This window comes from Dendropsophus ebraccatus, chromosome 14 (genome assembly GCF_027789765.1).
Source record: "Dendropsophus ebraccatus isolate aDenEbr1 chromosome 14, aDenEbr1.pat, whole genome shotgun sequence".
NCBI lineage: Eukaryota > Metazoa > Chordata > Amphibia > Anura > Hylidae > Dendropsophus > Dendropsophus ebraccatus.
Window position 1 is genome coordinate 38,228,825 of NC_091467.1, and position 121,896 is coordinate 38,350,720.

Genomic DNA, 121,896 nt, shown 5'->3' on the forward strand with positions numbered 1-121,896 from the left:
GTCTCAAGGCTGCTACAAAAGAGATCATTTGGCTCCTATCTGCCCAGTTGTAGGCTTATTAACCCCTTAAGGACAGAGCCTGAAATGGCCTTAATGACAGAGACAAATTTTATGAATATGACCAGTGTCACTTTAGTCCTTAATAACTTCGGGATGCTTTTACCTATCCGGCTGATTCTGAGATTGTTTTCTCGTGACATATTGTACTTTACATTTCTGGTAAATTGGAGTCGATACTCATAACAAATCTTTATGAAAAAAACCCAAATAATGTGAAAAAATGTGAAAAAATGCATTTTTCCAACTTTGAAACTTCTTTGCGTATACAGAAAGTGGTTATACCACATAAATTATATATTAAATAGCATTAGCAACATGTCTACTTTATGTTGGCGGCATTTATTAAACTATCTTTCATTTTTTTTAGACGATAGGAAGCTTAAAACATTAGCAGCAAATTTCCAAATTTTCTGTAAAATTTCAAAATCAGATATTTTTAGGGACCTGTTCAGGTTTAAAGTGTATTTGAGGGGCCTGTATGTTAGAAAGCCCCACAAAGCACCCCATTTCAGAAACTGCACCCCCCAAACTCTGCAAAAGCACATCCAGAAAGTGTTTTAACCCTTTAGGGGAGTCACAGAAATAAAAGCTAAGTGTGTAAGGAATTTGAAAATTTTAATTTTCTGTGCAGAGATTTTATTGTAATCCAATATTTTTCATAATTATAAACCTATTACCAGAGAAATGCACCCCAATAATTATTGCCCCGTTTCTGCAGTTTATAGAAATACCCCATATGTGGCCCTATTGCGCTATTTGACGCAACCACAAGCCTCAGATATAAGGGAGCGCCTAGTGAATTTCAACGCCTCCGTTATATTTGGTCATTTTTGACTGTACCACTTCAGGTTGGCAGAGGCTCTGGGGTGTCAAAACCTAAAAAACACCCCTAAAGGGACACCATTTAGAAAACTACACCCCTCAAGGAATGTAACAAGGGGTGCGATGAGCATCTGGAACCCACAGGTGCTTCACAGATTTTCCGAACAATATGGCGTGAAAAAAGAAAAATTTATTTTTTACACTAAAACGTTGTTCTAGCCTTCAATTTTTCATTTTCTTAAAGGGATAAGAGGCAAAAAAAGACAAAAATGTGTAGCGCAGTTTCTCCCGAGTACAGAAATACCCCACATGTGGCGATAGAGTGCCAAGGGGGCGCAGGACGAGCCTCCAAAGGGAAGGAGCGCCAATTGGCTTTTGGAAGCTGAATTTCACTGAAAAGGATTTCAAGGGCCATGTCGCATTTACAGAGCCCTCGTGCTGCCAAGACACTGGAAACCCCCCACAAGTGACCCCATTCTGGAAACTACACCCCTCAAGGAATCTAACAAGGGGTTCAGTGAGCATATGGACCCCACTGGTGACGGGCACAAATGTGGAACAATGTGACGTGAAAGGGAAAAATTTCATTTTTTCACTTTCATGGCACAAATGTGCCCGTCATCAAGGGGTCCATATCCTCACTGCACCCCTTGTTAGATTCCTTGAGGGGTGCAGTTTCCAGAATGGGGTCACTTGTGGGGGGTTTCCAGTGTTTTGGCAGCACGAGGGCTCTGTAAATGCGACATGGCGTTCATCATCCATTCTAGCCAAATCCAACCTCCAAAATCCAAATGGCGCTCCTTCCCTTCGGAGGCTTGCCCTGCGCCCACATGGCGCTTTATGTCCACATGTGGGGTATTTACGGACTCGGGGGAAATTGCTCTACACATATTGTGTGTTTTTTTCTCTTTTAACCCCTTGTGAAAATGATAAATTCAAGGCTAAACCAACATTATAGTGTAAAAAATGTAATATTTCATTTTCACGCCACATTGTTCCACATTTGTGCCCGTCACCAGTGGGGTCCATATGCTCACTACACCCCTTGTTACATTCCTTGAGGGGTGTAGTTTCCATAATGGGGTCACTTGTGGGGGGTTTCAACTGTCTTGGCAACACAGAGGCCTTTTGAATGCAACATGGCCCCTCAAAATCCATTCCATCCAAATCCAGCCTTCAAAAACGAAATGGTGCTCCTTCCCTTCGGAGGCTTACCCTGCACCCGCATGGCGCTTTATGTCCACATGTGGGGTATTTACGGACTCGGGGGAAATTGCGCTACACATTTTGTTTTTTTTTCTCCTCTTTTAACCCCTTGTGAAAATGATATATTCAAGGCTAAACCAACATTATAGTGTAAAAAATGTAATATTTCATTTTCACGCCACATTGTTCCACATTTGTGTCCGTCACCAGTGGGGTCCATATGCTCACTACACCCCTTGTTACATTCCTTGAGGGGTGCAGTTTCCATAATGGGGTCACTTGTGGGGGGTTTCAACTGTCTTGGCAACACAGGGGCCTTTTGAATGCAACATGGCCCCTCGAAATCCATTCCATCCAAATCCAGCCTTCAAAAACCAAATGGCGCTTCTTCCCTTCGGAGGCTTACCCTGCACCCGCATGGCGCTTTATGTCCACATGTGGGGTATTTCCGTACTCAGGGGAAATTGCTGTACACATTAAATGTTTTTTTTTATCTTTTAACCCCTTGTGAAAATGAAAAAACATGACAAGATTAATGATTTAGAGTAAAAATTTTACAAAAATTACACTAAATGTTGGTCTAGCCTTGATTTTTTTCCATTTCCACAAGGGGTTAAAAAAGAAAATGAACACAAAACGTGTAGGGTAGTGTCCCCTGAGTACGAAAATACCCCACATGTGGGCATAATGTGCCATATGGGCACAGGGCAAGTCACCAAAGGGACAGAGCGCCATTTAGAGGCTGGAATGGAGGATGGAGGCCATGTCGCAATTACAAAGCTCCTGTGCTGCCAGGACAGTAGAAACCCCCGACAAGTGACCCCATTCTGGAAACTACACCCCATAAGGAATCTAACAAGGGGTGCAGTGAGCATATGGACCTCACTGGTAACGGGCACTTACGTAGAACATGTGCCGAGAAAATAAAAAATACAATTTTTTTCATTTTCACGTCCCAAATGTGGCCGTCACCAGGGGGCCATATCCCCGCTGCCCCCCTTCTTAGATTCCTTATGGGGTGTAGTTTTCAGAATGGGGTCACTTGTGGGGGGTTTCTACTGTCCTGGCCGCACAGAGGCTTTGTAATTGCATCATGGCATCCTCTAATGGGAATGGCGGCCATACCTACTTAGCTGGGGAAAAGGGACAATTCTAATTTATTTGTGGGTATTAGGCCAATTATTAGTTTATAAGGTTGGAAATGACAGGTGTCCATCAAATTCAACCTGTGTTGATCCAGAGGAAGGCAAAAAAAAACCCTCGTAAGGCAGACGATAGTAGCCTCATCACAGGGGAAAAATTCCTTCCCGACTCCATATTGGCGATCAGAATAATCCCTGGATCAAAGTGACCCCTGAAATAGGAATAAGGGACAGAATTTAGATAATGTAGAACCCCAATGACGTGTGGTGCGCCTTGGAGCGATCCAGTATGCAGAGGCCGGGGGGATCAGGACAGGCGTCACACAGGAAAATGGTGTCCTTCCTGATCCCCCTGTTACCCCACACTCTGCACTTCTTCTGGGGTCTCCCTTTCTCCAGTGTGGGGGACGTCACCTGGAAAATGTTGTCCTGGTGCGATACGGGGTCCTTCATATCCAGAAGCGCTGGGTCCGCTCCATGGCTGCTAAATATTAGGGCTCTATTACTGCTTCTGATATGTTCGTATCGTGCCGCAAGCTACAGGGCAGCGAGGGACCAGAAGAGGGGGTGCTGGTATAAAAGTTATCCCCGTACAGGTGGTGGTAACCTTTATCCAGCAGTGGGAAGATCAGTTCCCGGACAATCTTCCCACTAACTCCGAGGATGAGGGGGGGGAGGGGCATCTGGGGGCTGCATTCGGGTGTCCCTTCCTACATACACTCTAAGGGTACATGCACACTGCGGAATCGCGACAGATAACCCTTCGTGCATTCCACAGCTGGCAGCCACCGGCGGACTGATGCAGGCGCACGTCTCCACACGTGTCATAGACTCCATTCTATGCACGGGCGGATTCCGCTCTCCGTCCAACGTGTTCATTATTTGGATGGACGACGGATTCCGCCCGTGCATAGAATGGAGTCTATGACACGGGTAGAGACATGCGCCTCCATCAGTCCGCCGGTGGGTGCCAGCTGCGGAATGCACAAAGGGTTATCCTTCACCACTCCGCAGTATGCACGTACCCGAAATCTGTAAGTGCACCCTGAGGTACTCTCACAGAGTTTGTAGAATTTCACACCATACCGTCATCTCTTATTGGGACGGTACTGGCGGAAAAGACGTGTCTGGGGGGCAGCGTACGCTACGCTACCCCCAGCCACGTCACTGGATGATGAGGATGATGAGGATGAATGGAGGAAAGAAGGATCCCCCCCATTCATCCTCACTGGCTGTTTCGGTGTCGGAGGTAATAATAACGTATCCCTCTGACGCCGAAAACACCCTGGGGGCCGTCTTTATATGGGGATTAGTATATGGGGTATATAGTGGTGTAGTGTCAAACTTTATTCAATGTAGTGTGGTGTAATATACTGTTTTTTACGTGTTTTTTTACAGTAAGTATAAAAAAAAAACCTACGCCAACAAAGGAGTTGCTGATAAATGCCGCACTTATGTGCGGCACTTATTAGCAGACTGTGGCAGTAGAATATAGAAAAAAAACACCCTACGCCAAAAAGGAGGAGTTGCTGATTAGCAGCGCACTTTCGTGCGATGCTGATCAACACTCAGCGGCGATAGGGTGCGGAAAATAGAAAAAAAAAAAATTTGAAAAAAAAAAAAAAAAAAATTTCTACATTCTGAACATCCCTGTAGCTGCTGATAAGTGTATTACACATATCAGCCGCTAGAGGGCAGCAGAGCGCAAAATACGGAAAGAGCCGACGCTGGAGCCGAAAATAGCCGAGAGAAGCCGAACGTGACGTCACGGAAGAAGCCGAAGACCCGAACGAAGACGAGGATGCCGCGAACCCGGAAGACGCCGATCAGGAGCCCGGGAGAAGTGAGTAATGTACAAATACCTGCTCTGGACCCCTCGGCTACCTAGCTGAGGGGTCCAGGGCAGGTATTTACTATTTTGTGGGACTCTGATCGCCGTGCCACCGGCCCGATCGCCGTGAACGGCCGGCCGGCCGTTCACGGCGATCGGGCCGGTGGCACGGCGATCACCATTACTTTTTACAGTAATGGCGGTCGGTGCCGTCCTCGGACAGCACCGACCGCCATTTTTTTCCGGGTCATCGGGTCGCCGATGACCCGGAAAGGTTCCGATCGCCGCTATTGGCTGATCTGAATTGATCAGCCTATAGCGGCGATCGTAAGCACGGGGGGTGTTAACCACCCCCCGTGCCGAGAAGCTAAGATGGCCTGCTATGATTTATAGCAGGCCATCTTCCCCGACCGCTGTGTGTGAACACGCAGCGATCGGGGAAACATCGGGCGTAAATTTACGCCCTGATGCGCCAAGTACCAGGGCGCGAGGGCGTAAGTTTACGCCCGATGTCGTTAAGGGGTTAAAGCCCAGGAGAGGCCATTGCTAGTGTGAAAATGCTAGAGTAGGGACCATGTCTCGAGGACGCCTTAACGTTGGCGACATGGTACACTCTGTTTGATCAAATAGTTTGCTAAGATCCTCACTTTTCTAAAAAAAAAAAAATTATATTTAAATTTTTAATATCTACAGAGTGGGCGTTTGCCGTGTGTACGCTGGGAGGAGTATATACGGTAGGCCCTTACACCTGTGAGTTGCTGTTGCACCTTTTGTTTTTTGTCTGTACTTAAGCCACAAGCAGGTGCAACCTGCAGTGTGAACAGAGTCATAGATGTGCTGCCAAAATTTCCCTTTTTTTTTCTGTTGAATGTGGGGGGGGGGCTACCTCCTGTTGGCCTGCACTCCACCCATGTCCCAAGGCTGCTACAAAAGAGATCATTTGGCTCCTATCTGCCCAGTTGTAGGCTTATTAAAGCCCAGGAGAGGCCATTGCTAGTGTGAAAATGCTACATGGTACACTCTGTTTGATCAAATAGTTTGCTAAGATCCTCACTTTTCTAAAAAAAAAAAATTAATATTTTAATTTTTAATATCTACAGAGTGGGTGTTTGCCGTGTGTACAATGGGAGGAGTATATACGGTAGGCCCTTACACCTGTGAGTTGCTGTTGCACCTTTTGTTTTTTGTCATAAGAGTCTTTTATACTTTTAACAAATGTAATCATGTTGTATTCAAGTGTATATTGTTATCATTTGATTTGATCTGTTTCAGCCACCTCTGACCCCAGGAGGTGGCACCTTTTTTACAATTTCCTGCCAAACAGATACTTTGGCATGTATATAAAGGACCCTCTGCCTATGATACACTATGTCTCTCCTACTTGACAAAGGGGCAATTTATGCTTCGAAACGCGTTTTTTATGAGACCATTAAAATTCATTGTTTTACTTCATTAAACCTGAAGCCGTGAAGCGCCTTTATTCTGGCTCCTGTGGTTCCCGCCTACCCCGAGGATCCGACACTTCATCTATCTATATCAATTGCAGTCATTTTAATTTTCTAGTCATCAACTATTGGAGTACAATTGAAAGGGTTTTGAAGAAACTGCCTAAGATAAAAGTAGATAAAAAAAAAACAACTCAAAATGCACTCAAAATGCATGTTCTAAATTATTATGCACAGCAGAGTTTTCAACCTTTTTATTTTTAAGAACAAAAAAATGGTCATTTGTGACATTATAAGCATTAGCAGATTATTACAAACTTAAATCAAACAGTTTTCAAGTCAAACATTTTTCTAGGTGATGCTACATTTGCACATAGGACCCCTTGTTGAAAAGGAGCTTCTGAACTCTCTCGTCCATTAAATTTGTCAGTTTTTGGATGGTTTCCGCTTCAATTGTTTTGCATGAGGGCAGAATACCCTCCCAGAGCTGTTGCTTAGATGTGAACTGCCTTCCTTCATCATAGACACTACTTTTGATGATGCTCCAGAGGTTCTCAATGGGGTTGAGGTCAGGGGAGCATGGGGGCCACACCATAAGTTTGTCCCCTTTTATGCCCATAGTAGCCAATGATGCAGATGTGTTATTTGCAGCATGAAATGGTGCATTATCATGCATAAAAATGATCTTTCTGCGGAATGCCCGGGTTATCTTCTTGAACCATGGCAGGAAGTGCTGTTTGAGAAACTCCACATACATTATGGAGTTCATCTTTACCCCTTCAGGGATCCTAAAGGGACCAACAAGCTCTCTCCCCATGATTCCAACACAAAACATTACTCCACCTCCACCTTGTTGGCACTGTAGCCGTGTTTGCATGGGGTGTCCATCAACCAGCCATCATCCACTCCATCCATCTGGACCATTGAGCGTTGCACGGCAGTCATGGGTGAACAAAACAGTTTTGAAGTCAGTCTTCATGTATTGTTTGGCCCTATGGAGCTGTTTCTGCTGGTGTAAGTGGTTAGAGGAGGTCGACAGGATGGCTTATGCACAGCTGCAGACCTCTGAAGAACCCGGCATCTTGTTGTTCAGGGGACACTGGAGTCACCAGCAGCTTCAAAAACTTGTCTGCTGCTATGACAAGGCATTTTTGCAGCTGCTCTTTTAACCTGACGTTGTTGTCTGTTGGAAAGAGTTCTCAATTTTCCCTTATCAGCGTGCACACGTGTGTGCTGGGAATCAACTACATACTTCTTGAATGTGCGGTGATCACCATTAAGTGTCTTGGAAATGTTGATTGTAGTCATGCCTTGACCTAAACACTCCACAATTTGTAGCTTCTCAGCAGCAGACAGATCCTTTTTCTTTCCCATTTTGACTCAAAATGTAGGCTGCCTAATAATGTGGGCCAGCCTTCTTAGAGGGGTACTCCAGCGGGGGGGGGGGCAATTTTGGGATCTGGCCGGTGAGGAGGTGGCTGAGAGAAAAGACGTCCACTCACCTCCCCGGATCCAGCGGCGGGTCCCGTATTGCGGCGCTCCAGTCCCCCATTCCCGGCCGCTTCTTGGTGTCTGACGCGAGCTCGAGACGTGACGTCTCAATTCCGCTCAACCAGTCAGTGACAGAGGCGGGATCTGAGCGGACTTGAAACGGATCCCGCCTCTGTTAATGACTGGCTGAGTGGACGTCTTGTCTCTCAGCCACCTCCTCCAGATCCCAAAATTGCCCCCCCCCCGCTAGAGTACCCCTTTAAGTAGTATTGCCTTTAATTGGACACACCTGCCAAACTAATTAGCACAGGTGTCTGCAATTGCTTTCAGTGATATAAAGAGCCCTGACACACATCACCATCAATGAGTTTAACTGACAAAAAAATTCTTACCGTATCACTCCTAAACACTTTTTGCATAATAATTTGGAACAGATTGTAGGTCTGCCAGCAAAGTTGGAGGGTAATGATCCAGTGAAATTTAATGAAATGTGATAGGAGATATGATTGTACATTTTTGCAGTCTTCACTGTGAAAAGTCCCTGCTAAACTGGAGGACCCTTCCCTTCACATTCAGGACAGGAATGCTGCCTTGCACTGTGTGAGGAAGATGAGATTCTTATGCAATTATGTCCAGAGCGAATACTGTCAATACTGATGTAGTGGGCTATAAATAATCAACAATGAACTTGCAGTTCTGAAGACATCCTTTCTTGAGGTGAATTTCAATCTCTGTAGCTTTCAGAGCAGAGATGGCATTCCTTCCTCTCAACGTTTCAAGGACGGAGCTCTCGTTTTCTTCTACCCCAAATAAATTATGTGTGAAGGGTTGCTAATACTTTGTGACTATTTGACCATAGTTGGACCGATAGATAAAACTAAAATATAGCCATTATTAGTTTATTAAAGAAGACCCTCAGGTCCAAAAAAAACATCAAACCAAAAACTGTGCACAGACAACATAAACTCTATACAATGAATATGGAGTACAATGGATAGGCACAGAGGCAGGGATAGTGGACAATGCTGGTAGCTTATACCTCGCCCTACCTTTCTGGGGAAACCCACCTCCTTAACAGGGTGGCCCCAACAATGATGACAGTCCTTGTTCTCCACTCTGCACAGGATAAAATAAATTACACACATAAGTGACACACAGTGAACAGGGCCGGTTTTAGACTAAATGTGGCCCTGGGCAAAGTTGAAGGTGGGCCCCCAAATGCTAAAACATTGTTGCAGCGATTTAAGGTCCCCACACAAACATCTCCCCAATAGTTCCCCCCTTCCCCAGCAGATAGCATCTCCTCTGATAGTTACCCCCCTACCCCAGCAGATAGTTACCCCCAGCAGATAACATCTCCCCTGATAGTTGCCCCCCAGCAGATAGCATCTCCCCTGATAGTTACCCCCCCAGCAGATAGCATCTCCCCTGATAGTTACCGCCCTCCCTCAGCAGATAGCATCTCCCCTGATAGTTACCCCCCTACCCCAGCAGATAACATCTCCCCTGATAGTTACCCCTCCCCCAGTTGGGAGATATGGGGGGGGGGTACTGTATCATACAGCATCCCCTCCCCATATACTGTTCACTAGGCTCTGAATGGGGGAGGGGATCCTGTATGATACAGTACCCACCTCCACTACATACTGATCATAGATACAGAGGGAAGAGGGGTTCAGGCCCTGACCAGTATATGGTGGAAGGGGGCACTGCATCATACATGACCCCCTGAGGCTCCAGCCACCCAAGACCGCAAGCCTCGCCTCTAGCCTCCCGTGACCCCTATCTCCCCACACCCACACCCACCTTGCCCTTATCTGGTCTTGATGGAGTAGGCGGTCCTCTTCTTATCCATGGCACAGTCAGCCCTGCAGGAGGGGGGCGGTTCGTCTTCTCCCTGTTCTCCGGCAGTCCTCACAGCTCACCTTCTTGCTTCATTGGTGGAACAGGGGAGCTGCTTGTGTCTCTCCTGCCCCCCTAATGAAGGAAGGAGCGTAGGGGGCCCCCAGTGGGATGGGGGGCCTGGGCAATTGCCCAGTTTGCCCCCCCCCCCCCCCCTCACGCCAGCCCTGACAGTGAAACAACAACAGATGATAGTGGTATGAGGAACCCCTGTTGACAGGATATTCCAGGGGGATCTTATCTCCAAACAGAACCCTATAAGGATAGTCGTGTGCTGAAAAATGCCTCTTCAGGGTATCTGCTTCCTCACTAAAGGTCTCCTGGGCGGAGCAGTTCTGCCTGGCACTGAGGTAGTCCCTAAGAGATGCCCTTCCTTAGGGCCAGGGGATGATGACTATGCAACCTGAGGAGGCTATTCCACTGCATGGATGTCTGATGTAAATTTTAGCCCATCATTGACATTCAGGTCAGCCACAAACGGCCTATAAAGGGTGTCAGCACCTGCCCATAATATCATGACCTCATCTATAATGAACCCAAAATAAAATCGCCTCATGAAATTTTTGTAGTATTTTTGTAGTGTGTCTCCAAAAACAATAGCCTACTCCCACCAGCCCAGTAACAGATTGGCATAAGTGAGCATCCATTGCTGTGCCCCTGAGCTGGTGGAAGATCCGCAATGCAAACACCAAATTATTTTTGATATTTAAACTCTAAAAGCTTCTACCTCTAAGGCTGCATTCCCATGTTCCGTGATCCTGACGGATCACGGACATGGAATGCATGTACCGGAGTCCCCCCGCGTCCGGACAGCATCTGTAATTAGATGCTGGGAGCGGGGGAGACTGTATTCATAAGCGCGGCGCTGTAATGAATCAGCCGAGCGGTGCTGTTACTACAGCGCAGCGCTTATGAATACAGTCTCCCCCGCTCCCAGCATCTAATTACAGATGCTGTCCGGGCGCGGGGGCACTCCGGTACATGCATTCCACGTTCGTGATCCGTCAGAATCACGGAACGTGGGAATGCAGCCTTCACATTGATGGAACAGAACCAGTGCTCTTTCTGTAGAGTGATGTCCTGTAACTTCAGTAATAGGTCTGCAGATAGGAATGAAGAGACAATACAAAGGGTGTTCATGTTTTGTGCAGGTGGAAGCTGATATTCTGGGTTAGGTTGTTAATTACTACAGGGGAGATTTATGAAAGGGTGTAAATATACTGGCACAAACTGGCCACAGCAACCAATCACAGCTCAGCTTCCAGCTCTGGTGAAAGGTAAGAGGAGCTGTTATTGGTTGTGGCCAGTTTGCAACAGTCTAAATTTTACACCCTTTCATAAATTTCCCCCTTTGTGTCTGGATGTTACTAGCCACGGTATGTGTTCCACCCGCCGTTCCTTCTGGCCCCTAGTGATCTAGTGGAACATATATGCATTCCACTGATCAGCACTCCTACCCTGACGTCTCGGCCAATGGCACATGCGGTTCACTGACTGGACATCTACCTTCTTACAAACAGGCCAAGTTATTCGGAGTATGCCGTAGACCGTAAGTTCACATATTGGCTCTGCCCCACCCAGCACCCAGAAACCAATCACAGATTCTCTTTCATTTTACCAGAGCTAAAAATTGAGCTGTGATTGGTCGCTGTGGGCAGTTTGCACCAGTCAAAATTTTACACCCTTTGATAAATCTCCCCCCTAGAGTTTGCATCAGTATCTTTGGGCTGCACCCCATACCTGGTGCTGGCCCCATGATCGTGACACAGTCTCGTAGAGATGACCAAGTATTGGCTGTTTATATCCCAACAGTCATTGCACTGTAATGTTGTGGGGATATCTGCTAGCCTAGGCCACTATTGAACCAGGGAGGACATGATTGCTTTGCTGTTATCCAGAACTATCAACAATTAAGCTGGGTTCACACTACGTATATTTCAGTCAGTATATTTCAGTCAGTATTGCAACCAAAACCAGGAGTGGATTAAAAACACAGAAAGGATCTGTTTACACAATGGTAAAATTGAGTGGATGGCCGCCATATAACAATAAATAACTGCCATTATTTCAATATAACAGCCGTTGTTCTAAAATAACAGCAAATATTTGCCATTAAATGGCGGCCATCCACTCAATTTCAACATTGTGTGAACAGAGCCTTTCTGTGTTTTTAATCCACTCCTGGTTTTGGTTGCAATACTGACTGAAATATACATATACTGACTGAAATATACATAGTGTGAACGCAGCCTTGGGCTAGGTTCAGACGCTGTAACTGTGCGGCTGTATTTTTTATGCGGCTGTAAATGTGCGGGTGAAACTGCGGCCGTGGGAAAAAATAGACATGCGGCTCAAAACATACGGTCATTTACTTGGAATTCTGGTTCAACTAAAAATAACAAATAAAATCTTAAGAGAGTGATGCAAACACCTCTGGATGCATCTGGGAAAGCAGGGAAACAGTTTACATGAATCGCTATTACCGGGGTTTGCGATCCTCTGCACTATAGCCGATGTCTCTCATGGTTAATATATTGAATTAATAAAACACATTTTCTTTGTAATAAAGTCCCTTTCATTGTTCTATAATTAAATGTAAACGATTCCATCATTTTGCAATTAAATATACTGTTAAAATAAATATATATATAAATAAATGTATATTTATATATATATATATTTATTTTTTGACAGTATATTTAATTGCACAATGATGGATTCGTTAGAATTAAATTATTGAACAAAGAAACTGTATTTATTTCAACGAAAATGTGTTTTATTAATTAAATATTAATTAGTACAGGAAGCTCCATAAGCCGTTAATTCATATTCCCGGCAATAGAGCATTCTGTACTAATCATCACTTAACTTTAATTAAAACATCAAATGTTTCTTCTAATTATGTTATGACAATAGCATTATTAGAAGAAACATTTAGAATTATATGTGCGCTCAGCTGATTGGCTGTTCGGCTGAGCGCACATATAATGAGCCGGTCCGCAGTACAGTCACTTCATTGTGCTGCGGACCAGCGAAGAGGACACATCGGGGTGAGTATAGAGCTCTCCCCACCCCCTCCCCAGCACTGCACCCCTCCCAGCAAGGAAGGGGGGGTCAATTAACCCCTTCCTTGCTGGGATGGGTGCAGTCTGACATCAGTCTGGCCCCCAGGGGGTTAAGGGGGATGCAATACATCCTCCCTTAACCCCTTGGGGGTCAGACTGTAAGCAGCGATCTGTTAAGATGCTGCATACTGTAAGGAGCACAACACCGCTCACAATGATGGGTGTTGTGCTCCTGTTTGTGTTTTTTTTGTGTGTTTCTCCCTTTTTGTTTTTCAGATATCGGTATCCTGGGGATTACGTCGGATTCCATGGACTACGTCGATGACCAGCGGTTGTTGTTAAAATTTTTTTAATAAAATGGTCAATGAGGGGTGTGGGGGTGTTTTTATTTGAATAAAAAAAAATTTAAACTTGTGTCTTGATCTAATAATGCTATTGTCATAATATAATTAGAAGAAACATTTGATGTTTTAATTAAAGTAAAGTGATGATTAGTACAGAATGCTCTATTGCCGGGAATATGAATTAATGGCTTATGGAGCTTCCTGTACTAATTAATATTTAATTAATAAAACACATTTTCGTGGAAATAAATTCAGTTTCGGTGTTCAATAATTTAATTCTAACGAATCCATCATTGTGCAATTAAATATACTGTAAAAAAATAAATATACATTTATTTATATATCTATTTATTTTAACAGTATATTTAATTGCAAAATGATGGATTCGTTAGAAATAAATTATTGAACAACGAAAGTGTCTTTATTACAAAGAAAATGTGTTTTAGTAATTTAATATATTAACTATTAGAGGCATCGGCATTCGGCATCATTGCCGGCTATTTTTGAAGTACTCCGTACGGACCGCCTGTCAATCCACGGCCGCATGTCCAGCCGCAAACAATGGTCTTGTTCATTTTTTACGGGTCCGTTTACAATAGGGCCGTAGATTCAGACATAGTGTGCACTGTGCAGCCGCATATCCTATACTTCCAAGCATACACACGAACCACCAAAAATACCGCCACACAATTACAGCCGCAAATACAGCCGCACAGTTACAGCGTCTGAACCTAGCCTTAAGCCGTAACCTGGTATATGGAGAGTGCAATTTTGCATCAGATATCTGGTTGTGCTGTGTAGTCACTGTAATGAGTGGAGTTATACATCACATGGGCACACAGGTATACCACAACATTCTTAACATAACGTTAGTATATTAAAATCCTTACATAAATGAGTATATTAAATCCTATGTTTAAAAATGACAGACCTGTTTTTTTATAGTTTAGTCCTTTAGGGGATCTAGTATCCAGGCGCAACATCCAGAATGCCTCTCATTTACAGAGGACACAGATCCAATCGCATCCTTAATGGAGTCTAAAACCCTTCTCTATAGGACTAACCTGGAGAATACATTTCTTAGACTGCCATAGTCTCCTGGTTAGTCCCATAGAGAAGGTTTTTTTAGACCTCATCGTAAAGGCGATTGGATCTATGTCCTCTGTAAACAAGAGGCATACTGGATCTTGCGCCTGAATACTAGATCCCTTAAAGGACTAAAATATAAAAGTCAGATCTGTCATATTTTTTAAGGATTTAAATATATGATGTATAACTCCACCTGTGTTTGGGGCGGTTCTTACATCTGACATCAATGGAATTTGGCATATAAATCTCTGTATAATAATGCATTGTAATAAAATGTCGCAATGATTAAAGGGGTAGCTCAGAAAAAAAACAACTTTCAAATCAACTGGTGCCAGAAAGTGCCAGAAATTTGTAATTTACTTGTATTAAAAAATCTCAAGTCTTCCAGTACTTATCAGCTGCTGTATGTCCTGCAGGAAGTGGTGTATTCTTTCCAATCCAACACAGTGCTCTCTACTGCCAATGGGCAGTAAGAAATCCCCCATGAAAAACCTTTCCTGATCTGAGTGTAAGACCCATGTGACCCCAATTAGCAGGAAGCACCTGTGCACACATGGCAAATACCACCTATTCTTAGCATTCTACCTGCAGGAGCAAAGGTGTGTAGTTAGATCTTGTTCACACTTGTATTGCTTGGTGGCCCCTTTCTCCGCTGGCGGCGCCTGCTGGGTTTAGGGGGGCCCTTGGGGTTTGGTCCTGTGACATCGGGGTTGCAGGGCCATTCTATGGCCTCCCTTCCCTGCTTGCGCTCGCTCTACGGGGTTAGCAGTCGCTGACCGACACAGTGTGGAGTTAGTGTAGGGACTCATGTGATCCAGGGGACCTGCACGTGGTACATGAGGCAATATGGTTTAGGGTGCGTTCACACCTACAGGATCCGCAGCAGAAAATACGCTGCAGATCCAGTAAGTGTGAACGTACCCTAAATCAAATTATATACCAACATCCTGGCGTTGGTTTTTAAATGTAGCCGAGAGGCATTAGTGTTGGCCATAGGTGTGAGATGCAGCAGCTCTTTTTTCTCTCCATGTCCAAAGCTTGGAAGTTTTTTGGAGCTTCTGTTGAACCTTGTTCACGCCAGATGAAGTGTCCAGTCACGTGAAAAGGCCGACGCTCAATATCTGTGGGAAGCAGTGTGTGTTCCCCTGCTGAATTCTAGAATAAAGCATTGTTTTAATTCATTGGTGCATTCTGTGATAATAACTTATTTGGTTGAGTTACAAAATTTCTCTGAAGTTTTTTACACAGAAGACATGCCTTGTCCTTCACTAAACTACTAAAAGGAGAATTACAGCGAAAATTTTTAGTAAAGTATTGTATTGGTCCCCAACAGTTAGAAAAATCACCAATATACACTTATTACGGGAAATGCTTATAAAATGCTTTTTTCCCTGCACTTACTACTGCATCAAGGCTTCACTTCCTGCATAAAATGGTGATGTCACAACCTGACTCCCAGGGCTGTGGCTGCTGGAAACGATGATGGCAGTGTCCCCAGGGCTGTGCGGCATTCAACTTTTATTTACTAAATAACACACATTACAAAGTTATACAACTTTGTAATGTATGTTATTTAAGTGAATGGCCCCTTTCCCTGTGTTCCCCTGACCCCGGAAGTGTGGTGCATTATACTCACACAATCACTGTCGACCACGACCGCTATCTTGGGTCGAACATGTCATCTTCAGGAGGCCAGCCAGCCCCCCTCCAGTGCGTCATCAGCTGCACAGCCACGATTAGCTGAGCCTAACTATGTACCTTTGTAATGTGCGTTATTTAGTGAATAAATGTTGAATACAGCACTACCCCTTTAAACCCCAGACCACAATATTATGTATATTTTTTAAAAACAGTTTTCTATAAGCAATTACTTAATAAATGCTGACACTCTTATAGGGGTCAATACAGTACATAGGTACTGCATTACTACATTATCTCAGCGATCGATTGGTACAGCCTGATAGAGGGAGAGTATACCAACTGCCGAGTAAGGTAGCCACGGAGGGTCTTAAGAGCCTTAAGCTGCACTGACAAAGGATTAGTTGCCTGCCATTTCACTGCAGGAAACCGAACCAAATCACTGGATTACCAATGACTGGTGGCAGAACCATTTAAATGCTGCGTCACTTGATAGTGGTATTTAAATGGTTAAAAGGGTAAAGGCTATACATACATGTTAGGATCAGCAGCTACCCAATCCATTGGACCACCAGTGCCATTTAAATGCCGCTGAAACTTTTGACTCCTGGATGCAGGGTCCACCTATGGGACCGGCACCTTGGTTAGGATCTGAGGATCCACGGACTCCTTCAAGCTGTATGCACCACAGGTGGCAAGATTTATGAGCCTAACTCCTGCAGCACATACAAGGCTACCAACCGCGACACACACAGGCCTACTGTCCCCAAAACATTCAGTACTACCAGTTGTGGTGCACATTGCCAAAAGGAGTGCATGGAGCCTCAGATCCTTAGATGTCGCCCGCAAGACACGAAGGACTACCGCCCGCAGCACATACAGCCGCCTGCGGCACACATAGGCCTGCTTTCCCCGAAACACACATTGGAGAGGAATGGTTTTTAAAAGACCCACTTTACACTAAAAAATTACTGTACCTGTCCTAGACGCCTGCATATAAAAGAAAAAAGTAACGTCCACTACCCCTAAAATGGCAGGTAAAGCAGTACAGTTGCGCAACAAAAATATTAGGATTCAGGAGCATCCAATCACAGCATAAAAAGGAAGGCAGAAGAAGGCGATAGGCGACATTTGGAGGCGGGTTGGGCAGCAGGCCAATAGATTGTTGTTGTACATCATGAACAGGCCAATAGAAAATGTTGGTGGGCCAGCTGTGTGAGTTTTACAGATTTCTTTGGAAGGCCAGTTTGACATGTCTGGTATAAGTGTTTTTTTTATATGTGGGACTGTGAGGTTCTCCCCAGGTATTGTTTTTTACTTGTGCAATGTAAGGCTATGTTCACACAACGTATGTTTTCATAAAAGTACGGCCGTTGTTGCTATCGGCAACAATGGCCGTACTTTATACGGAAACATACGTTGTCTTGCCTTCTATGAGATCCCGGCTGGAGCGTATACACATCGTATACGCTCTGGCCGGGATCCCTTGCAGCGCTGCAAAGACCTGACATGCCCGTTTTCTGCGGACGCTATTCATTTTTTTTTAATTATTAAACTTTTATTTTTTCTCCAATATATCAGTAAAAAACAGAACGTTACCAGACAATACAGTCAATGAATCATTTAACATTTTCTACCCATCCCCTCCCACCCCACCCATATCCCTTCACCCCCCCACCCTCAGAGCGGAGCAAGAGAGAGAGAGAAAAGAAAAAAAAAAAAAAAAAAAACCCAACCTTCTCCTCAATTGTGATAATACCTTTCCAAGGCTCTCATACAACCCTCCCATTCGTGGTATGAGGGAGCATTAGGTGACATCCACTTTCTTGTTATAACCAATCGCCCATAAAACAGGAACCTACTAACTTTCCTCCGCATTATTTTAGATGACTCTATTGATGACACCTCCCCCAATATTGTTACTACCGGGCTACCGGGAATCTCCAACCCCATTGTATTTTTTATATTCAACAGGATTGCCTCCCAGAATCCCCCCAACTCCTGACATGACCATACCATGTGTAGGAACCCCGCCTCCCTCATCCCACACCTGGGGCAACTATTGGTGTTTACATGTCTAATTCTTGCCAGGAATAGGGGGGTACAGTACAACCTTTGCACAATGTTATACTGTACAATTCTGTGATTGAATGATTTCGAGACGTCCCTTATATTTCTCAGTATTCTTATCCATTGTAATTCAGACAGTTCCCCAATCTCTTCCTCCCATTTCTCCTTACTTTTGGAACTACCCACTGATACACCTATTAAGTATCTATAAATATAGGAGATTCCCACTAGCCCTGAGCCGGAGTCCCTAATACTTTCAATCATTCGCTCACTCTGTACCTTACCCCCATCCTTTCTTAGTCCCTCCTTTATCCCCATATATATCTGAGTATATGTATACCAACAACTTCCCGATAGTGCATATTCTTGTCTAACCTCCTCCCACTTTTTAAGTCTATTATCCACCATTATATCCAACAAAATCCTTATACCCTTTTCATATAACTCCTCTCCTATCCTAATCTCCTGTGTTCCCAAATAATAATTATACCACAGTGAAGTAAATGGCAAATGCCCTCTCACTCCCAGCAATTTTTTAATTGCCTTCCATACCCTGACTAGAGACTTTACCATTAAATTCTTCTTCCATCTCTCCTGATCCAGCATCCCCGCCTCTATTTTCTGTATCAGGTCAAGATCCAACACTTTAGCTATTTGGCCAATCCAGTCAAAAAAACCCCTATTAAGCGATTTCTGAAACCAGACCAGCTGTGATGCCAAATAATACAACTTAAAATTGGGTACCCCTAACCCGCCCCTATCCATAGGTAGCGCTAGATTTTCTAACTTAATACGCACTCTCCTTCTACCCCATATTAAGTCATTTGCTAATTTCCGGATTCTCCTAAAAAATTTATCCCCTATCCAAATGGGAGCTAATGAAAAAATAAAAAGAAATTTCGGCAGACATATGGATCTTAATAGCACTATCCTGTCCGCTCTACTTAGCTGTAACCTTATCCATATGTTTACTTTCCCTTCCAGCTCTTTTAGGACCTTCCCTAAGTTCAGTCTATTAAAATCGGCAATCTGTCTTGTCACATATACCCCCAAATACCGGAATTCCTCCCCCTCTTCTAAGGTTCTCACTGGGAATACTCCAACACTTCTCCTTTCTTTTAGAGGCATTAAAATAGACTTTCCCCAGTTCACTAGTAGACCCGAAAACCTTCCATTCTCCTCAATCAACTCCATTACCCTAGGAAAAGAAACAGTGGGTTCCCTCAAGAACAGCAAAATGTCATCTGCATATAATGTCACCCTGTCTCCTCCACCCCTCGCCCCAAAGCCTTCAATCAAAGAATCCTGTCTAATCAACTCCGCTAATGGCTCCAAACTCAGGGCGAAGAGTAGAGGAGAGAGGGGACAACCCTGCTTAGTACCTCTTTCTGCTATAAACCCCTCAGAGATCCTATCATTCACTCTTACAAACATTTTGGGTGATTTATACATTAATTTAACCATACCAATGAACCGGGGACCAAACCCAAATCTCTCTAAAATCTCCCATAAATAGTCCCACTCCACCCTATCAAACGCTTTTGTCGCATCCAAGGACAAGATGGAGTGGGACTCGGGGGATTCAATCATCTGGATATTTTCATATACCCGCCTTATGTTGTACTTGGCCATACGTCCTGGAATAAAACCCGTCTGATCATCGTGTACTAAACCAGGCATAACTTCCTTCAAACGGTTCGCTAAGATTCTAGAGAAGATCTTCACATCAGTATTAATAAGACTAATTGGTCTATATGATTCCAACTCCATCTTATTCTTCCCCTCCTTTAATATCAGGGTGACAATCGCTTCATTCATGGAGTCTGACAAACTACCCTGTTCTATGGACTCATTAAACACCTCCCACAAGGGTTTAACTAGTGCCTCCCCATGGCACCTATACACCTCATAAGGAATGCCATCCTTCCCTGGTGATGTGTTTCCCTTAATGCTACTCAAGGCTTCCCTAAATTCCTCCTCCGTTATTACTGTTTCTAGCCTTTCTTTTTGCTCTGTTGAGAGTGTGGGTAGTGTTATGTTCCCTAGGTATCCCTTAAGCTCTTCCTTTTCATATTTTGCTTCTGATGTATATAAATTCTTAAAAAACAACTTAAATTGTGTCACAATCTCATGAGGGCTAGAGACTATCTTCCCATCCACCCCCCTTATTGATATTATATCCCTTTTCTCCCCCTGGTTTTTTATAATCGCCATAAGGCCCTTGTTTGGAAAACCCGATTCTTTATATCTCTTCCCCCCAAAAAAAATCAGCTGATTACTAGCCTTCTCTTTTAGGTACCCATCCAACTCTTCCTGCTTCAACTCTAATTCCTTCCGCGTTTCCCTAGTTGGGTTTCTAATATGCTTATGTTCCATTTCCCTTACCCCTTCTTTTAATTTATCTTCCTTTTCTCTAAGTTCTTTCTTTTTCTTATTAATAATCCCAAAATACCTCCCCCTAATTATTGCTTTCATTGTGTCCCAAATAATGTGAAGTGAGGCAGTGCCCAAATTAATTTCCCATAATTCTTTTAACTCGCTAGTAATTTCTCCCTTATTTTCAATAAGCTCTAACCAGTGCGGGTGAATTTTTATTGGTTTTAACACTTTATCATTATACGTGTAAATTTCTACTAATATCGGCACATGATCCGACAAACCCCTTGCTAAGTGCGTTATATTTTTAATTTTGTGCACCATATGTGAGTTTACTAATGCCATATCTATTCTAGAGAAAACCCTATTTGTCTTATTCCAACAGGTATATTCCTGCTTGTCATAATTTCTTTCCCTCCAAATATCCACCAAACCATATTCATTAACTACTCTCCACAAAGGAGAAACCCCATAACTTCTGTGACTCCCATCTTCCCTCTTTCTATCTACCATCTCATTAATCACCATATTATAATCCCCTACTACTACTAGTGGACAGTTAGGATATTCTTTCACAAAATCAAAAAGTTTTTCCAACACCGTGAGTTTAAAGGGGGGAGGAATGTACACACCCGCTATTATGCACTCCAACCCATTCAATACACCATGCAAAAAAACAAATCTCCCCTCTTTATCAACCCTCTGGTTAAGTAATTCCCACTTGTAACTCCTATGAATCATGATTGTCACCCCTCTGGAGTATCCTGAATAGACCGAATGATATTGCTCAGACCAGCATCTTTTAGTCATTTGATGCAAGGTCTCTCTTGTAAAATGTGTCTCCATTAAACAAACTACTGCCGGCAAATACCCCTGTATATAGTGAAAGACCGCCAACCTCTTCCTCTTATCCCCCAGCCCCCTCACATTTCATGATTAGCTTTATACCCATATGCTAGTCAGTTCAACTTCTTCTGCCGGAGGAGAGAAAGAAAAAAAAAAAAAAAAACCCTTTCCAACATTTCTCTCTCTCTTCCCCACTCACTCCCCTCCCCCTTCCCCCCCCCGATCCCCCCCGCCCCCCTCCTCCCTCCAACCCCCCCTCCCCCCCCAATCCCCCCCCCCCCAAAATGACTCCAGACTAACCAGAGTCTCTTAACTAAGCTTATTCCATTGTCTCTCTCTTAGTATTTTACACAATTCAGAAACCTCTTTGATCCAGCCAGTCAGCCGCTTCCCCAGGAGTACCAAAAAACCACGTCTTTTCATCCAAAATAATTTTCAGTTTTGCTGGAAACATAAGTGAATACTTCACATTTTTTCCCCTTAATCTCCTTTTAACCTGGTTAAACTCCATTCTCCTCTTCTGGGTTTCATATGAGTAGTCTGGAAAAATGGCTATTTTTTTATTGTTTACCAACAACTCTCCTTCCTTCCTAGTTACCCTTAATATAGCATCTCTATCCTGATATGAAAGCAACTTCATCACAATTGGTCTAGGGTAACTTCCTGGAGGGGGAATTCTACCTGGCACTCTATGTATTCTCTCGATTGCGAAGTTTAGCGACAAAGACCCAGGATCCACTATGGACCTCAGCCACTCCAATGCCCATTTATTCGGGTCTTTCCCCTCTGTTCCTTCTGGAAGTCCAACCACCCTCAAATTGTTCCGTCTGGATCTATCCTCTGCCTCCACCAATCTCCTTTTTAGCTCCTGCATCTCATTCACTGACTCCTTAGAGACCTTTTTACATTTAACCATCTCGTCCTCTAGATTGCTAATCCTCTGTTCTGCCTCCTCATACCTTTCCCTTATTTTATTCATATCGTTTCTCAGTAGGGACACCTCCGTGCCAATAGACCCAACTTGGGTGACAAGGTCCACTATTGAGTTATCACATTTTTTAATGGCGGCCAGGATCTCTCCCAGCCAACTCGGTTGTTCCTGTGGGCTAGCCCCAAGAAAGCTAGACTCCCGACTATCCTGACCCCCTTTAGCAGAAGCAGACGGTTTTACACACCCCCCCCGGGGAACTAAAGATCTTGTCAATTCTTACCCCTCCCTTTCCCTCTTTAGCAGCTTTCTCTGATTTAGTCGGCATCCTGCTCTCTCGTTTGTCCCCCTCCCCTACCAACCACCCCTTTTCTAAAGTATTTAATTACTATACAAGAGCAGAGTGTCCACAAAAGGAAAAAAAAAAAAAAAAAAAATCACAATTTAGAGCTCATCAGTATATATATCCCCAGCCCGTATCTGTCCCCTTAGGAATTGCCTCTCTCACAGGCAATCCCTGGGACACTACTGTTTTCTTTATGTTTTTACTGCCGGGAAACTGTCCACAGTTCTTTCACCACTTAAATAGTCCAGGAAATTGGAAATCAAGAGTCAAGTAACTGATACAATATCAAATATCAGCCAACAACGCTTTGCATAATCAGTGCAATCTGCCGCACGATCTTTTTTATGCCACCAGGAGATTTAAGCCAACATTAGTCAGGTTCTCATTTCCATGTGCCAACCTTCCATTTCGTCCGCACAGTTTTTCCGCTACTCCTTTTAGAGTTTATAGGTCGCAATATAGGGGAGGACAGCAAATAATAGGAATATTCACCAACTTCCACCTATATGCCTGCCACTTCCCTCATACAGTCAAACAGTCCTCCACACCTCTTCAGCCTTCATCAGCCACAAGCCGAAAGATTCAGGGAGATGTTAGTATGTGAGTACGTTCAAGAAAAGATTTTCTACTTATTGCAATCAATTTTGACACTGCACCTCTTCAACTTCACCATCCACAAAAGCTGGGAGCTAGGAGTCAATATAATTGTTAGTGTGTTAGGCCAGAGCATGCAGCTGCGGGCCTGCCACCCACTCTATACACTGCCGCTCCAACAATGCAATAACACACTTTTAAACACAGAGTTACCCTCCTTCCACAATGTGCGTCCGAGGATATCCTCCTCTGCCGGCCTCCAGACGGGACCTCTCTCACTGGTCCTGATTCAGCTTTTGCTTATCTTTGTGAGGTAATCCTCCTGGTAAAGTACCACGACACTGACCACCTTGCAAGTCCGAGCAACTCTTTCCGCCTGGTCCTTCTCCTCTTACCGACCACCTCTCCGCGCTAGACCGGTCTGCCGACCTGTGTCCTAACACTCACGCTGATCTCGGGTAGGTTCGGAGGGTTCAGCTGACCTCGGCGTCTATCACGTGGCCGACTCCTGGAGCGCTCGCCACTCTTGCGCCTCCTCCGCGACTGTGTCTCGCTCCGGGCGCTCACAACCAGCCAGCAACACTCAAATCTTCTCGCCGGAGAGCAGCCCCTGGCCCACCATTAGCTCCCGTACTCCAGGATCAGAGGTATTGCAGGATGCTCAGAGAGACTCCGGAAGAGGCGTGTCTCAACCCCGCCTCATGCCGCCCGGTACCCCCTGTGCGCGGACGCTATTCATTGAATAGCGGTTGTAGAAAACAATGTCAGTGCACCCTATGAAGCAAGCGGCTCCGGCCACTTGCTTCATAGTGTGCAGTGGTGAGTTCAGATGCGGGCGCGTGCTGATGCGCCCGAATTAGAACTCTGCGGGGCGAAAGATTATCCGCCAGTACTGCAGTATCGGCCGGGATGATCTTTTTAGAGACCGGGTCACGAAACAGCCGGTCTCTTACGCCATGTGAACATGGCCTAAAACTGCATTTTCAGAACTACATATCAACATGCCTTTCATCACGGCCGTTTGATGTAGACACCAGTTTCTGTCAGTCTTTTGAAATTTGTAACCTACAATTACTGCATGTTTCACATAAAAAAAAAAAAACGCTTATTGTTGGAGTTACCTGTAGGCCAAGGTTAGCAGCTATGGAACATACTAAGGAAAGTTTGGTTGGTAAAGTGGGGCCTACTGTTTTATCTTTCTGCAGACAATGCCAATGACTTTTAATTAAAAATGTCAATGTACTTATGATGAGAGTTAAACAGAAAAATTAGTTTTGCCTCTTTTTTTCAGGTCTTTCTTATTGGGTGAATAATGATTGTCTAACCAAAGAATGTGTTTTTTCTATTGCTCTATTAGATCAGGGTGTAATTTTTCAGAAAATTTAAGTTATATTTAGTATCACTGCTTCTTCTTCGCATTTATTATTTCGTGTGCAATTCCTATTAAGTCTCCTGAATTGTCCACATGGCACATTAAGGAGCCACTAAGGGAGATGTAACTATTTTTAGAGGTAGGCTTGTGATAAGTGTTAGAATAATTTATTGGCGGATGCCGTTATTTGCAAATCTAGATATTTTTATTTTTTTTTTGTACTGTGGTCAAAATGTGATGTAAAACACATGTTGAAATGGTTTTGATTTGCACAAAAGTAGACTATCATTGATATATCATTTCCAAAATACCAGCTAAGTTAGGATGTGGTGCTGTTCCCAATATGCCATAAACAAGTTGAAATAATTGGGGACCTGGTGCCATACCTGATTTATGTAGGAGTCACCTCCAAAATAAAAATAGCTATGGGTAAGTATGAACTCCATGCTCTCAAAGATAAACTGTATTCAATCCTCTTGTATGGTAGCCTCTTGTAAAAAATATTTGATAGCTCCTATACTTTGTTCTTGGTTAATGCAGGTATAGAGGGAGCTCACATGCAATATGGCTAACAACCAATCTGGTTGACGTTAAATGTTTTCTACCAATGAGATGACTTTTTTTTTATGTATGTAAGAGTATCTTTTACATACAGGTAGAGAAAACGATGTATATACTGTGGTAAATTTGATTTATCAAACATGGTGTAAAGTGAAGCTGGCTCAGTTGCCCCTAGCAACCAATCAGATTCCACCTTTCATTCCTCACAGACTCTTTGGAAAATGAAAGGTGGAATCTGATTGGTTGCTAGTGGCAACTGGGCCAGTTTCACTTTACACCATGTTTGATAAATCTCCCCCTATGTTTATCAGTTTTTTTAATATATTTTTTTATGTTCTATATTATAGTCAGAATAAACTATTGCCGATTCCCACTCTGTCCAGCACTCTGAGAATTACCATCACTTATTTCTGCTATGTGCTGGACCTTAGTGAGAAACACTAAGCTAAAACTGAGATTACTATTGATGTCTTTTATAAAGCATGAGGTTTGTTGATTATTTTATGCAGAGACAGACAGTACTTGCTATGTGCTAGAGGTCCTCTAGCTACAAAAGGGACTTCTATTTCAAAGGACACTATACAGATTTATTACAGTGGTTGAAATCTTATCTTTTCTCATCACCACTATGGCAGTCACCAGACTCTTGTTTACATTGAAACCTTAATATGGATGCAGTGCCAAGTGACTCTTAAAAGTTAAAGAGGTACTCTAAACCGTAATGGATGCTGATTACAAGTCTGTCGTCACACATAACAGTTTTTTGGAAGACTTCCACAGCTGTTTTTGAGCCAAAACTATTGCCAAGTTTACACGGAGCGATAATTGGCCCGATCGTACGATTAACGATTTCGAAGTAACAATTTTTTTTATAACGATCAGCGTTTAGATGGAACGATATATTGTACAGAAAATTCATTTTGCGATCGCTTAATCTCACACATAGGTAAAATCAGTGAACGACTGTTTACACGGAGCGATCGGCAAATTTTTAAAAACATGTTGAAAGATCAAAATGAACGATCGATTGTTCGCTGTGTTTACACGTACAATTCTCGTTCGAATATGATAGTTATTGCGAAAATTTGCCAGATAATCGTTCCGTGTAAACGTAGCATAAGGGTCCATTTACACAGAAAGATTATCTGACAGATTATCTGCCAAAGATTTAAAGCCAAAACCAGAAACAGACTATAAAACAGAGATCAGGTCATAAAGGAAAGCCTGAGATTTCTCCTCTTTTAAAATCCATTCCTGGCTTTGGCTTCAAATCTTTGGCAGATATTCTGTCAGATAATCTTTCTGAGTAAATGAATCCTCAGAGTGGATTCAAAAGGAAGGGGAAGAATAAGGGTATGTTCACAATGAGTAAAAACGACGGAGGCTCAGTGTGCCAATGGGATGCAGCGCTCACTCTGCTCAAAGAATTGACATGTCAAGTCTTTGAGTGGAGAGCCGTGGAGATCGGAGGTATGTGGCATTCCATTGACACACTGAGGCCGCTTTTACTCAGTGTGAACATACCCTTCACTTCCTTCTGGAAACAATTCTGGCTTTGGCTTAAACACTGCAGTGTCAGTTTTAAATAAAACTCCCATGTGCAACAGCAGCCCAAGAGCATTTCCCATTGGGCAGAAATCTATCCTACTTTATAAGTTATGTTAATCTTTACGGCAGCGAGCAGGTAATGTATGCTTCGGGACGGGGGCTGCAGGCTGCGGGCTGCGGGGGTTAAAGGGGCCGGGTTACATATCCGCAGCAGAATGAAAATTCCGCTGTGGATATGTAACCCCATAGACCTTAACAGTACCAGGATTCGCAGATTTTGCTGCAAATCCGCTGCGAATCCGGTACGTGTGAAGCTACCCTCAGTCTAATGCTGCGTTAACACGAAACGATAATTGGCCCGATCGTACGATTAACGATGTCGGAGTAACGTTTTTAAAAAAAAACAAAAAAAAACGATCAGCGTTTAGACGGTACGATATATCATGTGGAAAATTCGTTTTGCGATCGCTTAAGCCTATCTCACACATTGGTTAAAATCGGCGAACGACTGTTCACACAGAACGATTTGCGAATTATTTGCAAACAATCAACGACGATTTGAGAACATGTTCAAAGATCAAAATGAACGATTTCTCGTTCGTCGTTTAATCGTTCGCTGCGTTTACACGTACGATTATCGTTCGAATTCGATCGTTATCGCGTTTACTGATTGTGCAAAAGTCTGCAGTAAAATTAGGGCTGTGTTCACACATGTTGGAGTTTCATTGCAGTACTGCAGCATCTTCACAGAAATGATGCAGTAACACAATTAAGTGATGCTAAACAGCACAGAGGATCAGAGCTGGCACTGCCAATGCCACCTGGACAAAAACCGAGGCATAAATAGTATATCCCATGTAAGATAATATCGGATAAAGTCCTTATTGTGGGGTTCAATTTCAAAGATAAAAAGATGCTTGATCATAATACATGCGTGGAGCTGAAAAGATTTTTTTTTTTTAATTAAATTAAAATTTTTTTTTACTTTATTCCAATATCGGCGTTACAGGTAGTGACAGTGTGCTGTGTGGATGGGACCACAATGAAATGATAAAGTACTGGAATTAATTCAGTAACACAATGAAACTGCAATGTGTGAACACAGCCTAGATGTTCTGCAACAGATTAGGGCAGGGAATGGGCAGGGTGGGCGACTGTGATGAACAGCTGAGGGAAAGCATTGCATTTTGGAACCTGTAGTACCAGGGCCGTTTCTAGAGGCGGGCGGGCCGGGCGACCGCACGGGGCGCCGACAGCTAGGGGGCGCTCGTGGCTCCACTGAGCTGCGCGCACCCCCGGCCGCCCGGCCGCCCACCCCATCACCTAGCTCTGTGACCCCCTGCCCCTATGCCCCATTACAGGGCAAGACTGGTGCCGAACGTTGTTCCGCCCCGCCGCTCGAACGTAGCTCCGCCCCCGCCCGAACGTAGCTCCGCCCCCGTCCGAACGTAGCTCCGCCCCCCCATGGACCGGCCGGACCCTGCAGCCCGCTGCAGACATGTTCTCCCTGAGCAGGCGCAATGACGTCATATCACTGCGCCTGCTGAAGAGAGAAGAGGTGTGCGGGGGTTACGGCGGCCTGCTCCTCGCAGGCTGGAGAAGGGGAGAGAGGGACCTGCTGTATGCTGGAACAAGGTGAGTATAATGGTTTGTTTTTTTTGTGTGGACAAAGCATGGGGGGGTTACTATTATGGGTGGGGGAGGACAGGGGGGCTTATTACTATGGGTGGGGGAGGACAGGGGGGCTTATTACTATGGGTGGGGGAGCACGGGGGGCTTATTACTATGGGTGGGGGGAGCACGGGGGGGTTACTACTATGGGTGGGGGAACACGGGGGGGTTACTACTATGGGTGGGGGAGCACGGGGGGGTTACTACTATGGGTGGGGGAGCACAGGGGGGGGTTACTACTATGGATGGGGGAGCACAGGGGGCTTATTACTATGGGGGAAGAACACAGGGGGGCTTATTACTATGGGGAAGAGCACAGGGGGGCTTATTACTATGGGGAAGAGCACAGGGGGGCTTATTACTATGGGGAAGAGCACAAGGGGGATTATTACTATGGGGAAGAGCACAGGGGGGACTATGGGGGGGGCACAGGGGGCTTATTACTATGGGTGGGGGAGCACAGGGGGGCTTATTACTATGGGTGGGGGAGCACAGGGGGGCTTATTACTATGGGTGGGGGAGCACAGGGGGGCTTATTACTATGGGTGGAAGAGCACAGGGGGGCTTATTACTATGGGTGGAAGAGCACAGGGGGGCTTATTACTATGGGGGAAGAGCACAGGGGGCTTATTACTATGGGGGAAGAGCACAGGGGGCTTATTACTATGGAGGAAGGGCACGGGGGGCTTATTACTATGGGTGGGGGAGCACAGGGGGGCTTATTACTATGGGTGGGGGAGCACAGGGGGGCTTATTACTATGGGTGGGGAAGCACAGGGGGGCTTATTACTATGGGTGGGGGAGCACAGGGGGGCCTATTACTATGGGTGGGGGAGCACAGGGGGCCTATTACTATGGGTGGGGGAGCACAGGGGGGCTTATTACTATGGGGGAAGCACAGGGGGGGCTTATTACTATGGTTGGGGGAGCACAGGGGGGCTTATTACTATGGTTGGGGGAGCATAGGGGGTCTTATTACTATGGTTGGGGGAGCACAGGGGGGCTTATTACTATGGTTGGGGGAGCACAGGGGGGCTTATTACTATGGGTGGGGGAGCACAGGGGGCTTATTACTATGGGTGGGGGAGCACAGGGGGGCTTACTACGGTAGGTGGGGGAGCACAGGGGGGCTTATTACTATGGGTGGGGGAGCACAGGGGGGCTTATTACTATGGGTGGGGGAGCACAGGGGGGCTTATTACTATGGGGAAGAGCACAGGGGGGATTATTACTATGGGGGAAGGGCACGGGGGGTATTACTATGGGGACTGCAGAGGTGGGTTTATTACTATATGTGAACAAACCATGGGGGATTATTACTATGGGGGGAGCACAGGGAGGATTATTACTATGGGGGGAGCACAGGGAGGATTAATACTATGGGGGGGCAAAGAGGGATTATTACTATATGGAGGCACAGCAGGGGATCCTACATACAGGGGGCAACTGACATACCTACTGACTTTACTGCACAAGACACAAAAGAAGGGGAAGTTGTAAAAGTGCGGAACCTAAGATGTTTGTCTGGCAGGTTCACAAGAGATGAATTGTTGCTGCAAGAAATCATCATGGTGGACTGGGCCAGATGGAGAGGAAAAGGGAAAGTGATGCCTCAGATCAAAGAAGACATCGCCTGTGAGTCACTGAACTGTTTATTTTTTTTTATTTATTTATTTTTTTGGGGGGGGGGGGGGGGGGGGCGCTTTTAGCAGGATTCGCCCTGTAGTCAAAATTACCTAGGAACGGCCCTGTGTAGTACTGTGTATAACTGCTCAACCAGGAAGTACAGCCACACAATACAGAACAAAGACCCCCAAAGCAAATGGATTTTCGGGTTAGACTGGTAAGCAATAGTATTTGCTTCTGCAGCAGGTTTATTTTTTTTTACCTCAACCTTTATGTTGGGTTTCTTTGTTACCTGAAGGGTAATAGGCTGAACTGGATGAATGGATGTCCTTTTTAGCCATACAAACTATGTTTTAATGAAATGGGTCATACACAAAATAGAAACAATTTATTTAACTAATTACTTAATTTATTGATTTAATGTATATGTTAAATATACAAAAGCAGCATGTTCAGCTCTAAATTATGACTGAAGTGCCCACAATCTGACCCCCCCAAACCGCTTGTACCTTCGGATAGCTGCTTTTAATCCAAGATCTGTCCTGGGGTCCGTTCGGCAGGTGATGCAGTTATTGTCCTAAAAAAAGACTTTTAAACTGGCAGCCTTGTGCCCAACGGCCGGGGCTTAGATTGTGTATGCATTAGGCTAGCACAACCTCTCTGTCCCTCCTCATCATTAGGATTGCTCCAGGCAAATTGTCTCCTATTCATCAGCTGTGTGAATACTGAACATTGGCTGGATCGTTAAGGCACCTGTGCAATGTTCAGACAGGAGAAAATGTTCCAGTGGCATTCCTAATGATGAAGAGGGTGGGGATGAGGGACGGAGGGGTGGTGCAAAGATAGGGCAAAGATACTACATATACAGGGCAAAGATACGGTCGTTGAGCACGGGGCTGCAAGTTTAAAAGTTGTTTTTTAGGACAATAACTGCATCACCTGCCGAACGGACCCCAGGACAGATCTTGGATTAAAAGCAGGTATCTGAAGGTACAAGCGGCTTGGGGGGGAGGGGGGGGGGATCAGATTGTGGGTACAGAGTCACTTTAAAGACATAAAACGTCATAACAGCATAACTCATATCTGAGACCATAGTCTTTATAGAGACTAAGGAAAAACAAAATGGCCAGTTTGCATTTTTACGTTTTATATAAAGGGCATTAAAACTGCAAGCTAAAATAAGTGCATGTTGTGGTACATTGGGTTCAGTGGGCTTTTAAAGGGGTTTATCCAGCGCTACAAAAACATAGTCACTTTCTTCTATAGACAGCTACCACTCTTGTCTCCAATTTGGGTGGGGGTTTGCAACTTCCTTCAATTGAAGTGAATGGAGCTTAGCTGCAAACCAAACCTGAACTGAATACAAAAGTTGTGTTGTCTTTGGAAGAAAGTGGCCATGTTTTTCTAATGGTGGATAACCCCTTTAAGCACCAACAAGAACACTCAGTCCCAGAGTGCAGGGGCATGTACTCTGCACACTACTTCGCTTACACCCATCTATCTGGTGAAGCTACTAAGTGGAATCCTGTATGCTTTTGTTGTTTGGCCGAAAGCTGCTTTATTGCATTGGCCAGCTCCCTGGACGCTTTCCTTTATGGGAATCTTGTAGCTTGCAGTTTGTTTTATGACAAGTTGCACAGTAAAGTAAACAACAAGGTATTGCACAGAATGAAATAAAACCACCTCCGCACTGAAAAATTATTGTACTATATACATATACTGAAACAGTACCAGCAGTATGTATATGTATTATATATATTATATATATATATACTGTGTATATATATATATATATATATATATATATATATATATATATATATATACACACATATATACACATACATACACACACACACACACACCATAAAAACACTTGGCATTACACTTTCTTTTAACTGTGTAACATAACTTTATTTAAAAGGGAATTTGTCAGCACCTGGGCCGGACCAGAGGTGCTGACAGTGTAGTGTAGGTGTGTGTCCCCCTTTGTGTTTGATACCTGTCTCTTCCCTGTTTTTCATGCATATATTACGTGGGCCGGTCTCCTGCTCCCTGCTTTTGTCATCTTCTTTTAGCGAATGCACCGTCTGTCACGTGCGCACGCTCCTGGTGACCCAAATCTTGCAAGCGCCGTATAGTGGAGGAGCGGCACAGGCCACTGAGCAGTCCAACTGAGAGCATTGGCCATGTGCTGCATGCGCAATTCGGGTCATCAGGAGCATGTGCACACAACAGATGCATGGTGAGGTGCTGAAGTGCGGCACAAATGTCAAGCCACTACTCAAAAAGGACACACACGCCTACACTCCACTGTCAGCACCCCGGGTCCTGCCCAGGTGCTGACAGATTCCCTTTAGAGAGACTCTGTACCCACAACCAGCCCCCTCCTAACCGTTTGTACCTTCGGATAGCTGCTTTTAATCCAAGATCTGTCCTGGGGTCCGTTCGGCAGGTGATGCAGTTATTGTCCTAAAAAACTACTTTTAAACTTGCAGCTCTGTGTAAAATTGGCGTTGCCTAGAGTGTCTGTGCCCAGGCCACGCCAATTTGACACAGGGCTGCAAGTTTAAAAGTAGTTTTTTTTGGACAATAACTGCATCACCTGTCGAGCGGACCCCAGGATAGATCTTGGATTAAAAACAGTTATCCGAAGGTACAAGCGGTTTGTGGGGGACAGATTGTGGGTACAGAGTTCCCTTTAGACTGTGTAAATAGTTTTGCAGGCACAGCAGCCTGTAGCTGGTTGAGTGGCGATAACTGCCTATTGCGCTTGCTCAGCTACGGGGTTCTGAGACTGCAGTGCCATGGACACTGAAGAGTTTCCTCCAAGTGTAATGTCTATTCTAATGCGAAGGAGGCACAGTATCGCTAGCGTTGCATTTAGCAGTTCCCGATTTCCCCACTGGTGGTAAAAGAGGGGCCGTTTCTTTTATTCTTATTATTCTTATTATCGGATTACACTTTTAGTAAACAGGTTATAAAGGCACATAATGGATTCAACGTCTCATAAGTAATACATAAACAACTCTCATTTTGTACTTTAAGCTTCACTGAAGAGTGCTCAGTGTCTCTTTGTAGAGGAAACCTTCTTCTTTCGGGCAGCCAGCATTTCATAAAAGGGGTCCTTGCTAATTGCGGCTCTGCATGGAGAGTAAGAATGAGTAAGAATGATCAAAATAGAAACTGAAGACAATTGCCTCTTCATAAACGGTGGGGGGAAAAAAACATCTTTGAGGGAAGTGGGACTCTGGAGACTAAAGTTTTATTTTTTTTTTAAACACTTAGCAATTTTGCCCAGGTCCTGGTTGAGCTGAGGTCATTAAAAGTTTTGACCAGGACTCGGACAAATTGCAAGAGACCAGCAAGTGAAGGATCAGACAGGGGGAGGTGTAACACTGACAGGTAATAATAATGTTTAGCTATAATTGTTATACCAATGCATTAGATAAAAAAAGTTATAAACAGTTAAATTAATTGATACATGATGCAGAGCGGGGAAAGAGTACACTACAGGGCTTTCCTGTCTGTAGGTTCCGTGGTTTACGGAATGTGGGAATCACTCCTAAGTGTACATTCACTTACATCAAGACATCTGCCAGGACATGGCCCAATTTACAATCAACATGGCATACAACATTGCAGGGCACCAATCATAAGATTATTATTATTACAATTATAATTATTACACATTAAAGGGGTGTTCCACTCAAACAAAACTTTTCATATGTTGCTGCCCATGGTGAGACCAAAAATTCATTCCATACTTGTTATTTTCTATTCAGTCTCTTTCCCTCAGTTCTGAGCTGCTGGTTACTGCTGAAGACACAAAAAATTGTGTGAGTGAGCTTTTTTCACAGTCTCCCCCTCTTCCTCCTTCCCTTCCGAGATGCAAAGTCCCTGGCAGGCTTCATCTGCAACGTAGCTTCTTTGTAATGCTGGGAGGGTTAATCTGAGGTCAAGTTGCTGATGAACCCACTGTGATTATCCCTCCGGCATTGCAAATAAGTTGCAAATAAGTACTTGTTTAAATCAGCCATCTCTAAAGGGAGGGGGATGAGAGGGAGACAGAGAAAAACTCAGTTATTTAGTGTCCTCAGCACAAAGCAGCAGCTTAGAATTGGGTGAAGGAGACTGAATAGAAATGAATATGGAATTAATTGTTAGTCTCACCACAGGTATCAAAATATGAAGTCATGTTTCCGTTGAATACATTTCATATCCAGGTTTACTTTCAGGTTTTAATTTTTTCATTCTCGCCTTCTAAAACCCATAATGCTTTTAATACAGAGCTATGTGGGGGTTTGGTTTTCGCAGGACTAATTGGAATTTCTTGGGACTATCATTTTACTATAAAATGTACAGTGAAACTGCAAAACAATTTTAAGGAGTGAAATTAACTCCCCTCAAGCAATTTATTAAACTTGGAAGATTTTGTTCTCACACCATTCAAGTTACAGTAAAAGTGACATGCTATCTGTATTCTGTGGATCAGTATGAATCAAGTGATACCCAATTTACATAGTTTGTTTTATTTTAATAAAAAAATAAAAATAAAAAACTTTAATAACTTAAAATTTGTGTTCTAATCTCTAATTTTTTATTGTATTAGTACCTATTTTTGCACCATTATCTATAGTTTTTAATGATACCATTTTAATTTAGATGGGACTTTTTGATCTCCTATTAACTGTTTTTAATGTATGATGTGACCAAAAATCAACAATTTTGGGGTTTCTATTTTATTGTTTCGTTTATGCTGATTACTAAGCGAGATTAACAACATTATATCTTAAAGGGGTAGTGCGGCGGTAAACAATTATTCACAGAACAACACACATTACAAAGTTATACAACTTTGTAACAACACACATTACAAAGTTATACAACTTTGTAATGTATGTTATGTCTGTGAATCGCCCCCTTCCCGTGTCCCACCACCCCCGCATGTGTACCCGGAAGTGTGGTGCATTATACACACCTGATCTGTGTCGCGCATGTCCGCCAAGTAATCTTCGGGAGGCCGGCCGAATCGCTGCCGCCGTCCCTGATGCCGGCCCCCCTCTGCTGTGTCATAACTGTGCTCAGCCACGATTGGCTGAGCACAGTTATGCTCAGCCAATCACGGCTGAGCATCTGATGACACTGCAGAAGGCGGCCGGCACTAGGGATGGTCGGAGTGGTTCGGCCGTCCGTCCGAAGATGACGTCTTGGCACAAGATGGCGGACATGCGCGACACGGATCAGGTATGTATAATGCACCACACTTCCGGGTACAAGTGCGGGGGTGGTGGGACACGGGAAGAGAGCGATTCACAGACAAAACATACATTACAAAGTTGTATAACTTTGTAATGTGTGTTATTCTGTGAATAATTTCTTAGCACTACCCCTTTAATAGATCAGATAATTCCACATACAGCAATACCAAATAGGTTTAATTTTATTTTGGTTTAGATTTTGAAAAATGAAAAAAGTTTTTTAAACTTTATAGGTCTTCCTATAAACCTTATGACCCTCATAAGCAATACTGATCTATGCAATGCTATAGCATTGTATAGATCAGTGAGATAAATGCACTATTGCCAGAGACACATTGGCAGCTTTGGAGGGTAAGTATGGAACCCCAGCCTATTAAGTGACCCATCAGCACCCTGCAATCACGTTATGGTGGTGCCAATTGGACGTGCAATCAACTGCGCTGCTGGAAGAAATCTGTATCCGACATGTGCCTGCATCGCTAGCGCGGCAGCAGGCTTTTTGACAGTGTATCCTGCCCGCTTTAGATTATAGTTGCCCTTTAAGAAGCACCTTATGCAAACTATTCTGGGACTGTTAGTGTTGGACTAAGTTTGTGCATCTCTCCCTTCACTCCCCTTCCCATTTCTCTTTACCAGTTATCCTTTTTTTGAAACATAGGAACTAAGACAGAAACAGAAAACTGAAACTTGCTGCTAACAACGATTATGATTATAAGGGGTTGTCAATTTATCAAAACTGCCACCTTTACCCTATATGGTCCCGAAGTGGGAACATAGCCTCAAGGTAGTTAACGCTCAGTGCTATCATTGAATGTGTATAAAAATCAGGGAAAGGTTTTATATAAGCTGTGACCAAGAACAGAACGTGTATGAAATGCACTGGTGTGTTTTACCTTATCATTTGTTCTCTGAGGGTATATTCCCACTATGAAACATGTGGCCGAATTTCAAGAGGAGGTCGCATGGCAAGGTGTACGAAAGGTGAATATACTGTATAGCCCACAGAAGGCTTACAGTGAATAACAATTCAACTTGTATATCTGCCCGGGCCCGGTACAACAGTGGGTGAAAGAACACCACACATTACGCTGCACCACAGCAGCTTCATTAGGAGTGTTACATGAAGAAAAATGCTCGTATATAAACGCAATACTTACAGTCAAGAGACGAATGTACATGTGGGGATGGTGGGCGGAAGCACATACAGAGGCTGCACGGACCATATAACCCTGCCCCCTGATGATGGCACTGTGCAGGCGCCAAACAGAACATGTCACATAGTTCATCTGCAAGTAGCAGAGCAGCGGAAGGGCGGAAGGGCAAATGGTGTGTCACATGAGCGCATGATTCACTTCTTAATCACATGTTCAATTTAGCATTACCATGGCAAGTATCATTGGGGGGGGGGGGGGACGTGGATTGGTAGTCATTAAGTGAAAATAATGGAAAAAAAAAAAAAAAAATCAAAGAAACGTGAATCAGTAGTCACAGTAGACGCCTAAGCGGCCAACATGGTCTTAATTGTGACAATGCTAGCATGCAGCCCACCCTAGAGGCAGGAGTAAATATCATCACACAGAATGCATGAAAAACACATTCATTGCATTATATGCTGAAGAATACATTTGGTAAGAATACATATCGGAATACCACAGCGCATAAAGATATACAGTATAGCCGAGAACAGGCAGGTAAACAAAAAATTAGTGATAACTTTTAATACTTAGCAAACTGCCAGATACCATCCCCCGTTAATCCCCCAGTTAATTTATAGCTACATCACCAGGCTCTCTCCTCTGATCTCTGAATAGGGGCTTTCAGTGGCTGCCTGCTGTGTAATCCTTTGTTCTCTTCTCTCTGTTGTCTAATCTCCCTCCTTCCTCCTCACCCCTCCCCTTTCCATAGAACAGACAGGATCAGACTGATGTATAATAGTCGAGATTTCCTGATACTGAGCAGTGTGTGACATAAAGAAGAGGAGTGGAGGACCTGGGAAAAGTCTTTTAAAATGCAGCTAATGGCATATTTGCTTAATAAACCCAATTACAAATGTTCTTAAAATTGCCTGGACTATTGATTTCTGAAAAAAATTAAGTGACAGTAACACTTTAAGCAGAAGGACACCTTCTCCCTCGGGCCCCTGCCTCTATGGTAGCTACGCCACTGGCTGGAAATGAAAGTAATAAACACAGCCTATCTTAAAAAATACAAATCTAATAAAAGTAAGTGTGTGTGTGTGTTAAAATACCACCAAGACCAACATCTGCAAACAGTTTGTATGTTCCCTCTGTGTTTGCATGGGTTTCCTCCCAAAACATAAAGATAAATCAATTAAAGTGTCACTGTCGTGAATTTTTTTTTTGCAGAAATCAATAGTCCAGCCGATTTTAAGAAACTTTGTAATTGGGTTTATTATCCGAAAAATGCATTTTTATCATGAAAAAGCAGTTTGAAGCTCTCCCCCCTGTCTTCATTGTTCTCCTATGGAGAGAGCTAAAGAAAAGACCAAAACAGGACAACAAAGAGTTAATCTACAAATATCTCACCCGTTTTCTCTTCTGACCATCACCACTGACCTCTGAGCTCTGATTACAACTGTCACCCAGCTCCGTGCCTGTAATCCTCTGTTATCTGCTTTCTGCTGCCGGCTAACTCCCTCCTTCCTCCTCCCCCCTCCCCTCTCCCTAGAGCAGACAGGGGACGTCTCCTGCAACAAGTCACAATTTTCAGATTTTTTGGAGTGGATGAAAAAGAGGAAGGAGGGGGGGACCTGGGAAAAGGCTTTTTACATGCAGATAATGGCAGATTTGGCTAATAAACCCAATTACAAAGTTTCTTAAAATCGCCTGGACTATTGATTTCTGCAAAAAAAAAAATACGACAGTGACTCTTTAAGACTGTGAGCGGAGTGCTGTGGAATCCATTGGCAATATATATATATATATATGCGCATTATTATTATCCAGCTCACCTGTTGTGATTAAAGTTATCTTGTTAGCACAGAGCTCCAGTCTTGCTGCCAGCACTGGCTCCTCTATCCTCACTCTGTGCTATTTGCAGCTTTACTGCTTTTTACCTTTATAGATTTGCCATGAGTCAGTTTCTCTAATCACCATAGGTGTCACTGTTGAGAACATTTATATACAGTCGTCCCTTGGTTTAAAGTGTCACTGTTGTGAATTTTTTTTTTGAAGAAACAAATAATTAATAAAATCAATAATTTTAAGAAACTTTGTAATTGGGTTTATTAGCCGAAAAATGCATTTTTATCATGAAAAAGCAGTTTGAAGCTCTCCCCCTGTCTTCATTGTTCTACTATGGAGAGAGCTAAATAAAAGACCAAAACAGGACAAAGAGTTAATCTACAAATCCCTCACCCTTTATCTCCTCTGACAGTCACCACTGACCTCTCTGAGCTCTGATTACAGCGTTCACCCAGCTCCATGCCTGTAATCCTCTGTTATCTGCTTTCTGCTGTCGGCTAACTCCCTCCTCCCTCCTCCCCTCTCCCTAGAACAAACTGGGTACGTCTGATGCAACAAGTCCCAATTTCCTGATTTTTTGCAGTGGATGGAAAAGAGGAGGGAGGGGGGTCCTGGGAAAAGGCTTTTTAAATGCAGATAATGGCATATTTGGCTAATAAACCCAATTACAAAGTTTCTTAAAATCACCTGGACTATTGATTTCTGCAAAAAAAAATAAATAAAAAAATACGACAGTGACTCTTTAAGAGCGTTTTGGTTTAAGAGCTCTCAGTTTTTCAAAATTGTAACTTGTTTTAAGAGCATTTCTTTGGTTTAAGAGCTCCCTTCATGCTCCTTCATGCAGTCTCTGTCAGCCCTTGTGTTTCCCATCCTCTCCATTACTGTACAGTAACTTATAATATCACATAATATGCTGTTTCTGAATATTTGTTTCATCTGTTGTACATGTTATTCAGAATAATAAATCATTATTTTTTTGGGGGGTGTGGAACCATTTGTCTGCATATCAGTGATTTCTTATGGGAAAATTTACTTTGGTTTAAGAGTGGATTTGGATTACAAGCATGGCCCCGGATCGCATTATGCTCGTAATCCAAGGCACCACTGTACATTGATTGAACTAGACAGTCCTGATTGGTTCTTCTGGCATGTTCACTGACTGAACTAGACTCTTTTGCTTTATGCATTTGCATTTAGCTCAGTAGCTCACTAGTCAGCTACCTCATACATTCACCATGACAGTACCTGTAACTACCATAGATGTCACTACTGAGCTCAGTCATTTACATGTGATTGAACAAGACTGAGTAAAATGCAAGGAGAACCAATCAAGACAGTCACTTGAGTACCTTACAGCCTCCCTGAATGATAAGCTAGATCTCTTTTTGGGATGCAAAGGATTTACTGTCAATCTCTGATGCTACATGAATCATACCCTAACTAGTTTCCCCTTCGCCACCAATTCCCTCTATGTTCTCCTCTTTGTCTGTCTTGTCTTTTGCCTTTCTTCTTAGCTAGTTCTCCATCCCTGTAATTTAAGATTCCTGTTAGAATGTTGACAAGACTAATATGCACCTCCAATTTCTTTGGATGATTTGGTTTTCAACTTGTAACGCCTGGAGTCGTGGATCCACTGAACAGTCACTAGCGATGGCACTAACCTCACCAGGAAGCGGAGTCTAAGGGGCCGCTGGTTTTCACCAGAGCCCGCCGCAAGGCGGGATGGACTTGCTGCGGCAGACGACCCCCAGGTCGCTACCCCTGGCTTGGTTGCTAGTGCTAGGACTCAGGAACAATGGGAAGTCAGCGGGCAGGGACTAGGGACTAAGGACAAGGACTGCGGACAGGAACAAGGACTAAAGGTCAGGAACAACAGGGAGCTGGGCCAAACGCTAGGGGAAGCATGCAGAAGCTCCAACACCTGTAGTGGGGCAGGGCTGGAATTTATAGGGAGTGATTAGTGCAACTTCCAATTAGGGGCGGACTGGCCCTTTAAATCTGAGACAGCTGGCGCGGGCGCGCCCTAGGAGGCGGGGACACGCGCGCCGGCCGGCACAGACGGAGACAGGAGTGGGGCGAGGTAAGGCGCCCCCCGGAGCCGAACAGGTAGCAGCGCCGGGTCCCTGCACAAGGACCCCGGCGGCTGCATGGGGCAGAGAGAGGTCCGGGCCGCCGCCACGGCCGTGACAGTTCCCCCCCTCCTTTGGCCTCCCCCTCTTTCTTGCCTGCAGGAACCTCTTGATGAGATCTTGGTCCAGGATGTTAGCCTCGGGTTCCCAGGACCTCTCCTCAGGACCAAATCCTCTCCAGTCCACCAGGAAGAACAGTCTTCCTCTGACAGTTTTCATGGCCAGAATGTCTTTAACAATGTAGACGTCGTCAAAGACGGCTTGTGGAGCAGTGAACGAAGACTTATTGGAGAACCGGTTGAGGACCACTGGCTTTAAAAAGGAAACATGGAAGGCGTTTGGAATCCGCATAGTAGGGGGTAGGCAGAGTTTGTAGGTGACAGGGTTGATGTGTTTTAGCACCGAGAAAGGACCGAGGAATCGAGGACCCAACTTGTAGCTGGGAATCTTGAGTCGGACATATTTGGCAGAGAGCCAGACTTTGTCACCTGGGAGAAAATTTGTGGCAGGTCTTCTTCTCTTATCCGCCTGGTCCTTCATGCGGTCAGATGCCATGAGCAAAGATTGTAGAGTCTGTTCCCAGATCGACTGTAGGTCAGATAACAATTCCTCCATAACTGGGACTTGAGAGGATGGAGAGAGAGGCAGAGGAGGACGAGGGTGATGCCCATAGACCACATAGAAGGGTGACTTGCCTGTGGAACTCGAGTCCAGATGGGTGTAGGAGAACTCCGCTCATGGAAGCAGACTGGACCAGTTGTCCTGGCGAGCGGAGACGAAGTGTCGAAGATAATTGCCAAGGACCTGATTGACCCTTTCCACTTGCCCATTGGTCTGGGGATGATAGGCCAAAGAGAAGTCCAGCTTCACTTGGAGTTGAGAGCAGAGAGCACGCCAGATCTGGAGACGAATTGTGAGCCTCTGTCAGACACTATATGAAGAGGAAGACCATGTAGGCGAAAGATATGCTGAAAGAACAGCTATGGCACCAGGGGCGGTCTGGAACTGGCAAGGGCTGAAGTAGGCCGGCAGGTTTTTGACGGGAGGACTTGTTTCTGGCACAGATGGTACAGGAAGCCACAAAGTCCTTGACATCTTGGAGTAGGCTAGGCCACCAGTAGTGGCGGGAGATCAGTTGCCCGGTCTTTAGAACTCCTGGATGCCCGGCCACCATAGAGGAATGACCCCATTTCAAGATCCGTCTTCGAAGAGCAGGGCGCACATAGGTCTTACCGGGAGGCAATCTTTGAAGGATGTGGCGACTGGCACTAGGCGATCGGGAGGTATAATGTGGCAAGGAGTGTCCTCTTGTCCCATGACGTCAGGTGCTCGGGAGAGAGCGTTGGCTTTCACATTCTTCTCAGCCGGACAGAAATGGATAACGAAGTTGAAACGTGAAAAGAAAAGAGACCACCTGGCCTGCCGGGGATTGAGACGTTGGGCCGATTGGAGGTAGAGAAGATTCTTGTGGTCCGTGTAGATATTTACCGGATGCCTAGCCCCCTCTAGGAGATGACGCCACTCCTCCAGTGCCAACTTAATCGCCAAGAGTTCTCGGTCGCCAATAGTATAGTTCCTCTCGGCAGGGGAGAAAGTCTTTGAGAAGAACCCACAGGTTCGGGTTTTGCCTGATGCGTCCCTTTGCGAGAGGACAGCTCCAGCGCCTACTGAATATGCGTCGACCTCAAGTGAAAACGGCTTGGTGGCATCCGGGCGAACTAGCGCAGGAGCAGAAGCAAAGGCTGACTTTAGGCTAGTGAAGGCTTGCTCGGCCTCAGGTGGCCAATGCCTGGGATCCGCCTTCTTCTTAGTGAGAGCCACGATGGGTGCAACCAGGGTAGAGAAGTGTGGGATGAACTGCCGATAGAAGTTGGCAAATCCTAGGAGACGTTGGATAGCTCTGAGTCCCACAGGACGTGGCCACTGGAGAACAGCTTAGAGCTTGGCTGGATCCATTTGTAGACCCTGGTCGGAGACGATATACCCAAGAAACGGAAGACTGCGCTGATGGAAAACGCACTTTTCTAGCTTGGCGTACAAATGATTGGCCCGTAGTCTTCGTAGGACCTGGCGTACTTGTGTCACGTGAGTCTGCTGGTCATTGGAGAAGACCAAAATGTCGTCAAGATAGACAATGACGCAGACATAGAGGTGTTCACGGAAGATGTTGTTAACGAATTCCTGGAAAACCGCTGGGGCATTGCATAGGCCGAATGGCATGACCAGGTATTCTTAGTGCCCATCTCTGGTGTTAAAAGCGGTCTTCCATTCGTCTCCTTCACGAATACGGATTAAATTGTACGCTCCCCTGAGGTCCAGCTTAGAGAAGATCTTGGCTCCACGGAGATGGTCGAATAGTTCAGGGATAAGTGGAAGAGGATAACGGTTCTTGACTGTCACCTTATTTAGGCCCCTGTAGTCTATGCATGGTTGAAGAGAACCGTCCTTCTTCTGCACAAAGAAGAATCCTGCGCCAGCAGGGGACGTGGATTTGTGAATGAAACCCTTCTGTAGGTTCTCCCGGATGTAGGAAGACATGGCCTCAGTCTCGGAGAGAGGGTACACCCGACCTCGTGGAGGAGAAGTTCCAGGAAGGAGGTCTATGGGACAATCATATGTCCGGTGAGGGGGAAGAGAGTCCGCCTCTTTGGCAGAAAAGACGTCAGCCAAGTCTTGGTATTGTGCCGGTAGGCCGGGTAGAGGCTTGACGGAGTCAGGTGACGTCCTAGAGCACTTGGGCAGAGGAAGCTTCAGACACCGGTTAGGACAGTCCAGACCCCAACTGAGAATCTCCCCGGTTCTCCAGTCTAGCTTAGGTGTATGTAATTGCAGCCAAGGTAGACCCAGCAGGATGTCGGAAGAGGAATGGAGAGGTGGCATTCACACCTAGGGACCTAGGTGCGAGTGTTTCCCGGACACTGAGGATGTTGGGGACATCTCTGTCGGAAGTGATCAGAGCCACCGCAATAGAGACAGAGACTCAGCTCTAGTCGGCGAGCCCTCTCATGAGGAGTCAGGCGAACTCGTTCTACTTGCATGGGAACCTCAGGAGTCAACTGGGGTACAGGAGCAACAAGATCCTGGAAAACCGGTGCTAGGCGTTGATGGCGACGGGGCAGGCTTAGTCGCCGTTTTTGCCGGACCTCCTCCTCTCTCTCGGAAAATCGGTTGTCGACTCTGGTAGCCAGTAGGATTGGATCAATCAGAGATGTAGGGAGGTCGCGGGCGGAGAGCACGTCTTTCACCAGACTGGATAGGCCCTTCTTGAAGGTGGCTATTAGAGCGGCCTCATTCCAGTCTAATTCAGCTGCCAGGGTGCAGAACTGGATGGCGTAGTCACCAACAGAGGAGCTCCCTTGAGAGAGGTTGAGGAGAGCAGTCTCAGCTGAAGAAGCACGGGCAGGTTCCTCAAAGACGGAGCGAAACTCAGCCAGGAAGGTTCGGAGATTGGCAGCAACAGGATCATCTCGGTCCCACAGCGGCGTGGCCCAGGCCAGAGCTCTACGCTCCAATAGGCTGTTAATGAAAGCCACTTTAGAGCGCTCGGTGGGAAACTGACTATTTAAGAGTTCAATATGCATGGTGCATTGAGTCAGGAATCCCCTGCACAACTTGGGATCGCCTCCATATTTACTCGGGAGAGCCAGTCCAAGTCTCGAAGAGGCTGCAGGAGGTGGTAAGTGCTGAGCTGTAGTATGCTGCTGTAAGGCGGCAGTCAGTTGCTGGATCTGTTGCGACTGTTGCTGGATTTGTTGAGCGACCCCTCTGGCTACGTCACGGAGATCAGGCACCTCGCTGGGATCCATGGTTGGAGCCTACTGTAACGCCTGGAGTCGTGGATCCACTGAACCGTCACTAGCGATGGCACTAACCTCACCAGGGAGCGGAGTCTAAGGGGCCGCTGGTTTTCACCAGAGCCCGCCGCAAGGCGGGATGGACTAGCTGCGGCAGGCGACCCCCAGGTCGCTACCCCTGGCTTGGTTGCTAGTGACGGCAGGTGAGGCGTGGCAGGAGCAGTAGGCAGGAGATGTGCAGGTAGAGGTCTATAGGCATAATCGCAGGTGGCGGACAGGACTCAGGAACAATGGGAAGGCAGCCGGCAGGGACTAGGGACAAGTACTGCGGACAGGAACAAGGAACAATGACTAAGGTCAGGAACAACAGGGAGCTGGACCAAACGCTAGGGGAAGCATGCAGAGGCTCCAACACCTGTAGTGGGGCAGGGCTGGAATTTATAGGGAGTGATTAGTGCAACTTCCAATTATGGGCGGACTGGCCCTTTAAATCTGAGACAGCCGGCGTGCGCGCGCCCTAGGAGGTGGGGGCCCCATGCTGCACAAGGACCCCCGCGGCAGCATGGGGCAGAGAGAGGTCGCAGCGGCGGCCTGGAGCACGGGCCGCGGCCGTGACACAACCAGGGCCGCCATCAGAAATTTCAGGGCCCCATACAGCCGGAGTGTCTGGGCCCCCCATTAACAAAAAAACATGGGACGTATTTTTGACTGATGTCTTTGAAGTAACTGGGTGGCTTTGGGATAATTCTGGAAAGCTGGGTCTCTTTGGATACATCCCACGCCAGCCAACTTCCGTGCACTATTAATTAAAATAAAAACTATGGAACCTAAGGGCCAGGGCCGGTTTTAGGTCAAATGTGGCCCTGGGCACAATTTAAAAGTGGGGCCCCAAGTGCTTAGACATTAAACCACTACACAGTCATAGTTAAATAAAGAAGGTGGTCTGAGAGGAGTGTTGCTAGGGTCTTAAAAGATCAGGAGCACAAGCCCCCTACACATGGCCACAAAATATTTCTACGCATTGGTACCAAATAATACTGCTGGGATGTGGGGTCAGACAGGGTGCAGGGATCAGGGATGTGGGGTCAGACAGGGTGCAGGGATCAGGGATGTGGGGTCAGACAGGGTGCTGACAGAGTGCAGGGATCAGGGATTGCATCCCCCCCAGCACACATCATGCCCCCCCAGCACACATGCACACATCACCCCCCCCCCCAGCACACATGCACACATCATCCCCCCCCCAGCACACATGCACACATCATCCCCCCCAGCACACATGCACACACATCATCCCCCCCAGCACACATCATCCCCCCCAGCACACATCATCCCCCCCAGCACACATCATCCCCCCCAGCACACATGCACACATCATCCCCCCCAGCACACATGCACACATCATCCCCCCCCCAGCACACATGCACACATCATCCCCCCCCCAGCACACATGCACACATCATCCCCTCCCGGCACACATCATCCCCCCAGCACACATGCACACATCATCCCCCCCCAGCACACATCATCCCCCCCAGCACACATGCACACATCATCCCCCCCCGCCACACATCATCCCCCCCCCCCGGCACACATGCACACATCATCCCCCCAGCACACATGCACACATCATCCCCCCCAGCACACATCATCCCCCCAGCACACATGCACACATCATCCCCCCAGCACACATGCACACATCATCCCCCCCCCCGGCACACATGCACACATCATCCCCCCCCCCCCCCGGCACACATGCACACATCATCCCCCCCCCGGCACACATGCACACATCATCCCCCCCCCGGCACACATGCACACATCATCCCCCCAGCACACATCATCCTCCCAGCACACATGCACACATCATCCCCCCCCCGGCACACATGCACACATCATCCCCCCCCCCCGGCACACATGCACACATCATCCCCCCAGCACACATCATCCCCCCAGCACACATGCACACATCACCCCCCCCAGCACACATGCACACATCACCCCCCCCAGCACACATGCACACATCACCCCCCCCAGCACACATGCACACATCACCCCCCCAGCACACATGCACACATCATCCCCCCAGCACACATCATCCCCCCCCCCCGGCACACATGCACACATCATCCCCCCAGCACACATCATCCCCCCAGCACACATCATCCCCCCAGCACACATGCACACATCATCCCCCCAGCACACATGCACACATCATCCCCCCAGCACACATGCACACATCATCCCCCCAGCACACATGCACACATCACCCCCCCAGCACACATGCACACATCATCCCCCCAGCACACATGCACACATCATCCCCCCAGCACACATCATCCCCCCCCCCCCCGGCACACATGCACACATCATCCCCCCAGCACACATCATCCCCCCAGCACACATGCACACATCATCCCCCCAGCACACATGCACACATCATCCCCCCAGCACACATGCACACATCATCCCCCCAGCACACATGCACACATCACCCCCCCAGCACACATGCACACATCATCCCCCCAGCACACATCATCCTCCCAGCACACATGCACACATCATCCCCCCCCCGGCACACATGCACACATCATCCCCCCCCCGACACACATGCACACATCATCCCCCCAGCACACATCATCCCCCCAGCACACATGCACACATCATCCCCCCAGCACACATGCACACATCACCCCCCCCAGCACACATGCACACATCACCCCCCCCAGCACACATGCACACATCATCCCCCCAGCACACATGCACACATCATCCCCCCAGCACACATCATTCCCCCCCCCCCGGCACACATGCACACATCATCCCCCCCCCCGGCACACATGCACACATCATCCCCCCAGCACACATCATCCCCCCAGCACACATCATCCCCCCAGCACACATGCACACATCATCCCCCCAGCACACATGCACACATCATCCCCCCAGCACACATGCACACATCACCCCCCCAGCACACATGCACACATCACCCCCCCCAGCACACATGCACACATCACCCCCCCCAGCACACATGCACACATCACCCCCCCCAGCACACATGCACACATCACCCCCCCCAGCACACATGCACACATCACCCCCCCCAGCACACATGCACACATCACCCCCCCCAGCACACATGCACACATCATCCCCCCCAGCACACATGCACACATAATCCCCCCCAGCACACATGCACACATCATCCCCCCCAGAACACATCATCCCCCCCAGCACACATCATCCCCCCCAGCACACATGATTACACACACATCTACACTTACTTGCTGGGAAGCTCCAGGACCCATGTGCTTCCTGTTTTCCTCCTGGTCCTCACACAGCGGCTCCGGCCCCTCCCCCTTCTCCTCCGACATCGCAGCACAGGAGAAAGCTGCCAGAGAAGGTTGTGTGGGGCGGGGGAGGGGCCTTGGGGAGTGAGGAAGAGGAGGGGGCCCTGGGAGAGTGAGGAGGAGGCCCTGTGTTTTCCTGCCTGTGCGGTACAGCTGTTAGGAGCTTACACACAGGTAGGCTGGACTGCCGGGCCCCCCCTGGATGCTAGTTTTAGCCCGGGCCCCTGACAGCTGTACCACCAATACTGCCCTGATGGCGGCCCTGGACACAACTGTTCTACTGTGCTCCATTGCTGGTTTACGCAGTTGATTTTTTAAAAGAACTGACAATTTGAATGTGCTGTATCTTGTGTACCTTTATTATTACCACATTTTCATTGTTTTTTTTAATTATTAGATATTGTCTGTCAGAAATACGTCTCTTAGAAGGCGAGGCAGGAAAGAAATTGAAAAATTGGGTACTTTTTTTTTTTACCAAGGCAAAATACTTCCAGCTGTCACTATGCAACAGGCATTTCATGCGAACAAAACTGACAATTCATACTGGTACTTACTTTATACTTTTTATCCATTCAGCTTTCTCTTCTGGTGTTGGTGCAGAGATTCGATACACTGTGTGATTCCCCTCCACAACTCTCCCATCAGCCTCTGTTTTGCATGCCTTGATTACCTGGTCTTTATTATCTGGTATAAACAGCTCAAAACAGTTCTAGAAAAATAAAATATTAGTAATGAGCATGTGCATGGTAGAACTAAGGGACGTAGCAGACTGTCATGTATTACAGAAACCAGGTCACCTCTGCTTCCCATGTTAACACCTGCCTATTTATTGCACTAAAGTGCTGACTGAACAGCACTTGTTTGGGTTCAGAGAACATCGCCGAACCCAAACGCTTGGCATTTGCCTTCCCACGGCTGCAGAAGTTGAATGCAGCCCTCGGGAGACCTGAAAAACATGGATACAGCCCTAAGCGTTTGGGTCTGGAGAATGTTGTAGAACACAAAGGGGGTGATTTATGATAGGGAGTAAATTTACACCTGGTGTAAACTGCCCACAGCAACCACTCAGAGCTAAGCTTTTAGCTCTAGTAAAATATAAAAGGATCTGTTCTTGGTTGCTGTGGGCAGTTTACACCAGGTGTATATTTAAACCCTTTCATAAATCTCCCCCAAACTGTTCAGCCTCTCCGCTTAACACTATTCATAGGAATAACTACAGTTGTGTTACAATAGTTCATTGTCTTAAGGCACTAGTACACTTCTGATCTGGATTAACATGGCTGCTTTTTTCAGAAATAACACCAATTCTGTCCATGTGTTCCATCCGGTACTGAAGCACAACTCCGATAAAGGTATTGGCGCTAATGGTGCGTTTACACAGAGATTTATCTGACAGATTTTTGAAGCCAAAGCCTGGAACAGACTATAAACAGAGAACAGGTCATAAAAAGAAAGCCTGGTGAGACAGAGGAAGGATTGATGACTTTTCTCCAATAAATTAACTTTGAAGCATCATATGGTGAGTGCCGAGAATGGACTTTTGAAATAAAAAGAAAGACTGACTTGGCTTCAAAAATCTGTCAGATAAATCTCTGTGTAAACAGACCATAAGCTACAACCTTTGACACTATTTGTCAAAAACAACAATTGGTGAATCAACATGTCCTTTTTTGCAGATTGGATTTATACTCAAACTACTAATCATTAGAGATGAGCGAACCGGGTTTGGGTTCGAGTCCATCTGAACCCGAACGATCGGCATTTGATTAGCGGGGGCCGCTGTACTTGGATAAAGCTCTAAGGTTGTCTGGAAAACATGGATACAGCCAATGACTATATCCATGATTTCCACATAGCCTTAGGGCTTTATCAAAGTTCAGCAGCCACCGCTAATCAAATGCCGAAAGTTCGAGTTCGGATGGACTCGAGCATGCTTAAGGTTCGCTCATCTCTACTAATCATGTGAATGGCCCAATAGAAATCCAATAGAAATCCATGGTCACTAACTTAACGCAATTATGAATCTGTAATTGTGGACTTGCTCACGGGACATGTGAATAAGGCCATACCCTTAAAGGGATACTTCGGCGCTGATAAAAAAATAAAAAAAACACAATCAAACAATCCCTCTGGAGGGTGTCTCCATTTGAATTTCCCGCTGTTTACAGGTCCCTGAAGCTCTAGTTGGTGGCTTCATTTTTTCTTTACTTCCTGGTTTGGGCTTTTTTATGATGCCATGTGTCTCCTGTGATGTCTAACTGACTCTGTAAAACTGTTAGATGGCTTACATCTTGTTCAGCCAATCAATCAGAGCTGAGCAACCTGTGTCTGACAAAGGGAGACTGGCTTAACAGGGCTTAGACCCGCCTCCCTCTTGATGTCATTGTCACAAAATGGCTTCCACAGAACAGCCTGGGGTCAACAGTCATTAGGCAAGAATGAGTTTACTTCGCTTCCTGGTGGGGGATTGATGGGGGATTGATGGGGGGGGGGGGTAGAAAAGGGGGGCAGATTGTAATACGCTTCAATCACATAAGTTATATAATTTTGTAATGTGTTTCAATTACTGGGAAAAAGCTTTTTGCTGGAGTACCCCTTTAACTAACCAGATGCTCTAGTGGTCTGCATTGGAGATTTTAATTTGATAATGAACCTCAGTAGAGACAGGTTTAAGAATTTAGCAACACCATTATTACTCTACTTTCCTCTCTACCCTCATGGGTGGGCTGGGTGGATTTGTGGCACCTCTGATGTGGACCAGGGGCGTAACTAATGTCTCTTGGGCCCTGGTGCAAGAGGACAACTTGGGCCCCCCCTTCCTCAACCAAGAGACGCTATTGGTATATCTCCAGACTGATATAACCAATAATACCAGTTGTGGCATGGTGGGGCTGTAAGAGGCAGTTCTATGCCTCTGGAGTGGGAATTGGAGTTCAGGTGGAGCTCCTGGTCCAGATACTCCACTCCAGCCTTAGAGCTAATGAGGCTCTGAAACCCACCGGGTGGAGCTCTATTATAGACTCCAGGGCTCCTGGGTGAAGACTCCCAGGGTGGGAGAACACAGGCAGTGCTAGGCCTGTGGGAGCTGCAGACAAGTCTGGGTGAGACCAGTGGAGCTGGTGATAATGAGCATTAGGTTCATAAGTGACAGCTAGGGAAGCTGTGGTGTTAGTCAGTGGCTAGACGGCCTAGGTTTTATTTTATTGGTAGTGTTGCCTATGTCTTGTGTTTTTCTTTGAACGGATAAATAAAGCTGACTGAGGTCAGTATAAAGCATACAGCACTGACTGGACTGCAATTTGTGATGTGCCAACCTTCTCAGGCCCAGGAGATGGCGATCCCAGCGAGTGAGTAACCCCCAGATTGTCACACAGTATATAGGGAATATTATCACCATACATATTACCGCCATACTGTTACTAACCAAATCCTGTATGTTGCCCCCATGTTATCCCGCATGTTATCCCCCTTCTGTTGCCCCCCCATGTAAGCCCACTTTTGCTACCCCCCATGTTAGCCCACTTTTGTTGGCCCCCATGTTAGCCCCCTATGTTAGCCCCCTTATGTTGCAAAGCAACTCTCTATCTATCTATAATTTCTTTGAACACGTGTTATATTTTGATATCTTTTTGCTTTCATATTGTTTTTCCCCATGTTTAGTGCATTATTGGCAGGACATTTATTGTGAGGGTTGTTACTCGTCTGGCACATTACTTGTTGCCCTAAATATTGTAAGGGCACCTGTGTATTGACATCTTGGCCTTTTAGGCCTTTTTAAGTGGTTTTAACAATTGTGCTGTTTGTTGGTTACAAATAAACTATTTTTGATATTTTGACATATTAAGGCTGGGTTCACACACAGTATATTTCAGGCTGTATTTGGTCCTCAAGTCAGGTCCTCATAGCAATCAAAACCAGGAGTGGATTGAAAACACAGAAAGGATCTGTTCACACAATGTTGAAATTGAGTGGATGGCCGCCATATAACGGTAAATAACTGCCATTATTTCAATATAACAGCCGTTGTTTTAAAATAACAGCAAATATTTGCCATTAAATGACGGCCATCCACTCAATTACAACATTATGTGAACATAGCCTTTCTGTGTTTTCAATCCACTCCTGGTTTTGGTTGCTATACAGCCTCACAAATACAGCCTCAAATATACATAGTGTGAACCCAGCCTGAGTGTGCATTACTTTTGGTTAGTCTAGCCGCTTTTTTCTCTTGTCTTCAATTGTCTGGAAAATGAGTCCTGTAGTCTGAAATATCAATCATGTAGTATTTAAAGCGACTCTGTACCCACAATCTGACCCCCCCCCCCACCCCCAAACCGCTTGTACCTTCAGATAGCTGCTTTTAATCCAAGATCTGCCCTGCGGTCCGTTCGGCAGGTGATGCAGTTATGGTCATAAAAAATTTTTTCAGGGTGCCTTCACACCTACCGTATCGCAGTAGAAAATCTGCTGCGGATCCGCAGCAGATTTAACTAAATGAATGAACACAGCATTAAATACGCACTGTCAAATCCGCTGCGGATCCGCAGCAGATTTTCTACTGCGATACGGTAGGTGTGAAGGCACCCTTAAAATTGCAGCCCCGTGCCCTATGGGCGTATATGTGCCCTAACTTTGCACCACCTCTCTGTCCCTCCTCCCCACCCTCCTCATCATTATGAATGCTCCCGGCAGATTGCCTCCTATTCACCACCTGTGCTACCACGGCACATGGGCTGGATCATTAAGACACCTGTGCAATGTTCAAACAGCAGTAAATGTTCCAGTAGCATTCCTAATGATGAAGAGGGTGGGGGTGGTGCAAAGTTAGGGCACAGATACGCCCATAGGGCACGGGGCTGCCGACCGCATGACAGATCTTGGATAAAAAGCCGCTGTCCGAAGGTACAAGTGGTTTGGGGGGTCAGATTGTGGGTACAGAGTCGCTTTAATATGAGTCTGATGGTGGGTACAGAGCCCATTTTTGACAATTTTTTTTTTAAATAATCTCTTCATCTGTTAGATGTATCGATGTTTCATACAGAGGAGTTCCCAATTATTTTTCTCCCATAGACCATAATGGCATTCGATATTCGTTCGAATATACAAATATCGGGGGCTATTCTAATCGAATTTCGAATTAAATATTTTACTATTCGCTCATCTCTAGCAGTATTTCATTCCTCCCCCCCCCTCTTTTTTCCCCTTTCATTCTTAAAGTCAAATTTCAGGCTATAAGTTGTTCCATGTGTTCAGTTTACTCTTCTGGTTGATAATTACAGTTTCTACTACTACATGTAGGTGTTAAAATTAACCCAAAATATCCCCATTGACTTTAATAGGGTTCGAACCTCACTACTGTTAAAGGTTTGACTAATTACCAAGGACTAAATCTTACTACTGGGGTTATGGTTAGGGGAAAGGCTTCTGGCCCTCACAGAAATTACCCTTCCTTCCTTTTTTTGCTGCAACCATAATTATTTTATTGCCATAAGACAGGCAGGAATCCACTAGATTGCAGGTCAAATCAACACATTTTCCTGGTTTATGTGGATTACAAAATATTCACTAAAATCCTGTCTAGTAGACTTAACTGAGTAATACTGAATCTGGTCCACCCAGATCAGACTGGTTTTAGGTTGTGCAAAAGTATCTCTATTAATATTAATAAGGAAAACACAGCCCTGGCTGCCACTAAGACATTTGACGCAGTCGAATAGCCCTTCCTATATACTATACACGTCTCTTTCCCTTTTAGCACTGGCGATTGAAGCCTTAGCTATAAAAGTTCAGTCCTCAAAGATACAAACCTAATAAAACCTACTACAAAGTTTCCTAAAATCACCTGTACTATTGATTTCTGCAAAGTTGTTTCTGAATTACAGTTACACTTTAACTCTTGCACTGTATAACTGAGTGTATGCTGCTATGCACTTTGCAAAAGAGTGTGAAAAGTAGCAGTAAAATAAAAAGAAATATACACAAACAGTTTAAAGTGCTAAGTAAGATATTTCTCAGCCACACAACAACCTTATATGTAAAGCGGTTGGAAAATGGGTATTGAGACACTGCAAAGTCAGACATTGAATTTAGATAAGTGGCATTCTGATAAATCACATTTGATGGTTTAAGTCAGGGCTCTGTACAGGCCACAACAAGCATCTTAGATGCTTTCTCCTATACTTGACCTTGAAGATCTATCAAATCTGAGATTTCATTAAGTGACTTGTGGCAGTATCAGTAGAAGCCTTACCAATGTTTGTGTATAGATTTTGCATGGTTGTATGCTTGATTTTATGCAAAGCTTGTTATGGGTATGAGTGTGGCTGAAAAATATCAGAGGTGTCCAGATACTTCGAGCTGTATACTGTACATGCTTATCAGTAACAGTGGAATTTTCAGTATGTCTTTATTAAAGCAGCAAAATATAACTTACAGTCTTCTTTGAATCTTCAACCTCCCTAATGCTCAGGTTTTCTAAAGGTATTATCCCCCGAGGCTCCTTGTCCTGGAAGAATGAATAATTTAAATATAGATAAATCACTATACACACATACTATAAAAACAATGTTAGCATTCTAAACATCTATACATATCATCCATACAGAAATGTTGGCTGAACCAGCTTTGAAGGGAGCAGCCAACCATCAAAATGTACAAGGGCACCTTTCTCACTCTTTCCTGGCAGTATTTTCAACATACATGATTCTGAGAGGAGTCATACAGAAACTTATTCCATTCTCCATTTAAAGCGAATGTACCAATGGTACATCCCTTTTTTGTTTGTTTGTATTTTTTTATATGAAAAGACTGGCATTTGGATGCTGGTGCGTAGTCCTTTTTTTGAACTGCAGCCCGGTTCCCATGCACGGTCTACTACTGAGCACCATCCGGCGATGAAGCACTGGAGGCGGGGCCGCCGGTCCCCAGTGTGATTATCAACCCTCTCCTCTGTGACACGGCTCCATTGATTCTAATAGACCTGCGTCACAGAATGGAGGGGGTTTAGTGCAAGGGCCGATTCAGCAGATTATCGCTCCGTGTAATAGGGCCCTTAGATAGCTGCAGGGTGAAAAAGAGACATACGGTACCTTTCATACTGTATATCCAATTGTGATACTAAAAATCCTAAAATTCTAAGCTCCCTTTAAGGTGACTTAAATGAAGCCACTATGGAGGTTTTAGGCAGCTCACCAATTTACTGCTGCTGCATAGATTTGAAGGAGGAGGAGGGACGATGGACTGCCCAGTTCCCCAGATTAGTAGTTGCACCCATGGAATAAAAAAAGAAGAAACAATGGGAGGACCTTGAGAAAGACCCAGAGAAAATGGTATGGTGAAGCGATAAGGGGAGGTGCTGTGAGGCCTACTGGAAGAGGCCAAAGGCCCTTAGAAAAAGCAGACAGTCATCCTACACAAAAAAATCCAGTGGAGAGGTCTCAAAGACAAAAGGGTCACAAAGCAACAAAAAGAATCCACCCATCATAGATTACTGTGTTTTCTCTTTTTAAATCATGACGACAACCAAAAAACATTCAAATGACCCTGATCAAAAGTAACCTACCCCAGTTCTTGTAGTCTTTTGTGGTAGTTGTGGATGAGGCTCTTTATTTTTTTAGAGGGTAAAGCTGCCCATTCTTCTTTGTGAAAAGCCGGTTCCTGTAAATTCCTTGGCCATCTTGCATGAACTGCGTGCTTGAGATCTGCCCAGAGTGTCTCAATGATATTGAGGTCAGAAGACTGGAGATGCCACTCCAGAACCTTTACTTTGTTCTGTTGTAGCCAATGACAGGTCGACTTGGCCTTGTGTTTTGGATCGTTGTCATTCTGGAATCTCCAAGTATGTCCCATGCAGCTTCAGGGCTGATGAATGCAAATTTGCCTTCACACATCCCCAAAACATCAGCTATCCACCCCCGTGCTTTATATTAGAAATGGTGTTCCTTTCATTATAGGCCTTGCTGACACCTCTCCAAATGTAACGTCTATGGTTGTGGCCAAAAGGTTCGATTTGATGCATTATTTTGTGGTATTTGCGTAGTAATGGATTTCTTCTGGCAACTTTACCATGCATCCCATTTTTCTTCAAGTGCCTCCTTATTGTGCATCTTGAAACAGCAACACCGCTAATTTTCAGAGAGCCCTGTATTTCAGCTGATATTATTTGTGGGTTTTTCTTTGCATCCCAAACAATTTTTCTGGCAGTTATGGACAAACTTTTCGGCAATTTGTGCCAACTTCTGTGCACAATATCAGTCCAAAATCAAAAAGGTTATGTGAACTTTTGATCAGGGTCATTTGGATGTTTTTGGTTGTCATGATCAACCTGTCATTGGCTACAGCAGAACAAAGTGAAGGTTCTGGAGTGGCTCTCTCATTCTCCTGACCTTAATATTATTGAGCCACTCTCAAGCTCAATTTCAAGCACACAATTCATGCAAGACAGCCCAGGAATTTACAGGAACTGGATGCTTTTTGCCAAGAAGAATGGGCAGCTTTACCATCTGGTTGCCATTATTTTTCAAAAAGAAAAGAAAAACAAAACAAAAAAAACAGTACCGTATTTTCCAGCGTATAAGACTACTTTTTAACCCGAAAATCCTTGTCAGAAGTCGGGAGTCGTCCTTTACGCCGGGTATGGTCGCCCCATACGGTGGGGGGGGCTCAAAAATGGCTCGTATCCCCAACATATGGGGCGACCATTTAAAAAACAAACAAACAAACATTTAACTCACCTAGGCCCATTCCCGGCCTTTGTGCATCTTCTTCTCCGCTCCCGTTCCCGACGCAGCCAGTGTGACGTGCGCTGACTATGCCGGGGATGCCCGAAGCTCTCCCGAGCAGCCAAGTGTCTAATCAGAGACGCTCGGCTGCTTGGGAGAGCTTCGGAAGAATTAGAGGCTTCTGGTACTTCCGGAGCCTCCCAAAGCCTCTGTCATTCTTCTGAAGCTCTTCCGAGCAACTGAGCGTCTCCAATAAGATGCTCGGGAGAGCTTCAGGCATCCCCGACGCAGTGAGTGTACGTCACTCTGGCTGCGCTGGGAGCGGAAAGTTGAAAGGAGGTCGGGAACAGGCCCAGGTGAGTTAACTGTTTTTTTTTTTTTTATTAATTTAGCTGCAGTTAACCCCTGCCTAACATTTTCCGGCATATAAAGCAAACCCCTGACAATCTTCTTAAAAAGTCAGGGATCGTGGGAAAAAAAGTTTTTGTGTTATCATATTTTCTGAAAAAAGGACAAGGAAGCAAAAATTCTGCCGGGGTATGTAAACTTTTGAGCACAACTGTTTGTACTGCATTGATCTCACAAAGTACCTTATGGGGACTACTAAAGTGTTAAAAAAAATTTTTTCCCATAATAAAAGTTTAAATGATAAGAAAGGAAATACTAAAATCCACAGTTTAGAAAATGTGTAGTTTTTCTTAAATTTAACCTCACAAATAATAATTTTTCAGTGAAAATTAGTAGTTTTTACAAAAAGTACAAGTTGTCCCATGAAAAATAACAAAGTTATGGCCTTTTAAGGTAAAGAGGGGAAAACAAAAACCCAAAAATGAAATAAAAACTGAACAGCATACTCCAGATGAGGCTGTACCAAAGCTTTATAAAATCAATAATGTTATGTCTATGGCATTAATATTTTATAATAAATTGCATTTCTCCTTTAAGCTAGATTCACATGTTACGTATATGCAGCGGATTTCACGCTGTGAGTTCGCAGTGAAATCCGCTGCGGATACCTCTCCTGTCATTTCCAATGTAATTACATACTCACAGCGACATTCCCCTGCGAGTATGTAAGTGCCGCTTCCATTAACCCCCCACCCCCGCCGCCGGGGAAGATACTTAACCTGCTCCATGATCTGGCCGCATCTAAAGCTCCCGGTCACCATAGGCCCCACTGCCGTCATTGATTGGCTGCGCGCAGGGGCGGGCTGGGCCGGGGGGCAGGAGGGCATGTGCCCCCCGGGCCGGTCTTCCCCACCAATGAGTGGGCCGCGACGCGCGGCCGACTCTCTACAGTAGTTGAGACTGAAAGAATAGCGCGGCCGGCCGCCGCGCTATTCCCCCAGTCTCTTCCGGCCTCCTGATCCCCCAGGAGCCGCAGACGTGCTGTACGCAGGCACGTCTGCAGGCACCTACATCAGGTCCTCAGCGGTGACGTCACTTCCCTGACGCGCCGCTGAGGACCTGATAGGAAAGGGAGAGGAGAGGAGCCGCCGCGCTGCAGCAGCAGGGAGAAGCTGCTGCACACTGAAGATCCGGCCCGAGGAGAGGTGAGTTGTTTTTCTTTTTTTTTAAACCCATTAACATGTGGCCACACCGGGGGGGGGGGGGGGCTATTCTATGAGGGGGGGTGCACAGGGGGGCTATTCTATGAGGGGGGATGCACAGGGGGGCTATTCTATGAAGGGGGATGCACAGGGGGGCTATTCTATGAGGGGGGATGCGCAGGGGGGCTATTCTATATTGGGGGGATGCACAGGGGGGCTATTCTATGAAGGGGGATGCACAGGGGGGCTATTCTATGAGGGGGGATGCACAGGGGGGCTATTCTATATTGGGGGGATGCACAGGGGGGGCTATTCTATGAAGGGGGATGCACAGGGGGGCTATTCTATGAGGGGGGATGCACAGGGGGGCTATTCTATATTGGGGGGATGCACAGGGGGGCTATTCTATGAAGGGGGATGCACAGGGGGGCTATTCTATATTGGGGGGATGCACAGGGGGGGCTATTCTATGAAGGGGGATGCACAGGGGGGCTATTCTATGAGGGGGGATGCACAGGGGGGCTATTCTATATTGGGGGGATGCACAGGGGGGCTATTCTATGAAGGGGGATGCACAGGGGGGCTATTCTATATTGGGGGGATGCACAGGGGGGGCTATTCTATGAAGGGGGATGCACAGGGGGGCTATTCTATATTGGGGGGATGCACAGGGGGGGCTATTCTATGAAGGGGGATGCACAGGGGGGCTATTCTATGAGGGGGGATGCGCAGGGGGGCTATTCTATATTGGGGGGATGCACAGGGGGGCTATTCTATGAAGGGGGATGCACAGGGGGGCTATTCTATGAGGGGGGATGCACAGGGGGGCTATTCTATGAAGGGGGATGCACAGGGGGCTATTCTATGAGGGGGGATGCTCAGGAGGCTATTCTATGAGGGGGGATGGACAAGGAGGCTATTCTATATGGGGGGGTGCATGGGGGCTATTCTATGAGGGGGGATGCACAGGGGGGATATTCTATTAGGGGGGGATGCACAGGGGGGCTATTCTATAAAGGAGAATGCACAGGGGGGTATTCTATTAGGGGGGGATGCACAGGGGGCTATTCTATGAGGGGGGATGCACAGGGGGAGCTATTCTATAAGGGGGGATGCAAAGGGGGGGTTATTCTATAAAGGAGAATGCACAGGGGGGCTATTCTATGAAGGGGGATGCACAGGGGGCTATTCTATATGGGGGGGTGCATGGGGGCTATTCTATATGGGAGGATGCACAGGGGTTTATTCTATATGGGGGGATGCACAGGGGGAGCTATTCTATAAGGGAGAATGCACAGGGGGCTATTCTATATGGGGGGATGCACAGGGGGAGCTATTCTATATTGGGGGGATGCACGGGGGGGGCTATTCTATAAGGGGGGATGCACAGGGGGGCTATTCTATAAGGGAGAATGCACAGGGGGGCTATTCTATATGGGGGGATGCACAGGGGGGCTATTCTATATTGGGGGGATGCACAGGGGGGCTATTCTATGAAGGGGGATGCACAGGGGGGCTATTCTATGAAGGGGGATGCACAGGGGGGCTATTATATGAGGGGGGATGCACAGGGGGGCTATTCTATATTGGGGGGATGCACAGGGGGGCTATTCTATGAAGGGGGATGCACAGGGGGGCTATTCTATGAGGGGGGATGCACAGGGGGGCTATTCTATGAAGGGGGATGCACAGGGGGGCTATTCTATGAGGGGGGATGCACAGGGGGGCTATTCTATGAAGGGGGATGCACAGGGGGCTATTCTATGAGGGGGGATGCTCAGGAGGCTATTCTATGAGGGGGGATGGACAAGGAGGCTATTCTATATGGGGGGTGCATGGGGGCTATTCTATAAAGGAGAATGCACAGGGGGGTATTCTATTAAGGGGGGATGCACAGGGGGCTATTCTATGAGGGGGGGATGCACAGGGGGAGCTATTCTATAAGGGGGGGTGCACAGGGGGGGCTATTCTATGAGGGGGGGATGCACAGGGGGGCTATTCTATGAGGGGGGATGCACAGGGGGAGCTATTCTATGAGGGGGGGATGCACAGGGGGAGCTATTCTATAAAGGAGAATGCACAGGGGGGCTATTCGATGAAGGGGGATGCACAGGGGGCTATTCTATATGGGGGGGGGGTGCATGGGGGCTATTCTATATGGGGGGGTGCATGGGGGCTATTCTATATGGGAGGATGCACAGGGGGGGTTATTCTATATTGGGGGAATGCACAGGGGGCTATTCTATGAGGGGGGGGATGCACAGGGGGAGCTATTCTATAAGGGGGGATGCACAGGGGGAGCTATTCTATAAGGGAGAATGCACAGGGGGGCTATTCTATATGGGGGGATGCACAGGGGGGGCTATTCTATATGGGGGGATGCACAGGGGGAGCTATTCTATATTGGGGGGATGCACAGGGGGGCTATTCTATAAGGGGGGATGCACAGGGGGGCTATTCTATAAGGGAGAATGCACAGGGGGGCTATTCTATATGGGGGGATGCACAGGGGGAGCTATTCTATAAGGGGGATGCACATGGGGGCTATTCTATGAAGGGGGATGCACAGGGGGAGCTATTCTATATGGGGGATGCACAGGGGGGCTATTCTATGAGGGGGGGATGCACAGGGGGAGCTATTCTATGAGGGGGGGGATGCACAGGGGGAGCTATTCTATGAGGGGGATGCACAGGGGGCTATTCTATATGGGAGAATGCACAGGGGGGCTATTCTATATTGGGGGGGATGCACAGGGGGGCTATTCTATGAGGGGGGATGCACAGGGGGCTATTCTATGAGGGGGGGATGCACAGGGGGAGCTATTCTATAAGGGGGATGCACAGGGGGAGCTATTCTATAAAGGAGAACGCACAGGGGGGCTATTCTATAAGGGGGATGCACAGGGGGAGCTATTCTATAAAGGAGAACGCACAGGGGGCTATTCTATGAAGGGGGATGCACAGGGGGCTATTCTATGAGGGGGGATGCACAGGGGGCTATTCTACGAGGGGGGTTGCACAAGGGGGCTATTCTATATGGGGGGATGCACAGGGGGGGGCTATCCTATATGGGGGATGCACAGGTGGGCTATTCTATATGGAGAGATGTGCAGCGGGGGCTATTCTATATGGAGGGATGTATTGATGAGGATGTTGCTGGAGCAAGAAGCCTAAAATGTCTGTCTGACAGATCCCGTGGAGAGGAGGAGTCATGGCCAGAGAAGCCTTCATGATGGCCGGAGCCAGATGGAGAAGAAAAGGAAAAGTGGACGTCTCTTCATGCAGAGAAGACGCCTACTGTGAGTCACTGAATGTAACTGCACTATAATAACTTATAAGGTCTTTTAACTTATCAGGGGTGTCAAACTATGTCCCTCCAGATGTTGCAAAACTACAATTCCCGTCATGGTTTATCTGTCCAGTCATGATGGGATTTGTAGTGTTGTAACAACTGGAGGGACGGAGTTTGACAACTGTGTTCTATTGTCAGTGTTCTTATACCGGAGATAGATAGGAGATAGATAGGAGATAGATAGGAGATAGATAGGAGATAGATAGGAGATAGATAGGAGATAGATAGGAGATAGATAGGAGATAGATAGGAGATAGATAGGTGATAGATAGATAGATAGATAGATAGATAGATAGATAGATAGATAGGAGATAGATAGATAGATAGGAGATAGATAGATAGATAGGAGATAGATAGATAGATAGGAGATAGATAGATAGATAGATAGATAGATAGATAGATAGATAGACAGACAGACAGATAATAGATAGGAGATAGATAGATAGATAGATAGATAGGAGATAGATAGATAGATAGATAGATAGATAGATAGATAGATAGATAGATAGATAGATAGGAGATAGATAGATAGATAGATAGATAGATAGATAGATAGGAGATAGATAGATAGATAGATAGATAGGAGATAGATAGATAGATAGATAGATCCAGTAGGAAATAGCTATCTAGCAGTTCATTATGTATCTTTGATTACACATGAGATCACAACCAGCAGACACATTTTAATAATGAGAACCTTCTATGGGGAGGATCCTGGTATTTGTACGGTGGATGTTAGTTAGTAATGGTGGTGGTGGTGAAGGGGTTGTGATATTTGTTTCTTTTATACTGGTATTATTGGTCTTGTTATACTGGATCTCAGTTATGGTGTGGTGCTATTAGTTAGTATGGGGTGGTAATGGTTGTGGTCACAGTGACAATATATGTTTCTTATATACTGGTGTATTGGATTTGGTCAGTAACGGTATATTTCTTCTATCCCCTATTAGTTCTGTTCTGGGGTCACATCCACACACTGATCCCCCACAGAACTCTGTATACTGATCTCTCACAAAGCCTCCAGTATACAATACACCAGGAATCCTCCAAGTACAACAGCTGCAAACACTACAACTCCCAGCATTTACTTACAGTCTGCAGCCCTCAGGATATGCTGGGAGTTGTAGTACATCCTCTGATAACAGCTGGTGCTGCAGAGATTCAGGGCTGATGGTTTTAACATGATAAGAGAACCAAAAGGGCATTACAGCACTGATAACAGGGTCACCGGGTACACAGCATGGTACCTTAAGGGTGCATTCACACAGACAGATTTAGCTGACAGATTTTTGAAGCCAAAGCCAGGAATGGAGTTGAAAAGAGGAGAAATCTCAGTTTTTCCTTTATTACCTGTTCTCTGCTTATAGTCTGTTCCTGGCTTTGGCTTCAAACATCGGTCAGATAAATCTCTCTGTTTAAAGGCATCCTAAGGTACTATGCTGTGCACCTGGAGCTAGGTTCCCTTTAATCCAATAGATGTATATCACAAGGGCTTTTCGTGGCTGGGAACACTGGCCACAATACTATAATTCTGTGGCGCATGTGTAATCTTCCTTTCCCGCACTTATTTGGGGAGGGTAATACCAGGTAAGGGCCAGGGTGGTGGATGGGCCGCTAGCCTGCCAGTCAAGGGCCAGTGCCGTGTGCTTGCCCCCCAGGCTAAAATCTGCCAGCCAGCCCCTGGCTGCGCGGGACCTCCGGGAGCCTAATATGTGGCAGGCAGGTAAAGTATCTTTCTGGCAGCAGGGGTTACTGGGGTCGGCATTTACATATGTATGTAATCACATTGGAAATGACATATGCACGTATGTAATTACATTTTGAATGACAGGATAGGTATCCGCAGCGGATTTCACTGCGAACCCGCAGTGTGAAATCCGCTGCAGATACGTTATGTGTGAATCTAGCCTTAGAGTATTTGCACACTTCAGAAATCAGGTGAATAACTTGCTGTGCATTCTGTCCCTCGCCCCTTCCCCCGCTAGAACTTCCCCCAGTACCACAGGCTTTATTCTATGCGCAGGCAGATTCCGCCGTCCGCCCAAAGACTTGTCATGTCAATTCTTTAAGTGGACGGCAGAATCCGCTTGACTATAGAATGGAGTCTGTGGGACAGGAGGAGACTGAAGCGGGAGCGCGCAGGGATGAGTGGCGGAATCCACAAGTTATGTATGTGATTGAAGAAGACAACAGAGCAGAAAGCTAGCATGAAAAGCAGAAGAAAAGCATGAAAAGAGCCAGGAAAGGTAACTTTATTTACCAATATAGGTGTATTTGACATTTAAAAATAAGTTTAATTGTCAAACAACCCTTTTAAGGCCATGTTCACATATAGTAAAACATCGTCCGTTCTCTGACCTGGCTGGATCACAGAACGGCCGGTGTTACTGATGACTAGTGCGGGCCGGATGATCTACACTACTAATGGATCTACACTACTAATGAATTCACACAATGGAAGTGCATACATTGTGTGCACTGACAGGTTCTCTGCAGACACAGAAAATGAACTTGTGAGTTTTTTGCAGGGCCGCTAGCGATCCTGGCCGAAGTGTTTACTATGAGTATACACTCCGGCCTGGATTCCCTCAGCTGCAGCACAATCTAAGCTCAGTATTAATCACGCCCGTTGTTGAAAATCGTCAAAAAGGCTTTAAAAGCTACATGTACCTGTTAAGTGACCGACCAAAAAAATAAAAGTTGCAGCTTTTTACCTATTGCTAAAAAAACGTTATGAACCAAAAAGGGTTAATGTGGGGAGCTTGACGGCTTCAGCCTTCTTCTGCTTCCACACAATCATTTCAGCTGCATTTCTGACTGTGTACTCCTTTATTTGTAACCATGATTTCTTTGCAGACATTACTGTATGAAGACAAGCTTTCTAAATTCTTCATTGCAGAGTTTATGTTCAGACATCTGTGCTTTGAACAACTTTCAGCTGATCTTGCATGTCATGCTTGTAAACCACAAGTTTTGCCAAATGTCAGTGACTCAGAGAACATGTTCTGAACTCTTAAAGGGGTAGTGCACCAAAACATTTTTTCTTTCAAATCAACTGCTGCCATGAAGTGCCAGAGATTTGTAATTTACTTCTATTAAAAAATCTCAAGCCTTCCAGTACTTATCAGCTGCTGTATGCCCAACAGGAAGTTGTATTATTTCCAGTCTGGACAGCAGGAGAGGTTTTCTATGAGGATTTGCTCCTGTTTTGGACAGTTCCTGACATGGACAGAGGAGGCAACAGAGAGCACTGTGTCAGACAGGAAAGAAAACACCACTTCCTGCTGGACACACAGCAGCTGATAAGTACTGGAAGACTTGAGATTTTTTAATAGAAGTGAATTACAAATCTCTGGCACTTTATGGCACCAGTTGATTTGAAAGAAAATTTTTTTTGGTGGACTACCCCTTTAAAATGGTCAACTTGTTTAACCTTGTCCAGTCTAACTAACATAAGAAAAGTTGTGGGTTTTCTTTTTAGCATTTTTATTTCATAATAATCAGAACCCCCATCATCTAAAGATCAATTATTAAAAACCTTAAGGTTAAAGCAAGTGCTGCTGCCAAATCTGCTTCATTGTTTCTACACTGATTTAAAGGGGCTTTCCAAGAATTTACATGTACATAAACATTAGTTAAGCAATCACATTTACACAGATTCCACTCACCGTTGTATACTCAAAATAGTACAAACAGTTGTCTGTCAAAATGAACCAGCGTCTTTTCCATGTCTTAACACGACCACCTGCAAGCCAAAAACTAATCTTTAGACATAAGTTGGTAAGTGGTAATGTTTTCTGAATGAACACAAAGGCCATTGCAACCAATTATAGAAAAGACATTGCTTGCTATTAGATCTATGAAGTGTATTTATTAGTATTAAAAAGAGAATGCAGAAGCCAAGTGTAACAGGAAAGAAAGAGTTAATAGCTAGAAGCTATATGCTGCTTGCCCACAGTGTGAGTCACAGAGGTTTCACATTCTGTATTGACTAAAACAGGAAGGGGGAAATGAAAAGCAACAAGTTTTCTAGCATTTGGGTCTATAGAATGACTGTTTGTAGCAAACCCATGAGTGCCAATACACACACACACACACACACACACACACATTGTGAGACAGTGACAGGAATGGTGGTTGGGGGATCACTATACTTTTCTAAGAATTCTGTCAGAAGAGTGTATTAGGTGAAAAACACATCCAGAGAAAGCTGAGTGATATATGAGTGATCCAGTGTAGTTTGAAATCCCTAGCAAAGTATAGTTTGCTAAAGGACCTTGCTAACTTCTGTTTAAAGGCCTAGATTTCAATAGAATCAGAGTCATAGGTATTGGGCCAGTCCCTTCTTGGACAGTCCAGGTTCTCACTTTGGCTATGTCAACCTAGTTGCCAGGGGCCAGCTCATTAGTGGGTGTATATAAAGTTGTGCAGAGTGCGCACTGGGAGACAGAGAACCAAGATCTGCTGGGAGGTGGAAAGACAGATTTGCTAGTCTCTTTTGTAACAGTTAAAGGGGTTATCCAGGATAAGAAAACCAAAGCTGCTTTCTTAAAAAAACAAACAAAAAAAAAACAGCACCACACATGTCCCCCAGTTTGCACGTGGTTCTGAAGCCAGTTCCATTGAAGTGAATAGAGCAGAGTTGTTATACCGCACATGACCTCTATAGTATAGTGCTTTTTTTTTTTTTTTTTTTTAAAGAAAGCAGCTATGTTTTTCTCTAAACCTGGATAACCACGGCTGTGTCAAACGACGAGAGATGTCTTACATGTTCACCCGGCAGATACAAACTTTGATTGGTATGTGGGCACATTAGGGTGTATCCGCACACCAATTTACCGTTGACCACAGTGTAAAGTACAGCCAGGATCCGTATTCTACTTTGTAAACACAGCTATGGCCGCTGTTCACCGAACTGTAGCCGTAGAAAATGGACCTGTCAATTATTTTCTGCGGTCATTTAAGTGGCCATAGTGTATACAGGGTGTATACACTATGGCCGTTGTTCTATACACTTCAATGCAAGTGAGTACTGTTAGGCTAGGTTCACATCACGATTTTGCTATCAGTTTAATGTATCAGTTATATGAAAAACAATGGGCGCAAAAAAGGAAAGTTAAAACGGATGCTGTTTTATCCCATACCTTTTGATCAGTTTTCCATTAACTTACACGATTAAAAAAAAAAAAAGATCAAAACAGATTCGTTTTTATCACATTTTGCAATGTACACAAAAACGTGGTTGACCAAAACAGACACTGTGAGACGGATTGCAAAATCGTGATGTGAACCTAGCTTTAGTTAATGGCCGTTTTTGCAAGCTGCAACAACAGCCGTTGTTTTACTGATGAATACAGTGTGTGAACATGACCCAAAGAAAATTCCATCTCAACCAATATAGTTAAAGCGCAACCTTTTAAAAAGAGCCCTAAACTGCGTTGATAGCATGTACGCTCGCTGAGATATCCCCAGTTGTTTGGCTCAGAGGAATAAATGAATTTTTCTTCTGGCTGACTGGAAGTGGGCGTGGCCTCCTCCCTCATCTCCCTGGCTGTGTCCCTCTATCCACTGATCAGCACCTCAGCAGATGTATCACACATAGCAGGATCAGATACAGCCCCAGCATACAGTATCAAAATGTAAGATTAGATACAGAGCCCCAGCAGATGATATCACACACAGTGGGATTAGATACAGTCATCTGTTCTCATAACACTGTAGGATAATGTCAGCCAGACAGGGGGAGGACCTGTTGCAGACATCTGATAGTGAATGTTCTATGTACTATGAAAGGACTACAGCTGTGTTGTGCTGGGACTTGTAGTTCTCCCCTCAGTGACTCACCCACTCTCCCTCATGCAGTACATTGGAGTGATGGTGGCACTGGAAACACGTCTCTCCATCCAGCTCTTTCCCTGCGCTGCTCCTCACACACAACACCCTCAGCTCCGCTTAGTCACCTCTGTGAGGGGAGGGGGGAGAACCTGCTGCTAGGAGGTGAGGTGAGGGTAGGAGGTTTTGTTTATGTGTGTATCAGGGCTGTTATCTGATCCTCCTGTCAGAGTCCGTACACTCAGGACGGATCTGCAGGGAGGGGGCGTGTCCAGCAGGAATGCAGAAATAAGTAAGAGCCAGACAGAGCTGTAAGGGCATAGTTAGCCTTATGTATTTAAAAAACTGTTCATTTTAGGTTATTTATGTGTATTGCAAAAAGTCTTATCATGACCTAAGCTAACTAAAACTGAATGGTCAAAATATTTTATAGTTGCGCTTTAAACTTGTAGGGCTTAAAGATTTTTGAAATGCATTAATTCAACAAACTTGTCTCCTCCTGATATGCCCGCTCTTTCTCTTGCATTGACACTCGTTGTTTAGGTTACCGACTACCACTCTGCTCTAAAAGCAGTGGTCTGGCTGGGGACCTAAAGGGCGGGCATAGATGCGGCAAGGTAAGGAGAAGGTGTGGCCTCCTCCAATGCCACATTTTTAATGGTTTATAGAACAGGTATAGATTTGTGCCCGCTGTTGCGACGAAAGTCCCGCCACATTAATTTAAAGGATTTGCTGCAGGAATCCTCTTGCACTCTGCTTGTCCCAGGGTCCCGCACGCTCCAGCTTCAGAGCGGCCTGTCAGCTTAAAGGGGTATTCCAGGGAAAATCAATAATTTAGCAAAGGAAAGGGTTAATCAAGGTTAATACTTTCCTAATATACTTACCTGTTGTTTTTTGGCCCCCCAAGGAGATCTCCGGTCCGGTCACGTGTTCTTGCAGCTTGTGGCTTGGATCCTCTTCTCCTTCCGGTTCGGTGACGTCACCCGGCCGGCATCGCTCTCCGTCTCATTAGCAGCAGAGCACTGAACCCTGACTGGCTTGGTAGCGTGTAGCCAATCAGGGCTCAGTACTCTGCATCCCCACACGCTTCAGAGTGGGGGTCCCCTGAGGCTGCAGTAAATTATCAGGGGTCGTCGGGCTCAGTGCCGGTCACCAGTTACATGGGCCGGCACTGCAGTACAGCAGGTGAATGCGGGGTCTAGCATCCATCATCACTCCGCAGACCCCCCCCCCCACCTTGTCAGCGATGCCGACCGAGTCCCGGGAGGGGATGCGGCGGGCGGCATTACTTCATTCATAGCTACCAGACACCCGGCTGCCCGCCGCATCCCTTCCCCCAGGGACTCAGGGTCAGCATCGGTGGGGAAGTGATGTGTATCGGCTGCTGATCCCCCCCCGGCCCCCCTCCCTGTGTCCCTGTCAGATCACTCACCCCCACCCCCGGAGCGTGCTGCTGGCCCCGATCTCTGCACTGGTCTGAAGCACCTGTACTCAGCTGACAGGCTCTGTGTGTGTGAGGCAGGAGAGATTTCTTGCCCCGTACACAGTGCCTGTCAGCTGAGTACAGGTGCTTCAGACCAGTGCAGAGATCGGGGCCAGCAGCACGCTCCGGGGGTGGGGGTGAGTGATCTGACAGGGACACAGGGAGGGGGGCCGGGGGGGGGGGGGGGGGGGGATCAGCAGCCGATACACATCACTTCCCCACCGATGCTGACCCTGAGTCCCTGGGGGGGAAGGGATGCGGCGGGCAGCGGGGTGTCTGGTAGCTATGAGTGAAGTAATGCCGCCCGCCGCATCCCCTCCCGGGACTCGGTCGGCATCGCTGACAAGGTGTGGGGGGGGGGGGGGGTCTGCGGAGTGATGATGGATGCTAGACCCCGCATTCACCTGCTGTACTGCAGTGCCGGCCCATGTAACTGGTGACCGGCACTGAGCCCGACGACCCCTGATAATTTACTGCAGCCTCAGGGGACCCCCACTCTGAAGCGTGTGGGGATGCAGAGTACTGAGCCCTGATTGGCTACACGCTACCAAGCCAGTCAGGGTTCAGTGCTCTGCTGCTAATGAGACGGAGAGCGACGCCGGCCGGGTGACGTCACCGAACCGGAAGGAGAAGAGGATCCGAGCCACAAGCTGCAAGAACACGTGACCGGACCAGAGATCTCCTTGGGGGGCCAAAAAACAACAGGTAAGTATATTAGGAAAGTGTTAACCTTGGTTAACCCTTTCCTTTGCTAAATTATTGTTTTTCCCTGGAAAACCCCTTTAAGACAGGCCTCTCTGGAGCTGCAGCGCGCAGGACCCGGTGAGAAACAGAGAGCAAGAGGAGCCCTGCAGCATGGATAGGTAATGTATAGAGTTTAAGCAAGGGCTGCAAGGACATTGGTAATGATGTCCATGCAGTACTTGTTAAACGATTATCGGGTTGTGTAATAGGCCCAGTAAACAAGCGCTGATCTAGCAGATCGGCGATCGTTTACAGTTATCGGGCCCCCATCGGCCTGTGTAACAGGACCCTAACTCCACAGTACAACCTTAATTTTGGGTTAATGTCTGGAAAACATGGAAACAGCCAATGACTATATCCATGTTTTCCACATAGCCTTAGGGCTTTATCCAAGTTCAGCAGCCACCGCTAATCAAATGCCGAAAGTTCGGGTTCGGATGGACTCTAGCATGCTCGAGGTTCGCTCTTCTCTAGTATTTATTGATTGCTGATTGCACTACAACATTACTTGTCAGACCTTTTTTCTTTGGGTTCCTCTCAGCTGTGTCCATAACTTGCATAATATGCGAATAGTTTTAGTGGTGCACTGTTGACAACCATATCTGGAGATTATAATAGTGTTCAGTGGGTGGTACTGTTTTGATACAGTATAGTTCATCAGTTTCACCCATCTGAATGATGTTTGAAAAAACCTAAGCACCAACTGAAGAAATAACCATAATGTATGTTAAAAATTTAAGTAACAGAAATTTCTACAACAAATCTGCTGTTGGTGGAAATATCAGAACTTGAGTTTAGCAGAAGTCACAGAGCTAAAATTTTAACTGGGAAAATAAATGAGGCAACAGATCCTTAACCCTTTAAGGACATGGCCCATTTTCGTTTTTACGTTTTCGGTTTTTCCTCCTTGTGTTTAAAAGGTCATAGCACTTGCATTTTTCCACCTAGAAACCCACATGACCCCTTATTTTTTGCTTCACTAATTGTACTTTGCAATTACAGGCAGAATTTTTGCATAAAGTACACTGCGAAACCAGAAAAAAATTCAAAGTGTGGTGAAATTGAAAAAAAAAACGCATTTCTTTTATTTGGGGGAAATGTGTTTTTACGCCATTCGCCCTGTGGTAAAACTGACTTGTTATGCATGTTCCTCAAGTCGTTACGATTAAAACGATATATAACATGTATAACTTATATTGTATCTGATGGCCTGTAAAAAATTCAAACCGTTGTTAACCAATATACGTGCCTTAAAATCGCTCCATTCCCAGGCTTATAGCACTTTTATCCTTTGGTCTATGGGGCTGTGCGAGGTGTCACTTTTTGCGCCATGATATGTTCTTTCTATCGGTACCTTGATTGCGCATATACGACTTTTTGATCGCTTTATATTACATTTTTTCTGGATTTGATGCGACCAAAAATGCGCAATTTTGCACTTTGGGATTTTTTTGCGCTGACGCCGTTTACCGTACGAGATCAGGAATGTGATTAATTAATAGTTCGGGCGATTACGCACGCGGCGATAGCAAACATGTTTATTTATTTATTTATTTGTTTACTTTTATTTAAAACCTGGGAAAAGGGGGGTGATTCAGACTTTTATTAGGGGAGGGGGCTTTTTACTATTAACAACACTTTTTTTTTTTTTTTTTACACATATACTAGATGCCCCCCTGGGGGACTTCTAGTATATATACTTTGATCTCTCATTGAGATCTCTGCAGCATAGATATGCTGCAGAGATCCATGAGATCGGCACTCGTTTGCTTTCGGCTGCTGCAGCCGAAAACGAACGAGTGCCGAGCCGAGGACGGCGCCATCTTGGACGCGTCCCCGGCCGGCATCAGTAACGGAGATCGCTCCTCCGGGACAAGGTCCCGGAGGAGCGATCTCCCCCACTAGACACCAGGGAAACGTTGCCTCCGGTAATCGGAGGCAGCTGTCAACTTTGACAGCTGCCTCCGATTAGCTAATTAGCGGGCACGGCGATCAGACCGTGCCCGCTAATAGCGGCGGTCCCGGGCTACACGCGGCACCCGGGATCGCGGCACTTCAAAGCGGGGCCACCGCGCGGCCCCGCTTTGAAGTGCAAGTGAGGACATAGGACGTACCGGTACGTCCTATGTCCTTAAGAGGTTAAAGAGTCACTGTCGTGAATTTTTTTTTTGCAGAAATCAATAGTCCAGGCGATTTTAAGAAACTTTGTAATTGGGGTTATTAGCCGAAAAAAAGAATTTTTATCATAAAAAAGCAGTTTGAAGCTCTCCCCCTGTCTTCATTGTTCTCCTATGGAGAGAGAGAAAATAGACACCAAAACAGTACAACAAAGGGTTAATTAAAAGCTCCATTACCCTCTGTCCTCTCTCTTCTCTCCTCTGATGTCACCACTGACCTCTCTGACCTCTGAATAGCACTCTGAATAGCTCCTCCGCGGACTAATCCTTTGTTCTGTGTTTTCTGCTGCAACATTTCTCCTCCGTCTCTTTTCCCCCCTCCCCTCTTCATATAACAGACAGGATGCGTCTGATTGAGATTTCCTGATTCTGAGCAGTGGATGACAGAAAGGGGGGGGGGCTGGGAAAAGGCTTTTTAAATGCAGATAATGGCATATTTGCCTAATAAACCCAATTAGAAAATTTCTTAAAATCGCCTGGACTATTGATTTCTGCAAAAAAAAATCACGACAGTGACTCTCTCATACACGATCATTCGGCCAACAGTTATCTTTCTAGTTTCTGCCAAATGTCCTGGTCTCTCTATGGAGAGGGAAGGGGTAAACCGCAGTTAGACTGCTCTGACCGTTTATCTCTCTGTGGACCAAGGGGTTGGGAAGTGACATTCCATCATGTCCTACCCCCATCTCCACCGATATCATTTGTCGGTAAGGTCTTAGGGTATATGCACACTGAGCAATTCTTGCGGAATTTCGAGCAGATTCCGCATCAAAATGTGCATGAAATACAGTTGAAATTCCTCCAGTAAAAAATGTGCAGTCTTGCAGTTTTCTTTTTGCTTTCCACACATTAATGCACACTGCGGAATGCCCTGTCCGGAAAACTTTCCTCTTTGATTCCTCACCTATTCTTTAGTGTGCACATACCCTTGGCTTGGCTTGAAGCATGAGTGCTTTTTAAAGTTTTAGGATCCAAACAAGCTGTTATTTTGTCACAAAATGCAACTATTTGTTACATAAATTATAAGGAATTTTAGTGCACCAATCCTTTTAAAATTCTGTACAATATTTTTAAAATCTAATTTACAGTGACACCTATCACAATGTGCTATCTAGAGGCTTTGTTTTGTTGTGTCATTTTAACCATCTACAAAGCACCTTACAATGCACTAATACATCTAAAAAGCAAAGTGCAAACAAGTGCACACAACCGATGCACCTACCTCCTGGAGCATGGGGGCAAAAAAAGGGCAGCAGACACGTAGAAAACATACAAGTAAAAAAGAAAAGGAAATATAAAATTACAATTTGTATGTGAAAACACAATATAACAGTAAAGTGTAATATGAGTGTGAAACTCATATTAGTTTAATAATCTACTATATATCCTGTAGGTAGAAGTAACCCTTATACTCTCAGTCCTACCTCAGGAATCCAAACTAGAAAATATATCTGAAATTAGATAGCAATTAAAAAGAACATTCACAAGACTAGTAAAAGTAGACCAACCATATCCTGTAGCCCTTCAATTTATGCAGTCCATTTACCATCTGTTAAACAGTTATAATAATTCCACATTACAGAGAAAAAGCAATAGTCTAGTAACACAAATGTGTGTGGCAGACAGTAAAATATTACAAACTACAACTAGGTCCACCAATGCAAGGTGGTCCTCCACTGTGGTTTATGGGGGTAAAGGGTAGGCATGAGCCAGGTCCTAATCAGGGAACAATATCTACGGCGTCCCTGAGGCCTACTAGGACATGTGGAAAGGAACTTGCAAGGTTAAATAGAATTGTTTTCTTAAAGTGAACCTGTCAGTTGCAATTCATGTTCAAAACTGACTCCTGACAAAGCTGCCATGAACAGTGTAACGTGTGGGTCTTTCTTCCCCTCTGATCTCCCAGAGCAACACACAACAGGTCGTATTAAACTAATGATTGTGGCATAATTTATTTATGCTGTTGGAGTGCTGCTCTGTTATTTTCTCCGAGGGCGCAATATTGTTAATATACATGGCATATTTTGCCAAAACATGTATATAGTCACTTGGGTAAACACATTACATATGAAAAAAACGATGAGTAATTTTAAATGTTTTTAACTATTAGGCTATGTTAGGATATGAAAATATATGTTACCTCTCAGTCTATGGGATCCCGGCCGTAGCGGCGCCGCAAACAACTGACATGTCAGTTTTCTGCGGCCACTATTTAGTGAATAGCGGCCGCAGAAAACCATGTCAGTGCACACTATGAAGCGAGCGGATCCGGCCACTTGCTCCATAGCGTGCAGTGGAGAGTTCTGATGCGGGCGTGCACGGATGCACCCATATCAGAACCCTGTGGCCGAAAAGATCATCTTTCCGGGATGATCTTTTCAGAGCCCGGCCATTCTGTGATCCGGTCAGTCTCATACAAGATCTGAACATGGGCGTAGCTTGTTTTTTTAACTAAACAATATTATAATTATTGGGTGTCTTATATTGTGGTTGTCTGCTATTTCCTTTTTATTTAATGTACAAAACTGATGCAAGATTGCTGTTATATATGAAAGATACCATATGTCTTTTTGATCTATCAGTCTGTGCTTCCAGAACTTAGAAAATGCTTTTATGTTCCTATGCAAAGTGTCAAAGAGGCCTTCCCAAGACCCTGAAATGCTGCAGGTCACACCTCCTTGATGCTGGTCTATGTTTAGGGCTCTGCTTCCTACTTGATTGTCAATGAAGCAGGAATGGGAATGGCAGCAAAGAGGGATTCCAGCTTGCAGCAGTTCAGAGGCTAGAAGCTTCACTTTGTCAGTACGCCCGCGCCGATTCGGACACTTCAGCACATTGCTCAGCATTTCAAGCAGAGCTGAATGGTAGAAATCCAGCCTGGGGCATAAAGACAAGGGGGCAGGAGGAACAAGGAAAGGCATCGCAGGCCCAGAGCACAGATACTATAGACCACAAATCTTAGACACCCGGCAGCAGAAAAAAAGATTGTTTTTTTTTACCCCAACCATAGCACCAGGTGCGTTTTGAAAGAAACGACTGGGAAGGATTTATTTTCATCAAACAAACTGTACCAGTGGTTCACTTCAACTCCTAGGTCCAGACTGTATTTTTGTTGTCAGGTTAGGGCACTTAAAAAAATACTTGAGGAATGAGCACTCGCGCTCAATCAACTCTACTCACAACTAATTCCAAACAAAATCCTATTTGTCTGATGAACTGGGAAAAACAGAATTCCTCCATAAAGATTGAACGCAAACAAAACTCAAACTTACCCAATTTCAATAGCCAGCCCTCACGATCGGGGTTGAAAAACGTATGAGTTAGGTCATTTCCATCATCTTCTGGAATTTTAAATGGCTCATTCTTTATGCTGTCATACAAATTCTGGAAAGACAGAAATATAGTTCATTCTGGAAATATTGCATTATGCAGAAACTATTATCCATATTATAGCATACATACAACCTAATTAAATTCTGCTAAAAATTGAAAGTTATGAAAACGTGTATTTTTTCATTCTGTACATTATCTCAAACATTTGTACAAACCTTTAATAAGTCTTCAGGTAGATCGCCTCCATCGTTTATGCCACGGTTCATAGAAATAAATCGATCAGCACTTGGTTTATCCTTGACATTGGGATTGTGCAGACTGGTATTTAACATTATGATGGCAAAAGACAACACATAGCATGTGTCTGAGGAAAAGGAAATCAGATGTCAGTAGTTGGAATTAGAAGTTGGCTTAAAAATGAAGCAAAAAAAGAAAGTACACTAATTAGAGATGAGTAATTTACAGTACTAGAGAAGCGTAGTGTTTTGCCTTTGAATTCTTTGCTGCTCCTCTCCGGGTGCCTAGAAAGGCTGGATCTAGTCCTGGGAACTGGGAGAAGTTTTCCTGGACTGGATTCAGCTTTTTCTGGCACCCGGAGAGGAGCGACATGGAGTTCAAAGACAGCAGAATGACAAGATGACACCCGAGCCTAGCGAAGCACTACGCTTCCCTAGTACTGTAAATTCATTCATCCCTGGGACAAATACTATGTAAACTCCGCTCTGCTTCGGGTGCCTAGAAAAGCTCGATACAGTCCTGGGCATTCAAAAGGAGCAGCCTAAATACCGATGGCTGAGTGTAACGAAGCACTTAGCTTTGTTACTACTGTAAAGTCGCTGATCTCTGTTTTATAGGTATTGTGTAATAAAAGCAGCAAAAATTCACAATGAAAGGCAGGTAGCTATAGATAGCAAAAGAAACCCCAAACCCCCCAAAATTTTTCAAATATATTAATACAAAAAAGGACAGAGCATGTAGGACCCCTAAATAATGGTGACGGGGAGTTAATAACTGGGGATCAGGAGAAAGCTGAGTTACTTAATGGGTTCTTCAGTTTTGTATTTTACAAAAGAGGATGGAGCTGTGGTGGGTGGGGCCAGTGCTGCTAACACATGTAATGTACTGAACTGGTTTACTATAGATATGGTCCAAGATAAATTAAACAAACTCAATGTAACCAAAGCTCCAGGGCCTGATGGATTACACCCCAGAGCTCTTAGGGAACTCAATTCTGTAATTTCTCTACCCTTGTATGAAATATTCCGTGATTCTTTGCTTACTGGTATTGTGCCGAGGGACTGGCGTAAGGCAAATGTAGTGCCGATTTTCAAAAAGGGCTCTCGAACTTCTCCAGGTAACTATAGACCTGTAAGCTTAACGTCCATTGTGGGGAAACTATTTGAGGGGCTTATAAGGGACTACATCCAGGAATATGTAGTGGCTAATAGTATTATAAGTGATAACCAGCATGGTTTTACCAAGGACAGAAGCTGTCAAACCAACCTCATATGTTTCTACGAAGAGGTAAGTAGAAGCCTGGATGGCGGCGCGGCTGTGGATATAGTGTACCTGGATTTTGCTAAAGCGTTTGACACAGTTCCTCATGGACGTCTGATGGGTAAGTTAAAGTCTATCGGTTTGGAAAGTTTAATGTGTAACTGGATTGAAAACTGGCTTAATAATCGTACCCAGAGAGTGGTGGTCAATGATTCCTACTCCGAATGGTCCCCGGTAATAAGTGGTGTACCCCAAGGGTCAGCACTGGGCCCTCTTCTGTTTAACTTGTTTATTAATGATATTGAGAATGGAATTAACAGCAATGTTTCTATCTTTGCAGATGACACCAAGCTTTGTAGTACAGTACAGTCTATGGAAGATGAGCAGAGGTTACAGGATGACTTAGACACTCTGAGTGTTTGGGCGTCCACTTGGCAAATGAGGTTCAATGTGGATAAATGTAAAGTTATGCACCTGGGTATTAATATGTAGTATGCATCATATGTCCTGGGGGGAGTTACTCTGGGAGAGTCGCTGATTGAGAAGGATCTGGGTGTACTTGTAGATAATAGACTACAGAACAGCACACAATGTCAGTCAGCGGCTTCTAAGGCCAGCAGGATATTGTCATGCATTAAAACAGGCATGGACTCACGGGACAGGGATATAATATTACCGCTTTATAAAGCTTTGGTGCGGCCTCATCTGGAGTATGCTGTCCAGTTTTGGAACCAGATTCATAAAAAGGATATTCTAGAGCTGGAGAGGGTACAAAGACGGGCAACTAAACTAATAAGGGGAATGGAGCATCTTAGTTATGAGGAGAGATTAAAATAATTAAATTTGTTTAGTCTAAAGAAGAGACGTTTCAGGGGAGATATGATTAATTTATTCAAATATATAAATGGCCCCTACAAGAAATATGGGGAAGAGATGTTCTATGTAAACCCCCCTCAAAGAACAAGAGGGCACTGCGTCCGCCCGGAGATAAAAAGGTTCAATCGCCGGAGGCGACAAGCCTTCTTTACCATGAGAACTGTGAATCTGTGGAACAGTCCACCACAGGATCTGGTCACAGCAACAACAGTAGAGGGCTTCAAAACCGGCCTAGACAAGTTCTTAGACCAAAATAATATAAATGCATATGTATAGAACTTATCATCCCTCCCCCTTCCCTGTATCCATCCCCTCCTTGGTTGAACTTGATGGACATGTGTCTTTTTTCAACCGTATTAACTATGTAACTATGTTTGAAATTGGCAAATGTCACAGAAAAAGTGCAATGTAAAATACAGCTTTTAATAGCGGTTAAAATACTCTACAGATATTGCTTTCAATCAACATGGTAGCTAGATGTATCTAGCTACTTATCAGGACCCCAGATCCCTTGTCTCACGTGTGAATACTCTGCGTCCTTGAGTGGAAACGGGTTTTCCCCCATATTTACTGCATACATAGGTGGTTGTGTCTGTACACAACTCCTGCAGGTGAGTCTTCATTTATTGGATTGGATACACATTTAAATTACAACTAGCATCACCCTTTGAGGCGCTCTGTTGGTTTTCTTTGTTTTCCTCTTGCCATAGGGTTATTTGGTAATTTAGGGGATTCTACAGCGACTATACAATCTCATTTATCTTGATTAGTTAATGTGAGCATTTCTGTATTTTGGAAGGTGTAGGTTTCTGAGTGGGGCAGCTGTTTTAAAGTGTCACTGTCGTGAATTTTTTTTTGCAGAAATCAATAGTCCAGGCGATTTTAAGAAACTTTGTAATTGGGTTTATTATCCGAAAAATGCATTTTTATCATGAAAAAGCAGTTTGAAGCTCTCCCCCCTGTCTTCATTGTTCTCCTATGGAGAGAGCTAAAGAAAAGACCAAAACAGGACAACAAAGAGTTAATCTACAAATCCCTCACCCGTTATCTGTTCTGACCATCACCAGTGACCTGTCTGAGCTCAGATTACAGCTGTCACCCAGCTCCGTGCCTGTAATCCACTGTTATCTGCTTTCTGCTGCCGGCTAACTCCCTCCTTCCTCCTCCCCCCTCCCCTCTCCCTAGAGCAGACTGGGTACGTCTCCTGCAACAAGTCACAATTTTCAGATTTTTCAGAGTGGATGAAAAAGAGGAAGGAGGGGGGACCTGGGAAAAGGCTTTTTACATGCAGATAGTGGCAGATTTGGCTAATAAACCCAATTACAAAGTTTCTTAAAATCGCCTGGACTATTGATTTCTGCAAAAAAAAAAAATACGACAGTGACTCTTTAAGGACGACAATGCCGCCTAGGCCTACTAAGATACAGTACATTTCCCAGAGACAGTATGCTCAGGCCCTGCCTCTTACCCCCTATTCCCATATCTGCTAATACAGTATTAGTTTAATTGGTGTCTAGGTCAGTGCACTAGAATCAAATGTACCATTGTGTGTGTAGTGGGAACAGTTTTTGCTGTATTTTAAATTACCTCTATTAAAAGCTATATATTTATAATAAATACATTATGTGATAAAACTGAGGACAAGAAATTAAAATGTTAAATGCAAAATTGTTGAAAAGAAGCCAGCAAATAAACTATAAACCTGTAGACTGAAAGACTCCTGGGTTGCACTGACAGTAACGCTGGGCAAATGCCTCCATCATGCGATCAATCTTCTGGGCTTCTCCTGGCAAGCGGAAACTCCATAGGAACTGACTGAATAAGACAAATAGAATAAGGCTAAAATAGCTTACAGTTGAAAGCGACACTTATCTTTTAGGTCGCAGGCAGCTATGGGGGTCACAATGGTTGCTACTGCGAGCAGGTCCATACACCAAGGAGGCTCGCTGGCCTCCCTTACACTGACACTCTAATGATATCCAGAATCGAATGTGAAAATGTGACAAGAGCTTAAGGAGAACTGTGGTAAGCAAGCCCACAGGCTGCTCTTCTTCCGTGTAATTGTATCAGCTCATCGCTGATACAACTGAATAGCCGAGTGGCAGGAGAGGGGAGCCTTATGCTCCTTGTCCTGCCACTGGCTGGCACTTCCTGTCAGTTGCAGCAAAGTGATTAGCTTTGCCTACATTACAGAGCATCAGTGTCGGACTGGGCCACCGGAGGACCCTCAGGTGGGCCCCTCCCCCACTCCCACTGACCGTCCAGCAGCTGGGCCCCCCAGACAGCCATGCGGTGATGCTGCCTTTCCTCAGTGGGCCCCAGCGACAGACGTGCTGCAGCAGGATAAATACATGGTTTTGGCGGGACTGCCCGATTCTGAGGAGACAGCCCCAGCAAAACCATGTCCCGGGATCTCTGCCCAGTCACTGGAAGCCCAGCCCTCTTCCGGCATTAGCGATCTCACTCATGCAGACTGGGGAGAGGAGTCGCTGGGGCACTAGAGGAACCATACAGGTGAGGTAAGTATAGCTTTTTTTGTTTTAAATACAGATGGAGGGGCAGGAGAATGATGAAGGCGGTAGTAGTATGGTGATGAGGGGCAAAAGGATGAGAGAGGTACTCCTATGATGATGGAAGGGCAGGAGGATGAGAGGGAAGGAGGATGATGGAGGGGTAGTAATATGATGGAGGCGCAGGAAGATTAGGGGGTAGTAGTATGATGGAGGGGTAGTAATATGATGGAGGGGGAGGAGGATGAAGGGGGTAGTAGTATGATGATAAAGGGCATAGTATTATGATGATGGAGGGGCAGAAGGATGAATGGGTAGTAGTAAGATGATGAAGGGATAGTAGTATGATCTTGGAGGTGAAGGAAGATGATGAAAGAGGTAGTAGTATGATGATGGAGGAGCAGGAGGATGAAGGGGTAGTAGTATGAGGATGGATGATTTGGTCAGTAACAGTGTGATGATATGTTAAGAGGTACAGTATGGTAATAATATATATATATATTAGTGCTGTTTTGGGGTCACTTCCACACACTGAGCCCCCACATAACTCTGTATTCTGATCTCCCACAAAGCATTCAGTGTACAATGTAGTTAAGACCCTCCAACTACAACAGCGGCAAGCACTACAATTCCCAGCATGTACTGATAGTCTGCATCCCTTGTCTGCATCCCTCAGGATAGGCTGGGAGTTTTAGTACATACAAGCTGCCACTGTAGAAAGATATAGTGCTTGACCTTCAGGGCTGGTGGTCCAGAGGCATCTGCACAACAATCAGTTATTAAAGATTTGTTCTCTCTGAAACTACAACTCCCAACATACCCATCATTTAAGCTTCATAAGTGTAAGGTATTCTGAGAGTTATAGTTAGACTGAAAGCATGTCATTCACAAGGGAGTTGTCGCAGATTCAAATGAATCCAGATTAGAGCCGGGTCAGTATGACGCTTTTTACCTAATAGTCTTTGGTCGGCCCCAAGGATCATTTCCTCTGGTGGGCCCCAGGTACCCCAGTCCGACACTGCACAGAATCCAGACCCGACAGAAGAGGTCAGAGCACTGAAGCACAGCAGGAGGCAGGAGAGGTTAGCACTACCATGGGGGTTGGGGTGGGGGCAGATTAATATGGGCTGTGTTCCTCAACCTGTAGTTTTCCAGGGCAGGTTGCAAAACTACAACCCCATCATGTACTACTGAGAGTACATGATGGGAGTTGCAGTTTTGCAACCGCTGGAGAGCCACAGATTGTTAACCAATAATTAGTGGATAGTGACACAGTACATTAAAATGGGAAAGTGCTACAGTACATTACAGGAGGCAATGCTATAGATAATTAGAGGGGAAAGTGGCACAGTGCGTTAAAGGCCTGGAAACCAGTACATTAGAGAAGACAGTCGCACAGTGCCACGTTTGTTTACTTCCCTGCAGAGATAACATGCCCAATAACTGGATTCAGGGGTTATGTGCCATCTACTACTGAGGACAGTGATTGACCTTGCAGTAGACTGGCCTATATAATTACTGCAAGGAAGTAAACAAAGGTGGCGAGGAAAAGTGGACTAGGGGAAGATAAAGCAGGTGAAGATACCCTTTTTTTTCTGACAACATCGGGACATCTTTCCCCAAGATAAACACATGTAGAGGGACAAAACTTATTCTACACCCCAGAGGAAGAGTTACTCTCTGCATTAAGATGCTCAGCCTCAAAGATGGGGAAGAGAGAATATTGGTGACTGAAGGGGAGCCAGGGTAAGCATTTTGCCTTTTTTTGTAATTTGGGGGAAACCTTCGCCCTGTAAAAGTACGATGATAATATGTTGTCGTTGTCTGACACGATAAATGCTGCAAGTAATAATCCTAACACTTACAGCATAAAACCCAAACTGTATTCTTTTTTAAATCTCTATATGCCCTTTTAAAGCAACCCATAATTTTATGCGATACAAGTTAGTTTGCTAGCAACTCATACAGGGCTGCAATCAGAAATTCCTGGAACCCATAAAGCCAAATCCCCCTTCCAGGGGCGTAACTAGAAATGGATGGGCCCCATAGCAAACTTTTGATTGGGGCCCCCCCGCCTTCCCGACTGACCACTAAGCCGTCAAGTGTAGTCATAACTGCAATCACTAGTCAGGAGTGCTTTCAGTTTAAGGGACATTTGCAGAACCCAGGGGGCCCGTTTGGTCACCTGGTGCTGCAAATGATTCCAGCTCAGGGGGCCTAGTGTATTGCAGGAGCAGGTCATGGGGCCCCCTGGTATGGCGGGCCCCATAGCAGCCGCTATGGCTGCTACAGTGGTAGTTACACCCCTGCCCCCTTCCACACCCCAATACCAGTTGTTCCGAGCAAGATCTACCCTCATAACTGTTGCCTTTACTTTACTACTCAATATATATTATATATATGATTATTTTTTTTTAAGCCAAGTTGTTGTTTGTTTGTTTAACACCAGGTTTTTCTCAAATACGTTTTGGTCAAATGTATGACATTTACTAACATACTTTTTGCCAACTTTATTTTTTATAAAATAAAAATGAAACACCTTGCAAAAATGTATAGCTGAAGAGGCTAAAACAACAAAAAATACTAAATAAGCTAAATATTCTGAATGGTTAAGAATCCCAGGAATGCCAGGATAAGGTAAGATGTGCATCAAGGTTTCTTTAGATGCAGTCTATGGTCTATGTCATTCTATCTGGCAATTTCAGTGCCAGTGCATGCTGAGCCATAATGTGCTCTTGAATCCTGAACCAATTTTTCTTGGCTATCTAATGGCTATGCGAAGGAGATAGCAGGACATTTATAAAAGGGGAATTTATTAAACTAAACTGATAATTTAAAGGGGTTTCTGGGACTTTTATATTGATGTCCTGTCCTTAGGGTGGGCCACCAATATCATATTGGTTGGAGTATGCCTGAAGTCCTGGGCACACTAAGTGAACAATGCACCTTCATTACTTAAAAGGCACAGCTACTTACTTTAGGTGGCAACCGTACCTGGTATTAAAGTTCATTCTATTGTGTAAATGGGATGAGCTGCAACACACATACAACCACTACCCAATGTAAGGAGTTGTGCGAGAAAATTTGAAGGTGCAGCGTTAACTTGGGATGCTGCAGACCTTTCCATCAGCAAACTGTCATATTGTGCAAAAACTGAGCATGAGCACAATTTGGGCACAATTGTGCTTCTCTGCATTGGAGCAGAGGATAATTAACCTCCTCACGTAGAGTTTAAAAAAAGTCCATATTTATTTTCAAATGTCGCTGTGGATAAGGACGGAATCAACAGACAGTCAACAAGATCTGTGCCACTGTGGATTTATTGTATACTTTTACATCAATGGGAAAACATTTGCAATAAAGCCACTGTGATACCAAAACAGACATGCTGTGGATTTGAAATCCACACCAGAGGTTACTGCTTATGTAGATGTGATGCTGTTTTTTTTTTCCCCCTTCAACACAGTGTGAGGGTATGCTCACATGTACCAGATCCGCAGCAGATTTAATCTAAATAACTGAACACCGAACATCAAATCTGCACCATCAAATCTGCTGCGGATCTTCTGCAGATCCTGTACGCAGGTGCGTAACTACCACTATAGCAGCTGCTATGGGGCCTGCCACATCAGGGGGCCCCATGGCCTGCTCCTGCAATACACTGGGCCCCCTGAGCCATCATCATTTGCAGCACCGGGTGGCCCTGCTGGTCTCCTGGGTTTTGCAAATGTCCCTTTAACTGCAAGCACTCCTGACCAGAGCTAGCAGTTATGTAGTTATGACTTCACTTGACCGTTTAGTGGTCAGTCGGGGGGGGGGGGGGGGGGGGGGGGGGGGGGGGGGGGGGGGCCCAATCAAAAGTTTGCTATGGGGCCCAGCCGTTTCTAGTTACGCCCCTGCCTGTACGTGTGAATGCATCCTAAAAGAGATTTCTTAAACCTCATCCACTGTGCTTTTTATGTATATACCCACACTTAAACATTTACATAAAACTTCTACAAAACACTAACCTCACTGGTTAGAGCATATTTATACCCTTTCACTGGGACAGTTGTAAAGAGGGGTCAGGAGCAGGAAGAAAAATTCAGCCCAGGGCATGTAGAGGAGGGGGCATGGGACACACTGAACACAGCACTGCAAAAACAAAACCCTGCACTTTGGCTTTTGCAGTCTGCCATGCCATCAGTCCTCCCCCTCCTCTCTGACCCAACAGTCAAAGAAAGCTCCCTACAGAAAGACAACTGAAGGTGCAAAGCAAGCAAGTACCTGTAACAGTCTTTTTACACACATATCTGACAGATTTTTGAAACAAAAGCCAGGAACAGACTATAATCAGAGAACAGCTATAATAAAGAAAAGACTGAGATTTCTCCTCTTTTTAAATCGATGCCTGACTTTGGCATAACAAAATCCTGTCAAATAGATCTGTCAGATATCTGTGTGTGTGTAAAGGGACCCTAAGTGAGTGTCAAGTCAGGCAGCCAGGCCCCTTTAGCTAAAATTTCTGCCTACCCTGGCAGCAGTTCCAGCCATACTCACTTGAAGACGGCCCTGAACTCATATACCAAACCCTTTTTTTAAGGCCTCAGCTGATGCTACGGCAGATCTACTACAGCCTGCAATATAGCAGGCAACAATAGTGGATTGCAGAAATGACAATTCACTGTAGTACAAAAAGCAAATAAAAATTTTATAAAAGTCACATATACTATAAAATGATAGTGACAAAAACTACAGATCATGGTGTAAAAAATGAGCACTGACTTAGCTCTGTAGAAAAAAGGACAGGGATCAAAATATTGTGATGCATAGTAAATCCCCAAAATCTGCATAATTGATTTTTTTTTTTCACTTTTGAATTTCATATTAGACTTTAATAATAATTACCAGTCACTCACCGAAGAGCCTGCACCAAATTAAGGTCTGTGAACTCATGAAGCTCCACAAATGCATGAAGTATACGGATGTTGAAGTCATCTCTGCAAATAAAATTTGGAATATGAGCATAATTCTCTACCGGGACTGCAATTGTAATCCAAATCCACTCTTAAACCGAAGCAAATATTCTGAATGAATAACATGTAGAACAGATGAAACAAACAATGAGAAACAACGGGATATGTGATATTATAAGTAACTGTACAGTACAGCAAACAGCATGTGGAGTATAATGTATAGTATAACAACATATAACACATAACATGATAACATAGCAGCAGTTTGTAGATACAGGATGGAGCTGCAGATCCCCATAATGCAGTAGTGTAGTACATCAAGCTAGAATAGAGAAGCAAGGCTGCTGTCAGAGGTCTGTGTGGTCACATGACAGCAATGAGAAAGCGGTGTGTGTTCAGCATGGACCAATCAGGAAGTGAGAATCACAGAGCTGTGCAGGAGGACAGTGACAGAAACTTCTCTATACAGCAGTGTGAATAAGTAAGTGCAGGTACATGATAGCGGCCGTGTGTATAGCTGCGTGTAAGTGCAGGCACATTATAGCAGGAATGGAGAGGATGGGAAACACAAGGGCTGACAGAGACTGCAGGGAGCATGAAGTAGGAAGGAAGTGGATCTGCCATGACTTGGAAGTTGAGGGAGACTTCCTGGGTCAGGGTACAGAACTGTAGACTGCGCTATGCAGACCATGTCCCTTCCCCACCCCCGCTCCGACCCAGCACAGGGAGCTCTTAAATCAAGTTACAATTTTGAAAAACTGTGAGCTCATCTTCCAAAATGCTCTCAATCCAAGTTACTCTCAAACCAAGGTACCACTGTGTGCATTTATATATTATATACATACATATATATATATATATATATATATATATATATATATATATATATATATATATATACTATATATACACACACACACACACACACACACACACACACACACACATACTACCGTTCAAAAGTTTGGGGTCACATTGAAATGTCCTTATTTTTGAAGGAAAAGCACTGTATTTTCAATGAAGATAACTTTAAACTAGTCCTAACTTTAAACAAATACACTCTATACATTGCTAATATGCAATATCTACATAGATGTATAGAGGCCCATTTCCAGCAACTATCACTCCAGTGTTCTAATGGTACAATGTGTTTGCTCATTGGCTCAGAAGGCTAATTGATGATTAAAAAACCCTCGTGCAATCATGTTTACACATCTGAAAACAGTCTAGCTTGTTACAGAAGCTACAAAACTGACCTTCCTTTGAGCAGATTGAGTTTCTGAAGCATCACATTTGTGGGGTCAATTAAACGCTCAAAATAGCCAGAAAAAGAGAGAACTTTCATCTGAAACTCGACAGTCTATTCTTGTTCTTAGAAATGAAGGCAATTCCATGCGAAAAATTGCTAAGAAATTAAAGATTTCCTACAACGGTGTGTACTACTCCCTTCAGAGGACAGCACAAACAGGCTCTAACCAGAGTAGAAAAAGAAGTGGGAGGCCACGTTGCACAACTAAGCAAGATGATAAGCACATTAGAGTCTCTAGTTTGAGAAACAGACGCCTCACAGGTCCCCAACTGGCATCTTGAGGAGGTGGCTGAAATAAAAGACGTCCACTCACCTCCCCGGTTCCAGCGGCGGCTCACTCACCGCGGCGCTCCGGTCCCCGGCCGCTTCCGGGTGTCTGACGCCGCCCAGGACGCTACGTCTCAGGGCCGCTCAGTGAAGGAGGCGGGATCCGAGCGGACTTCACACGGATCACGCCTCCTTCACTGAGTGGCTGAGCAGCCCTGGACGTCTTTTATTTCAGCCACCTCCTCCCCGGTCTCCCCAAAAAAGTGCCCCCACACTGGACAACCCCTTTAAACAGTACCCGCAAAACACCAGTGTCAACATTTACAGTGAAGAGGCGGCTGCGGGATTTTGGGCTTCAGGGCAGAGTGGCAAAGAAAAAGCCATATCTGAGACTGGCCAATAAAAGAAAAAGATTAAGATGGGCAAAAGAACACAGACATTGGACAGAGGAAGACTGGAAAAAAGTGTTGTGGACGGATGAATCCAAGTTTAAGGTGTTTGGATCACAGAGAAGAACGTTTGTGAGAAATTGTGCAAGAACTATTTACAGCAGAAGCAGGCAGCTGGTATTCTATCGGTAATGGAGTGGCCAGCGCAGTCACCAGATCTGAACCCCATTGAGCTGTTGTGGGAGCAGCTTGACCGTATGGTATGCCAGAAGTGCCCATCCAACCAATCCAACTTGTGGGAGCTGCTTCTAGAAGCGTGGGGTGCAATTTCTCCAGCTTACCTCAACAGATTAACAGCTAGAATGCCAAAGGTGTGCAATGCTGTAATTGCTGCAAAAGGTGGATTCTTTGACAAAAGCAAAGTTTGATGTAAAAACAATGTTATTTCAAATACAAATTATTTCTAACCTTGTCAATGTCTTGACTATTTGCTATTCATTTCACAATGTATGGTGGTGAATAAGTGTGACTTTTATGGAAAACACAGTATTGTTTGGGTGACCCCAAACTTTTAAACGGTAGTGTAATATATATATATCCAACTGTAACACAATCAAATACTTTGGATCTACTTTATCATTTACATGTGACATGTAACAATTGTGGCTATAAAGTCCTTTTAAGTTGTGTGATCAAATTAACTAGAACATTTTAAATGAGGATTATTACATATACTGTGCTCTGCTTATTAGTCTTCTGCTAAAAAAAACAGTCTAGAATGTTCAAGAAGCTTAAGTGTATATGAACTTGCCTTTCACCCAAATAGTCTCCAATAGCAGTTTTGTTTAATCCTTCACCTTTGTACAAAAACTGAGCAATGTTCTCACATGTATTTGTCAGGAGCTCATTTTCAATCAAGAACTGGATGCCCTAAAAAAAAAAAAAAAAATAAGTATACATGGACTTAAAGCAACACAAATACTCTTTGATGCTGTGTGCTCACATTCACATGAGTATGCAACAGTAGACCCTGGTGTTTGCTGGGAAGCGGGGCTTAGCGATAAATTAAATTTGAGGGGGGGGGGGGGGAGGCTCAGGATTCGGACTTTTTTGAAAATTAAAAAAATTAGAGTCGAAAAAAATTCCCTGCTCTATCTTGCAGGGGGAGCAACCTATCTTCACCCTGTAGAGGTGACAGCTGGACCAGGGAGAGAGGACACCGGGAAAAGAGTGCAGAAGGGCTATACAAAGTGTACATTGAGAAGATTTCCATAGTATATACAGGTTCTACAATGCCACAGTATAAATAGACTCTGTATATACTGTGGCAGTCTCCTCCATATACACTGTGCAGGCCCTGATACTGTACATACAGACACTGGAAGCTGGTTTGGTTTACTTCAGGGAAGAATAGGGATAGTTGCATGGAGAATTGATACTTTTTAAAAAAGTAACCTTTATTTGATTCTTCGTTAAAATGAAATCAGCGAAGAGTGTATGGCTATGTTCACACAACGTCAAAAATAGAGAAAAGGCAGCCGATTTTGAAATTTTAAAATACCTCCATTATTGCCGCAAATTAACTGACTGCAATGGCAATGCATTGAAGTCAATGGAAAGACAAACGTCCAATGCACACAAATGTATTGAATAAAGGACGTTTTTACAGCAGACGTCAAACTAATGAACATGATCATTATTTTCGGATGTCTTTTTGCAAACAGCGGGCACACACAGTTTTTCTTTTGTCACCATTCTTTCTCCGTTTTTACTATGAAATTCAATGGACTTTTAAATTAAGCCTCCCTCAAAGGCCAATTAGTAACACAAACTAGAATAATGTACAAACACCAGTCATTGCACTAAGGAGAGGCCAAGCTGCTAAATGACGTCCATTATTTTAGACTCAAAACGGAGCTGAAAAACCTTTTGTGAACATAGCCTGTTAGTGGCTCAAAAGACTATCGCTATATATCCCATAAAGTTCTTTCAATGGAGACCGCAGGGGTCTAGAGAAAACATACTGTATTGCAATGAGTCCCCCATCCGTGGGTACTCACTTAAAGGAGAAGTCCGGCCAAAATTATTTTTTGATATATTACTTATGGAAAGTTAGACAAATTTCTTACGTACATTATTTATGGGAAATGCACATATAGGGCTATTTCCCTTAATTTAGTAGATCATGGAGTGTTAGAATTCTTTCAGAAACAGTGACGTCACGACGAACGGTGTAATTCCTATGGAGTGTCCAGCAGGGGGCGCTCAATATGTAGAAGTCTATGGGACTTTATTGTTTCTATGGGTGTCTATGTAAAGTAATGTAATGTAGTGTGCTCAAGTATTCCATAAATGAATTCAATCAGTACATTAGAAGGGCACCGAGCAGGGAGGGAGAGACGTCCCGGTGCATCGACCTCCCCCTTCCCTCGCTGCTCGGTGCTGCTACTGCCACATATACACAGTACTATTCCCCCATCATCTGCTCATAGTATGAGCAGATGATGGGGTAATAGTACCAGGGCCGATCTCCATCATTGCCGATCCGCCGCACTGGACTATATACACTGAACTACTGCTCCCATCATCTGCTCATAATATGAGCAGGTGATGGGAGCAGTAGCTGGATTATTGCTATCACATGCCTGATGCCACCGGGCGCAGGGGGAGCCACTCATCACACAGGAGTGATCATGCCCCCTGTGCTCCCCCCTCCTCCTCCTTCCGGGGTCCGGTAACCTTCCCCCTATCCCGGCTGACTCCCCGCCTCCCCGACCCCGGAAGAAGGAGGAGGGGGGAGTGCAGGCATGATCGCTCCTGTGTGATGAGCGGCTCCCCCTGCGCCCGGCGGCTTCAGACAAGGGATAGCGACAAGCCAGCTACTGCTCACATCACCTGCTCATATTATGAGCTGATGATGGGAGCAGTAGTTCAGTCTATATAGTCCAGTGCGGCGGATCGGCGGGCGGCGGCGGGAGTGCGGCAGATCGGCGATGATGGATCGGCCCTGGTACTATTACCCCATCATCTGCTCATAGTAGGGAATAGTACTGTGTATATGTGGTGGCAGCAGCACCAAGCAGGGAGGGAGGGGGGAGGTAGATGCACCTCTCCCTCCCTGCTCAGTGCCCTTCTAATGTACTGATTGAATTCATTTATGGAATACTTTGTATTTATTCAATAAAGCATACTGTACACTACATTACTTTACATAAACACCCATAGAAACAATAAAGTCCCATAGACTTCTACATATAGAGCACCCCCTGATAGACACTCCATAGGAATTACACCGTTTGTCGTGACGTCACTGTTTCTGAGAGAATTCTAACACTTCATGATCTACTAAATTAAGGGAAATAGCCCTATATGTGCATTTCCCATAATTAATGTACATTAGAAATTTGTCTAACTTTCCATAAGTAATAACAAATCAAAAAATAATTTTGGCCGGAATTCTCCTTTTATTGCACTCCGATGTCTGGATAAATGAGCGATAAAGCTCAAGACATGCTTTCTGTCCTACTCTGTTTCCTGTATAACCTCCTTTATACGCTAGCGCTGTGGGGTTTACTACAGACTATTCCCTGACAACATAGCAACAGTGATTAAAATCTTTCCATGCCTTTTTTCCTAACATGTTTCATCAGCCTGCGCTCACTTTATCAAAGTATGGAACTTTGCTCTAGCATATTCACACTATCTTTTTCTCATCTGTTTTTGCAAAGAACAGATGGAAATACCAAAGCATCTGTGTGCGCATCTGTTTTTTCCCATTGACTTCTATTAAAAAAAGAGTGGATCAAAACGAATTTTTTTTCTTTTAATAACCCTTGTCTTATGTCATTACACTCGCAACAGAGTTAGATTTTGACTTATAGGGGCCACCCTGGTATTTCCCTATTTAGGTCCCAATGCTCGCAACAGAGTGGGGACATGAGGGGCTACGTATCGGGGTGGTTTGGTGTTCTTGACAAAAGGCTTCAGTGAAGACTCTTAAATGAGTACTTCATTGTTTTTTTCTTACTGAGTTCAGTGATTGTTGTGTTTTTTTTTATTTATGTACACAAAAATGTGGACGTTAAAAAAAACAAAATGCGTTTCAATCCTTTTTTTTAAATAATGGGAGTCAATGGAAAAGAAAAACAGATGCACACAAATGCACACACACACACACACACACACACACACACAAAAACAAAAAAAAAAAAAAACAACAAACCACGTAGTATGAACCCAGTCTATGAATTAAATACAAGTTACTTTATACTCCACTGAGGAAAGAGAAGAATCATTGGGAACTTGTACCCCATAAAAATTTAGCTCTTCCCAGTAGGGCTGGGCAATCTCATTTTTTTATGATTATGGACAATTATTGATCTGAAGTTCAATTTTTCTTTTTTGCTAAACTCCCCATGCATCTCAGAAATGTTATCACCTCACTGAAGAGGATGTATCTTGAAAATAAAGGGGCATGGCCTGAAAGAATTCTAAATACTTTTAAACTTGCAGCTACTTGCCCAATGGGCGTGGCCTAGATTGTGTATGGATTAGGGTCCTTTTACACAGACAGATTTTTGAAGCCAAAGCCAGGAATGGATTTGAAAAGAGAAGTAATCTCAGTCTTTCCTTTATGACCTGTTCTCGGTTTATAGTCTGTTCCTGGCTTTGGCTTTAAAAATTTGTCAGATAAATCTCTCTGTGTAAAAGCACCCTTAGGCTGCACTCACACGTTCAGTGATTTTTCCGGTCCGTAATTGTGGTCCGGCAGCTACCTCCGTGATCCGTGCAAAACAGTCCGTTTTGCATCCGTTTTGTATCAGTGTCTGTTTTTTTCACGGATCTGTCTTACAGCATTTTAAATGACATTGATTACATAACATCCGTGTTTTTCACGGATGAACACGGATGTCAACACACGGATCTCATTGATTTCTATAGGGAATCCTTTCCATGCATCCGTTCCGAGTAATGACATGTCCTATTTTTTAATGGAACGGATCACGGATCCGTGAAATCACGGAACATCTGATTAGCCCCATAGAAAGCAATGGGCTTTAAAATCGTCCATGCTCACGGATCCATGAGCACGGACAACTTCCCGGAACGTGTGAATGCAGCCTTAGGCTGGCACAACCTCTCTGTCCCTCCTCCCCGCCCTCCTCATCATTAGCAATGCTCCAGGCAGATTGACCCCTATTCATCAGCTTTGAGCTGTGCGAATACTAAACATGGGCTGGATCGTTAAGGCACCTGTGCGATGTTCAGACAGGAGTAAATGTTCCAGTGGCATTCCTAATGATTAAGAGGGTGGGATGGAGGGACGGAGGGGTGCTGGAAAGTTAGGGCACGGGGCTGCAAGTTTTAAAGTTGTTTTTTTTAGGACAATAACTGCATCACCTGCCGAACGGACCCCAGGACAGACCTTGGATTAAAAGCAGCTATCCGAAGGTACAAGTGGTTTGGGGGGGGGGGGGGGGGGGTCAGATCGTGGGTACAGAGTCGCTTTAAAGGAAGCTAACTAGTCGATGTCCTAAATTTGGATAACCCTTCCAAAAATGGGCTAAATTTATCAAACTGGGATAAATCTGGAAAAAATATTAAATAGTACTCTGCTTTATAGGATTTTTTTAAATTAGTAAGTGGACTAGTATGCCCCCTTGTTACTAGCTCTCTTTCTAAAATTTTAATAAGTACATCTGAATTACTGTTAATGTGTTAATGGAGAGATAATAGCAGCTGTCAATCACAGCTGTCCTCCGACATGTGAAACTGTGGGCACAACTGCTGCTGATGTTCCTGTATTTAATCTTGTGCAACTGGGTATTATATCAACACCCACCCATGCATAAATACTTTATGTTTATGATGAACAAATCTCTGAAGAAACAATTGATAACAGGATCCAAACAGTTATTTCATTTTACAAACTGCGTACCTTTTTAGGGTCCATATTGAACTTTTTTCTTCCCATTGCGACTTGTTTATTCTTTTGCATATTTTTCCTATTGAACAATTCAAATGGAAAAAAAAGGTTTACATTTAGCTATTCCCCTAATAGAAGGATGAAGACAATCAACATTCGGGACATAGTAGAATTAGATACATGTAAAGAGTTAACCCTACACACACATACCAAAAAAAAAAAAAAAAAAAAAAAAAAAAAAACACACACACCTTAAAAAAATAAGTTTTGCATGGAAATAGAATAGAAAGTTTTTGCTCACCTCTCTTCCAGAGTCCCCAAATTTTCTATTTCATTTGTAACTTCTGCTATCTCCTCCTTAAGTTTCTAGAAGAAAAATAATAAAATAATAATAATAATTTTACAAAAAAAATATTGTTGTAGAATAATGTTGTAGAAAGACTTAATACTTAAACTTTTTCTTAAGAAAAACTAATAAAATTTGTTTTATTTTGACCTCTGGAGCTGAATGAGGGCTTATTTTATTGCAACAGGATCTCTATTTTTTTGTTGGTACCACATTTGCTAAGATATGACTTTTTATCTTTTTTTTTTTTAATTCCATTCGTCATGCAATGTAAAAAAAAAAAAAAAAAAAATTAGGATTTTGCTATCGTTTTATGCTCAAGGCACTGACAATGCAAGATCAGGAATGTGATAATTAGTTTGGACAATACCACATGCAACAATATAAAATACTTAACGGGTATAAAGTGTCAGTGTGTATAGAGGGCCCTGTATACCTGTCGTATAGAGTTGGTGGAGGTCTTGTATACCTGAAGTATATAGTTCGGGGGTCCTGTATACCTGTAGTGTATAGTTTGGGGTTCTGTATACCTGTAGTATAGAGTTGGTGGAGGTGCTGTGGCAGTGTTATTCAGTCACAGTATGGTGGTATTGGTCAGGTCTGGTATAGCAGTGTTATCCAGTCACAGTATGGCGGTATTGGTCAGGTCTGGTATGGCGGTGTTATCCATTCACAGTATGGCGGTATTGTTCAGGTCTGGTATGGCAGTGTTATCCAGTCACAATGTGGAGGTATTGGTCAGGTCTGGTATGGCAGTGTTATCCAGTCAATGTGGCGGTATTGGTCAGGTCTGGTATGGCAGTGTTATCCAGTCACAGTATGGCGGTATTGGTCAGGTCTGGTATGACGGTGTTATCCAGTCACAGTATGGTGGTATTTGTCAGGTCTGGTGTGGCAGTGTTATCCAGTCACAGTATGGCGGTATTGGTCAGGTCAGGTGTGGTGGTTTTGGTCAGGTCTGGTGTGGTGGTTTTGGTCAGGCTTGGTCTGGCGGTGTTAAATGTGACGTGTGGAGGTATTACCTACCAGTCCTGATGCTAATTGGTTAGTGAGGATGGGGCATCCTCAGGTTTAGTGCTTAGGGCAGCAGCAGCTGGTAATACTGCCCTGTATTCCTGTATAGATGGAGTAGGGGGTCCTGTATATACATGTACTGTATAGATGGAGTAGGGGGCCCTGTATACATGTACTGTATAGATGGAGTAGGGGGTCTACCACTTATTTCTGTGGATGTTGTGAGGCAGCTGCCCTAGCAACCACAACTCCCTTTGAAAATGAAAGTAGTAATCCTATTGGTTGCTAAGGCTCCAACTGCCGTGTCTGCTGCAGCTAATTATATCACCTGTGTTTGCAGTGAGGAGATTTTCCCATTCATCTCTATGGGGCGCTCTTTCCCCTCCCCTCCTGTACATCTGGCGGGGACGGGACCTTGGCTAAAACCTTTCCGGGCACCCAGTGTATCTGTGTACCAAATTTGGGGTCAAACGGTTCAGGCGTTTGGAAGTCTATATGGGACAGACAGACTTTAATTTTTATGATATAGATGTTTATATTTAGCTTTGTTTAAAAAAAAATTTTGAAGGGGGAGATTTAAACTTTTTTTTAATAAATATTTTATTTAAAACATATATACAGTATGTGTTTTTATTTTTTGAACTTTTTAAGATCTTGTGGGGGCTATTATAAGCAATACTCAGATACTATTGCATAGTATTGATCAGTTGGATCGGCGGTCTGCTGTTAAAGGCTACTTCAGCTATACTTAAGGGTAAATTCACACAGGTGGATCCACAGTGGATTTTACGCTGCTAATTCGCAGCAAAATCCGCTGGGGATCCTATGCCAATGGTTCTCAATGAGGATACATACTCACAGCGGGATTTACATCCTGCTGCTAGTATGTATGTGACAGCGCCATTAACCCCCGCCTGCTGGAGCATACTTTACCTCTTCCCCCGCTACGGCTTGTTTCGGAGGCTCCCGGAGTCTTCACGTCCCGTTCACCCAATCAGTGCACTGCCCTACCGCAGCCACTGATTGGCTGAATGGGACGTGAAGACGCCGGGAGCCTCCGAAGCAAGCCACAGCGGGGAAGAGAAAAAAAGTATGCTCCGGCAGGCGGGGGTTAATGGCGCTGTCACATACATACTAGCAGCAGGATGTAAATCCCGCTGCGAGTATGTATCCTCATTGAAAATCATTGGCATAGGATCTGCAGCGTATTTCGCTGCGAATTAGCAGCGTAAAATCCACTGCGGATCCTTCAGTGTGAATTTACCCTAAATCAAAAGTCATTATGTCTGGTACATAGGCCTTGTAAAGGCATCAGACTGTCAAGAGAAATTATCAGCACCACACAATTGTGTTATAGAGGTGCAGATTGGCAGGAGAATGAAAGGGGTAGGAGTATGATGATGGAGGGGCAGGAGAATGAAAGGGGTAGGAGTATGATGATGGAGGGGCAGGAGAATGAAGGCGGTAGTAGTATGATAATGGAAGGGCAGTAGAATGAAGGAGGTAGTAGTATGATGGTGGAAGGGCAGGGGGATGATGGAAGAGCAGGAGAATGGAGGTAGTAGTATGATGATGGAAGGGCAGGAGGATGAAGGGGTAGTAGTATGTTGATGGAGGGACAGGAGAATGAAGGAGGTAGTAGTGGTAGTATAATGATGGAAGGGCAGGAGGATAAAGGGGGTAGTAGTATGATGATGGAAGGGCAGGAGGATGAAGGGGATAGTAGTATGATATGGGGTGCAGCTGCATCATATGGGCACAAACTACCAGTATATAAAGTCTGTCAGTAGAGCTATCTCTGAGTCTCAGCCTGTAGTATGATATGGGGTAAGTACTATTTACTATAGGGGGGTCACAACAGGGGGCATTACTACTATATAGGGCACAGCAGGGGATATTTCTACAATATGGAAGGCACAGCAGGACACCTTATTACTATGGGGGGGGGGGTCATAGAAGATAGTGTTATGACTATATGGGGGATCCCACCTAATCACTTTACTGCACATGACACCAATAAGTGGAATTACTGCTATGTGGGAGCCTATAGGTAGATAAAAAGGGAATGGAAGTTGAAGGGAAAGTGCGGAGCCTAAGATGTTTTACTTGCAGCTTTTGAAGAGATGAATTGTAGCTGCAAGAAATAATCATGGTGGTCTGGGCCATATGGAGAGGAAGCGGAGAGTGATCGCCTCAGATCAAAGAAGACGTCACCTGTGAGCCACTAATTGCGTTTTTTTGTATTATGTAGAACATTTGGTAGGGGTGCCCGAAGTGAAAAAGGTTGGTGCGAAACAAAGGGGGGAGGGGGGCCCAGGCAAATTTTTCGCAAAGGCGCCCTATGCAGTCTGGGTCCACCCATGCATCCGTGGTCCGGTGCCTAGGGCGGCACCTTTTAGGGGGGCGGCACCTTTTAGGGGGGCAGCACCAGGGAGCAGGGGAAAGAAGACAACTTTATTTTTTTTTAATCTCCCACCTCCCATTCAGACTTGCCAGTAAATCTGGTGTCTTTTCAAGGGGGTATGGTGGAATTATTCAGGTCTGGTATGGCAGTGTTATCCAGTCAGAGTATGTCTGTATTGTTTAGATCTGGTATGGCGATGTTAAATGTGATGCCTGGAGCTATTACCTACCAATAGTGATGAGAGAGTACTAAAATACTCGGGTGCTCGTTACTCGAGACGAATATTTACCGATACTCGTGTTCTCGTTTCGAGTAACGAACCCCATTGAAGTCAATGGGAAACTCAAGCATTTTTGCAAGCTTGGCACAGGGAAGGTTGTGTGAAAACCTGTCAATCTCAGAAAATGATGGAAATGGACAGGAAACAGCAGGGGCAGCCTAATCGCACCATTACGACAAATTCTGGGCAACAGCATGGCAGTGATCACAGTGAAAGATTAAAACAGAGTTAGCATATTAACCACCCCAAAATTTAGCCTTACACAGCATGGCAGTAAGAACACAAGGAACCATTAAAACAGAGGTAGCATATGAAGCACCCAAAAACTTAGCCTGACACCACGGAAATGGACAGGAAACAGCAGGGGCAGCATACATGGATGCCTCTGAGGCTGCCTAATCGCACCATTACACCAAATTCTGGGCAACAGCCTGGTGGTCAACCTCAAGACAATAGTGCTGACCCAGACCAAGATGGGCAAGGCACATGTGACCTTGGTCAAAGGCTTGAAGGTCACTTTGAAGGTCAAAGGCCTTGGAGGCCCCTGCCAGTGCCTGATAAGCTGACTGCTCCACTCCTCCCCCCTTAAAAACTTGTCTTTTTAACTAACTAGACTGACCTGGGCTGGGGCATGACACCCCCTAACTACTTTAGCAGTTGGGGTAATTTTCCCTGTATCATGTGACCTACCACTTCTCCCCACCGCTGATTTCATTTTGATTTTGAAATTGAGTTTGAGTTTGAGTAGCTCAGTGGTTTGCACTGTAACCTTTCAGCGCTGGGGTCTTGTGTTCAAATCCCACCAAGGACAACATCTGCATGAAGTTTGTATGTTCTCTTCACGTGATCACCTGTTCACACTGCTGCACTTTCAATAGGGTTGTACCCTGAGGCCCCGTAAGTTGCTAGGGAGTGAATATCTGCGGTGTGCTTTGAAAATTGAAAATTAAAAAAAAAAAAAAAAAAAAAAAAAGACCATAAAGTGGCCTTTACCGGCCTTTAGATGAGGCAGGCATGGAACCTCCCAAAAATTATACCCGAGACAGCATGGCAGTGAGAAAATCAGTGAACAAGGTAGATAAGGCAGGCATTCAACCTCACAAAAATTTGGCCTGACACAGCAGAGTACCGAGGGACAGCCACCGCCATGAGGTTCCTAAAAGCCTGGGCGGGGGGACTGACAGCCAGCACGTGACACAAGGGAAGGAGCAGGGGAGTGACTTGCAGTAACTCAACGGGTTGGTTCCACTGAGTGGGGTGTTTAGCACTCATGCCTGCGCATGCTAGTAGTGGTTAGGCTGGTAGTAGTGGCTCCCCTGCTGATCCTGGCATGGCACAGGTTGCACACTACAGACTTGCGAACATCTAGGCCCAGCCAAGGGAGTTTGACTCTGTGAAACAGTTGCTGATCTACTTGCTCTGGCCCTGTCTCCCTCTGCCCACCCCTCTTCCAACTGGTCCTGTGGCTGAACTTGCCTCCCCCTCAGAAGCACTGTCTACACTAAGCTTATCCACCCAGCTCAGGTCAGTCATCTCGTCTTCATACACCAGCTCTTCCTATAATTCCTCACTCTGCTCCCCACTTTGACTTACAGCCATGACAACAACGTCACTGTCTGACAACCGGGTCTCATCATCATCAGACACCTCTTCAAACCCCACTTGAAAGTCCCCACTGTCATCACCCACTGACTGCGTGAGCTGCATAGTTTGGGCATCGGGACAGATCAACTGCTCTGGCTGCTCAGACTCAGGGAAGGGTCCAGAAAAGAGTTCCTGGGAGCATGTTGGATCTGAATTCCTCTTTTCCCTGGAGGGGCCAGGCTGTGGGAAAGGAGGCCGAGCTGCTGGAGCAAGGGTTCCACTCCCTTGGCTAGCGTGGATAGGGTGGAAGACTGGGTGGTGGATAAGTTACTGGACACATTATCCGCAATCCACGTCATCACCTGTTCACACTGCTGCGGTTTCAATAGCGGTGTACCCTGAGACCCCCTAGGTTGCGAGAAGAAGCTAGGGAGTGAATGTCTGTCGCCTGCCACTGTTCCCTCCTTAACGGGTGCTGCTGCATCACCCTGCACAGAACCACGGCCTCTGCCCACTGCATCGCTTTGAACCCCACGTCTCTTACCCCTGGGGTTCACCATTTTATGGACACTGCACAGTTAAAACTTATGGCTTGCTGTGATCTGTAGTGCAGCGAAGAAAATATATTACTGAGACTACTTTTGGAGGTAGTCGTATAGAGTCTGTGTGTAAGTTCTGCTATATGGTGTATGGCACCCTCTTACACAGGGCAATTAGCAGTGAGCTTGGATATGGCTGCACTAAGAAATGAAAAAATAAGAAAAAAATACTGGTCACACTAGTTTTTGGAGGTTGTCGTATAGTCTGTGTGTAAGTGGTGGTATATGGTGTATGCCACATGTTAACAGGACAATGAGCAGTGAGGTTCTATGCAGCTGTACTACATTTCACAGCAATACAACATACAACAGCACCAGCCACAAAAAATATAATAGTACTGAGGACTTCTTTGGGGTCTGTATGCTACACCTGCTGTCCCCTTTCTGCCAGCAGCCGATCACCACAGTGTGGTGCTAAAAGCGTGGTAGCTGCACTGCAAGTCCCAGTCAGCAGTCTGGAGTAATCCAAAAAAAAGATTTTAAAAGGTTCTTTTTTAGATTATCCCTGCCTACTGGAACACTAATTCCCTCCCTAACGCTCTCCCTGACAAGCAGCAGCTTTGTCCCTATTCTCTCCCAGCACGCATGTGAGCCAAGCGCCGCCGGCCCAGATTTTTATATGTCAGGGTCATATGATCTGGCCAAGCAATCGCTGCTATCGACATTTATGGGTCCCAAGTGATCACAGGATGTACCAGAGTCTCCTGCATGTTGATTTGCTGAGAAAATGCACCCAAACTTACAGGAAAAGAATGATCCAATTTTCTCAAGTATCGCAAGATGCTCCCTCATCACTACCTACAAATCCTGTGGTGAGTACTCCTTAAGACAATATGCAGACTGCTCTAATCATTGATGCAATGTGGAAACTTGTTTATGTTTTTAAGCTGTTAAAAACCATGAAAATCGCGATTCCAAAACCTCCCCAAAATGGGGCGTCTTCAGGTTTAGTGCCTAGAGCAGCAGCAGCTTTTAATACGGCCCTGGTAATAGGGTTGATATTCCTGGAGCTGTCAGTAATATGGAAAATGATTTAGCATTACTAGATAAGTGGTCCAATCAATAGCAACTGCAATTCAATGTTTCCAAATGTAAAATAAGGCACTTGTGGAGAAAGAATCCTCTATCTGAGCATCATAGCTGAAGTTCTGTGTTAGCAAAGACTTCAAAAGAAAAGGATTTAGGGGTAGTGATTTCTGACCCATTTAAAATGAGTCACCAATGCAACAAGGTAGTAGGTAAAGCTAATCGTATGCTGGGCTGTATAGCTAAAGGTATAACCAGTAGGAAGAGGAAGATTGTGATCCCACTGTACAGAGCTCTAGTGAGACCACATTTGTAGCCAGTTCTGGAGACCTTATCTTAAAAAAAAGTTATTCATAAAATAGAACAGATGCGGCAGCCGATGGCAGGGGTGGCAGGTAGGTAAGGTTCCGGCAGGGTGCCAGCAGGACAGAGCGTTTCAGGAGAGGACTATTAACTTGTGGTAGATCACTGATTGAGTGGATCATGCAGGGTTCATAACAGGGAACATCTCAGAAGAAGAGTACAGATCTTCTATGTTTCCCTAAATCTAGCTTAGAACTAGACAAGATGTACCACATTTATCACAGTGGTTTGTGCTGTATGTAAAATTTGGCACTTCCTTAGATATTATTGTCTAACTTTATGCTACCCTCACAGGCCCCCTAAACCAATCAGAAGCTGCAGTGGTGTCCCACCTTAGACAAGGGGTATCGCCTAAAAGCTAACAAGATGTAAAAAGTGTCTAATGTGATACATGGCATGAATTTTAGCTTAAATTTTGAAGTGACAACAAAACACTCACCTGTATATCTTCCAGCAGTTTCTGCTTCCTACGCTGGATGTTCTCCAGTTCCTCTTTCTCCTGAGGTGTTAAATCATTAGGCGCTACAGAAAAGTAAACAGTTTATTTGAATGTTTATAAATCTAATAATTCTCTGGTGATCACGTGACTATTAAGACTATTTAGCTATTTAACAGTAAAAACAATAAAAGCAACTTTTACAATCACATATGGTTTCCTAAGTCAACAACCTTAACCTGAACTTCCACCAGAAGTGTTGTGACATCCACATCATAGGTGACCTCATATGTAATATCACCATAGAACCAGTCTTGTCTCTTATATGGCTGAGGTGATCACACCCAGTCACCTGTATATACCTAAATATGGATGGCTTAGGCTAAGTTCACACTGCGTGATCTCACAGGAGGCTTGGCTGGATCCCCCAATCCCCTGAGTGATCCACCATCTGTGAATGGCCAGAAGCAGGTGCAGCACTAATTTTACTGATTGTGATGGATGGGGGGGGTTAACTAGACTACCAGGGACATCAATAAGGGTTGAACTACAGCTACCAGGGGCACCACTGGGGGTCAACTCTGGATACCGGGCATCACAAAGGATTCACATTAGGTACAAGTGCATCACAGAGGGTTAACTACAATAGCAGGGGCACTAGAGACACACTACTTGGCCTTGCCCTGGGTGCTGCGTACCCACGCTACCCCGGTGCAGCGCACAGTATAACATTGAGTGTGGCCCTCGAATGATTTTATTAACACCTGAACCCGAAAGGTTCCCCAGCCCTGCTCTAAAGGACTTCAATTTTTGGTAGAGCATAGGCCAGGAAAACTGCAGGGTAATGCAGACGTCTTGTCAAGGAAAATTGCATGTTGTTTGAAAGTGCCTAGAAAGCTTTGGGCAGAGAGGGGTACGTAAGAAGGCACAGTCATAGACGGGAGGCAAGTCTCAACATGGATCCTATCCTTAGTGACATGAAAGACGGCTGTTGCTTGTGTCAGCAGCAATAGGCCACTGATACATGTTTAATGGAGAAGTCCGAGCAAAATCTTTAAGATATGTTATTGCCCAACAAGAGTTATGAAAGTTACTAACAGACACATTTTGAGAAATGCACTTCTAGTGCATTTTCCCTGCACTTACTACAGCATGGCGTTTTCAGTAAAATATGTGATGTCACATCACACACTGCCAGCTCCTGCTGCTCCAGTCTGTCCGCTAAAGGAATTACTCCCTCTATCCTCCCCCAGCTCCCTGCACCTCTCTCTTTCCCACGTCTCTCTGCAGCGGTAGTGTGGCAGCTGGCAACTCCCCGGTACTTTTGCCTTCTCTCTCCTCAGTGGAAAGAGTTGTTTTTTTTTTATCTATCAAAACTCTTTTTTTTAACGCACATTTTTAGTCCCCATATAAGATTATATGAGGAATCCTTTAATTTTTAATACTGATAATTTTTATGAGAAAGCCATGATAAGTGATGGACTGTTAGAAGCTGCAGGAGAAGTCTTTATTAGTTGATTGCGCTGCAAAGCCCACATAGACGTGTAAGCTTACGGCATGGAAATTCAAAGATGACTGGGCGCTCGAGGGCTAACGGACACCAAAGGATCACCACCAGGTGAACATAGCCTGAAGAAGAATATACTGTCCATACCAACTTGATGTTGACTTTACTAACACTGTTTAAATAACAGTAAGGGGAACATTTATTAAGTCCGGCGTTTTCTGCACCGGACTTAAAAATGTCCCCGCAGCTCCAACGGTAGGGAGATTTATGTAGAGACGGACTGCCTCTACATAATTCCTGTGTGCGCCAGTGCGCAGCTGAGAGCTGGAGTAGGTTTCCTGCTTATATTTACAGGAAAAAAAAAATGATGAATTAAGTGGAGCTTGAATCCGCACCCCCCTCTCCGCCCCCCTGGCATACCGGTCGGAATTTGGCCCGATGCAAATTTATTCGCAAAACAGCCATTTGCGAACAAATGTATTCACATCGGGCCCATTTCCGACAAAAAATACGCCTTTTTACGTTGATACATCTCCCCCCAAGTGTTGTTTGGGATGTAAAAGTTGGCTCCTGGCTGTAATTGAATTTTTCCCAGGGGACAGAAAAATTTCTAATAAACATTTAAAATTTTAAGTTAGTACAGGACTGCATTTAGGGTATATTCACACGGGCGGGCTCGCAGCGAGATTCTCGCTGCGAGCCCGGCAGGTCCTGGCAGTTCCCATAAACTACATACTTGCTGCGGTCTAAACAACCGCAGCGAGTATGTAATTATACCGCGCTTAACCCCTTCTACTCCCGCCGGCTCCCCCGCTGTAAGCAGCATACATTACCTGTCCTTGCTGCACGGGTCCGGCGTCCTGCTCTCCCGCCCGGCCAATCAGTGGCTGCGGCTGGGCAACACACTAATTGGCCGGACGGGAGAGCAGGACGCCGGACCCATGCAGCAAGGACAGGTAATGTATGCTGCTTACAGCGGGGGAGCCGGCGGGAGTAGAAGTGGTTAAGCGCGGTATAATTACATACTCGCTGCGGTCCGCAGCAAGTATGTAGTTTATGGGAACTGACAGGACCTGCCGGGCTCGCAGCGAGAATCTCGCTGCGAGCCCGCCCGTGTGAATATACCCTTAATGTGTTTCATCGCACTGTGCAAGTGAAATGTGCAAACAAAAAGGTAAACTAAGCATAGACATATGGCTAGGCTATGCTGTCATGAACTTCCGGGTAACCAAGTATACATACAATATACCCAACAAGAATATCTTATGATTAAAAGGGTTATCCAGCGCTACAAAAACATGGTCACTTTTTCCCCTCTCTTGTCTCCAGGTTGGGTGGGGTTTCAAACTCAGTTACATTGAAGTCAATGGAGACAAGAGAGGGGGAAAAGTGTCCATGTTTGTGTAGCGCTGGATAACCCCTTTAAGGTATGCATGGTGGGAAAAACAAACTGCACTCCACACACGTCTATAGGAAGTGGCTTCTCCTGTTTATGCAAATACAGATACAGATTTACTGTAGGTCACATTCTGAAACTTGTAATGAATATTAAGGAAAGGTGAATTCTGATATCAGTAGCACTATAGAGCTAGAGAAAACATTTACAGCATGTTAAGGGATTGTTCTCTTCCATTAGAGGACACTAAAATGTCGGGTACAGAACAACCCTGAAACCTCCCAATTAATTATAACCTGTTTCCTTTCACCGCCCTCTAAAACAAGTACAGGCTCATAAGTCTTGGAAATCATAAACAGCAGTGAAGAAGACCAGCCCTAATGATAAATAGAGATGACTAATACAAAGTCAAAATCTATGGTTGACTGTCTGCCTCAATGAAATTTCTCTGTTGTTTAAATAACATAAAAAGTCCATTTAAGTCCCCATTTGCTTCAATGGGTTATTATTTCAATACGTTTGTGTTAGTTTTGCTTCATTTTCATCAAATTTACCTACTAAGGTGTTGGAAGGCCCAGAATTATCCACATAAGAAAAAAAAAAAAAATACAAATGGTTCAGACACACCACTAGGAAGGAGTGGGGGAGGAGAACTTTTATGCTTTTACCTAGTCTACCTCTTCTAATGTGTCTTTTTTAGAAACTTCAAGAAGAGAGGTAAAAATATACCTCCCAATAAGTAAGGGAGGAAGGCGACACAAAAGAAGACAGCTGCCCAAGGAAGGGGACTTTACACAGACAAGAACAAGTGACCACCACCCTGAAGAAAAAGACAACACTGAACGAATGTTAGTGGACAAGAGATATTTTACCACTATCTTCAATACAAACGGCAGTGTTATATAGAAGTGCAGTGAAATTTTTTTTTAAAATACCGGCAGACAGGGTCATTCAGGAATATAATAAAGAATGTATACTTAGGGGGCATTCACACGGCCGCAAATCTGCGGACCTTATGGACCGGGAAGGAAAGTAATTGTTCCCTGCCCCAGCATGATTTGTCAATATAATGCCAGCAGCAGGGAAACTTTGAATCGCAGCAGCACTGTAGTGACAGAGCCGCCCAGCACAGCATTGATCAGTACTATCAGCGATATGTGCATGAGAGCAGACTCTATGCACAGATTGCTGATCCGACAGGATGGCGGTAAGTGTTTTACCCTGCCTGTCAGTGTAAGTAATCGGGAGCCCAGACCCAGTATATATGCATTCCTGCTGCACAGGGCATGTGCAATCGGAATGTATATGCACATATTGTGGGTGTGAAGGGGTTAAAATGATTACTAGGACTTAGTACCTCTAAGGTAATATTTACTGAAATATCACCTGTACCACACCAGAGAGCAGGAGGACATTAGGGAGGTATATAAGTGTCTCAAGAGCTGATGTAGGATAGAGGGATTTGGGTTCATGTAGAACTGGACCAACTTCTCTGTTGGTTAAAAGCTTTACAGTAGGGGCAGGTTGCATCTGTGCCGAGGGAGAATATAGCTAAAAAGGTTGGAGAAGTGTTTAAAAGGGTAGTGCAGCATTTTTTTTATTTTTTTAAAATCTAGCACCACATGACAAAATTATGTAACTTTGTTGTGTGGAGCTATTACCTTTCTTGCTGGCATCCGCGGTGTCTGGTGTCTTAATAAAACGCTTAGGTGGGGGGCAACAAAAACATTAAACTTCAGGAAGGCCAATTTCTAAAAACAAAGCGAGGACCTTGGTAACAGACTGGGACAATTCCCTGAAAACTAAAAGTATACAAGAGAAATTTGACATTTTTAGGAACATCCTAGAATTACACATACCCTATGGGAATACATGTAGTAGTAGAAGTAGGAGAAAACCAATGTGGTTAACTACAGCTGTTCGGGATGCAATAAATTATAGAAAAGAAAAACACTACTAAAAAAAAAAAAAAAAAAATACTAAGGGTGTATTTACATAGAGAAATTTATCTCACAGATTTTTAAAGCCAAAGCCAGAAACGGATTTGAAAAGATGAGAAATCTCAGTCTTTCCTTTATGACCTGTTCTCTGATTATAGACTGTTCCTGGCTTTGGCTTCAAAGATCTGTCAGATAAATCTCTGTGTAAAGCACTAAACAATTAAGAAGAATGAATGGTCTAAAAAATAAGAATGTTAAAATAGTCCCAAAATGTTATTTACCTATATAAACAATAAGAGACTTAAAACTGAAAATGTTGGTCCCATAAAAAAATAATCTAGGTGTAATGGTGGAGGGAATAAGGAAAAGGCAAATCTACTAAATACATTCTTCTCTACTGTATTTAGAGAGGAGAATCCTTTAACAGATAACAGAACTGATGTAAATCCTGATGGAAAACAGAGATTGTGTAAATCCTCACATAAATCTGCCTAATGCAACAAGTCAGTGGGTCCAGAAGGCATCGATCCTAGAGTTTTGCAGGAATTAAGTACTGTGTTAGGGTGCCTTCACACATACCGACTCGCAGCAAAAAACTCGCTGTGAGTTTCTGCTACGAGCCGAGGTCCTGGAAGGCCCCTATCACTACATACAAGCAGTGGTCTGAAAGACCGCTGCGTGTATGTAATGCAGCCGCCCCCTTAACCCCTTCGGCTCCCGCACTGGTCCCGCACCGCTGTCTCCATACATTACCTGGCTCTGGCTGCACAGGGTCCCGGCGTCTTGCTCTGCCGCCCAGCCAATCAGTGGCTGCGGCTGGGCAACACACTGATTGGCTGTGTGTTGCCCAGCCGCAGCCACTGATAAAGGTAACTACCGTATGTATTGGGGCTCTTAATACAGTGTGGAGGCATTTTCAGGGCATAATACTGTGTGTGGAGCTCTGATTCTGATAACGCTGGGTTGGGGGCGGGGGCACTAGGTAATTTGGTACCAATATTTAAAGCGACTCTGTACCCACAATCTGACCCCCCCCCCCCCCCCCCAAACCACTTCTTCCTTCGGATAACTGCTTTTAATCTAAGATCTGTCCTGGGGTCAGTTTGGCAGGTGATGCAGTTATTGTCCTAAAAGACAACCTTTAAGAATTGTTACCTGTCCAAAGTGTGATATGCCTCTCACGAATTTATGGCATGGGGTGTGGGAATGCAACTATTCTAAAACGTATTGGCGTTCAGTTTCTACCTATATTAACAACCATTGTTAACCATTCTGATACCAGATACCCCGCAGGCATATCTTTTCCACCAACTGAGGCCTCCTGAAGACGAGGGCACTGTGAGCACAACCCCTGAGATAGTCCACATTGTATTACATGTCGCTTTACGATGTCTGTTTCAGGTGTGGCTGGCGAAGAATGTTCCAGAGATATCCATGGTGATATCCCAACTTAAACTGCTCTTTGGAATAGATATGTTGCTCTGCATGGAGCCTAAGAGCCTAGGCACCAAAAAAAAAAAAAAATCTTTAAAAGATGGCAGTCTTTCCTGGAAACACATTATCAGCCCCAGGAAATCCATGAAATTGTATTTCCCTTTCAGTGTACCGATTGGTACTGCCAGAGTGATCTAGCAGGGACGTTGGGATCTCTCTGTCTCCCGCCAGCCAACACGCGAAACAGAGCAGAAATTGGAGGGGACTGACTCAGGTCGTCGAATTTTGGATATTATTTGCTAGGGGGACAGGGTGGGACGTCTTCAATCTGGAGGGCGGATGGGACTGTGACCGGGAAACTTGAGGTTTCTTTTACCCCATATATGATTAAATCAGGCAGAGGCGAATGTCTGGAGATATTGGGATACTACTCGTATGTCTTTTTGTCTGTCATCAATGGAATGTTAAGTTGGTTCTGCATTTTATTTTGGAAAAGTTAAAAAAATTAGAACATACATATTTGTAAAAAAAAAGACAACCTTTAAAATGGCAGCCCAGTGCCCAACTGGCGTGGCCTACATTGTGTATGCATTAGGCTGGCACACCCTCTGTCCCTCCTCCCCGCCCTCTTCATCATTAGGAATGCTTCAGGCAGATTGTCTCCTATTCCCCATCTGTGTCAGCCCGGCACATGGGCTGGATTGTTACGGCACCTGTGCAATGTTCAGCATGGAGAATATGTTCCAGTGGCATTCCTAATGATTAAGAAGGTGTAGAGGAGGGACGGAGGGGTGCTGCAAAGTTAGGGCACAGATATTCTAAGCCACACCCATTGGGCACGCCCGAGCAGTGAGCCACTGGACACCGCCAGCAAAGCCGCCCGCCGCATCCCCCGGACTCACTGTCGGCACCGGGGGGGGGGGGGGGGGGGGGGGGGGGGGGGGGGGGGGGGGGGTTGCTGGCACGAGTGCTGGGCGGATATGACGGGATGCCACTTTACTGAACATGACACCAATCAGCAGAATTACTACTGTTTGGGAGCCTATGGGTGGGAAAAAGGGAAGGAAGTTGCCGGAAATGTGCGGAGCCTAAGATGTTTGTCTGACAGGTTCTGAAGAGAAGAATTGTAGCTTGAAGAAATCATCATGGTGGTCTGGGCAAGATGGAGAGGAAACACAGAGAGATCGCCTCAGATCAAAGAAGACGTCACCTGTGAGTTACCGAGTTACGTTTTTTTTTTTTGTTATTTTGTAAAACTTTATTTGGTAGGTGTGCCCCGAGGTGAAAAAGGTGATAATAACAGCAGTGTATTATATACTTATTATACTCCTCCTGTTTGAGTGTATATTAGAGATGAGCGAACCGGGTTCGAGTTAGAGACGATCCGAACCCGAACGTTCGGCATTTGATTAGCAGCGGCTGCTGAACTTGGATAAAGCTCTAAGGCTGTCTGGAAAACATGGATACATCCGATGACTATATCCATGTTTTCCACATAGCCTTAGGGCTTTATGCAAGTTCAGCAGCCACCGCCAATCAAATGCCGAAAGTTCGGGTTCGGATCGACTCGAGCATGCTCGAGGTTTGCTCATCTCTAGTGTATATATCTCTCCATTCTGTGTAGGTGATCAGCAGTGTATTATAGACTTATTATCCTTCTTCTGTATGAGTGTGTGTATATATATGTGCCCGAGAGATAGATATAAACGCACTCATACAGGAGGGGGGATAATACGTATATAACACAGCTGATCCCCTACACAGAATTGAGAGCTAGAGACCCTCTAATAATGATGCCATATAATTTGCTATTCAAAAGGGGCCCGCTGTGGCTCTTTCGACCAAGGGCCCACAAAAACCTGGAGCTAGCTCTGATAACACAGCACCAGCATAGTTTTATGAGAAATCAGTCCTGTCAGACTAACCTGATCAGCTTCTATGAAGAGGTCAGTTATAGCTAGTTATAATGGCGGTGGACGTTGTGTGAAATTGCACATATTGGCTGCATCATCATATGTACAATCACTGGCCTTAACAGTCCTAAACATAGGAGATTGTTGGAAGAAAGAGACCATGTGGTCCATCAAGTCTGTCCTTACATTAGTTCCTTTTACCCTTACCTCAGGATAATTACACGTTTATAAAGGAGTTGTGTGAGGGAGTAGAAAAGGCCCTATCTGTTTAAGGAGGGGGAATAAGAGCGCCGGTGAGTATTAAGGTCCTATTACACTAAGCGATTATTGGTCGTATTTTGTCGATAATTGATTGGTGTAATAGCTACTGTTAAAAAGCAATGATCAGCCAACATGAACAATGTCAGCTGATCCTTGCCTTTCAAGATGTTGGAAAAAATCTACAACAATATCGACAATCTGTTGGCGGTCGCTCTATGTAATAGGAGTGGTGGCAGTAGACCGCTGCCATCCCCTATGAGCTCCCTGGATGATCCTAAGATCTAAAGCCCCTCCCGTAGCTCCCCACGCCCCCTCCCCCGCACTTACCCGCTCGCTGTGGGTGTGTGTAATAGCATCGGCAGTAAATGGGGAACGCGGAGCAAGGGAGCGTTGACCTGACAGGTCGGCGCTCGCTTGCTCCTCCAGATCATCCCATGTTATAGGGCCTTTACCAACCTCATATGCAAAAGTTTGTTCCAAGCATCTACTATTCATTCATTAAAGTGCATCTACTATTCATTCATTAAAGTAATATTTCCTCAGATTGTGTCCCCTTGTTTCTTATTAACCCCTTCATGACCAAAGATCATTGATGCACTGATGTCCAGGTCACATTGAAGCAATGTTTCTAGAAGTCTCTAGAACTGGAAATAGCATTCCAGATGTGGTCACAATAGAGCTCTATACAGCGGGATGACAATCTTCTCTTCCTCATGGTTATACCTCTAGCTGTACAGGCCAGAACTGCATTAGCTTTCCCTATCACCTGACTGAACTGGTGACTCATTTTAAGAGATGTGCCTTTTATTTTTATCCCTGTTCAGGTATGTAATTATGTAATGTAATTTTTTTCTTAAAGAGAATCTGTCAGGTCTGTACCAGGTAGAAAGCTGCATACAGGGGAAGATAGGGAGCTAAATAAAAATGCCTTTGTCTTTACTGATGGACATTTGCAGAGTAACATATTTGCAATCAGACAAGACAGGAAGAAGGCCCTATTATGCTGGGTTTACACTGAACGATTATGGTGCGAATTTGCACGATAATGATCAAATTCGAACGATAATCGTACGAGTAAACGCAGCGATCAAACGACGAGCGAGAAATCGTTCATTTTGATCTAACATGTTCTTAAATCGTCGTTCGTCATTCGTAAAAAATTCGCAGATCGTTCAGTGTAAACAGTCGTTCACAGATTTTACCTAAGTGTGTGATAGGCTTAAACGATATTGCTGTATCGTTCCGTCTAAACGCTGATCGTTCTAAAAAAATAAAAATAAATAAATCGTTCTTTCGATATGGTTAATCGCTCTGTGTAAACGCAGCATTACACTGAAAAACTATCGGCCTTACCTGACCAGTTACCGACCATTCAGGTCAATAATCGTTTAGTGTAACAATATGTATTTAAAGGCCACCATCAGCCAACGTGCATGATGTTGGCTGATTGTGGTCTTTTAACATGTCTTTCACAATGTCTGCTGCACATTGCCAGCAGATAGGATCATTCAGGCGACCCCTCCTGCTGCTCCCTCCTCACTGTCTGTGCATATAATAGTACAGGCAGGGAGTGGTCAATGCAAGCACTGAGCTGGTCAGTGCACACTTCCCCTGGAACATTAGGCTGTGTAATACGGCCTAGAAAGTGGGAAGAGGTGTGCATGCAGTGGCTTAGCGTCGCTTCTGTGACACTTCAGCTTCCAAAAAAGCTTTGCAAATGGAAAATCAGCGAAGACAATAACATTTGTTTTATCTCCCTATTACATATCTGCTTGTGGCTGCAAAACTCTACCTGGTGTGGAACTCACATATTCCTTTTAAACTAGCAGAAAAACTCTTAAAGGGGTACTCCAGCTTTCTAAAAATGTTTTATATATTGCTGCCATTTTATACAACATAATAAACAGCCTATTGTTACCTCACCATGATCCTCTGGCCTAAGGATTCTTTTTCACCTACTATTCCTTGCTGCATCCCCACATCCCCACATGCGGCCAAAACAAGCCCTCATGTATTACAAACAGCCACAAAATGCTGCTGTCACATGCACACTTAGTAGCACGGGACGTGGATGCCACTGCAAGGGGTTGATCCATTTCCATTCACTCAATCTTGCACTCACTTACCACTCAGGTGGCAAACTGAGCATAAATCACACCCAAACACAGTCCGCACAGCTCTACACACACGCTGCCACACACACACACACACACACACACACGAGTGCCACTGCTCACCAGCACTCACATGGTTAAAACACTACAACCAAAGGCTATGGATTCCTAGAGCATACAAGGACCAAACAGACATACAGACCATACAAAAATAAAGACACAATAAGATGACATACATGCATGGAATAACTCATAAATTTAAAAGGGAAAAATAAGCAGAAACTATATTATAAGAAAACTGTTAAAAAACATTAGTTCGGATTTAAGTGATAATTGTTTCGTGTAACAGCAGGCAACGATTAAATGACCAATGAGAAATCGTTGCTAGTTTGATAGAATCTAACCTATTTTCATCATTGATCGTTCACAAATTGTTCGGTATGATTTACACATCTTTTGGTTGTTCACTGTTCTATCAACCAGAAAAGGACAAGTGCAAGAAAGACTAAGTAACGATCATCGTCCCTTACAATAGGGTGAACAATTTAAGATTGTTCGTCATAGTGGTCATTGGAGTCAAAACTCCAGGGACACCTCATTGTATATGTCCCTTAATTGAACCATTGTATTTTCGTTGGGGGATTTTGTGATTGAATCTATCCCTACTTTGTGGATAAAACTCCAGGCTCCCTGTCATAGATTTGGGCCCAATTTAGTATAGAAAATTTGGAACCATGGCCTAAGGCTACATTTCCACTCTCTGTGCACAGTCCGTATATAGAACATGTGCTATGGAACAGACTTTGGAGCTCCCAGCATCATCATTCATTAGGATTACAGATGAGTGAAAGTGAATGGCTTGGCCTTCTGCTTTGGCAGCTTTGGCTCGGCAATCTGCTTAGACTGTCCATATACTCCCATCAAACTAACCCTTGGTAGCCAGGAATAAACACACAAACACAGTCATAACTTTTAGTGCTGGATGGTGGTGGGCCACAGCATTTATTTTCTCATAACTAGAACATTAGTACCAACTGGCACACTGTGCCTATAACACCAGAATGTGAGGTAGTAAAGGGGTCTGCTGCCGCCGACTCCGATTGCGCATGTTCGCTGTGCTACCAAACTTCTATAAAACTTCCGCCTGCTGTGACTTCTCGAAACAAGGAAGGGAGGGCGGGCAAAACCACCGCTGATGATCTGTGGACTGGAGGCTGATGACACAGATTACCCATATATACTGCTGACAGGGGAGGTGACGTCACGCCTCAGGATTGGCCCAAAAGCCCAGGAGAAGCTCTGACAGGAAACAAGAAGGAGGGGGAGGGCAAAAGCACACAGCAACCAAGGAAGAACATTAACCCCTTCCTGGTTAACTACAAACAACTGAATATGGAGGTGCAATGCACAGTCAGTGTGCACTCTCCATATTCAGTCAAGTGCACTTCATCAGCCTGCTGCTTTAATTTGAAGTCCATGGCGCTTCGTGCTTCTCCATCCCGGGTGCCTGGAAAAGCTGGATATAATGCTGGGAAACTTCTCCCAGGACTGGATCCAGCATTTCCAGGCACCCGGGGGGGGGAGCGGCATAGCTTTCAAAGGCAGCAGGCTGATAAAGTGAGCTCTGAAACTATTTGAGTCTTCGCACTAGTGTACTGATACATCATCCATATATGAACTAAGCACAGAACGTGGAAATGAGGCCTTAATGAGCTCCATGGAAAAAAAAAAAAAGGCACGCACTACGGGATGCCATACTAAAGGGCAACTGTCATGATTTTCATGATGCCTCAACTACGAGTCATTAGGGTTCCCCAGCAGCTTCTTCCCACCACCAGCCTTGATAAATACATCTCTCCCTGTTTGGGTACAGGAAGAGATCAATCAAGATCAGCAGTACAGGTAGATGACAACAATTACTTCAGTTTCATGCTGAATAAAAGTGATAACAGGTTCCCTTTAAAGGGAACCATTCAGCCCGTGTCCCCCGGCAGAAACTGACATACAGTGACATAAAGGTCAATATACTTACCACATCGCTCCCGGTCCCATCCCGGATCCTGTTGTTGACACGGAGAAATCGCAGATTCTTCTTCTCCCACCCATTATGGTAATGAGCTGAGATGAGTCCAACGTCCATAGGAAACGACGGACGAGTCCAACTTATTCATGAGGTCCTCTTCTCGTCGCCACCCATCCACGCCTCCTGGAACTTGATTGAAGTCTTCAGTCTTCTGACGAATTACCGCGCAGGCGCCGTTGCGATGGTCTTGTCACCTCTTCTGCGCCTGTGTGGTAAACAGGATACGTGTTCGAGACAATCGGCGCACGCGCAGTAAACAGTGAAGCTGTGGAAAACGACTGTCATGGCGCCTGCGTGGGATCCGGCGAGAAGAAAGAAGACGAGGAGGAAGAGGACCCGGCGTCAATCAAGTGTCGGAGGCGGGAAGAAGGCTGGACTTCGGACCCGGCGGCGCTCATTACCATAATGGGCGCGAGAAGAAGAATCGTCGATTTCTCTGTGTCCATAACGGGATCCGGGACGGGACCGGAAGCGATGTGGTAAGTATATTGATCTTTATGTCACTGTATGTCAGTTTCTGCCGGGGGCTACGGGGTGAATGGTTCCCTTTAAGATGTTATTCTTTCCTTGCAACATTGTTCCTAGAAGAGCTATGGTGCCTTGTTGAGGTACCATATAGCTGCACATAGGACTGCCTACAGCTGTGTTTTTCAACCTGTGGCTTTCTATCTGTTACAAAATTACAATTCCTACCATAGTATGGCAGCCAAAGGCTTTTTTTTTGTCCATGAAAGAAGATAGTTAAAGGGGTATTCCCCCCCCCCTCCCCAAGAGCTAAAAAAAAAAAAAAAAAAAAAAAAACACCTGTTCCCAAACCTAGCTGGCCTTACTCACCAAGTCCCCCTGAGAATTTTGAGACGTCTCCCTAGCTGCTTCCGTTCCATAGTTACAAGTTGCGGGGGGAGGGGTGCTGCTTCCGCGAGCCGCCAGTGGTGCATTGCGGGGAGGGGTTGCCGTGCTCCAGTCTCCTCTCATCCTCCATAGACAGAGTGGCAGCAGTAATCCACCGCCGGTGACGGCTGCTGGACGGTGCTGCTGCTCCCGGAACGACCCAGGATAAATGTAAGCTGCAGGGGGGCAATGTCAGGGGGTGCAGTATGGGGGCCATAGGTGAGCTCAGGGAAGGGGCACAAAAGTGACCTGGGGGGAGGGAGTCGGGTTAGAAGCCAGCCCATTGAAGAGAGGGAGGACACGTGATGCCGTCTCGGAGGGTCGGGGCCAGGAGCAGGGAGTGGTGTCGGGTTGGACTGAGATTTGATGATTCTATGCAAACGGTGGGGGGAATGCATCAAAACTGTGCAGAATCCATAATGGATTGATATTGGAAAAATGGAAAGCTACGGGTGGGCAACGTATTAATGCAAAAATTTTTTTGGGGGAATACCCCTTTAAGAAGTACATAACTCATTTCCTCCCTGCATTGCTTATGCAGACATCAGCAACTTAACAAACATGTTAACATTTGGCCTATACCACACAAACTTCCCACAAAAGCAGAAGTGAGATGACACAGTTTTTCAAAGTACTTTTCAGTTAAAAAAATAAAATAAAAAATAAAAATTATATATATATGACTTTCCTGACATTATACAAGACTTTCCTGACATTAATGGGAAACTATCAGCAGGTTAGACAAATTTAACCTGTTTATATCGCATTTTGGTGTATGCGACGCCATTTCTGTGTATTTAGCAGTTATATCCTCAGTCTAATCGGGCAATTTAGAGCACTGGGGGCGAGACTTCTGCCCCCAGAGCACCGATCTGTCCAGCCAGGGGCAGATCAGTGCTTTGGGGGCAGAAGTCTCGCCCCCAGTACTCTAAACCACCCGATTAGAAAAAGGATACACCTATTAAAATACACAGGAATAGTGCAGAGGATTAAGGTAACAGACTTAGGCACCTATTACACGGAGCGATTTTTAACAATTAACGACTAACTATAAACGATAGCAAACGAGATTGTTTATTGTTAACCTGAAATCGTTCACCATATTACACAGAATGATGGTCGATAGTTATGATCGTTATTGCGATCGTTACTAGGATTCCTTCTGCAAAACAATGAACATTGTGCAATTACACTGAACGATTAGTGAAAAAATGCGGAACTTGAGCAAATGAATGTGGAATTAAAGTGAACGATTAACGATAATTTTAGGTTCAGAGCTAAATCAACGGTCAAGAACATACAAACGGTTTTTCGATTGTTGCCTGCAACTACACAGAACGATTATCGATAAAATTCAAACGACAACGATTTTTCGCACGATAATTGTCCTGTGTAATAGGGCCCTTACCATACTATGCACAAAAGGGAGAGATTAGCAGATTAGATTTGTCACGTTTCCTTTAGGGTGCCCTGACTACAAACCTTTTTACAGTATTTTTGAAACATCCTGCTGTTCCTGAGATACATTGATTTATAGTTTGACTGTCAATTTAGATAGATTGGTTTTCTCATCACCTAACATTTTGTTAGGTGACAGAGAATGCAAAGGAGGCCTCTTCGTCTCCCAGTATAGTTGTCAGCTCCTTGCCTAGGTTCCTGGCTGGGATCCTCCAGAGCTGGTGAGTATGTTTTCATCTACTTCGTGTCTTCCACCAAGCTTATACACATCTCCAAACCATGGAGACTTATGGTGCTTTTACACAGAAAGATTTATCTGACAGATTTTTGAAGCCAAAGCCAGGAACAGACAATAAAGAGGGATCAGGTCATAAAGGAAAGACTGAGATTTCTGTTTTCAGATCCATTCCTGGCTTTGGCTTCCAAAATCTGTAAAATAAATCTCTGTGTAAACGCACCAATAAGTGTAAGCTCAGTAGGAGACACAGCGATGCACAGCTGATTCAGCTCGGCACCGCTGCATCCAGTCCTCGCTTCCCCCATGCCAAACCAGGAAGTTAGAGAAGATGCAATGGTGCTGAACTGAATCTGGAGGATATGGGAAACCCCCTATTATTGTCAGATAAGCGTGAACATGAGTTGATGGGCATGATTATTGTTGGGGGGGGGGGGGGGGGGGGGGTATCTATAAGTGCCTAATCACACATCAGTAATCCAGGACAGGATTTGGATGTGTTCATTCAAATCATCAGGTACTATACTGCCCGCAATTAAGGATCCTTAATTGTGGGCAGTATAATACTGATGTGTGAAAGAGGCCTTAGGGTCATTTACACAGAAAGACTATCTGCCAAAGATTTGAAGCCAAAGCCAGAAACAGACTTTAGACAGATCATAAAGAAAAGACTGAGATTTCTCCTCTTAAAATCAATTCCTGGCTTTGACTTCAAATCTTTGTCAGATAGTCTGTCAAGATAAATGAACCCTTAGGCAGACATGTTCCTCAATGTAAAACATTCCCACCTGCTGATTGTGTATTCATGCCCATATTCCTCCATAATACCTCATATTCACTCTTAATTAAATTAAAGGGAAACTATCAGCAGGTTTGTACATAAACCTGCTGATATATACCTGTTACGGCAGAGCTGTTCATTCTGTCCTCTTACCTCTCTCCATGGCACTGTTTAGGAGAAATTTGTTTAGAAAGAATATGCTAAGCAGCACGTTTTGTGCACTCAGCCCCACCATCTGGCTTGTATGTCCCATGTCCACCTACCGATGCATAGATGAAAATGCATAAGGAGCCACATCTCAGGCACAGCCGCACAAGCTAGCAGGTGGTGCTACAGTGTCGAGAAATGCTCCCAGTGCTCTAATTGCCACATTTCTTTCTAAACAAATTCCTCCTTAATGGCGCCACTGAGAAAAATAAGAACATTGGCTCCGGAATGAGCAACTCTGCTGCAACAGGTACATATCAGCATATTCGTATGTACACACAGTCAGGACCCTGCTTCAACTGTTGGGAATGGAAAGCATTCAGTTTCCAGCTGTTTAACACTTTATATGCTGCGATCTATAGAGACCAAGCCATGTAAAGAGAATGACAGAGGGAGGGAGCTCCCTCTGTCATTCTTCAACACTGCAGCAGCAGGATCCCTGCTATAAAAAGTTACACAAATCACTAATATACACTAAGGGTTCGTTCACACTTACAGGATCCGCAGCGTATTTTCTGCTGCAGATCCGCAGCAGATTTCATTTAAATAACTGAACACAGCATCAAATCTGCACCATCAAATCTGCTGCGGATCCTGTAGGTGTGAACGCACCCTTAGGGTACAAACACACACCGTATACGCAGCGTATTTACTGCTGCGATATGCAGAAAATATGCAGCAGATAAGATCTAAATAAATGAACACAGCATTAAATCTGCACCATCAAATCTGCTGCAGATCTGCTGCGCATTTGCTGCGTTTCTCCTGCATATACGGTGTGTGTGTTTGTACCCTTATTACAGAAAATGCTTATAAAGTACTTTTTTTCCCTGCACCTACTACTGCATCAAGGTTTCACTTCCTGGATAAAATGGTGATGTCACGACTCCCAGAGCTGTGCGGGCTGTGGCTGCTGGAGAGGATGATGGCAGAGGGATGCTTAGTGTTCCCCCAGTGCCCTGTGTCACATTGTGTCCCCCTGCCATCATCCTCTCCAGCAGTCACAGCCCGCACAGCTCTGGGAGCCGGGTAGTCACATCACCATTTTATCCCGGAAGTGAAGCCTTGATGCAGTAGTAAGTGCAGGGAAAAAAAGTACTTTATAAGCATTAACCGTAAGAAGTGCATATTGGTGATTTGTATAACTTTTTGGGGGGGCAATACAATACTTTAATAAAAATTTTCACCGGACTTCTCCTTTAACCTTTCCCATGCTGAGCGGTAGTAACCGCCAGCATGTGAAGGATTAGTTAGGGGGAGAAAGCTCTCCCTGTCACCATCGGCACACAGGAATAGAAATTGTTGTGTGCTGATGGTTGCCATGCCAGCTTACAGTCTTAAGGCCCTATTACATGGAACGATTAACGGAATACGGCCGATAATCATTCCGTGTAATAGGAGGCAACGATCAGCCGACATGAACGATATCGGCTGATCGTTGCAGTCGTTTGTCTTTCAACAACCTGTGCTCTGCGGTACGGTGCATTGCCCTACCCCCCTAGCGACAATCCGCCCCCAGACAGCCCACCCCTTTCTAATGATAATGAATGGAGCATGCCCCAAAAACTACAATTTGCCCTGCAAAGTACAAGGCCTCTTACAGTCACACATAAGAAAAAATAAAAGTTATGATTAATGGAAATTTTTCTGCACTTTCTTTCAAAGCTAAAATGAGTTCTGTCACTAAGGGGTTAAAAATAGACATTGACACATTGAATTTAGGCACCAACAAGACCTACTTTGTGTATTCGGATCAGGTAAGATACATGTTGAATCATCCCCCTTCCCGGAGACTAATAATTAGTTCCATACTTGTATTTATCTTTTTAGACACCTTCCCCCAGTTCTGAGCCTGCAGATTGACCTGGGGGATTAATCTGAGGGCTAGTTGCTGGTGACCTCGCTGTGATTAATCCTCTCTGCATCACAAAGGGCAGTGACAGCCGGCTAGGGACACTGTTCAAGTGGGCCATCTCAGAAGGGAGGGGGAGGAGAGGAATTAGAATGGAGACAGAACGAACAGCTCACACACAGTTTAAAGCAGCAGCTCAGAACAAGGGGAAGGAGACTGAAAAAGATATCAACAAGTATGTAGCGAATTGTTAGTCTCCAGGAGGAGCGATGATTCAACATTACTTGACTGGATAACCCAGACATACATTTAACCCCTAGACTTAAAGGGACTAGGGACTTAAAGGGAACCTGGCCCCATGAAAATGCTAGTCAAGCTATCAGCATTATGCTTTAGGGCAGAAGGAGCCGGGCAGATTGACATATTTTTATAGGGAAAGATTCAGTATAACTTGTAATTTATTGATTGAACTCTCCGATGTTTCCATGCTAAAGAGTCCAGTCCATTGAGTGACACCGCCCACTGGACTCCTTAACACAGATAAGCAGAGATTTTAATCAACATTTTACAAGTTATACTGAATCTTTTCCCACAAAGATATACATCAATCTGCTCAGTTTTTCCTGCTCTATAAAAAAATTAAAAATATGCTTCTCCCCCAATAAATATTTAAAGGGCAACTATGAGCAGGTTAGACATATCTAACCTGCTTATAGCGTATGGTAGTTACCTTCCTCCTCAGTGCCGGTCCCATGCTGAGTAGTCTTCGCTCCGATGCACTGCTGTGTCATCCGGCCCGTCCCCTCCATTGATCATCATTAGAAGGGGCAGGCCGGATGACGCGGAAGATTACTCCGCCTAACAACAAGGACCGGTGCTGAGGAGGAAGGTAACACACATACCTTCCTCCTCAGCGTCCAGAGCGCTATAAGGGGATATCAGGACGCTTGATTCCTCTAACCTGCTCATAGGTCCCCTTTAACCCCCTTTAAAAGAAATAAACATATTAAATATTGTAATGTACAAAGTTATTCAAGTTGCTGTTTTTTGTTAAATTATATAAAACAATAATAAAAAAAGTAGTAAAAATGTCCTATCCACACAAATTTTACACCAATAAAAAGATCGTGGCGCAAAAAATGGAATCCTATACAGCCCTATATGTAAAAAAATAAAAACAGTTATAAAAGTAACAACAGACCAATTTTAATCATAATTATCACCAACAAAAAGGGTTACTGTAAAAAATAAAAAATGCTATATAAACGTGGCTATTGCTGTATACAGACTGACGTATAAAATAAATGTCATGTCAGTTTTACTGTGAAGTGCATTACGTACAAAATTGCATTTTTTTATTTTACCCCATAAATAATATTTTGGGGGTTCTAGCATACATTTTATGGTAGACTAAAAGCCCTTACATTGCCCTGTAGATAGAGAAATAGCAGCACTACAGCTCTTAGAAGGTAAGAAGGAAAATACAAAAACGCATAAATGAAAATTGCCACTGTTATTAAAGCTTATGGCTGCATTCACATGTTCCGTGTTCTGTCCGTGAAACACGGATGACACGGACATTGAATGCCTTACCTGAACTGTTTCCCCACCCGTGCGGCTCTGTCAGTGCCAAGGAAATTCAAACCGTTTCCCCACCGCCAGCATGTTATTGCTAAATCATGCCGAGCAAGGAAACCGTCCAGGTTGGTCATTCAACATCTGTGTCGTCTGTGTTTCACAGACAGAACACGGAGCGTGAGAATGCAGCCTAATCCTGCAATGGCGACTGAAGTAAGTTCCAGCATTAGAACTCTGATCGATTTAAACTTTTGACATGTTTTTGCAGTATGTTAAATTTTTCGTTAATTTACAGTTATACTTTAATTTATTCAGCTCAGCTAAAACCGAGAAAGAGTGATAAGCCTGTCAATCCTTTCAGTGTCCGGGCCGCATATATAGGGCCGCATATATCCTTTCAGTGTCCGCACCATTTCCTCCTCTAGAGCAGATTTCATTGACCAGATCTACAGGTCCTTTGAAAAAAAAAAGGAACTGAAGATTTTATATTTCTATAATCACCGACTGATTTCCAGCTATCTGGACACAGTTTTCCACAAAAAGAAAAACAAAAACTGATAAAAAATTCCATAGACAGCTGTTTCAGAGTTATAGAGCAGGATGCTGACTGGCTAGTGAGATTACAAGGTACTAGCGTAGCTACTTGCCCATACAGTACAATGGCTATTGGATTAACTCCATAAAGGCGGCAACAGATGTGATTGTTTAACAATAAATAAAAACAATAAATTTCGAGTCAAAATGAGAAAAAGAAAATGTATGCACTAATTAGGTTCAATAAACTTTTGTTTTACTCATGCAGTAATGGTGACCTAGTTCACAGCAAATATGACGTCACAGGGTGATCGATGACTCACTATGTATTATCTGGGCTCAGCTTTACATGCAAACACATGCTCCAGACCATAAAGAGCTAAGCCCCCCCCCCCCCCCCTCAAAATATTGTATGTGCCACAGGTAATACCCCTCAATATACAATTAATAAGTCAATCACACTCACCATCTGTATTTAACACCATGGTGCCGGCTGGACTGGCTGAGCTCCGGTGTGCACTGCGAGTCTCCCGAGAGTCTGAGCACACGATCAGGTGCCACCCAACTAAAGCCTTTAAGTAATGACAGCTACGAGTCCCAACACGGCGAGTGGGCGGGGGAAGGGCGTACACGTCACCTGGATGGGGAGGGCGGAGCTGTCACACCCTGTTCCTGTCACACCGCAGCTGGCCGTTACGTAGAATGGGGGGGGGGGGGGAGAAGTGTAGCTGTAAAATACCTGAGCTCAGGGCATGGAGTGCAGTATAAGGCGGAGGGGATGGCCCCTCAGCACAACAAAGCTCTGTAGGGATAGGGTACATGGGCGGCAGTTTTACGTCGTGAGTTATGACAGGAAGCCATAGGACTGTGACCGGGCTGATAAGGCTGGGGTGGAAATGTGGTACGCTTCAGATACTTCGTAAGAGCTGCGCCCACACACTGTGGTGAGATACGTCTTTCCTGTACTGATGTAAAGTACTGAGCTGTAAGGAAGCTGAGAACTACCTCAAGACTGCGCACATTAATGCTGTGCTACATACTATAATGGCAATGGCTTAACACCCTTACCAATGTCATGGAGGATATTGTGGGATTACTAAATTAACCCCTTAACCCTTTGAGGACCAGGCCCAAAATGACCCAGTGGACTGCGCAAATTTTGATCTTAGTGTTTTCGTTATTCCCTCCTCCTCTTCTAAGAGCTCTAGCACTTTCAGTTTTCTATCTACAAGCCATGTAAGGGCTT

The 121,896-nt window shown here is 44.8% G+C and overlaps 1 protein-coding gene across 2 annotated transcripts; it reads right to left on the reverse strand.

Moving 5' to 3' along the window:
- Nucleotides 1-32,617: 32,617 nt before the first annotated feature.
- CYTH1 (cytohesin 1) lies at nt 32,618-121,339 on the reverse strand. Of its 2 annotated transcripts, XM_069951995.1 has the most exons (13): nt 121,117-121,339; nt 100,470-100,552; nt 92,716-92,780; nt 92,427-92,493; nt 87,300-87,418; nt 84,467-84,547; nt 78,761-78,873; nt 74,901-75,049; nt 74,625-74,736; nt 64,785-64,861; nt 53,928-53,999; nt 48,049-48,203; nt 32,618-33,116 (listed from the first exon to the last, which is right to left on the reverse strand). In XM_069951995.1, exons 1-13 carry the CDS (start codon nt 121,133-121,135, stop codon nt 33,038-33,040), a joined length of 1,191 nt encoding a protein of 396 aa, XP_069808096.1. In that variant the 5' UTR covers nt 121,136-121,339; the 3' UTR covers nt 32,618-33,037. The 2 variants fall into 2 exon arrangements, with proteins under 2 accessions (XP_069808096.1, XP_069808097.1); XM_069951996.1 differs by lacking the exons at nt 100,470-100,552; nt 121,117-121,339 and adding an exon at nt 93,787-93,968 and having other exon boundaries at nt 64,785-64,863; nt 74,624-74,736.
- Between the last annotated feature and the right edge of the window lie 557 nt (nt 121,340-121,896).

What these genes read in the sequence shown, in the direction of transcription:
- CYTH1 (XM_069951995.1), bottom strand. An exon ending in GGGCTGGCTATTGAAATTGG is followed by an intron (nt 64,862 to 74,624) that starts GTAAGTTTGAGT and finishes TTTGGCTTGCAG; the next exon opens with GTGGTCGTGTTAAGACATGG. An exon ending in TTGAAGATTCAAAGAAGACT is followed by an intron (nt 48,204 to 53,927) that starts GTAAGTTATATT and finishes TTATTTTTCTAG; the next exon opens with AACTGTTTTGAGCTGTTTAT.